The sequence below is a fragment of the Pristiophorus japonicus genome, unplaced genomic scaffold, assembly GCF_044704955.1.
Source record: "Pristiophorus japonicus isolate sPriJap1 unplaced genomic scaffold, sPriJap1.hap1 HAP1_SCAFFOLD_219, whole genome shotgun sequence".
Classification (NCBI taxonomy): Eukaryota; Metazoa; Chordata; class Chondrichthyes; family Pristiophoridae; genus Pristiophorus; species Pristiophorus japonicus.
Genome location: NW_027251897.1, coordinates 956,433 through 1,100,611, shown reverse-complemented (window position 1 = coordinate 1,100,611; position 144,179 = coordinate 956,433). Strand labels below are relative to the sequence as shown.

The 144,179-nt window shown below is 46.4% G+C and overlaps 7 non-coding genes across 7 annotated transcripts; 5 read left to right on the top strand and 2 right to left on the bottom strand.

The window, feature by feature from the left end:
* Positions 1–12,894: 12,894 nt before the first annotated feature.
* Positions 12,895–12,967, top strand: trnak-uuu (transfer RNA lysine (anticodon UUU)). The gene has a single exon. It is a non-coding gene; the product is annotated as a tRNA-Lys (tRNA).
* Positions 12,968–24,898: 11,931 nt separating this feature from the next.
* trnaw-cca (transfer RNA tryptophan (anticodon CCA)) lies at positions 24,899–24,970 on the bottom strand. Its single transcript has one exon. It is a non-coding gene; the product is annotated as a tRNA-Trp (tRNA).
* A 6,767-nt stretch (positions 24,971–31,737) lies between these two features.
* trnak-cuu (transfer RNA lysine (anticodon CUU)) lies at positions 31,738–31,810 on the top strand. Its single transcript has one exon. It is a non-coding gene; the product is annotated as a tRNA-Lys (tRNA).
* A 1,979-nt stretch (positions 31,811–33,789) lies between these two features.
* On the bottom strand, positions 33,790–33,863 carry trnan-auu (transfer RNA asparagine (anticodon AUU)). The gene has a single exon. It is a non-coding gene; the product is annotated as a tRNA-Asn (tRNA).
* A 48,104-nt stretch (positions 33,864–81,967) lies between these two features.
* On the top strand, positions 81,968–82,050 carry trnal-cag (transfer RNA leucine (anticodon CAG)). The gene has a single exon. It is a non-coding gene; the product is annotated as a tRNA-Leu (tRNA).
* A 13,832-nt stretch (positions 82,051–95,882) lies between these two features.
* On the top strand, positions 95,883–95,955 carry trnaa-ugc (transfer RNA alanine (anticodon UGC)). Its single transcript has one exon. It is a non-coding gene; the product is annotated as a tRNA-Ala (tRNA).
* A 39,238-nt stretch (positions 95,956–135,193) lies between these two features.
* On the top strand, positions 135,194–135,265 carry trnaq-uug (transfer RNA glutamine (anticodon UUG)). Its single transcript has one exon. It is a non-coding gene; the product is annotated as a tRNA-Gln (tRNA).
* Positions 135,266–144,179: the final 8,914 nt, after the last annotated feature.

Below are 144,179 nucleotides of genomic sequence, written 5' to 3'. Positions count from 1 at the left end.
AGGAAGATAAAGACTCACTGTGCCGAGCCCGTCACAGAGTACTGGACCAGCAACCTAGAACTGGTGATGATAAAGTAATGACCTTGCTGAAGAGGTTAAGATGGCGGCGAGCCTCGTGGCAGCAGAGTTGTGCAGAGAGAGAGACAGGACCAGCACAGCACCGAAAATGGCGGCCTCCCCTGCGGAAACATCGTGGAAAAACAAGATGGCGTCTTAAAAGGGAAATGTACCCGGGAGCCTTGAAAGGGCCTTACACCATTGGTGGTCCCCACCAAGAGACTTTTCGAAGAGCAAGAGTGAGTCAAAATGATTAATGTGATTTGTATGATGACGTGATTTATGACAAGAGTTAATATTTTGAAGCTGAAATGACTACTGTGTTTAAAATGATTGATAAGATCGACAAAATGAGTTAGTATCACAATGCTCAAGTAAAAGGGTTAATGGATCTGTGACTAACATGACTAATGGATTAATGCGATTTCCGATTTCATGTGATTCATGTAATGGTTCAGCGGCTGCAGATGAGCCGCAAAGGCGACTACTTTCTGACAACAGAGGCAACGCACTCGTTGCGATACCCTGTCTCAGCTCAGCCCACTACCTCGGGCAAAAAGGGGCAGTATGCCGCCACCATACGTCACCCAGTGGAGCGGGGATTAAATAACTGTTCAGTGTACCTGCAACCTTTTGATGTAACTCTTCAAATCATCCATAGGTACTGCACAAATATACTGTCGAGGTATACCTGCTTTCTGCTGGAGATTATGCTTGTGTACTTCATCACCCATGTAACGTCTGCAAATACCACATACTTGCACCGGTTCGCAAGCATCATCTCTACATGGGGGGAGAAGAGGGAAATGGATGGTCATGGACTGACAGACACAAATCAACCAGGACGAACAAGGCCAAGTTTACATGCAATGTGCTTGTGGAACTGCTGGGGTGGGGAGTGAGATGTTATGTATTGTCCTGGTACATTTTATGTATAGTTACAATGAAGTGCCACAGAGGGCGCTGTGGTGGGAGACCCGAAAGTACCTGCAAGACAGAGTATAAAAGGCTGCCCACCACACCTGAGAGGCACTCTGGAGTTACACAATAAACGACTAAGGTCACAGCAGTTATTACAACACCAGACTGTGCAGAGTCAGTGATTTGAGTGCTGCATACACCTTGTTACATGCTTCTCTAATTTCCTCTTTGATGCCGTCCCCTACATTACCATTACTGTTTGGATGCCAATAGACAACTCCCACCAATGTTTTAGAAAGATAGAAACATAGAAATGTACAGCGCAGAAGGAGGCCATTTCAGCCCATCGTGTCCACGCCGGCTGACAAAGAACTGCATAGCCCTTGGTCATCAGCCCTCAAGGTTGCATTTAAACCTATGAATGATGACGGAAAGGCAAAGAGCACCCAGCCCAACCAGTCCACCGCACACAACTGCGACACCCCTTACACTGAAACATTCTACACTCCATCCCAACCGGAGCCGTGTGATCTCCTGGGATAGGCAAAAACCAGATAAAAACCCAGGCCAATTTATGCAGAATAAATCTGGGAAAATTCCGCTCTGACCGATCCAGGCGATCGAAACTACTCCAGGAGATCACCCTGGCCGTATTCTATTCCACACAGTACTTACCATTATATTTGTGCCGTCCAACAAAAGGTCATCCAGTCTAATCCCAATTCCCAGCTCCAGGTTCGTAACCCTGCAGGTTACGGCACTTTAAGTGCCCATCCAACCATCTCTTAAAAGTGGTGAGGGTTTTTGCATCCACCACTCTTCCAGGCAGCAAGTTCCAGATCCACACAATCCTCTGCAGAAAGAAGTCCCCCGCCCATCTCAAATCCCCTCTTAACCTTCCACCAACCAACTTAAAACTATGCCCCTTCGTAATAGACCCCTCCACCAATGGAAGTAGGCCCTTACGATCCACTGTGTCCAGGCCCCTCAATATTTTGTACACCTCAATGAGGTCTCCTCTCAAACTTCTCTGTTCCAATGAGAAGAAACACAGCCTATCCAATCTGTCCTCATAATTAAGATTCTCCATTCCACGCAGCATCCTTGCAAATCTCCCGCAGACAGTACACCAGCTGTGGCCGAAACAAAGTATTATAGAATTGAAGCATAAGCTCCCTGCTCTTATATTCTATGACTCGGCCAGTAAAGGCAAACATTTTGTATCAATCTTTACGGCAGAGGACATGCACTATATTCCAACAGTGGAAAGTCAAGGAGCTATAGCGGGGAGGAACTTAACACAATCACAATCACTAAGGAGGTGGTACTCAGTAAGATAATGGGACTAAAGGCAGACAAATCCCCTGGACCTGATGAATTGCATCCTAGGGTCTTAAGAGAATTAGCGACAGGGATTGTGGATGCATTGGGTGTAATTTACCAAAATTCCCTGGATTCTGGGGATGTCCCAACAGATTGGAAATCTGCAAATGTAACGCTCCTATTTAAAAAAGGAGGCAGACAAAAAGCAGGAGAGTATAGACGAGTTAGCCTAACATCTATGGTTGGGAAAATGTTGGAGTCCATTAGTAAAGAAGCAATAACAGGACATTTGGAAAAAAAAAATTCGGTCAGGCAGAGTCAGCATGGATTTATGAAGCGCAAGTCATGTTTGACAAATTTGCTGGAGTTCTTTGAGGATGTAATGAACAGGGTGGATAAAGGGGAACCAGTGCATGTTGTGTATTTGGACTTCCAGAAAGCATTTGACAAGGTGCCACATATAAGGTTACTGCACAAGATAAAAGTTCATGGTGTTGGGGGTAATATAATAGCATGGATAGAGGATTGGCGACCAAACAGAAAACAGAGAGTCGGGTTAAATGGTTTAATCTCGTGTTGGCAATCAGTAACTGGTGGTGTGCCGCAGGGATCAGTGCTGGGACGCCAACTATTTACAATATATATTAACGACTTGGAAGAAGGGACCGAGTGTAACATAGCCAAGTTTGCTGATGATACAAAGATGGGAGGAAAATCAATGTGTGAGGAGGACACAGAAAATCTGCAAAAAGACATAGACGAGCTAAGTGAGTGGGTAAAAATTTGACAGATGTAGTATAATGTTGGAAAGTGTAAGGTCATGCACATTAGCAGAAAAAAACAAAGAGCAGGTTATTATTGAAATGGAGAGAGAATGCAAAGTGCTGCAGTACAGCGGGGTCTTGGGGTACTTGTGCAAGAAACACAAAAGGTTAATCTGCAGGAAAAGCAAGTGATCAGGAAAGCCAATGGAATCTTGGCTTTAATTGCAAAGGGGATGGTTAAAAAAGCTGGGAAGTCCTGCTACAGTTATACAGGGTATTGGTGAGGCCACACCTGGAGTACTTAGTACAGTTTTGGTTTCCATATTTAAAAAAGGATAAGAACATAAGAACATAAAAATAGGGTACATGAGTAGGCCATCTAGCCCCTCGAGCCTGCTCCCCCATTTAAAAAGATCATGGCTGATCTGGCCGTGGACTCAGTTCCACTTACCCGCCCGCTCCCCATAACCCTGAATTGCCTTATTGGTTAAAAATCGATCTATCTGTGATATGAATAATTCAATGAGCTAGCCTCAACTGCTTCTCTGGGCAGAGAATTCCACAGATTCACAACCCTCTGGGAGAAGAAATTCCTTCTCAACTCGGTTTTAAATTGGCTCCCCCGTATTTTGAAGCTGTGCCCCCGAATTCTAGTCTCCCCGACCAGTGGAAACAACCTCTCTGCCTCTATCTTTTCGATCCCTTTCATTATTTTAAATGTTTCTATAAGATCACCCCTCATCCTTCTGAACTCCAACGAGTAAAGACCCAGTCTACTCAATCTATCATCATAAGGTAACCCCCTCATCTCTGGAATCAGCCAGGTGAATCATTTCTGTACGCCCTCCAAGGCTTGTATATCCTTCCTTAAGTAACGTGAACAAAACTGCACACAGTACTCCAGGTGCGGCCTCACCAATACCCTGTACAGTTACAGGAGGAACTCCCTGCTTTTGTACTCCATCCCTCTTGCAATGAAGGCCAACATTCCATTCGCCTTCCTGATTATCTGCTGTACTTGCAAACTAACATTTTGGGATTCATGCACAAGGACCCCCAGGTTCCTCTGCACCGCAGCATGTTGTAATTTCTTCCCATTCAAATAATATTCCCTTTTGCTATTTTGTTTTCCAAGGTGGATGACCTCACATTTTCCAACATTGTATTCCATCTGCCAAACCTTAGCCCATTCGATTTACCTTTTTCAATCTCTTTGCAGCCTCTCTGTGTCCTCTGCACAACCCGCTACCCCACTAATCTTTGTGTCATCTGCAAATTTTGTTACACTACACTCTGTCCCCTCCTCCAGGTTATCTGTGTATATTGTAAACAGTTGTGGGCCCAGCACCGATCCCTGTGGCACATCACTAACCACCGATTTCCAACCTGAAAAAGACCCATTTATCCCGACTCTCTGCTTTCTGTTAGGCAGCCAATTCTTTATCCATGCTAATACATTTCCGCTGACTCCGCGTACCTTTATCTTCTGCAGTAACCTTTTGTGTGGCACCTTATCGAATGCCTTTTGGAAATCTAAATACACCACATCCATCGGTACACCTCTATCCACAATGCTCGGTATATCCTCAAAGAATTCCAGTAAATTAGTTAAACATGATTTCCCCTTCATGAATCCATGTTGCGTCTGCTTGATTGCACTATTCCTATCTAGACGTCCCGCTGTTTCTTCCTTCATGATAGCTTCAAGCATTTTTCCCACTACAGTTGTTAAACTAACTGGCCTATAGTTACCTGCCTTTTGTCTGCCCCCTTTTTTAAACAGAGACGTTACGTTAGCTGCTTTCCAATCTGCTGGTACCTCCCCAGAGTCCAGAGAATTTTGGTAGATTATAACGAATGCATCTGCTTTAACTTCCGCCATCTCTTTTAATACCCTGGGATGCATTTCATCAGGACCAGGGGACGTGTATACCTTGAGTCCTCGTCGCCTGTCCAGCACCATCTCCCTAGTGATAGTGATTGTCTCAAGGTCTTCCCTTCCCACATTCCCGTGACCAGCAATTTTTGGCATTGTTTTTGTGTCATCCACTGTGAAGACCGAAGCAAAATAATTGTTTAAGGTCTCAGCCATTTCCACATTTCCTATTCCTAAATCCCCCTTCTCATCTTCTAAAGGACCAACCTTTACTTTCATCACTCGTTTCCTTTTTATATTTCGGTAAAAGTTTTTACTATCTGTTTTTATGTTTTGCGCAAGTTTACTTTCGTTATCTATCTTTCTTTCTTTATTGCTTTCTTAGTCATACTTTGCTGTCGTTTAAAATTTTCCCAATCTTCTAGTTTCCCACTAACCTTGGCCACCTTATACGCATTGGTTTTTAATTTGATACTCTCCTTTATTTCCTTGGTTATCCATGGCTGGTTATCCCTTCTCTTACCGTCCTTCTTTTTCACTGGAATATATTTTTGTTGAGCACGATGAAAGAGCTCCTTAAAAGTCCTCCACTGTTCCTCAATTGTGCCACCGTTTAGTCTATGTTCCCAGTCTACTTTTGCTAACTCGGCCCTCATCCCACTGTAGTCCCCTTTGTTTAAGCTTAGTATGCTTGTTTGAGACATTACTTCCTCACCATCAATCTGTATTACAAATTCAACCATACTGTGATCACTCATTCCGAGAACATCTTTTACTTAGAGATCATTTATTATTCCTGTCTCATTACACAGGACCAGATGTAAGATAGCTTGCTCCGTTGTAGGTTCGGTAACATACTGTTCCAAGAAACAATCCTGTATGCATTCTATGAATTCCTCCTCCAGGCTACCCCGTGCGATTTGATTTGACCAATCGATATGTCGGTTAAAATCCCCCATGATTACTGCCGTTCCTTTTTCAAATTCCTCCATTATTCCTTTGTTTATTGTGCGCCCCACCGTGAAGTTATTATTTGGGGGCCTATAAACTACGCCCACCAGTGACGTTTTCCCCTCACTATCTCTAATCTCCACCCACAATGATTCAACACTTTGTTCATTCGAGTCAATATCATCTCTCACTGACATCTCGCTGACATCATCCTTTATTAACAGAGCTACCCCACCTCCTTTCCCTTCTTGTCTATCCTTCCGAATTGTCAGATACCCCTGTATGTTTAATTCCCAGTCTTGGCCACCCTGCAACCACGTTTCTGTAATGGCCACCAAATCATACCCATTTGTCATGATTTGTGCCGTCAATTCATTTACTTTATTTCGAATGCTGCATGTGTTTAGGTAGAGTGTTTTAATACTAGCTTTTAAACGATGATTTTTAGTTTTGACCCCTCCTGCAGCCCCTTTATATGCATACATATTGTCCCTTCCTATCACCTTGTGGTTTACACTTACCCCAGTACTACTCTGCTCTGTTGCCTCTTGCCTTTTGTATTCATTCTTGGGGTCCTTTTCATCTGCGCTCTCACCCACTCTAACTAGCTCAGAGCCCTCTCCTGGGTTCCGAATAATCCTCGCATTGAGGCACCGAGCTTTCAGGCTTGCCTTTTTATTACACTTTGACCGTTTAGAATATTGCTGTTCATTGGCCCTTTTTATTTTTGGCCTTGGGTTTCTCTGCCCTCCACTTTTACAAATCTCCTTTCTGTCCTTTGCTTCTGTCTCCATTTTGTATGCCTCTGTCTTCCTGCATTGGTTCCCATCCCCCTGCCATATTAGTTTAACTCCTCCCCAACAGCACTAGCAAACACTCCCCCTTGGACATTGGTTCCGGTCCTGCCCAGGTGCAGACCGTCTGGTTTGTACTGGTCTCACCTCCCCCAGAATAGGTTCCAATGCCCCAGGAATTTGAATCCCTCCCTGCTGCACCACTGCTCAAGCCACGTATTCATCTGCGCTATCCGGCGATTCCTATTCTGAATAGCACGTGGCACTGGTAGCAATCCCGAGATTACTACTTTTGAGGTCCTACTTTTTAATTTAGCTCCTCGCTCCTAAAATTCGTCTCGTAGGACCTCAACCCTTTTTTTACCTATGTCGTTGGTACCAATGTGCACCACGACAACTGGCTGTTCTCCCTTCCTTTTTAGAATGTTCTGCACCCGCTCCGAGACATCCTTGACCCTTGCACCAGGGAGGCAACATACCATCCTGGAGTCTCGGTTGCGGCCGCAGAAACGCCTATCTATTCCCCTTACAATTGAATCCCCTTGCTTTGGAGGCAGTTCAGAGAAGGTTCACAAGGTTGATTCTGGAGATGAGGGGATTGTCTTATGAGGAAACGTTGAGTAGGTTGGGCTTCTACTCATTGGAATACAGAAGAGTGAGAGGTGATCTTATTGAAACATATAAGATTATGAGGGGGCTCGACAAGGTGGATGCAGAGAAGATGTTTCATAAGAACATAAGAATTAGGAACAGGAGTAGGCCATCTAGGCCCTCGAGCCTGCTCCGCCATTCAACAAGATCATGGCTGATCTGGCCGTGGACTCAGCTCCACTTACGCGCCCGCTCCCCATAACTGTTAATTTCATTATTGGTTAAAAATCTATCTATGTGTGATATGAATACATTCAATGAGCTAGCCTCAACTGCTTCCCTGGGCAGAGAATTCCACAGATTCACATTCGTCTGGGAGAAGAAATTCCTTCTCAACTCGGTTTTAAATTGGCTCCCCAGTATTTTGAGGCTGTGCCCCCTAGTTCTATTCTCCCCGACCAGTGGAAACAACCTCTCTGCCTCTATCATTTGTACCCCTTTCATTATTTTAAATGTTTCTTTAAGATCACCCCTCATCCTTCTGAACTGCAACGAGTAAAAACACAGTCTACTCAATCTATCATCATAAGGTAACTCCCTCATCTCCGGAATCAGCCAAGTGAATCGTCTCTGTACCCCCTCCAAGGCTAGTATATCCTTCCTTAAGTAAAGTGATCAAAATTGCACACAGTACTCCAGGTGCGGCCTCACCAATACCCTGTACAGTTACAGCAGGACCTCCCTGCTTTTGTACTCCATCTCTCTTGCAATGAAGGCCAACATTGCATTCGCCTTCCTGATTACCTGCTGCACCTGCAAACTAACTTTTTGGGATTCATGCACAAGGACCACCAGGTCCATCTGCACCACAGCATGTTGTAATTTCTCCCCATTCAAATAATATTCCCTTTTACTATTTTGTTTTCCAAGGTGGATGACCTCACATTTTCCGACATTGTATTCCATCTGCCAAACCTTAGCCCATTCGCTTAACCTATCTAAATCTCTTTGCAGCCTCTCTGTGTCCTCTGCACAACCCGCTACCCCACTAATCTTTGTGTCATCTGCAAATTTTGTTACACTACACTCTGTCCCCTCCTCCAGGTTATCTGTGTATATTGTAAACAGTGGTGGTCCCAGCACCGACCCCTGTGGCACATCACTAACGACCGATTTCCAACCTGAAAAGGACCCATTTATGCCGACTCTCTGCTTTCTGTTAGGCAGCCAATTCTTTATCCATGCTAATACATTTCCGCTGACTCCGCGTATCTTTATCTTCCGCAGTAACCTTTTGTGTGGCAACTTATCGAATGCCTTTTGGAAATATAAATACACCACATCCATCGGTACTCCTCTATCCACCATGCTCGTTATATCCTCAAAGAATTCCAGTAAATTAGTTAAACATGATTTCCCCTTCATGAATCCATGTTGCGTCTGCTTGATTGCACTATTCCTATCTAGACGTCCCACTATTTCTTACTTCATGATAGCTTCAAGCAGTTTCCCCACTACAGATGTTAAATTAACTGGCCTATAGTTACCTGCCTTTTGTCTGCCTCCTTTTTTAAACAGAGGCATTACATTAGCTGCTTTCCATTCTGCTGGCACCTCCCCAGAGTCCAGAGAATATTGGTAGATTATAACGAATGCATCTGCTATAACTTCCGCCATCTCTTTGAATACCCTGGGAAGCATTTCATCAGGACCAGGGGATTTGTCTACCTTGAGTCCCATTAGCCTGTCCAGCACTACCTCCCTAGTGATAGTGATTTTCTCAAGGTCCTCCCTTCCCACATTCCCGTGACCAGCAATTTTTGGCATGGTTTTTGTGTCTTACACTGTGAAGACGGAAGAAAAATAATTGTTTAAGGTCTCAGCCATTTCCACATTTCCCATTCCTAAATCCCCCTTCTCATCTTCTAAAGGACCAACATTTACTTTAGTCACTCGTTCCCTTTTTATATATCGGTTAAAGTTTTTACGACCTGTTTTTATGTTTTGCACAAGTTTACTTTCGTTATCTATCTTTCCTTTCTTTATTGCTTTCTTATTCTTACTTTGCTGTCGTTTAAAATGTTCCCAATCTTCTAGTTTCCCACTAACCTTGGCCACCTTATACGCATTGGTTTTTAATTTGATACTCTCCTTTATTTCCTTGGTTATCCACAGCTGGTTATCCCGACAAGAAAGACTGGATCAACTGGGCTGGTATTCACTGGAGTTCAGAAGATTGAGAGGGGACCTCATAGAAACGGTTAAAATTCTGACGGGTTTGGACAGGTTGGATGCAGGAAGAATGTTCCCAATGTTGGGGAATTCCAGAACCAGGGGTCACAGTCTAAGGATAAGGGGTAAGCCATTTAGGACCGAGATAAGGAGAAACTTCTTCACCCAGAGAGTGGTGAACCTGTGGAATTCTCTACCACAGGAAGTAATTGAGGCCAATTCACTAAATATATTCAAAAAGGAGTTAGATGAATTCCTTACTACTCGGGGGATCAAGGGGTATGGCGTGAAAGCAGGAAGTGGGTACTGAAGTTTCATGTTCAGCCATGAACTCATTGAATGGCGGTGCAGGCTAGAAGGCCTGAATGGCCTGCTCCTGCACCTATTTTCTATGTTTCTCTTGCCGCGCTTCTTTTTCACTGGAATATATTTTTGTTGCGCACTAGGAAAGAGCTCCTTAAAAGTCCTCCACTGTTGCTCAATTGTGCCACCGTTTAGTCCTTGCTTTCTGTCTACTTTAGCCAACTCTGCCCTCATCCCACTGTACTCCCCTTTGTTTAAGCATAGTATGCTCGTTTCTGACACAACTTCCTCATCTTCAATCTGTATTACAAATTCAACCATATTGTGATCACTCATTCCGAGAGGATCTTTTACTAGGAGATCATTTATTTTTCCTGTCGCGTTACACAGTACCAGACCTAAGATGGCTTGCTCCTTGTAGGTTCTGTTACATACTGTTCTAAGAAACAATCCCTTATACATTCTATGAATTCCTCCTCCAGGCTACCCCGTGTGATTTGATTTGACCAATCGATATGTAGGTTAAAATCCCCCATGACGACTGCCGTTCCTTTTTCACATGCCTCCATTATTCCCTTGATTATTGCCCGCCCCACCGTGAAGTTATTATTTGAGGGCCTATAAACTACGCTGACCAGTGACTTTTTCCCCTTACTATCTCTAATCTGCACCCACAATGATTCAACATTTTGTTCATTGGAGCCAATATCATCCCTCACAACTGCCCTGATATCATCTTTTATCAACAGAGCTACCCCACTTCCTTTCCCTTCTTGTCGATCTTTCTGAATCGTCAGATACCCCTGTATGTTTAATTCCCAGTCTTGGTCACCCTGCAACCATGTTTCTGCAATGGCCACCAAATCATACCCATTTGTAATGATTTGTGCTTCCTCAAGTTAGGAGACCAAAACTGTACACAATACTCCAGGTGTGGCCTCACCAAGGCCCTGCACAACTGTAGAAACACCTACCTGCCCCTGTATTCAAATCCCCTCGCTATGAAGGCCAACATGCCATTTGCTTTCATAACCGCCTGCTGTACTTGCATGCTCACCTTCAATGACTGATGCACCATGACACCCAGGTTTCGTTGCACCTTCCCTTTTCCTAATCTGTCACCATTCAGATAATAGTCTGTCTCTCTGTTTTTACCACCAAAGTGGATAACCTCACATTTATCCACATTATACTTCATCTGCCATGCATTTGCCCACACACCTAACCTATCCAAGTCACTCAGCAGCCTAATAGCATCCTCCTCGTAGCTCACACTGCCACCCAACTTAGTGTCATCCGCAAATTTGGAGATACTGCATTTAATCCCCTCGTCTAAATCATTAATATACAATGTAAACAGCTGGGGCCCCAGCACAGAACTTTGCGGCACCCCATTAGTCACTGCCTGCCATTCTGAAAAGTACCCGTTTAATCCTACTCTTTGCTTCCTGTCTGACAACCAGTTCTCAATCCACGTCAGCACACTACCCCCAATCCCATGGGCTTAACTTTGCACATTAATCTCTTGTGTGGGACCTTGTCGAAAGCCTTCTGAAAGTCCAAATATACCATATCAACTGGTTCTCCTTTGTCCACTTTACTGAAAACATCCTCAAAAAATTCCAGAAGATTTGTCAAGCATGATTTCCCTTTCACAAATCCATGCTGACTTGGAACTATCATGTCATCATTTTCCAGATGCACTGCTATGATATCCTTAATGATTGATTCCATCATTTTACCCACTACTGAGATCAGGATGACCGGTCTATAATTCCCTGTTTTCTCTCTCCCTCCTTTTTTTTAAAGTGGGGTTACATTGGCTACCCTCCACTCCATAGGAACTGATCCAGAGTCAATGGAATGTTGGAAAAGACTGTCAATGCATCCGCTATTTCCAAGGCCACCTCCTTAAGTACTCTGGGATGCAGTCCATCAGGCCCTGGGGATTTATCGGCCTTCAATCCCATCAATTTCCCCAACACAATTTTTCCGACTAATAAAGATTTCCCTCAGTTCCCCCTCCTTCCTAGACCCTCTGACACCTTTTATATACAGAGGCACAGTAATTATTTCATATTTTATGTAATTTTTCCTTCGCTCCATGTGATTTAATCGTGTCCATCGATTTGTGGCCCTATTCCCATCCGACATTCTTTTTTAAATGAATGTGCCTGTAGAAAGTTAGATGAGCGATTATGTTATTGGCCACCAAGTAGTGGGAAGGATAAAGAGCTGTAAATTTAGATAAAATGCAGAAAGATTCAAGATCTGTCGTGATAATGTGGGACTTCAACGTAAACTGGGAAAATAACCATGCAAAGGGAAAATGCAGGGGAGGATTTCCTGAAATCTGTATTAGAACTTTCTCCATCAGTATGTTTCCAGCACGATGTGGAAGAAAGCAGTTCTGGATCTCGGAAATGGATTCAGTAGAGCATGTTCTGTGGAGGAGCATTGAGGAAACAGTGATCACAATATCATTAGGTTTAGAGTAGTAATGGAAAAGGAGAAGGTAAATCATGTGTGAAAATACCCAACAGTAGGAGGACTAATTTTATGAGTTGAAAGGGATCTGGCCCAGGTAGATTGAAACAAAAGATTTCTCTGTAAAACAGTAATTCCAATTGGGAGACTTTCAAAAATGAGATAGATCGGGTAACGACGAGACACATTCTCATGCAGGGTGCAGAAATAGCATGATAGCTAGCTACAGCTCGGTGGATGAATGAAGGTCAACTAAAACACAAAAACGGAAGCTTGTGATAAACTTCAGGCTCATATTTCAGTAGAGAACCAAGCAGAATACAGAATGTACAGAGAAGGACGATCAAAGGAGGAGGAAGTAGAATCAGCAGAAAAACAGGATATTCGCCCATAGTACTTATCTGAGGAAGGACACACTTGCCTTGGAGGTGGTGCAACAGAGGTTCAACAGATTGATTCCTGGGATGAGAGTGCTGTCCTATGATGAGAGATTGTGTAGAATATGCCGATTCTCTCTTGGGTTTCGAAGAATCGGAGGTGATCTCGTTGAAACGGACAATATTCTGAAGGGGATTGACAGGGTAGATGTTGAGAAGCCTGGCTAGCTCAGTTGGTAGAGCATGAGACTTTTAATCTCAGGATCGTGGGTTTGAGCCCCATGTTCGTCGATGACAGTTCCTTAAAACTTATGTTGCTTTCACGGGAAAACATCATTACTGAACCCATTTTCTTCTTTTGCACAATGAAAGAAATGCGAACTGAGGGAGAGCTGATAATTTAATTATCTGTTCTGTGCTCTGCATAAGAACACAAGAACCAGGAGCAGGACTCGGCCATTTGGCCCTTCGAGCCTGCCTTCTTTTGCACTGAAACAAATTATAACCGTGAGTTTAAATTAGAAGTGCGGGATATTTGCAGGGCACCTTTCAATGCTTCACAAAACCATTCCTTTCGCTACAGCCACCCGGGATCGTTTCCCGGTTTGGGAAGTAACTTTGATATCACCGTTTGTAATTGAAGTGGAGTAATTTTATTGTGTTCGATGGATGTCCCAAAGCACTTCAGAGTGGTGTCAAAACAAATGAGTTTGCAATTAAAAACACTGAATGTAAGGAGTGAGATTTGAACCCACACCTCCAGAAGATACTGCGACCTGAACACAGCGCCTGAGACCGCTCGGCCATCCTGACTATTTGATGCTTCACTTACAAGTTATTAATCAGGAAAGTTTCAGACCAAGCGCTTGTTCAGTGTTGCTGCAAGGTCCAGTGACCGGGATATCCTCTCCCCGGGGGTTTTCCTGAGCCTGTGATCGGTGCACGGGGAGGTTTGGCCCGGGTCCGAGGTAGCTTGCATCCCAGGGATGGACAATAACCCTCTGAGCTCTGGAACTGGGGAAGAGCGAATAATTAATAAGCTGTTTGTGGGTTTCAAATGCAACTTAGATCTGATGGAAGAAACCGATAGTGTTGTTTCACAGAATGAAAGAAATGCAAACAGGGACAATCGAAATTTCAATAACTGAACTTTAATAATTAGTGAAACTTTAACTTTTGATGAAGTTTTATCCCCGATCTGATTTTACACACTCTGTATTTCAGTAGATTAGTTTTAAAATGTTCATTGCTCATGCGACAATGTACCCTGGACTGCTTTTGTTCAATTTTATTGCAGACAAGTTTTTGCTTCACAAATTATGTTTCCGCCCAGGCTCGAAACAGAGACCTTTCGCGTGTGAGGCAAACATGATAACCGCTACACTACGGAAACTGCTGCTTAGCTCAGTGCCCAGAGAGAAGTGTTCAGCAACAAGCTGAAATGCTCAATCCCTCTCTCTGCAAAAAGTTCCATTCACAAACAATTCTCTGACCTGAACTGCACCAAACAACTATATTCTCCTTTCAAAGTAATTAAACTCCCCAATTTCCACATCTACAATTTTAAGGACAAGGACTGAAAGCGCTTTGCGATCAGAAAATTGGCGGAAACCCCTGTGATTAATGACAGGGCTTTTGATGGTTGATTTCCGTACACACCTTGTGTTATGTATTTAACCCTTGGCCACCTGTATCACACCACCACCAGAGGGCTGACCTGTTGGAGTCCCAAGGGAATCCAGCATCCATTGGCAGCACGGTACATACGTACTCTGGAGTCTTATTAAAGGAGCTAATGTCACACTTACTCATTGTTCACAGTACTCAATTTCATTCTTTATTATGAGCGTATCAATTGGCGACGAGACAACGAACAGCCACGCGAAAATGCAAGTAACAGTTGGTACTACTTGATAACAGCACAGCTGGCAATGGTTGCGGAATATATTCGTGCAGCCAAAACGCACAATGACAACCTGGAACTGCACGGCATCGAATCCTCAGGGAAAAACAATTAAAGGCTTTTTCCCTGAATAGGCTACGATCCACCCACCTTGCAGTTAATAGCTGAACGCACTGATCCATTGCACCACAGCGACTGATAGATGCACATATTGCAAGAAATCCCTGTGATATCTTCACAGAACACAGCACACACAGCTTCCTAACATGCAGGCTGCTCTCTCGGAACTCTCCGGAAAGAGCCTGTTCTGTTTAATGATTAACTAAACAGTTGCAGTACACAATACACAGTGTGGAGCAACAAGCATTACATGCTTACAGACATTACAATCCCAAACTAGGGTGTCAGTCAGTTAAAGCTTCAGATTGCTCTGACCGGGATGGAACTTGTTCACTCTCAGTTATACTTTTCCCAAATAAAGGGTGGGACATTCGTTGTGGATGTGTGGAAGCAGTCTGGTCCCGCATATTGCAGACACTTCCATGTCATCACCAACCAGCTCTCCCACAACCGGTGTGATCTACCTTCCAGCCTTCCGGTGCCTTGTCGGTGACAAAGTATTCTGATTGTCCCGAAGCCGGTATCCTTTGTCATCAATAGGGTTTTAAGTTGTTTCAGTAATTTTTACCTGCTGGACAGTCGAGGCACAAATTGTAGAGTGGAAAACTTGCGTGGACCCCGGTTTTCTAGTGGTTGATTTTCCTGGTTGGGTCCGTCGGTCGCGGTGGTCCGGTTGATGCCAGTTACCAAGTCAGTTGGTATTGATGTTCCACTGATTGGTTTTTTGAAGTTCTTTTCTCCGATGTCGTGATGTCTCTACCTGTGTTATCTCGCCGTGTGCTCTCGATCTTGATCTTGTTGTTCCAAAGTAATGGTCAGAAAAATAGGTTGCTCTTGGTACGATAGGCCCCCAGTTATACTCTGAGAGGCTGCTTAATCTTCGTGCCAAATCTAACGTTTCTTTTGCTTAAGTTTTGCTGCCCATTGATTTAAGTGGTCTTCTTTGTATAAGTTTTGGCGGACTAGCTAAGTGAGACTTGATTAAATGTTTTAATCTGGTGTTGATAGACTTTGGGATGGTGACACTCCTTCTTTATGAACTGATGAACTCTTGTCCAGTATAATAGCACTGCTTTGGCTTCGGGAAGTCTGAGCTGAGCCAGATACTTCTATACATATTGAAAAGGTGTTTGGAATATGGATGTGACATTTGGGTACTGTGGGTAGGGTGGATAATATTTCTTCCGTGGTCGATTGTTTAAATGCTAATGTTTTCTGGGAGCCTGACTATGGTTGAAGGGCTCCCCTAGACAAACTGATTAGCTACAATAGCCAAACTCTAAATCCCACCCCTCTGTCACTGCAGCTTTTCCGACAGGCCCAAACATGCCTTTTAAAATCCCAAACTTGGTTAAGAATTGTAGATTTCCTCCATATGCTTTTTAGAATCCCAAACTTTATGTTTAATAGTCCTAAATCGAATTTCCTTTTCATTGAGTCCAAACACTGGGGGGTTTCCATGAATTTTGGAATCTACATTGGCAGTCCCTCGGAATCGAGGAAGACTTGCTTCCAATCCTAAAGTGAGTTCTTTGGTGGCTGAACAGTCCAATACTAGAGCCACAGACCCTATCACAGGTGGGACAGATAGCCGTTGAGGGAAGGGATGGGTGGGACAGGTTTGCCGAACGCTCTTTCTGCTGTCTACACTTGATTTCTGCATGCACTCGGCGATGAGACTCGAGGTGCTCAGCACCCTCTCGGATGCACTTTCTCCACTTAGGGTGGTCTTGGGTCAGGGACTCCTAGGTGTCAGTGGGGATGTTGCACTTTATCAGGGAGGCTTTGAGTGTGTCCTTGTAGAGTTTCTGCTGCCCACTTTGGCTCGTTTGCCATGAAGGAGTTCCGAGTAGAGCATTTGCTTTGGGACTCTCGTGTCTGGCATGTGGACTATGTGGCCTGCCCAGCGGAGCTGATCGAGTGTGGTCAGTGCTTCAAAGCTGGGGATGTTAGCCTGAATAAGGCTGTTGAAGTTGGTGTGTCTGTCCTCCGAGGGGATTTGTAGGATCTTGCGGAGACATCGTTGGTGATATTTCTTCAGCAACTTGAGGTGTCGACTGTACATGGTCCATGTCTCTGAGCCTTACAGGAGGGCAAGTATTACAACAGCCCTGTAGACCATGGCAGTTTTGAGGGCCTGGTCTTCAAACACTCTTTTCCTCAGGTGGCCGAAGGCTGCACTGGCGCATGGAGGCCGTGTTGAATCTCGTCGTCGATGCCTGCTCTTCTTGATAGGAGGCTCCCGAGATATGGGAAGTGGTCCATGGTGTCCAGGGCCGCGCCGTGGATCTTGATGACTGGGGGTAGTGCTGTGCGGTGAGGACAGGCTGGTGGAGGACCTTTGTCTTACGGATGTTTAGCGTAAGGCTCATGCTTTCATACGCCTCAGTAAATACGTCGACTATGTCCTGGAATTCAGCATCTGCATGTGCGCGGACGCAGGCCTTGACGAGGCCTCACCTGGAATATTGTGTACAGTTTTGGTCTCCGAATCTGAGGAAGGACATTCTTGCTATTGAGGGAGTGCAGCGAAGGTTCACCAGAATGATTCCCGGGAGGGCAGGACTGACATGTAAAGAAAGACTGGATCAACTAGACTATTCTTCACTGGAATTTAGAAGAATGAGAAGGGATCGCAGAGAAACATATACAGGTCTGATGGGATTGGACAGGTGAGAGGCAGGAAATATGTTCCCGATGTTGGCGAAGTCCAGAACCAGTGGTCACAGTCTAACGACAAGGGGTAAGCCATTTAGGACCGAGATGAGGAGAAACTTCTTCACTCAGAGAATTCTGAACCTGTGGACTTCTCTAGCACAGAAAGTTGTTGAGGCCAGTTCATTAGATATATTCAAAAAGGAGTTAAATGTGGCCATTACGGCGAAAGGTATCAAGGGTATGGAGTGCAAGCAGGAAAGGGATACTGAGGTGAATGATCAGTCATGATCATATTGAATGGTGGTGCAGGCTCGAAGGGCCGAATGGCCTAATACTGCACCTGTTTTCGATGTTTTTATGTTTCTATGTTTCTATGCAAAGCACAGAAAAAAATGGTTGAAGTATCGACTCTGCCTCAGTTAGCATTTCTTTCATTGTGCAAAAGAAGGTGACGGGTTAATTAATGATGCAATCCCGTCAAAGCAACACAAAAGTTTAACAATAAAACATACGGTGACTGGCAGTTGAGCACTGCTTCTGACACCCGGTGGGAATGGCCGGGGATTTTAAAGCCCTTTGTATTGTGAAACCTTCATATAGTCAAACATTTCCGATGTGCTGTATCGACCTCGTGGTGCAACGGTAGTGCGTCTGACTCCAGATCAGGTCGAGGTCACTGTTCTTCAGGGTAATTCGGGAATTAATATTTTCTTTGCTGTTTGGCAATAACCAGACCCTTGCTCCATGGTCTGTCTCACTGTTTCCCAGGTGTCAGACAGAGATACACCTGCTGCCCTCATTTATTTCATGTGACAGGACACAAAAGTTCAAAATCAACCTGCAGTTGGCCACATATTGCCCTAAATAGTCAGGATGGCCGAGCGGTCCAAGGTTCTGTGTTTAGGTCGCAGTCTCCTCTGGAGATGTGGGTTCACATCACACTTCTGACACTTCCTGTTTTTAATCATTAAGCGAAACTCATTGTTTGACACCACGACCAACGCCTAAAAAGTGGGATTTTGCAGTCCACCTGCTCGCTTAACACTTCCGTCTGACCTGGTGCTGAAAGTGGAGATGTTTCTGCAGTGTCGCGGTTAACATATTCGCCTCACACGCGAAAGCTCACCGGGCGGGAATATTTTCTGGAGCTTTCTCCTCATGCATGCTCAGGGGCGAGTTTGTTCTCCTGTGAAATGTCAAAAGATCATAAGCATGTAAGGATTAGGGGCCAGAGTAGCCATTCGTCCCCTCGAGCCTAGTACACCATTCAAGAAGATCCTGGCAGATCCTCGACAGCAAGTTTAAACATCTGGGGCGGAGCTGTAATCAACGATAAAAAGGTGCATTTTGCAGAAGCCCAGTAGATCATGAGATTCTAAATCTCAGGGTCAGAGGTGCGAGCCCAGGTTTGCTGATTATTTTTCATTGAATTATATAATCAGAAGTTTACAGCATGGAAGGAGGCCATTTCAGCCCATCTTGACCGTGCCGGCCAATAACAGGCTCTCCAGCCTAATCCCACTTTCCAGCTCTCGGTCCATAACCCTGCAGGTTACAACACTTCAGGTGCACATCCAAGCACTTTTTAAATGTGGTGAGAGTTTCTGCCTCTCCCACCCTTTCAGGCAGTGAGTTCCAGACCCCCACAACCCTCTGCATGAAGAAATTTCCCCTCAAATCCCCCCTTAACATTCTACCAATAACTTAAAATTTATGCCCCATGGTTGTTGACCCCTCTGCTAAGGGAAATGGGCCCATTCTTTCCACTATATCAAGGCCCCTCATAATTGTATACACTTCAATGATGCCTCCCATTAGCCCACTTTGTTCCAAGAAAAACAACCCCAGCCTATCCAATCTGTCCTCATAGCTAAGATTCTCCACTCCCGATAACATCCTCGAAATCTCCTCTGTAAGTCTCCAGTGCAATCACAGTCTTCTTCCTGTACAGTGGTGACGAGAACTGCACGCAGTACTCCAGCTGTGGCCTAACCAGTATTTTATATTCAAGCAGAATCCACAAGCTATCTTATTCTATGCCTCGGCTAAAAAAGGCCAGCATTCTTTTTGTCTTCTTAACCAGCTAATCCACCTTGCCTACTACCTTAAGGGATCTGTGGACATGCACTCCCAGGTCGCTTTGTTCCTCTACAATTCTCAATGTCCTACCATTTAATGTTTAATCTCTTTCTATTGTGTCTAAGCACTCAAGTAATGACTCCATGAGGCAAGGTATTGTAATGAAATGTGGTGACCTTAGTGCATTTATTGCAGTTCCTGAGTGAGGGTACAGGATGGTGAGCTCCGTTTTATACCTGGTTACCTGTCGTGTACCGGTGATCCCGAGGTCTCCACCAGTTGCACTCTCTGATGGTACAGGCATAGTGTATACAGTGTGAAGGTACATCCAGTAGTCTTATGTAACTGTACATTGAGTGTACAGGGAGTATACTTCTATTATACAGACACAACATCACTCTCCCCGAAGTCTTGTGCCACTTGCCTTTGCATTGTGTGCTCTGGCCCGAGACTTGAGTGCCCAAAGCTCTTGCACCTTGTCAATGCTTTGGCTTGGCTCTCTCCCTGTGGACCCCAAAGTCCTTATTACCACGACATTGGGAAATGGTCATTATTGGATGGTTGGAGGTTGCAGTGGGAGTTGAGTGGGTTCTGGGTGTGATCCATGTGTGTCCATGGCTACATACATCTATTCCCCCCCCCGTCACCCCCCCCCCATACATAGACCATGTGTGTGGCTCAACACCTGCATGTGCAGACCTGTACAGACAGAAAGAACAAAAAAACATAGGATTAGTTACATCACTGTTTGGGTTCTGCAGTAGTGGAACAAGTACATTTTACAGGTAAGGTACATACGTGGTGTCACAGACTTGCCCCTGGGTTGTGTAGGTGCAGGTGGGTGAGGACACTAGTTCCAGAGTATCCAGACTGCGTCCAGGTTGTCTGATGGCGGCGCTGTGTCCCCTGCCAGCTGTGTGGGCTCAGATCGCTCACCTGGCTGAGTCTCAGAGCCTTTGCCGTTGCACCGTGATGGGCAGAGCCACAGGAGTGTGTGGCCTCCCTGTCCTCCTTTGAAGGGTGCGGTGTCTCCCTGCTGCTCTTCAGCGATAGTGGGAGCCTGGTCATCCCAGGTCCTGTTGGGCGGGCAGGAGGGTGCTATCCGCTCGCTCCCAGTACTGGCCCTGGTGGCCAGTGAGGTGGAGCCGATCGGGGGCAGGGTACCGGTCGTGGTGCCTTTGCCGTCTGCTGATCACTGGCCCTGCAGCTGGTATGCTCCCTCTGTGTGTGGCCACACTTCCTGGGGTATCACATTGGTCCCGGAGGGGCAGGCTGAATGGTCGCTGGACCTGGGTGCTGACGGGAGGTTGCCATTGGTTTTGTCGGCATGCTTGTAAATCCCAGCATCGCACGTCATCACTTCGTTTACTCTCACAATACATTGGTTCTGACCGCAATTGCCTGACTTATCATGATTAGTTACATTTACAAACTTTAAATTTTGAGTTACATCTTTTACATTTGTATCACCATCATCGCTGTATAAAGAGTGGAACTGTCCCTTTAATTGTGATGGGTTGCCGGTCTCCTTTAAGAGGGTCTTTCAATCTTTACCCCAATCCGGTTCGCCGCTCGGCATCACGTGTTGCTCCCTTGTGGTCTGGCTGCCGCCATCTTGACTTCAGGCCCTTCACCTCGTGGTTCGGACGCCATCTTCTTTCTCTCCATGAGGTAGGCTGCGGTGATCCTTTTCTCCCCAGGTTCTGCCACGGAAGCCAGGAAGTTATCTTCTGCGTGAAATTTCTTCTCTGGAGTCCTGCCACTGGAGCCTGGAAGGTGAGGTCTGGTTGTTTGGGCTGGATCATCTCGCCGTTGAGTTGAGCGGTCTGTGTCGTTACCTCACAGTCGAGTTGGGTGGTTGGTTTTTCAGGTGTTGTGCTGGATCCAACTTCGAGGCCATGAGGGATGTCGATCGCTGGAGGTTGGAGCTATTCCCAGCTCAAGTGATCTTTTTCATCCACCTTCTTCCTAATAGCTTTGGACTATCCCCAGCAATGATCCACAAAGGTAACCTGTGCATCTCGCCGCCATGGGACACCTGGACATCCACGCTGCCTACGACTGGGATGTATCGTTTGTGTAGGTGAGCAGTTTCACTTCGATCGGGATCATTTTAGGTCGTTCGATTGGATTGTCCCAGAGTTTCTCAAAGGCTGCCTGATTCATCAGTGACTGGCTCGCCCCTGTGTCCACCTCCATCGTGACTGGAACATAGTTGACTTCAACTTCCATTTTCACCGGGGAACTCTCGGTGGTGCAGGTAAACACTCCGTACACCTCATCGTCGCTGGACTCCGGATGATCAGCCAACTCTCGATCGACTCGGTGAGTACAATTTCTCTTGCATATTCGCTGGAGGTGGCCCTTCATGTTACAGCCTTTGCAAGTATAGTCTTTATAGCGGCACTGGTGGGCCCTGTGATTTCCTCCACAGCGCCAGCATGGGGTTGGCCGGTTGGCCCCATGTGGCGGACTCAGGATTGTGGGACTCGGGGTTCTGTTCTTTCTTCCCTGAGAGAGACTGCTAGCAGCAGCCCTGCCTCTAAAAGGCACCTTTCGGTTCACAGCACTTGCCGGGTTAGAGTCCTGGGGGTGAGACATCCACTTCGAATCGCAGGCCGAGTTCATGAACGCCTGGCTCACATTAATTGCCTTCTGCAGGGTGACCGTGGTGTCCGCAGAGAGCAGCCTATGGAGAAGGCCCTCGTGACCAATTCCAATAACAAAGATGTCCCTTCGTGCTTCGGTGAGGTGATCGCTAAAATCACATGGTGCAGCCAATCATCTCATGTCTGCAGCATATTTTGCGATTTCCAGGCCTTCGGATCCACCGGTGGGGAGAGAACCGGTGTCTGGCTGTGAGGATGATCTCTTTAGGTTTGAGCTGTTCCTGTACCAGCGTTATGAGCTCCACATATGTTATTGTCTTCTCTGGGACTAGCAGGTCCCTGACAAGGCTATAGACGGTGGGCCCACAACTGCTGAGCAGGATAGCTCTGCACTTATCAGCCAGCGAGGTCGGGTCGTCTCCCCCCATGTCATTCGCAATAAAGAAGTGTTCGAGCCTTTCCACAAAGGCCTCCCAATCTTCCCCATTGGCGAGTTGTTCAAACGTGCCAAGGTTAGCCATTGTCACATGGAAATTCGTATTCTCGTCACAAGTTATTGTATCTGTAAGCACTCAAGTAATGACTCCACGAGGTAAGGTATTGTACTTGAACTGTGGTGACCTTAGTCCACTTATTGCAGCTCCTGAGTGAGGGTACAGTACTGTGAGCCCCCTTTTATACCTGGTTACCTGTCGTGTACAGGCGACCCCGAGGTCTCCACCAGTTGCACCCTCTGGTGGTACAAGCACAGTGCATACAGTGTGAAGATACATCCAGTGGTCTTATGTAACTGTACATTGAGTGTACAGGGTGTATACTTATTTTATACATGCACAACAAAGATCATCGGTTAATTAATGGTGTTTTCCCGTGAAAGCAGGATAAAATTTATCAATGATTTAATTTCTGCATTCAGAAAGATATGGGTTAATCACTGATAGTCAGCATGGATTTGTTCAGGGAATGTCTTGTCTGACTCACTTGATTGAATTTTTTGAGGAGGTAACCAAGTGGATTGATGAGGGCAGTGCGTATGATGTAGTGTATAAGGATTTTAGCAAAGCTTTCGCCAAGTTCCCACATGGAAGACTGGTCACAAAAGTAAAAGGCCATGGGACCAGGGCAAAGTGGCAAGTTGGATCCAAAATTGGCTCAGAGGCAGGAAGCAAAGTGTAATGTTTGATGGGAGTGTTTGGGACTGGAAGGATGGTTCCAGTGGGGTTCCATAGGGCTCAGTGCTAGGTCCCTGGCTTTTCGTGGCAACATCAATGATCAAAACTTAAATATAAAACGTTTTCAGGTGATACTAATTTAATCCAGAGAAGTGTGAGGCTGTGCATTTGGGGAGGGCAAACAAGGAAAGAAACACACATTAAATGGTCCGACATTCAGAAGTGTGGAACAAAAAAGGGACCTTGGAGTGCATGTCCACAGATCCCTGAAGGTAGCAGGCCAGTTGGATAAGGTGGGTCAAAAGGCGCATGGAATGCTTACCTTTATTGGCTGAGGCATGGGATAGAAGAGCAGGTTGGTTATGCTTGACATGTATAAAACACTGGTAAGGCCACAGCTGGAGTATTGCATGTAGTTCTGGTCACTGTATTACAGGAATTATGTGATTGTACGAGAGGGTACAGAGGAGATTTACGAGGATGTTGCCAGGCGTGGAGAATCTTAGCTATGAGGACAGATTGGATCGGCTGGGTTTGTTTTCATTGGAACAGAGGAGGCTGAGGGGAGACAACATTGAGATGTATAGAATTATGAGGTGCCGAGATATAGTGGATAGCAGAGGGGTCAACAATCAGGGGGCATCTATTTAAAGTAATTGGGAGAAGGTTTAAAGAAGATTTGAAGGTAAAATTCTTCATGCAGAGGTTTGTGGGGGTCAGGAACTCGCTGCCTAAAAGAATGGCGGAGGCAGATACCACATGTAAAAATATTTGGATGTGCACCTGAAGTGCCGTAACCTGCAGGGTTATGGACCCAGAGCTGGAAAGTGGGATGAAGCTGGATCGCCTCTTGTTGTCCGGGGCGGAAGTGATGTGACGAAATGGCCTCCTTATGTGCTGCAAACTTCTATCATTCTATAATTCTATGAAAAATGTAAATGTCCAATGTGGGTGTCGAAACTACGACCCTGAGATTTAAAGTCTTATCTTCCACTGACTGAGCTCGCCAGGCTTCTGCCAAACATACCGTTCTCTCACTGATTGCAGACAGGCGCCTGTTGGCTCCGCCCCAGATGTTTAAACTTGCTGTCAAGGAACTGCCAGGATCTTCTTGAATTGTGGACCAGGCTCGAGGGGCTGAATGGCGTACTCCGGCCCCTAATTCTTACATGCTTATCATCTCATGAATTTTTCACAGGAGAACAAACTCGCCCCTGAGCATGCATGAGGAGAAAGCTACAGAAAATATTCCCGCCCGGTGAGCTTTCGCGTGTGAGGCGAACGTGTTAACCGCTACACTGCAGAAACATCTCCACTTTCAGCACCCGGTCAGATGGAAATGTTAAGCGAGCAGGTGAACTGCAGAATCCCAGTTTTAAGGAGTTGGTCGTGGTATCAAACAATGAGTTTCGCTTAATCATTAAAAATAAGAAATGTCAGAAGTTGGATTCAAACCCACACCTCCAGATAAAACTGCGATCTAATCACAGCACCTTGGACCGCTCGGCGGTGTGTGTGGCCACCTGCAGTTTGATTTTGAACTTTTGTGTCCTGTCACATGAAGTAAATGAGGACAGCAGGCGTATCTCTGCCTGACACCGGGGAATCAGTGAGACAGACCTTGGAGCAAGGGTCTGGTTGTTGCCAAACAGCAAAGAAAATATTAATTCTGAAAGAACAGTGACCCCGACGTGATTTGAACACGCAACCTTCTGAGCTGGAGTCAGACGCACTACCGTTGCGCCACGAGGCCTACACAATGTGTTTGAGATGTTCCTCTACATGAAGCTTTCACAACACAAGGGGCTTTAAAATCCCCGCCCATTCCCACCAGGTGTCAGAAGCAACGCTCACCTCCCAGTCACCGGATGTTTTTTTCAAAACTTTTGTGTTGCTTTCACGGAAAAGCATCATTAATTAACCCGTCACCTTCATTTGCACAATGAAAGAAATGCTAACTGAGGGACAGTCGATACTTCAATCATTTGTCCTGTGCTTTGGGGAGCGGGCAGGGAAGTGGACCTGAGTCCATGATCGCATCGGCCATGAACGTATTAAATGTCGGAGCAGGCTCGAGGGGAAAATGACCGACTCCTGCTCCTATTTCTTTTGTTCTTATGTTCTTCAGCATGTTAACCCATTTTACACACTGTATTGCCGATGTCACCAGCAATCTGGGGCAACTTTTGTCAAATTTAACAGCACCGGTTATTCCTTCCGTGCAGAGAAAATAGAATCAGTGGTGAAGATAAAATCCCACGGTGCTCATTTTCAGATTCAACGCAGTAGGATTTCAAATAAAGTGAAAGAATTTTACAGTGAAAAGATTTGGAAGTTTTATTTGTATTTGTATCTTTAATTAAACGTTGTGGCATCTGACTCCAGTTCATGCCACTGCTGAATAAGAAAGGAGGGTCTGACGTTGACCAGACTGCACTGACCCTGATATTTGTGAGCTCATCCTTTCTATTCAGTGGTTTCTCGCCCTTTGATGGGCTGCAGTGTAGCGGATATCACGTTGGCCTCACATGCGAAAGGTCCCCGGTGGATCCGTTTTCTCTCACTGAAAGTTATCTATTTATTGGTTAAATCAAGAGCAATTCAGGAATAAGGGAGCCTTTTTACCAGGAGAATAAATAGCAAATAAAAACAGCAAATGCTGGAAATCTCAACAGGTCAGGCAGCATTTTCCAGGAGCCTAAACTCTCCTCCGATTGTTCCTTTTTCGCAAGTTTAAACAAAATGTTTCTACCCAGAATCAAACCGGGTACTTTTCACATATAAATAAATGTGATAACCACTGCACTACAGAAACCTCTGGCACAACAGCCCCAACAGAGGGGAGCTGACCAGTGAGCTCCCTCTGTGCTGATCGGGAATGTATTGGCTCACGTTAAACAACTTCTGTCCCACACTGAAAGTTCTCAATCCTTCTCCTCCACTGCCCTTTACAGAAATATCACGGTTCACCCAGCCACCGTGTTCACTTCCACATCCTCACAGTGGGGCCACAGAGGCTCCTACCGTCTCCCCGCTATCAGTGAACTCGCCCAGTTTACTAAATTAAACCCCGAACACGTGCCTGGCAAAGGGCAGGAGAAGCCAGATATTCTGTAAGCTCGGTCTATCGCAGAAATTACTGGTATTCATGGTGAATACAGCAATTATTAATCTTCTCACAGACCTCAATTATTTTTATGCGATGAATTGATCGAGAATTGAAACCAGTTAAGTGCACCGGATCTTAACCCCTCGACCACCAGGGAACGGTTATGATACATGTAGATATATTTATATATATTTATATATGAACCTGAATATCAACGGCTAGCTGCCTCGGCCTCATGGCGAACAGCAGAGCGTCTAACTTTGAGTGAGAGAAATTGTTCCACAGTTATACCCATTTCATCTTTTGTTTACTTTCAAACGCTAGAAACTGAGACATGGGGAATAAATAGGGAAATAAAAGCACAGGGTTAAAGACAAGAGGAAGAGAGAAGGGGAAATATACTGTCCCAACCCAGAACTAATGCAGAAACCCCTCTGCTGCGCTCGGGGTGGCCACCCACAGCCTGGATACACTAACGGGAGAACACCATCGGCAGGTCGGGACCATAAAAGGAACGGCGAGCGGCCCTGGGAGCAGCTTGGAGGTCCCGGGAGACGACTCCAGGGAGCAGTGCGAGCCGGTGCAGGAGGGCGGCGGCAGCGAAGAGTGATGTCATCAAGGTCCAGGTCGGTGATTGGAGCGTGGGCAGATACAGCACGACTGGCGAGATCGGGGCGAAGGAGCGGCGAGAGACTGTAGAGGGATGTGATCGGGGCCCAGCGGAGACATGATTTTTGGGCCAGGGGCCCAGGGTTAGCACGGCCCAGCCCACACTGTGCACTAGGTCCGTGCAGCAGAGCTGGTCGCCTGTCGTCTTGGATAACCCTTGCCCCTGGACCAAGACCTCGCTCTGTCAAGCCCGTATGATGGCTGGGGTGCAACGGCCACCACACATTAGAAAAATCCACGCACAGGCATCTTCCACCCTTTGGGATGTAGTTCGGGTCGTTCATTGAAACACCTGTGGACTCATCCTTTTTTGGCGTGGAAGCAAGTCATCCTCATTTCGAGGGACCGCCTATGATGAAGATGATGATGGATACATTAACGTCCCGACAGCTCATTGACTGCAGGAGTTGGACCGTGCGGCGCTTCAGAAGACATGTCGAAAAGGCAAAGTCACTGATTCCGTCTCATATGCTCCTCCGATCAAGAACAGCAACACACACTAAAAATGCTTCAATAATGGTTACATCTTATCTCCACATTTGCTAAGCAGGTGGTTTGTTGGTCTCGGGGTATGATTCTTGCTTTGTGGTTGTTACTTCAAATTTGCAGAAAAATTCTCGTTTCAAATCACAAACCAGCCTTGAGTTTGCGTTGAAATTTTGCAAAGAAGGACTTGCATTTCTGCAGCGTCTGTCAGGAACTCATGATGACCCAAACTGCTTTACAGCCGTTGAGTTGCCTTTGAAATGTTGTCATGTGAGGAAAGATGTTCCCAAATCACCTCACACGCACCTCAACTCTTTGCAAACGAGTTCATAGAATCAAAGAAGTTTGCATCACGGAAGGAAGCCATTTCGGCCCAACGTGTCTGTGCCGGCCAACAAGAGGCTCTCCAGCCTAATCCCACTTTCCAGCTCGAGGTCCATAGCCCTGCAGGTTACGGCACTTTCGGTGCACATCCAAGCACTTTTTAAATGTGGTGAGGGTTTCTGCCTCTCCCACCCTTTCAAGCAGTGAGTTCCAGACACCCACAACCCGCTGGGTGAAGAAATTTCCCCTCTAAACTTTCGACCAATTACTTTAAATTTATGCCTCCTTGTTGTTGATCCCTCTGCTAAGGGAAATAGGTCCTTTCTATCCACTATATCTAGGCCCCTCATAATTTTATACAACTCAATGAGGTCTCCCCTCAGGCTCTGTTCCATGGAAACCAAATCCAGCCTATCTAATCTGTCCTCAAGGCGAAGATTCTCCACTCCCGGCAACATCCTCATAAATCTGCTCTGCACCATCTTCAGTGCAATCATGTCCTTCCTGTAATATGGCGACCAGAACTGCACGCAGTACTCCAGCTGTGACCTAACCTGCCCCACCGACCCCATCTCTTGTATTCTATGCCTCGGCTAATAAAGGCAAGCATTCCATATTTCTTCTCAACCACATTAGCTACCTGGCCTGCTACTTTCAGTGATCTGTGGACATGCACTCACTGGATTCTGGGGAGGACCCAGCAGATTGGAAAACTGCAAATGTAATGCCACTATTTAAAAAAGGAGGCAGACAAAAATCCGGAAACTATAGACCAGTTAGCGTAACATCTGTGGTTGTGCAAATGTTGGAATCCATTATTAAAGAAGCATTAGCAGGACATAGAAACATTGAAACATAGAAAATAGGTGCAGGAGTAGGCCATTCGGCCCTTCGAGCCTGCACCACAATTCAATAAGATCATGGATGATCATTCAGCTCAGTACCCCTTTCCTGCTTTCTCTCCATACCCCTTGATCACTTCAGCCATAAGGGCCACATCTAACTCCCTCTTGAATATATCTAACAAACTGGCGTCAACACCTCTGCGGCAGAGAATTCCACAGGTTAACAACTCGCTGAGCGAAGAAGTTTCTCCTCATCTCAGACCTAAATGGCTTACCCCTTACCCCTTAGATTATGACCCCTGGTTCTGGATTTCCCCAACATCGGGACCTGTCCAGTCCCGTCAGAATTTTATATGTTTCCATGAGATCCCCTCTCATTCGTCCAAACTCCAGTGATCTCTCGATCCCTTGATTCCCCGAGACTCGAAAAATCTATCTAACGCAGCCTTGAATATATTCAGAGACTCAGCATCCACAGGCCTGTGGGGCAGAGAATTCCAAAGATTCATATCCCTCTGAGTGAAGAAATTCCTCCTCATCTCTGTCTTAAATGGCCGACCCCTTAACCTGAGACTGCGACCCTGGTTCTAGACACTCCAGCTCGGGGAAAACAACCCTCACCATCTACCCTGTCAATCCCCTTCAGAATATTGTGTGTTTCAATGAGATCACCTCTCATTCTTCTAAACTCCGGAGAGTATCGGCCCATTCTACACAATCTCTCAGCTTAAGACAGTCCTCCCACCCCAGGAATCAATCTGGTGAACTTCTGTTGTACCACCTCCCAGGCAATTATTTCGTTCCTCAAATAAGGAGACCAAAACTGTGCGCAGTACTCCAGGTGTGGTCTCACCAGGGCCCTGTACAATTGTAGCAAGACTTCCTTACTCTTGTACTGTCGGCTATATATTAGGTACTATGGGGCGAGTGCCCTGTTTTTTTTGCTGATTCGATGGTTGTATAAAAAGTTATTAAAATTTGACAGTTGCTCGGCAAACATATTTGTATTTCCTTCAGTGTACTCCTTACTCTTTAAGAGCTAGATTTTCCCCAAGCAGTTTTGTCGGCGCACTGACCTCAAGCGCACCGACTTTGCGCGCTGGAAACGGCGCGGGGAAAAACTCGCCCCATCCTGGCCGCTGTGTCCAGTCCCCGGAGTCCTGGCGTGGTGTCGATGGTGAAGTGGAGGGCGGAGCCAAATGCCTGCGCCGAAAACACTGCCGGCAACTTCGCGCATGGGCAGTAGGGAGAGAAAACTTGGCACTCGGCCATTTCTAAACAGTGTCAAACCCGATGAAAAGCACAGCAGCTTCTCAGCTTCTCCGGTCGCTCGGCGGGCTCTTCCCCCGTCCCTCCCCGATAAAACGCTCAGCTCCAGCAGCTGCAACTTCTCCGGTCCACAAGCTCACACTTCTCCGGTGTGTCTTCCCTCCCCTATCCCAGGGATATAGGGACACAGTGTAATGGAGCCAAGTTTGCTGATGATACAAAGATGGGTGGGAAAGTAAATTGTGATACAGCAAAGAAAATCTCAATTCCGGAAGAACAATATGGAAAATTACAGTGACCCCGACGTGATATAAACACGCAGCCTTCTGATCTGGAGTCAGACACACGACCGTTACACCACGAGGTCTACAGTGCAGAGTGCCTATGTTTGTAGACATGAAGGTTCCTGGAACACAGTTTCATTTACCCTGCATTGGTGCAATGAAAGGGCTTCAAAATCCCCGGCCACTCCCACCGTGGGTCAGACAGCATCAGAAGCAGTGCCCACCTGTCACTCACCCTCTCACGCCCGCTTTCATCACCTGCTGCCCGCGGACTGCAGAAAATCCAGTTCATCATCATCATAGGCAGTCCCTCGAAGCGAGGATGACTTTCTTCCACGCCAAAAAAGGATGAGTTCACAGGTGTTTCAATGATGGACCTAATATTCCAGGTCCCGAACTGTATGTTGACGGGTGGAAGATGCCTGTGCGTGGATTTTTTTAACGTGTGGTGACCGTTGCACCCCAGCCATCACACGGACTTGACAGAGCTAGGTCTTGGTCCAGTGGCAAGGGTTATCCAAGACGACTGGAGACCAGCACTGATGCACAGACCCAGTGCCCACACATATCGCAGTGTGGGCTGGTCCGTGCTGCCACTGGGCCCCTGGCCCTGAACTCACGCCGCCCCTGGGCCTCGATCACATTCCTCCCTAGTCTCTCGCTGCTCCAGCTGTACCTGCCCACGCTCCAATCACCGACCTGGACTTTGATGACATCACTCTTCGCTGCCGTCGCCCTCCTGCACCAGCTCGCGCTGTACCTTGCCGTGGTACACCACCACGCTGCTCCCAGGACGCCGCTCACCGCTCCATTTATGGCCCCAACCTGCCGCTGGTGTTCTCACACAGGTCGGGGCCTCCACGCTGCTCCCAGCAAATCCAGTTACACCCCGTGTCACCGCACAATTCTCAGCTGTGATTGTAATCTGACTATATATAAAGCTGTCACAGAGGCTGCAAGCAGTGTTCCCTGGTCGTCCAGTGGTTAGGATTTGGTGCTGTCACTGCCGTGGTCTGGGTTTGATTCCCGGTCAGAGAAAGCATTTTTACAAAGCAAGCTGACAAATATATTTCAAGTCTGTGAGATCCTGAATAATTGTTATCATCATTAATCCACCCACATGATTTGCACACTGAAGGAAATACAAATATGTTTGCTGAGTGACTGTTGATTTTTTATAACTTTTTATACAACCGTAGAATCAGCAGAAAAACAGGATATTCGGCCCGTAGCACCTAATATTCCGCCCATAGTACAAGAGTAAGGAAGTCTTGCTCCAATTGTGCAGGGCCCTGGTGAGACCACACCTGGAGTACTGCGCACAGTTTTGGTCTCCTTATCTGAGGAAGGATATACTTGCCTGGGAGGTGGTACAACGGAGGTTCACCAGATTGATTCCTGGGATGAGAGGACTGTCCTATGGTGAGAGATTGTGTAGAATATGCCGATACTTGCTGGAGTTTCGAAGAATGAGAGGTGATCTCATTGAAACAGACAATATTCTGAAGGGGATTGACAGAGTAACTGCTGAGAAGCCCGGCTAGCTCAGTCGGTAGAGCATGAGACTCTTAATCTCAGGGTCGTGGGTTCGAGCCCCACGTTGGGCGTTTACTTTTCATTAAACTTTTATGTTGCTTTCGCGGGTAAATATCATTAATGAACCCATGATCTTCTTTTGCACAATGATAAAAATGCGAACTGAGGGAGAGTTGATAATTTAATCAAATATTGAAAGCAGTGCCTCAGACCGCTCGGCCGTCCTTACTGTTAGATGCTCCAGTTACAAGTTATTACTCTGGAAAGTTTCAGACTGGGCGCTTGTTCAGGGATGCTGGAAGGCCCAGTGGCCGGGATACCCTCTCTCCCGGGGTTTTCCTGAGCCTGTGCTCGGTGCACGGGGAGCTTTGGCCCGGGTCTGAGGTTGCTTGTATCCCAGAGATGGACAATAACTCTCTGAGCTCTGGAACTGGGGAAAAGCGAATAATTAATGAGATGTTTGCGGGATTCAAATGCAGCTTAGTTCCGCTGGTGTAAATCGATAGTGTTGTTTCACAGAATGAAAGAAATGCGGACAGGGACAGTCAAAACTTCAATAAGTGAACTTTAATAATTCATGAAACTTTTATCCTTGATGAAGTTTTATCCCCGATCTGATTTTACACAATCTGTATTTGAGGAGACTGGTTTAAATGTGCATTGCTCATGCAACAATGTATCCAAAACAGCTTTTATTTAATTTTATTGCAGACAAGTTTTTGTTTGAGAAATAATGTTTCTGCGCAGGCTTGAACCGGGAACTTTTCACGTGTGAGGGAAATGTGATCGCCTCCACACGACAGAAATTGCTGCTGAGCTCAGTGCCCAAAGGGAAGTGTTCAGGAACAAGCTGGAATGCTCAATCCCTCTCTCTGCAAAAAGTTCCTTTCACAAACATTTCTCTGACCAGAACGGCACCAAACAACAATGTCCTCCTTTTAAAGTCATTAAACTCCCCAATTTCTGCGTCTGCAATTTTAAGGACAAGGACTGAAAGCGCTTTGCGATCAGAAAATTGCAGGAAACCCCTGTGGCTAATGACAGGGCTTTTGATGGTTGATTTCTGTACACATCTTGTGTTATGTATTTAACCCATGACAACCTGTACACACCACCACCAGAGGGCCTACCTGTCGGAGTCCCAAGGGATCCCAGTATCCCTTGGGAGCACAGTATGTTAGCAGGCCACCCATGAGGTACCTGTACTCTGGAGTATTATTAAAGGAGCTAAGGTCACACTTTCTCATTATTCACAATACTAAGTTTCATCCTTTATTATGAGCGTATCAATTGGCGACGAGCCAATGAACAACCACGCAAAAATGCAAGGAACATTTGGTATCCTGGAGAAGTGGACGATTGCGAAGCCTTTGTGGAGATACTCGACCAATACTTCGTGGCCAACGAGCTGGAAGGGGACGAGAACGCTGCCAAATGAAGGGCGATCCTCCTTCCCGTCTGTGGGGCAGCAACCAATGGCCTCATGAAGAATCTTCTCGCTCTGGTGACACCAACAACTAAATCCTATGAAGAATGTGTACGCTGGTCTGCGAGCATCTAAATCCGAAAGAAAGCGATCTGATGGCGAGGTATCGGTTCTACACGTGCCAACGGTCGGAGGGCCAGGAAGTGGCGCGCTATGTCGCCGAATTAAGGCGCCTCGCAGGACATTGCGAATTTGAGGGATTCCTAGAACAAATGCTGAGAGACATTTTCGTGCTTGGCATTGGCCATGAGATAATTCTTCGCAAACTGTTGATTCTCAGAATCTGAGCAAAGCCATAACGATAGGTCAGACAATTTCCACCAGTTCCTTTAAACACAATTACGTAATTTATTTCTCATGGACTGGATGGAGGACCATGGTCCATGTAAAAAATTGTTATCGTTTTCCATGAACTAAATGTTCATAAAAGTGTGGGAGTGGGAACTCTCTGGATAACAGCACAGCTGGCAATGTTTGCGGAATATATTCGTGCAGCCGAAACGCACAATGACAACCTGGAATTGTGCGGCACCGAATCCTCGGGAACAAAACAGTTAAAGGCATCGTCCCTGGGTGGGCTCGAACCACCAACTTTTCAGTTAATAGCTGAATGTGCTAACCCATTGCGCCACAGAGACTAACTTAAATGTAAATTGTAAGACATCCCAAACCAGGGTGTCAGTCAGTTAAAGCTTCAGATTGCTCCGACCGGGATGGAACTTGTTGTACTTTTCCCAAATAAAGGGTGGGACATTCATTGTGGATGCGTGGAATTAGTCTGGTCGCGCACACTGCAGACACTTCCATGTCACCACCAACCAGCGCTCCCGCAACCGGTGTGATCTACCTTCCAGCCTTCCGGTGCCTTGTCTGTGACAAAGTATACTGATTGTCTCGAAGCAAGTCGTTGGTTTCAATTACTATTCAGATCCTGACTGCAGATATTCCTGTGATTAAACCTGAACAAAAGGATTACAGGGACAGTTGGATTCATCATTTCTTTGCTTGGTGAAATTTCAAAGATTGAAAGTGACGTACATCAACCCCAAACCTCGTCACCTCGTCGCTAACTGCCACACGCTGCTCCCGTAAGATGGAAGCCCAGTTGCTGTTTCAAGCTTGAATACAGGTACAAGCAGAACTCATTCAATGAAAGTCCAAGTCCCTTAGGCACCTGATTATTTGCACCGAACTCCTTCGCAAAGAGTTAAGGTTCGTGTGGGGTGCTTTGGGCACATGTTTCCCCACACTACAACACTTCAAACAACTCAACGACTGAAAAGCGCTTTGGGGCATCATGAGTTCCTGAAAGGTGTTGCAGAAATGCAAGTCCTTCTTTGCAAAAGTTCTATGTAATTTCAAAATTCGCAGCAGAATAATGTGTTCGCCCAATCACGTCGGGGTCACTGTTCTTTCAAAATTAATTTTTTCTTTGCTGTTTGGCAATAACCAGACCCTTGATCCAAGGTCTGTCTCACTGTTTCCCCGGTGTCAGGCAGAGATACGCCTGATGTCCTCATTTACTTCATGTGACAGGACACAAAAGTTCAAAATCAAACTGCAGGTGGCCACACATAATATTGAGCAGTCAGGATGGCCGAGCGGTCGAACTTGCTGCATTCAGGTTGCAGTCTGCTTTGAAAGAGTGGGTTCCGTAGTGTAGTGGTCATCACATTCGCTTAACACCCAAAAGGTTCCCGTTTAAAACAAGCTGATAACGTGCTCCATTAAATATGAGAAGCATTGAATAATGTGCATTTCTGGTTCAGTATTAACAAAGCACAATGTCTCCCAGCCCTGCTATATTTGTTGAATACTCTGTACAGTTCGGAACACATTCAAACTCTACAGTTTCCAGCCCTGACGGTGCAGAAAGCCCCTCTCAAAGCTATACATTCCAGCTGCTTTCAGTTGAGTTGTGAGAGATTATTGACGCATCCTGCAGCTGAGAAAAGGAATGTTGTGTGAGAGGGGTCATCAAACGAGGCCATGTGGGTTGAATTCAAGAACAAAAAAGGGGCGATCACACGACTGGGAATGCACTATAGACTCCCAGGCAGTTAGAGGGAAATAGAAGAACAAATATATGGGCAGAATGTTGAGAAGTGCAAAACCTATAGAGCTGTAAAAGTGGAGGATTTTAACTCCCCGAATATTAACTGGGAAAATGATAGTGTGAATGGTACAGATGGTGGAGAATTCCTAAAATGCATTCAGGAGAACTTCTTTATCCAGTATGTAACAAACCCATCAAGGTAGGGGCGGTTCTGGACTGGGTCTTGTGATCGAAGAGGGGCAGGTATAAGGGGTATCAGTGGGAGAGCATTTACTCAGTAAGGTTTAGGGTAGTTATGGAAAAGGACAAAGGGGACCAGGAATAAAAGTTCTCAATTGGAGTAAAGCCAATGTTGCTGAGCTGAGATTGAATTTCGCCAAAGTGGACGGAGAACGGGTACTTGCTGGTAAATCAGTTTCAGAGCAGTGGGAGGCATTCAAGGAGGAGATCCTGAGGGTACAGAGCAAGTATGTCCCCTTAAAACAAAGGTGGGACGAACAAATCTAGAGCTCCCGGGATGTCAGGGGACATACAGGGAAAGTTAACGAAAAAAAGGGAAGCTGATGACAGATACCAATAACTCAATACTGCAGAAACTCTCGAGGTGCAGAGGTGCAATTAAAAAATATATCAGGAAAGCAAAGAGAGAGCATGAGAGAATGTTGGCAATTAAATCTGGGAAAACCCAAAGATGTTTTATAAATACATTAAGAGCACGATGATAACAAGATAAAGAATGGGGCCTATTAGAGTCCATAAAGGGAATCTGTACGCGGAGGCGGAAGACTTGGGTAGGATTCTTTGTGAATATTTTGCATCTGTTTTCACAAAAGTGAGGGGCGATGTGGACTTTGCAATGAGGGTGGAGAAATGTGAAATATTAGATGAAATAAACATGGTGAGAGAGGAAGTATTGGTGGTCGAGATGCTTTGAAAGTGGATAAATCCCCAGGTCAGAATGAAATGTATCCCAGGCTGATAAGAGCATCAAAAGAGGAAATAGCAGAGGCTCTGACCACCATTGTCCAATCCTCACTGGCTACAGGTGCAGGGCCAGAGGATTGGAGCACTGCTAACGTTGTACCTTTGTTTAAAAAGGGAGAAACGGATTGAGTAAATACAGGCTGGCCAGCCGAACCTTTTACAATTATTTGTAAAAATCCTGAGGGACAGGATAAATCTTCATTTGGAAAGACATGGATTAATCAAGGATAGTCAACATGAATTTGTCAAGGGAAGGTCTGACTAAGTTGATTGCATTTTTCGAGGAGGTAACCAGGAGGGTTGATGAGGGCAGTGGTATGATGTAATGTATATGCACTTTAGCAAAGCTTTTGATAAGGTCGCACTTGGCAGACTGGTTACGAATGTAAAAGCCCATGGGATGCAAGGGCAAAGTGGCAAGTTGGGTCCAAAATTTGTTCAGAGGCAGGAATCAAAGCGTAATGGTTGATGGGTGATTTTGTGATCCAGTGGGGTTCCGCAGGGCTCACTGCTGGGTCCCTTGCTTTTTGTGGTATACATCAATGACTTGGACTGAAATGTAGAGGGTACGAGTAAGAAGTTTGCAGATGACACTAAAATAGGCTGAGTGGTTGATAATGAAGAAGAAAGTGGCGGACTACAGGAAGATAACAATGGACGTCTCAAGGCGCTTTGCAGCCAATGAAGTACTTTTTGAAGTGCGGTCATTCTTGTAGTGTGGGAGACACAGCCGCCAATTTGCACACGGCAGGCTCCTATAGGCAGCAGTGTGATGATGACCAGATCATCTGTCTCTGTGATGTTGATTGAGGGATAAATATTGACCAGGACACGAATCCTGGCCACATTGATCCTCCCACCACTTCACACTGTTCTCCGAGGGACCAGCGCGATGATACTAAAACAACAAGCGAAGTTGATAAGCTATCCATGCAGTCCATCGGAATCCAGCCACACCACCTTATACCACGGGCAACATCTCTCCATGGATTCTGGAATCTGGATCAACAAACCATAATCACATCTTATAAGTGATTCAGGGAGGTGCTTCAAGTTTTATTCCATATATGTTAACAGTTTTATGTTAACCCTGGTCGTCTTTTTGGAGCGTGAGCAAGAACATCGGCAGGGCCCAGGTACAGAGGAGTGGGAAGGTCGGGGCGGATGAGCGGCGAGTGTTTCTGGCGAGATGCGGTGAATGTTTATGGTGGAAGAGCGGTGACAGATCGTGGAGGAGTCTGACAGATGAGGGGACAATGCCCAGAAGAGCCGAGGGCCCAGGGGCAGCACGGGCCCAGCCCACACTGCGATATGTGTGGGCACTGGGTCCATGCAGCAGAGCTGGTCTCCTGTCGTCTTGGTTAACCCTTTCCACTGGACCAAGACCCATCTCTGTCAAGCCCGTGTGGTGGCTGATGTGCAACGGTCACCCCGCGTTAAAAAAATCCACACAAAGGCATCTTCCACCCACTCAATTGGATTCAGGACCGGAACATCGGGTCCTTCATCGAAACACCTGTGAACTCATCGAGGGACCGCCTATGATGATGATGATCAATGTACTGGTCAGTTGGGCAGAACTGTGGCAAATGGAATTCAATCCGGATAAGTGTGAGGTAATGCATTTGGGGAGGTTTAACAAGGCAAGGGAATACACATTAAATGGTACGACACTGAAAAGTGTAGAGGAACAAAGGGATCTTGGAGTGCAGGTCCGCAGATCCCTGAAGGTAGCAGACCAGTAGTTAATGTGGTTAAGAAGGCTTATGGAATACTTGCCTATATTAGTCAAGGCATGGAATACAAGAGCAAGGAGGTTATGCTTGAACTGTACAAAACACTGGCTACACCACAGCTGGAGTACGCGTGCAGTTCTGTTCACCACATTACAGGAAAGATGTGATTTCACCGAAAAGGGTGCAGAAGAGATTGACTAGAATGTTGCCTGGTCTGGAGAATTTTGGCTGTGAGGATAGTTTGGAGATGCTGAATCTGTTTTCTTTGCATTAGAGACGTCTGAGCGGAGACCTGATTGAGGTGTATAAAATTGAGGGGCCTGGATAGAATGGATCGGAAGGTCCTGTTTCCCTTGGCAGAGGGGTCAACAACCAGGGGGCATAGATTTAAAATAATTGGGGGAGGGTTAGACGGGATATGAGGGGACATTTCATCACCCAGAGGGTGGTGGGGGTCTGGAACTCACTGCCTGAAAGGGTGGTAGAGGGAGGGACCCTCACCACATTTAAAAGATACGTGGATGTGCACTTAAAGTGCCGCAACCTGCAGAGCTCTGGACCGAGAGCTGGAAAGTGGGATTCGGCTGGATAGCTCTTGGTCGGCCGGCGCGGACACGATGGGCCGAAATGGCCTCACTCTGTGCTGAAACTTTCTGATTCTATGATTCTATTAATATCGATATATATACATATATATAATATACACCATTATCATAATTTTTCCTTGGTGGTCGAGCGGTTAAGATCCCGAGCACTAACCCTCTTTCTATTCTCAATCAGTTTATCACATGAAAATAATTGAGGTCTGTGAGAGGATGAATAATTGCATACCTCGGGAGCCTGTTACCAGCGAGGGCAGGCATCGACGACGAGGTTCAACACTGCCTCCAGTGCGCCAGTGCAGCCTTCGGCCGCCTGAGGAAGAGAGTGTTCGAAGACCAGGCCCTCAAATCTGCCACTAAGCTCATGGTCTACAGGGCTGCAGTGATACCCGTCCACCTGTATGGCTCAGAGACATGGACCTTATACAGTGGACACCTCAAGTCGTTGAAGAAATACCATCAATTATGTTTCTGCAAAATCTTGCAAATCCCCTCGGAGGACAGACGCACCAACGTTAGCATCCTCAATCAGGCCAACATCCCCAGCATTTAAGCACTGACCACACTCGACCAGCTCCGTTAGACGGGCCACATTGTTCGCATGCCTGACACAACACTCCAAAAGCAAGCGCTCTAATCTGAAATCCTGCACGGCAAGCGAGCCCCAGGTGAGCAGAGGAAACGTTTTAAGGACCCTTAAAGCCACTTCATAAAATGCAACATCCCCAACAACAGCTGGGAGTCCCTGGATAAAGACCACTCTAAGTGGAGGAAGAGCATCTGGAGGGTGCTGAGCACCTCGAGTCTCATCGTCGAGAACATGCAGAACACATGCACAGGCATCGGAAGGAGCGTGTGGCAAACCAGTCCCACCCAACATTTCTGTCCAACCTGTGACAGAGACTGTAATTCCTGTACTGGACGGTTCAGTCACCTGAGAACTCACTTTAGATTGGAAGCAAGTCTTCCTCGATTTCGAGGGATTGCCTATGATGATGATGAATTGCTGTAATCACCGTTAATAACCCCGTTACTTCCTGTTACACACTGAGTTTACAGACTCTCTGGCTTCTCCTGCCCTTTGCGGGACACTTGTTCCGGGTGTAACTTTACAAACTGGGTGAGTTCGCTGATCGCGGGGAGATGGCAGGAGTCTCTGTGGCCCACTGTGAGGAGGTGTAAGTGAACATGGTGGGTGGTAATTACGTGACATTTCTGTAAAGGGCAGCGGAGGAGAAGGATTGAGAGCTTTCAGTGTGGGACAGAAGTTGTTTAAGGTGAGCCAACACATTCCTGATCCTCCTCTCTTCTTCTGAGGCAGTCCCCCGAAGTCGAGGATGACTTGCTTCCACATCAGCATCGGTCCCGATCAGCACCGAGGGAGCTCACTGTTCAGCTCCCCTCTGTTGTGCTTCTTGTGACAGAGGTTTCTGTAGTGTAGCGGTTATCACGTTTGCTTTACATGTGAAAAGTTCCTGGTTCTATCCAGGGCGGGAACATTATATTTAAACTTGCTGTGGATGAACAATCGGAGGCGAGTTCAGTCTTCTGGCAAAAAAGCAGATGCTGCATGTGCGGGACCAGAACTGAACACAGTCCCCCAAGTGAGGTCCAACCAGGGCTTTGTACAGCTGCACACAACATCTGTCCCCTTGTGTTCCAGTTTCCGAACATAAGAAATAGGAGCAGGAGTTGGCCACACCGTCCCTCGAGCCTGCTCCGCCATTCAATAAGATCATGGCTGATCTGATCATTGACTCAGCTCCACTTCCCAGCCCGCTCCCCATAACCCCTTATCCCCTTATCATTTAAGAAATTATCGATTTCTGTCTTAAATATGTTCAATGTCCCAGCTTCCACAGCTCTCTGTGGCAGCGAATTCCGTAGATTTACAACCCTCTGAGGGAAGAAATTTCTCCCCATCTCAGTTTTAAATGGGCGACACCTTATTCTAAGACCTAGTTCTAGTCTCCCCCACCAGTGGAAACATCCTCTCTGCATCCACCTTGGCGAGCCCCCTCATAATCTTATACATTTGGATAAGATTACGAACCCATTCTTCTGAATTCCAATGAGTAGAGGCCCAAACTTAACAACCTCTCCTCAGAAGTCAACCCCCTCAACTCTGGAATCGACCAGTGAACCTTCTCTGAACTGCCTCCAGAGCAAGTATATCCTTTCGTATATATCGAAAACAAAACTGCATGCAGTATTCCAGGTGTGACCTCACCAATACCCTGTATAACTGGAGCAAGATTTCCCTGCTTTTATACTCCATCCCCTTTGCAATAAAGGCCAAGATTCCATTGGCCTTCCTGATCACTTGCTGGTGATCGAGTTCACTAGATATAAAGGCCAGCTTAACATTCGTCTTATTTGATTATTTTCTGTACCTGCCCATGACATTTACATAAAACCATGTTGACTCTGTCAAATCATGTTATAATTTTCGAAGTGCCCTGACACCACTTCCTTAACAATGGATTACAGCATTTTCCCGATGACTGATGTCAGACTAACTGTCCTGTAGTTCCCGGTTTTCTCACTCCCTCCTTTCTTGAATAGCGATGTTACATTTTCTACATTCCGATCCGCTGGGACTGTTGTAGAATCTGGACATCGTGGTGCAACGGTTACGGGTCTAACTCCCGATCAGGAGGCTGCGTGTTCAAATCAGTTAATTTAGCTGTTGTTCTTCCGGAATTGATATTGTGTTTGCTGTTTCACAATAACCAGACCCTTGCTCTAAAACCTGTCTCACTGTTTCCCCAGGGGCACGTTCATGTTGCAATGAACATTCTGAATTAGATGCCTGAAGTACAGTGTGTAAAATGGGATCTGGTTCAACAGTTAACATGCAAAACACAGAACCAATTATTCAATTATCGACTTTCCCTCAGTTAGCATTACTTTCACTGTGCAAAAGAAGCTGATCGGTTAATTAATGAAGTTTGCCCGAGAAAGCGACATAAAATTCAACAATAATGATTCACCCAACCTGGGGCTCAAACCCACAACCCTGAGAATAAGAGCCTCATGTTGGATCTACTGAGCTGGCAAGGATTATGTAAATCGCATTCCCTGTCGGTGAGGCGCCTGTTGGTTCCGTCCCATTTCCCTGTGTTTCCCGATCCTGTCTGTCTCTCTGGCTCTGTTTGATCTGTGTGTGGCCACCTCCAGTTTGATTTTGAACGAATACCTGTGTTTGTGTATTCAGTAAAAACAGAAAATGCTGGAAACACTCAGCAGGTCGGGCAGGATCTGTGGAGGTGGGGAAGTGGGAATAATCGATGGGTTTGTTTGTGGCTTTGATCTGCTGCTGGGAAGTGGGGCAACGCTGCAGAATGCTTTTTTTCGAGGTGCAAGCAGAGGTTTCCGTCGTGTAACGGTTATCACCTTCGCTGCACATGTGAAATATCCTCGGTTTGATCACGGACAGAAACATTATTTTAGCGAATATTTTTCTGTGGGATACATTTTAAAAAGTCGCCCCAGGTTCCTTGTATCATGAGCGATGGGCATTTTAACTCACTCTCCTAAAATACAGTGTGTGTAAAATCAGATAGGGGATAAAACTTCATCAATAATTAAAGTTCCTTAACGCAGTAAAGTTTAGTTGTTGAAGTTTCCATCGATGCATTGCATAAACATAACTGAGGTGTGTGAGAGGATTAATAATGGGCTTTAATCGTTAATGAGCCCATTACTTTATGTTATAGACCCAGGTTACACACTCGCCTGCTTCTGAACTAGTTCAGATGCGTGTGGGGTGATTGGGGCACATCTTTCCCCACGTTACAAGGCTCCATCGGTACTTCATTGACTTTAAATCACTTGGGGACATCCTGAGTTGTTGAAAGGCCACGTAAAAATGCAAGTCATTCTTTGAAAAGTTCTAAACGCAAGTTCAAACTTCGCCGGCAAATGGAGGCTCACCCAGAATTTGTTCTGACACCACGACAAAGTCCTTAAAGGTGGGATTCAGCAGTTCAGCTGCTCGCTTTACATTTCCGTCTGACCTGGTGCTGCAAGTGGAGATGTGTCCGCAGTGTAGCGTTTAACACGTTTGCCTCACACGCGGGAAAGCTCACCGGGTGGAAATATTTTGTTGGAACTTTCTCCTCAAGCATGTTCAGGGGAGAGATTGTTCTCCAGTGAAAGGACATAAGATCATAAGAAAGTAAGAATTAGGAACAGGAGTCGGCCATTCGGTCCATTTTAAAGTTTTCAAAATGATTCCACGCGGGGACCTTTGGTGTGTTTGGGGAACATGATAACCACGACACTACAGACACACAGTGGTAGATGTTGTCTCAGGAACATAACCAGAGCTCCAACCAACACAGCTGGCCGATAATTCAGGAGCTGGTTTTACGAGAATAGAATGACGGTGCTATATTTAGGAAGGCTGTGAGAGTGGCAGAAATTGATCTCGTGTTTCCCAGACTTTATATACAGGAACATTGGAACAGGAGGAGGCCATTTGGCAGCGAGTGGTTCGGATCCGGAATGCGCTGCCTGAAAGGGTGGCAGAGGCCGACTAATCTTATCTTTCAAAATGGATTTGGATAAGTATCTGAAGGAAAAATATCTCAGGGGTACGGGTAAAGGTCAGAGGAGTGGGACTAGCTGAGAGTCGGCACGGGTTCGAGAGGCCGTACGGCCTACTTCCGTGCTGTAACCGTTCCATGATTCTATATTATGTTTAAACTTGCTGTGGATGAACAATCGGAGGCGAGCTTAGTCTCCTGGAAAAAACACTGATGCTGTCTGACCAGCTGAGATTTCCAGCAATTCTGTTTTTATTTCTTATTTATGGATTGAATCGGTACATCGAGAGCTTTCTGATTCAGAAGATTCGGGGGGCACGGAAAGTTGGGAGTTTAACGACTTTGAAAGGCACATTTTTGACTTGTGCAGCTTCGGTCAGAGAAATGTTTGTGTTATGACTTTTTCACAGAAAGGGATTCAGAATTACACCTTCTGGTTTAACACTTCTCTCTGGGCAAGCAGTTAAGCAATGGTTTCCATAGTGTAGCAGTTATCATGTTAGTCTTTCATACACAAAAGATCCCCAGTTCAAGCCCAGGCAGAAATATCATTTTAGAATGTGAAATAAGTTGAACATAAGTTCCCCAGGTTCCTTGTCTTCTGAGCAATGAACATTTTAAACCAATCTCATAAAATACAGAGTGTGTTAAGTCAGATAGGGTGCAAAATGTCATCGATGATTAAAGCTCCTGAAATTATTCCAGTTCAGTTTTTGAAGTCTCGACTGTAAGTCTGGAAAACAATCCGGGTGGGAATATTGGCCAAAAGATTCCAGGTGGAGGCTTCCCGCGGGCAATTCCCTTCCGACCGGAGATGTTTTACGAGCCTACCTGGTGGTCTCGGAGGCACCGTACATTCCGCTGGGGAGGCCTTCTCTTCCCGCGCTGCGAAGCACACTCCCGTCCGGAGGGATCCCACGTGTGACTGCTCAGCCATTCAGGTCCGTATTCCACAGCTTTCCCATTAATAGCAATGAGACCCGCGTACCTACGAGTTCTCAGTGCTATTCATGAGAACAAAAAACACACACACACTGAGAAATAATAAAAAACAGGCCTCACATAATTAAAATTAATTGAAATTAAAGTTAATAAACGCATTAGAAAAAAACAAGGTAGTTCCAATTTTTTTTAAGCTTTGTAATTCGGGTTAAAAATAAACTTACCTTCGTTGGCAGAGTTTTTCACAATACATTGTGTTTATTTTATTTTATTTTATTGTGGTTATGAGTGTTTTTAAACACTTGCGCCTGTAAAATTACGCTATGCGCTTGCTTTTTCAGCTGCAAGGTTTTGAGGATATTTGCTGGGCAAGATATGCGGAAATCCCGCAATCCATAGAAACTTTGTACGGGCCTAGGACGTTGGAATTTCCCTAAACTTACTGTGGATGAAGAATCGGAGGCAAGTTTAGTCTCCTGGCAAATGCTGCCTGACCTGCTGAGATTTCCAGCATTTGCTGTTTTTATTTGCTATTTATTCTCCTGGCAAAAGGGCTCCCTTATTCCTTAATTGCGCTTTATTTCACTTCAATAAATAGATAACTTTCAGTGAGAGAAAACGGATCCATCGGGGACCTTTCACGTGTGAGGCCTACCTGATATCCGCTACACTGCAGCCCATCAAAGGGCGAGAAACCACTGAATATAAAGGATGAGCTCACAAATATCAGGGGCAGTGCAGTCTGGTCAACGTCAAACCCTCCTTTCTTATTTAGCAGAGGCATGAACGGGAGTCAGACGCCACAAAGTTTAATTCAAAACGCAAATACAAGTAACACTTCTAAATCTTTTCACTGTAAAATTCTTTCTCTTTATTTCAAATCGTACTGTGTTGAATTTGAAAATGAGCACCGTGGGATTTTATCTTCACCACTGATTTCCTGCATTGTTTCACATTGCAACATTAAGTTGTGAAAATACTGGCAAAACTGAGCCCCGGATTATTTTACGTCGGGGTCACATTGCTTTTGGATAATTCCAGAATTAATATTTTCTTTGCTGTTTGGCAATAACCAGACCCTTGCTCCAAGGTCTGTCTCACTGTTTCCCCGGTGTCAGACAGAGATACGCCTGCGGCCCTCATTGATTTCATGTGACAGGACACAAAAGTTCAAAATCAACCTGCAGATGGCCACATACACCATTAAATAGTCAGGATGGCCGAGCGGTCTCAGGTGCTGTGTTCAGTTTGCAGTTTTTTCTGGAAGTGTGGGTTCGAGTCCCACTTCTTTATTATCGTCATTAAGCAAAACCCATTTGCTTGGCACCACGACCAACTCCAATAAAGTGGGATTCAGCAGTTCACCTGCTCGCTTAACATTTCCGTCTGACCTGGTGCTGAAAGTGGAGATGTTTCCGCAGTGTCGCGGTTAACACGTTCGCCTCACACGCGAAAGCTCACCGGTTGGGAATATTGAATATTTTCTGGAGCTTTCTCCTCATACATGCTCAGGGACGAGTTTGTTCTCTTGTGAAAAGTCATAAGATCATAAACATGTAAGGATCAGGAGCAGGTAAAAATACATCTCCTCACCCTACATACCCGGCCCCGGATTTTTCCTTTTACCTATTACCTTGTCTTTGTCCTCTGGTTACCAACACTCCTGCCCGTGGAAGCAGTTTCACCATAATTCTGAAAACCTCTATTAAATATCCCCTTAACTGTGATTACTGGGGTTCAATGTGGGGAAGGGTCAGTTCATCCACTTTGCACCGAAGAATGATCGACCAGTGCATGATCTAAAAACATGATGTCAGAGAAGATTTTTTCTGTGAAATACCCGGTCCTGTTAATTTTAACAAAAGTTGCACCGGGTTCCTGAAGTCATAAGTGATACGTCCTTACTGTACAGTATAAATGCACACGAGGCCCATGCTTGAGAGAAGGTCAGTCTGTGACCTGTCCCTTATTCCTTTGCATTCAAGTGATGAAAGTGAGTGGAGCTTCCCCTTTTATACCTGAAGGTGCAGGTTAGCAGTGTCTCCCACAAGTTCACCACCTAGTGGTCATTGTTCTCACAATGTACAACTTTTCAGTTTACACATGGGTTACAATGCTGGTTGAATACATGACATCACCTCCTACCCCAAAGTCTTTTTGGGATCACAAGTTGAGTCTTTCTGGTGGTTTACGCTCTCTTGTAGAGCGCCTAAGTTGGGGCTCCGGTTGTTGGGCGCTGGCCTGTGTGTCTGCTGTTTGCAGTGCCTCAGGCCTATCCGGACTGCCCACAGTGACTGGGCTCTTCTCCCTTCGGTTCCGGTGTTCGGTCACCTGTGGTGGAGTGAACTCTATATCGTGTTCTTCCTCTGCTTCTTCTAAGGGGTTGCTGAACCTCATTTTTGTTTGATCCACGTGTTTGCGGCAGATTTGTCCAATGGTAAGTTTAACTACCAGAATCCTATTGCCTTCTTTGGCAATCACAGTGCCTGCGAGCCATTTAGGCCCTGCAGTGTAGTTGTGGACAACAACAGGGTCGTTTACACCAATATATCGTGCCCTCGCATTCCTGTCATGGTAGTTATATTGTGATTGGCGCATGCTCTCAACAATTTCTTTCATGGTGGGGTGTATAAGGGATAACTGGTTTTGAGCGTCCTTATCATTAGCAGCCCTACGGGTGGAACCCCAGTGAGCGAGTGTGGTCGGGATCTATTGGCCAACAGGAGGCGTGATAATTGGCTTTGTAGGGAACCCTCTTGGATTCTGAGCATCCCCTGTTTGATTATCTGCACTTTTCGTTCTGCCAGGCCTTTTGAGGCTGACTTGAACGGTGCCTTTCTGACATGGTTAATTCCATTGCCTGCCATGAAGTCCTGGACCATTGTCGCTGACCAAGATGTCTGGTAGACCGTGGGCGGCGAACATTGCCCGTAGACTGTCTGCCGTGGCAGAGGATGTGCTCGAATTTAAAATGTCACACTCGATCCATTTGGAGTGGGCGTCTACTACAACCAAAAACATTTTTCCGATGAAAGGACCTGCGTAGTCATCATGGATGCGTGACCAAGGCTTGGCGGGCCATGGCCAGGGGCTAAGGGGGGCTTCCCTGGGTGCATTGCCCAGCTGGGCACACGTGTTGCACCTGCGAAAACAAAGTTCCAGATCTGCATCTATCCCTGGCCACCAAACGTGTGACCTGGCAATTGCCTTCATCATGACAATGCCCGGATGCTCATTGTGGAGTTCTCTGATGAATATCTCTCTGCCCATCTGGGGCATGACTACGTGGTTTCCCCACAGTAGGCAATCAGCCTGAATCGAGAGTTCATCCCTGCCCCTTTGAAATGGTTTAAATTCCTCAGGGCATGCCTTGTACGTGGCTGCCCAGTCCCCATTCAGGACACATTTCTTGACTAGAGACAATAGCGGGTCTCTATTTGTACAGACTTTAATCTGACGGGCTGTCACAGGTGAGCCTTCGCTTCCGAAAGCTTCAACTGCCATGACCATCTCAGCAGCATGCTCGGTAGCCCCCTCAGTGGTGGCCAGTGGGAGCCTGCTGAGTGCATCGGCGCAGTTTTCAGTGCCCGGTCTGTGCCGAATTGTGTAGTCATAGGTGGCTAACGTGAGTGCCCAACTCTGTATGCGGACCGATGCGTTTGCATTTATGGCCTTTTTGTCGGCCAAAAGTGATATTAGGGGTTTGTGATCTGTCTCCAGCTCAAATTTCCTGCCAAACAGGTATTGGTTCATTTTCTTTACCGAATATACATGTGCGAGCGCCTCCTTTTCTATCATCCCGTAGCCCCTTTCTGCCTGGGACAGACTTCTGGAGGCCTCAGCTACCGGCTGTAACTGACCCTTGGCATTGACATGCTGCAACACACACCCGACACCATAGGACGACGCATCGCACGTTAACACAAGTTTCTTACATGGGTCATATCGCGTTAACAGATTGTTGGAACATAACAAATTGTGTGCTCTATTAAAAGCCCTTTCCTGGCTGTCCCCCCAGACCCATTCGCGACCTTTGCTTAGGAGCACGTGTAGCGGCTCTAGCAGCGTGCTCAATTTGGGAAGAAAGTTACCAAATAGTTGGGGAGCTCCAGGAACAAACGCAGCTCGGTCGTGTTACGGGGTCTGGGTGCTCTCTGGATCGCTTCCGTCTTGCACTCAGTAGGGCCCATCCCGTCTACTCCTACCCTCATCCCCAGGACTTCTACCTCTGCAGCTAGGAAGATGCACTTCGCCTTTTTCAGTCGCAGCCCTACCCGGTCCAGTCTGCGTAGCACCTCCTCCAGGTTGTGGAGGTGTTCTTCAGTATCGTAACCCGTGATGAGCATGTCGTCCTGAATAACCACCATCCCTGGAATCGACTTGAGGAGGCTTTCCATATTTCGTTGGAAGATCGCGGCGGCCAAGCGAATCCCGAACGGACATCTGTTGTACTCAAACAACCCCTTGTGTGTCGTGATGGTGGTCAGCTTCTTCAACTCTCTCGCCAGCTCCTGGGTCGTGTAAGCTGAGGTCACTTCCAATTTTGAAAAAGGTTTGCCACCGGATCGCATCGCAAAGAGGTCCTCCGCTCTCGGTAGCGGGTACTGGTCTTGGAATGACACCCGATTGATGGTGGCCTTGTAATCACCATATATCCTAACCGACCCATCCGCCTTGAACACCGGTACAATCGGGCTCGCCCAGTCACTGAATTCGATTGGCAAAATGTTACCTTCCCTCAGCAGGCGGTTCAATTCACCTTCTATCTTTTCCCGCATCACGTATGGACCCGCTCTGGCCTTGTGGTGTCCTGGCCTGGCTTCCGGGTTTATGTGAATCACTACCTTGGCCCCCATGAAAGTGCCAATGCCGGGTTGAAATAATGAGTCAAATTTGTGCAGGATCTGTGAGCATGATACTCGCTCCACAGAGGAAATAGCATTGACATTGCCCCATTTCCAGTTCATGACAGCAAGCCAACTCCTCCCCAGTAGTGCGGGACCGTCCCCCGGGACAACCCAGAGTGGCAACCTGTTCTCCGAATCTTTGTGGGTCTCGATTACCGTGGCGCTGCCAAGCACCGGAATGATCTCCTTGGTGTATGTCCATAGTTGTGCGTCAATCGGTGATAATTTTGGCCTATTGGCCTTGGACGCCCACAACCTTTCAAATTTTTGATACCCATCAGGGACTGGCTAGCCACCGTGTCTCGCTCCATTGATACTGGGATGCCACTGAGGAGCACTTTCATCATTATCGGTGGCGTCCTGGTGTATGAACTGTATACGTGCTCCACATGAACTCACTGAACTTCAGCTTCCAGCGATTTCCCCCAGCGTTCATTTCTGCAATTTCTGTAGGCATTTTGCTCAACTCTGCAAACTCCGGCTGAGTTTGTGCCTCCATGCCTCCAACATGAGCTGTTGTTGGAAACAAAAGGTCCCTTGCTAGTCAATCGTCCCTGACAACCCCTGTGACTGTCCTTGAGTGTGCCAATAACAAGTGTTGATGGCCCCATTACTGGCCACATTGTCCCTTGCAATGGCGTGAATCGCCGTTCAGCTTGTCATTATCTCTGTCGAACTCCCCCTCTGGGTTCGACTACATGTTGGGGCATGCCCGATTGCCCTTGTCTGCCTGGAGAACTGTGTTCTGCTTCAACAATGTTGATTCTCTGTCCCAACCATTCCTTAACACAGTATCTCTCGTCTATTCTGCTAGCGGCCATGCTCACATGGTTAAAATCCCAATTTCTTGTCGCCATTGATACATCCGTACTCTACAGTATAAATGCACACGAGGCCCATGCTTGATAGAAGGTCAGTCTGTGGCCTGTCCTTTGTTCCTTTGCACTCAAGTGATGAAAGTGGGTGGAGCTTCCCCTTTTATACCTGAAGGTCCAGGTTAGGAGTATCTCCCACAAGTTCACCTCCTAGTGGTCATTTTTCTCATGTACAACTGAGGTCAGATTATATATGGGTTACAATGTTGGTTGAATACATGACAATAAGCACTTAAAATTTTAAACCATTCTCCTAAAATACATTGTGTAAACAAGATAGGGATAAAAGTTCATCACATGGAAAGAGAAAATGAATGATTGAGGCTCGTAAAAGATCCTCTCGGAATGAGTGATCACAATATGGTTGAATTTGTAATATAGATTGAGGGTGAGGAAGTAGTGTCTCAAACGAGCATGCTATGCTTAAACAAAGGGGACTACAGTGGGATGAGGGCAGAGTTGGCTGAAGTAGACTGGAAACACAGACTAAACGGTGGCACAATTGAGGAACAGTGGAGGACTTTTAAGGAGCTCTTCCATAGTGCTCAACAAAAAAATATTCAAGTGAAAAAGAAGGGCGGTAAGAGAAGGGATAACCAGCCGTGGATAACCAAGGAAATAAAGGAGAGTATCAAATTAAAAACCAATGCGTATAAGGTGGCCAAAGTTAGTGGGAAAATAGAAGAATGGGAAAATTTTAAACGACAGCAAAGAATGACGAAGCAAGCAATAAAGAAAGGAAAGATAGATTACGAAGGTAAACTTGTGCAAAGCATAAAAAGCAATAGTTAAAGCTTTTACTGATATCTAAAACGGAAAAGAGTGACTAAAGTAAATGTTGGTCACTTAGAAGATGAGAAGGGGGATTTAATAATGGGAAATGTGGAAATGACTGAGACCTTAAACAATTATTTTGCTTGGGTCTTCACAATGGAAGACACAGAAACCATGCCAGAAATTGCTGGTCACAGGAATGTGGGAAGAAAGGACCTTGAAACAATCACTATCACTAGGGGGGTAGTGCTGGACAGGCTAATGGGACTCAAGGTAGACAAGTCCCCTGGTCCTGATGAAATGCCAGGGTAGTAAAAGAGATGGCGGAAGTTATAGCAGATGCATTCGTTATAATCTACCAAAATTCTCTGGACTCTGGGGAGGTACCAGCGGATTGGAAAGCAGCTAATGTAACGCCTCTGTTTAAAAAAGGCGGCAGACAAAAGGCAGGTAACTCTCGGCTGGTTAGTTTAACATCTGAAGTAGGGAAAATGCTTGAAACTATCATGAAGGAAGAAATAGCAGGACATCAAGATAGGAGTAGTGCCATCAAGCAGACGCAGCATGGATTCATGAAGGGGAAATCATGTTCAACTAATTTACTGGAATTCTTTGAGGATATAACGAGCATGTTGGATCGAGGTGTACCGATGGATGTGGTGTATTTAGATTTTCAAAAGGCATTCGATAAGGTACCACACAAAAGGTTACTGCAGAAGATAAAGGTACGCGGAGTCAGTGGAAATATATTAGCATAGATAGAGAATTGGCTGGCTAACAGAAAGCAGAGAGATGGGATAAATGGGCCCTTTTCAGGTTGGAAATCGGTGGATAGTGGTGTGCCACAGGGATCGGTGCTGGGACCACAACTATTTACAATATACAGAGATGACCTGGAAGAGAGGACAGAGTGCAGTGCAACAAAATTTGCAGATGATACAAAGATTAGTGGGAAAGCAGGTTGTGTGGAGGACACAGAGAGGCTGCAAAGAGATTTAGATAGCTTAAATGAATGGGCGAAGATTTGGCAGATGGAATACAATGTCGGAAAGTGTGAGGTCATCCACCTTGGAAAAAAAAACAGTAAAAGGGAATATTATTTGAATGGGGAGAAATTACAACATGCTGCGGTGCAGAGGGACCTGGCGGTCCTTGTGCATGAATCCCAAAAAGTTAGTTTGCAGGTGCAACAGGTAATCAGGAAGGCGAATGGAATGTTGGCCTTCATTGCAAGAGGCATGGAGTACAAAAGCAGGGAGGTCCTGCTGCCACTTATAAGGTATTGGGAAGGCTGCACCTGGAGTACTGCATGCCGTTTTGGTCACCTTACTTAAGGAAGGATATACTAGCTTTGGAGGGGCTACCGAGACGATTCACTCGGCTGATTCCGGAGATGAGGGGGTTACCTTATGATGATAGATTGAGTAGACTGGGTCTTTACTCCTTGGAGTTCAGAAGGTTCATGTAGAAACATTTAAAATATTGAAAGGGATAACAAGATAGATGCAGAGAGATTGTTTCCACTGGTCGGGGAGACTAGAACTAGGGGGCACAGACTCAAAATACGGGGGAGCCATTTTAAAACCGAGTTGAGAAAGAATTCGTTCTCCCAGAGGGTTGTGAATCTGTGGAATTCTCTGCCCAAGGAAGCAGTTGAGGCAAGCGCATTGAATGTATTCAAGTCACAGATAGATAGATTTTTAACCAATAAGGGAATTAAGGGTTATTAGGAGCGGGAGGATAAGTGGAGCTGAGTCCTCGGCCAGATCCGCCATGATCTTGTTGAATGGCGGAGCAGGCTCGAGGGGCTCGATGGCCGACTTCTGTTCCTAATTCTTCTGTTCTTATGTTCTTATGTACCACTATCCCTCAGTCACCATATTATCATTTCTTTAATTCTGCAAAAGAAAGTTATCGGTTAATTGAACATGATTAAATGATTTCATTTTTTCACATTTGCTGCATGTTGACATTTATATAGGGCTATTAGTTTGAAAACTGTGTTGTAAATATTATCTCCCTGACCAAAAATCGAACTTGTGTTGCGGTGGTACAAGGGCTGGATTCAGTGAATCATTTGAATGTGATCTCAAGTGGCGTGAATTTCAGATCACGTTTCCTGTCGGGACCTTTAATAATGGCTCCACCAGGCAGGGTATGATACTTAAACTGTGTAGACGTGAAGTCCTTTACTTGAAGCTCCTCGATTGAGGACACCAAGCTGTGAGCTCCTTTATATACTGGGTTGCAGGTAACCTTTCGGTCTCAAGCAGCAGCCTCCTCTGGTGTATGTCAAGTGTGTACAGTGTAAGAGTACATTCAGTGTTGCATAGCAATGTTACAGACATCACACAGTAAACAGGCATGCATACACAACAGTTACAATCTGTTTCGGTGTGAATCAAGTGAACTGAAAATGACAATAATGTCATTAACTATAAAGATGCAGCAATAAAAAGGTATATCGGTCCCTGGTTGTCGAGTGGCCAGGAGTCTATGCCCTCAACGTTGTGTCCTGGGTTTAATTCCCACCCTCGGAAGTTGTACTTTTAGTTCAAATCCTTATAAAAAAAAAAGAGATCATTTATTTTACAGATCTATATGCAAATCATGTATAAAAAATAAGAATCATTGACTTGAACATCATTAATTAATACATAAATTATTTTGTAAATCTTTTACCATTTATTTTGCCATGAGCATGTGAGGAACTTTTATTCCGATCTCATTGGGTTTAATTGTGGTACAAATGACGAACCGGGGGCTGGGTTCAGGAAAGGTTTACGTAGTGTCGCCGTTATCATGTTCACCTCCCACATGAAATGTCCCTGGTTTGAGCCTGGGCGCGTGCTTTATTTTAGAATATATTTGCTGTGAAATACATTGAACAAAAGTAGCCCCAGGTTCCGTGTCTTATGAGCAATGAACATTTTAAACCAATCTCCTAAAATACAGGGTGAGTAAAGTCAGATTTATGGATTGAGTCGGCACAACTAGAGCTTTCTAATCCAGAAGATTCGGGGGGTGCGTTAATTTGGGAGTATGACGACTTTGAAAAGAACATTTTTGACTTGTGCAGCTTCGGTCAGAGAGATGTTTGTGAAAAGATTTTTTCACAGAAAGGGACTCAGAATTACACCTTCTGGCTTAACACTTCTCTCTGGGCACCAAGTTTAGCAGTGGTTTCTGTACTGTAGCGGTCATTGCGTTTGTCTCAGACACGAAAGGTCCCAGGTTCGAGCCGGGGCAAAAACATTATTTTAGAATATAATTGCTGTGAAATAAATTGAAAAAAGTACCCCAGGTTCCTTGTCTTCTGAGCAATAAACATTATCAACCAATTTCAAAAATTCAGAGTGTGTTAAGTCAGATAGGGTGTAAAATATCGTCTATGATGAAAGCTCCTGAAATTATTACAGTTCAGTTATCGAAGTATTGACTGTAAGTCTGCAAAACAATTCGGGTGGGAATATTAGCCCAAAAATTCTGGTTGGAGGCTTCCCGCGGACAATTCCTTTCTGATCGGTGATGTTTTAATCACCCCGCCTCCCACAGAGTTTAATTAATTGCATGTGATTATTTGAAAAAAGTTTGAATTAAAAAGTTACTTTCCGAACTCGGGCTTCCTCTGTGAATGCCTAACCACGAAACGAGCAGGATACGCATTAAATAATTTCATTACAGACGTAATATTTTCTTTGCTGTTTCACAATAACCAGACCTATGCTCCAAAATCTGTCTCACCGTTTCCCCAGTGTCAGTCAGAGAAGCACATGGGACTGAATCAGTGACTTTGCTTTTTCGTCCTGTCTTCTGAAGCATCGCACAGTCCCACTCCGACAGTCAATGAGCTGTTGGGACGTTAGTGTATCCAGCCTGTGGGTGGCCACCCCGAGCGCAGCAGAGGGGTTTCTGCATTAGTTCTGGGTGGGGACAGTATTTCCCCTTCTCTCTTCCTCTTGTCTGTATCCCTCTGCTTTGTTTTCTGTATTTATTTCACGGCCTCATTTTACGTGTTTAATGGGGAACAAAAGATGAAGTGTGCGACACTCTGGAACAATTTCTCTCACTCAAATATATCTATTTAGTGAAGTGAAATAAAGAGCAATTAAAGAATAAGGGAGAAGCAACTGTCGCCCTTTTGACAGGAGAATAAACTCGCCCCTGGCTGTTCATCCACAGCAAGTTTAAACAAAATCTTCCTGCACGGGATCATTTTGCGTGTAAAGCAAATGTAATAACGGCTCCACTGCGGAATCCGCTCTGACCAGAAGTACAGCAGAGGGCAGCTGACCCGTGAATGCCTTCGGTGCTGATCGGGAATGTGTTGGCTCACCTTAAACAACTTCTGTCCCTCACTGACAGCTGTCAATCCTTCTCCTCCGCTGCCCTTTACACAAACATGTGACTGATCCCCACCCACCACCCCACATCCCCATCGTGTTATCTTCCATGTTAGCACAGTGGGGCCGCGGAGGCACCGACTCTCTCCCCGCGGTGAGTAACTCAGTCAGTCTGTAAAATGAAAGGGGAACAAGTGTCCCGCAAAGGGCAGGGAAGGAAGAGAGTCTGTAACCTGGGTTTAATTGTTTGTCAAAGGCTACCCGTCCTGTTGTGTATTTCTAGCAGTTTCCTACTTTCACAGGTGGAGATACCGGGGCTGGACCATGCTCCTAAAATACAATGAGGTCGGGATAAAAGTTCCTTACATCCTCAGGTCAAAATAAATGATTGAAGTTCAACAATGGATTAATTAATGGTGTTTAAATCAATGAATCTTTTTTACCACATGAGATGCATGTAACTCTTTCTTGTAAGGTTTTTAATTTTGATGGAAGTGCAATTTCCCTGGCCGGAAATCGACCCAGGGCCGCGGTGGTGAGAGCGCCGAATCCTAATCACTGGACCACCAGGGAACGCTGCATTGCTGCATCGCTGCATCGTAATGCTTGGTGTCATTATTGTCCTTTTCAATCCACATGTTGCACACCGAAACGCATCGTAACCTTGATCTGAATTGAACGCCACGTGATTCTTTGAAATCTCCTTTAAATGATTGGGTAAAACCACTCCTTATACCACAGAAAAACAGCTTCGATTCCAGGTCAGGGCGGTAACTTTTGTAACAGCTTTTTTCAATTCAAACAATAAGAATTCATTTAATCACCGTTAAATAACCGATAACCTTTTTCAGGATGAAATAAATAATAATATAGTTACTGAGGGACAGTAGTATCTTTAATCATTCATTTTCTCTTTACATGTGATGAATTTTTATCCCTATCTCATTTACATGATGTATGAGAAATTGTAAGTGTTTATGACTCAGTTGTAAAACCATTGATTGTGTGTGTGTCTATTCTTGATAGGAGGAGCACTTGAGACCGAAGTTCCAGTTCGATATATGTATCAATAGAATCAATTTTCACCAGTTCCTTTAAACACAATAACATAATTTATTTTGATTGGACTGGATGGAGGAACATGATCCATGTAAAAAAATTGTTATCATTTTACTTGTGCTGAATGCTCATAAAAGTATTGGAGTGGGAACTCACTGGATAACTGCAAAGCTTGCAATGTTTGCGGAATATATTCGTGCAGCCAAAATGCACAATGACAACCCGGAACTGTGCGGCACCGAATCCTCGGGGAAAAACATTAAAAGGCTTCGCCCGGAGATGGGTTTGGATTACCCACCTTTCAGTTACCAGTTGAATGCGCGAAACCATTGCGCCACAGATACACACTGCAAGACATGCAAAACCAGGGTGTCAGTCAGTTAAAGCTTCAGATTGCTCCGACCGGGATGGAACTTATCCACTCTCAGTTGTACTTTTCCCAACTAAATGGTGGGACATTCATTGTGGATGTGTGGAAGCAGTCTTGCCCCGCAAACTGCAAACACTACCATGTCACCACCAACCAGCTCTCCCACAACCGGTGTGATCTACTTTCCAGCCTTCCAGTGCCTTGTCTGTGACGAAGTATGTTTCAAAAGTTTTGGCATAGTTGGTTCCATGGTGTAATGGTGAGCCCTCTTGACTTTAATCTAGTGATCTGAGTTCAAATCTCAGTAAAACCTAAATTCTTGTTGTCCCAGCTGCTGAAAATTTGGGACAAACAAGTGAAAGACACCTGGTGCTGGTGGGCAGTTTTGTTGCCTTTTTCATTGATGCTTGATCTACAAGTCTAGTTGTCAAATTGTGTGTTCAACCGTCAGTTATCTGCTACAAATCAGCGGAGGACAAATCACTTTGTTGTCCAATGCTGCCTTTGCCTGCACAATGTGTGCTGAGATTATCTGTGCAATATGCATTCCGCAGGATGAATAAAAGCAACGCTTTTTGAAATGCAGGCAGTGCATGTTTTGCACTCGACAAAACGTTGCATTTTCTTTTCATTAATTTTACATTAATGCATTGCAATGCCAACGCACTTTTTACGTGGCAAGATCGATAATTAGCAGAGCAGAATGAAGAGATCGCAAAGTTTCTGTGTAAAGAATGAACTCAGTCGAGAATATTTTGTGGATTTTATTTTTCTGAGGCTATTTTCCCTGTGCTGGGGACACCGTGCGCAGATATGTGAAAAAGCTGGTTTTGTTAAAACTCCAGAGAACGCATGGAAGTTAGCTGGGACAAAAGACCTGTCAGTCATCCATTGACAAAAGAGCTGTCGGCCAGGAAGGGGGGCCACTGACAAAGCAACTCTAATTTGTAAAAGCACTTCTCACCTCCATCTCAGAAGGAGACACAGAACAATGAACCCACCAGCCTGGCCAGCCAATGAGGAGCTGGGTCTTTCCCAACACAAAGGCTCAGAGAAATGACCAGACTAAGTGCCATCAGCCCAGTGCATGGGTGGGATGGCCCATCACTGACTAAGTACCCGTGCTTAGAATCAAAGGGGTTTTAAAGATTGGCAGGAAAGATAGGGGTAGCAAGACTCCCAGAAATTTAGAACTCAGCAGAGGAGGACAAAGGGTTTGATTAGGGCAGGGAAAATGGAGTATGAGAAGAAGCTTGCAGGGAACATTAAGACGGATTGCAAAAGTTTCTATAGATATGTAAAGAGAAAAAGGTTAGTAAAGACAAACGTAGGTCCCCTGCAGTCAGAATCAGGGGAAGTCATAACGGGGAACAAAGAAATGGCGGACCAATTGAACAAGTACTTTGGTTCGGTATTCACGAAGGAGGACACGAACAACCTTCCGGTTATAAAAGGGGTCGGGGGGTCTAGTAAGGAGGAGGAACTGAGGGAAATCCTTATTAGCCGGGAAATTGTGTTGGGGAAATTGATGGGATTGAAGGCCGATAAATCACCAGGGCCTGATGGACTGCATCCCAGAGTACTTAAGGAGGTGGCCTTGGAAATACTGGATGCGTTGACAGTCATTTTCCAACATTCCATTGACTCTGGATCAGTTCCTATGGAGTGGAGGGTAGCCAATGTAACCCCACTTTTTAAAAAAGGAGGGAGAGAGAAAACAGGGAATTATAGACCGGTCAGCCTGACATCGGTAGTGGGTAAAATGATGGAATCAATTATTAAGGATGTCATAGCAGTGCATTTGGAAAGAGGTGACATGATAGGTCCAAGTCAGCATGGATTTGTGAAAGGGAAATCATGCTTAACAAATCTTCTGGAATTTTTTGAGGATGTTTCCAGTAGAGTGGATAAGGGAGAACCAGTTGATGTGGTATATTTGGACTTTCAGAAGGCGTTCGACAAGGTCCCACACAAGAGATTGATGTGCAAAGTTAGAGCACATGGGATTGGGGGTAGTGTACTGACATGGATTGAGAACTGGTTGTCAGACAGGAAGCAAAGAGTAGGAGTAAATGGGTACTTTTCAGAATGGCAGGCAGTGACTAGTGGGGTACCGCAAGGTTATGTGCTGGGGCCCCAGCTGTTTACACTGTACATTAATAATTTAGATGAGGGGATTAAATGTAGTATCTCCAAATTTGCGGATGACACTAAGTTGGGTGGCAGTGTGAGCTGCGAGGAGGATGCTGTGAGGCTGCAGAGCGACTTGGATAGGTTAGGTGAGTGGGCAAATGCATGGCAGATGAAGTATAATGTGGATAAATGTGAGGTTATCCACTTTGGTGGTAAAAACAGAGAGACAGACTATTATCTGAATGGTGACAGATTAGGAAAAGGGGAGGTGCAAAGAGACCTGGGTGTCAAGGTACATCAGTCATTCAAGGTTGGCATGCAGGTGCAGCAGGCGGTTAAGAAAGCAAATGGCATGTTGGCCTTCATAGAGAGGGGATTTGAGTACAGGGGCAGGGAGGTGTTGCTACAGTTGTACAGGGCATTGGTGAGGCCACACCTGGACTATTGTGTACAGTTTTGGTCTCCTAACCTGAGGAAGGACATTCTTGCTATTGAGGGAGTGCAGCGAAGGTTCACCAGACTGATTCCCGGGATGGCGGGACTGTCCTATCAAGAAAGACTGGATCAACTGGGCTTGTATTCACTGGAGTTCAGAAGAATGAGAGGGGACCTCATAGAAACATATAAAATTCTGACGGGGTTAGACAGGTTAGATGCAGGAAGAATGTTCCCAATGTTGGGGAAGTCCAGAACCAGGGGTCACAGTCTAAGGATAAGGGGTAAGCCATTTAGGACCGAGATGCGGAGGAACATCTTCACCCAGAGAGTGGTGAACCTGTGGAATTCTCTACCACAGAAGGTTGTTGAGGCCAATTTACTAAATATATTCAAAAAGGAGTTAGATGAGGTCCTTACTGCTAGGGGTATCAAGGGGTATGGCGAGAAAGCAGGAATGGGGTACTGAAGTTGAATGTTCAGCCATGAGCTCATTGAATGGCGGTGCAGGCTAGAAGGGCCGAATGGCCTACTCCTGCACCTATTTTCTATGTTTTCTATGTTTTCTAAAGACAGGGTCCTTTCCACTTTATTTTTAGCTTGGAGCTTGATGTGAAGCTTGCAGCTTGTAACTTATGTCTAGAGAGAGCCCCCGCTCCCTCTTGCTCTCGCTCCACCGATCGATGTACCAGAGGAAGGGGCCGCAGTACTGCAGAAGAAGCCACCGAGACTGAAGACCAGGCAGTGACTTCCCACAGCTGAGCTGAGCAAGGAAACGGGCTGCGTGTGGTGGTGAATATAGTCGCGAGTGTCCCAAGCCAGTAACCAGATATCCCAGGCCAGCTGGGTAAGGGCTCAGGGTTTTCTCATAAGTGAAGCTTTTCAGGGCTATTCTGGGGAGGGTAATTCATTGGTAGGGGTGGGGTTAGAATCCACCAGGGAATTACTGCGTGTTACTAGGTTCATTTCTGTACTGTATGTATGTTGTTTGTAACCGGGATTTTATTCTCCACAGAGACATCTCGTTTAGCAGTGCATGTTATAGCCAGTGTATGTTACACCAAATAAATATACTATGATTTATCACCGAAGCATCCCTTTCCGTGACTCATTTAATTTACACTCTGAATAATAATTCTCAGATCTAGAACTTTCGTAAGGTGGGGGCAATTCAAACCGTCCGTCTGGCAATTGAGCGAGGATCACAAACACTTACAATATTTACGAAAGGATATACTTGCTTTGGAGGCAGTTCAGAGAAGGTTCACTGGGTTGACTCCGGAGATGAGTGGTTGACTTATGAGAAAATGTTGAGTAGGTTGGGCCTCTACTCATTGGAATTCAGAAGAATGAGAGGTGATCTTATCGAAATGTATAAGGTAATGAGGGAGCTTGATAAGGTGGATGCAGAGAGGATGGTTCCACTGATAGGGGAGACTAGAACTGGGGGGCATAATCTCAGAATAAGGGGCCGCCCATTTAAATCTGTGATGAGGAGGAATTTCTTCTCTCAGAGGGTTGTAAATCTGCCGAACTCACTGCCTCAGAGAGCTGAGAAAGCCATGACATTAAATAAATTTAAGACAGAGATAGCTTCTTAACTGATAAGGGAATAAGGCTTATGGGGAAGCGGCAGGGATGTGTCCATGACCGGATCAGCCATGATCATATTAAATGGCGGAGCATGCTCGAGGGGCCATATGGCCTACTACTGCTCCTAGTTCTTAAGTTCTTATGTTCTGAATAGCGACACACACAAAAATGCTTTGATCATGGTTGAACCTTATCTTCACGTTTGTCAAACAGTTGGCTCGTTGGTCTCGGGCTATGATTCTCCCTTCGGAGTTGTTCATTGAAATTTACGAGGGATCCCAGAGGAGCCCTGATATTGCTCGCAAATTTTGAAATTGCATCGAGCTTTTGCAAAGAAGGACTTCCATTTCTGCAGTGCCTTTCAGGAACTCATGTCACCCCAAAGCGCTTTAAGGCCGTTGAGTTATGTTTGAAGTGCTGTAGTTTGGTACAAGATGTACCCAGATCACCAAACATGAACCTCAAATCTTTGCAAAGGAGTTTGGTGCAAATAATCAGGCGTCTCAGGGAATTGGACTTTCTTTGAATAAGTTCTGCTTGTTCCCGCCTTCAAGCTTGAAACAGCAACTGGGCTTCCATCTCACGGGAGGTTTGGGGTTGATGTGTGTCGCTTTCAATCTTTGACATTTCACCAAGCAAAGAAACGGTGAATCCAACTATCCCTGTTAGCATTTAGTTCCTCTTTTATCACAGGAATATCCGCAGTCAGGAGCTGAAAAGGAATTTAAACCTAACACCGGCTTCGGGACAATCAGAATACTTTGTCACAGACAAGGCACTGGAAGGCTGGAAGGTAGATCACACCGGTTGTGGGAGAGCTGGTTGGCGGTGACGTGGAAGTGTCTGCCGTGTGCGGGACCAGACTACTTCCACACATCCACAATGAATGTCCCTCCATTTATTTGTGAAAAGTACCACTGAGAGTGGACAAGTTCCATCCCGGTCAGAGCAATCTGAAGCTTTAACTGTCTGACACCCTGGTTTGGGATGCCTTGAACCTTATACTTCCATCAGTCTCTGTGGCGCAATGGCTTAGCGCGTCGGCTGTTAACTGAAAGGTTGGTGGTTCGAGCCCACCCAGGGACGAAGTGTTTAACTGTTTTTCCCGGAGTATTCGGTGCCACACAGTCCCAGGTTGTCATTGTGCGTTTTGGCTGCACGAACCTATTCCGCAAATGTTGCCAGCTGTGCTATTATCCAATTAGTTCCCACTCCAATATTTTATGAGCATTCAGTTCAAGTAAAACGATAACAATTTATTACATGGATCATGTTCCTCCATCCAGCCCACTCGAAATAAATTATGTTATTGGGTTGAAAGAAACTGGAGGAAATTGATTCTATTGATACATAGAAAGAACTGGAACTACGGTCTCAAGTGCTCCTCCTATCAAGAATCGGCACACACACAATCAATGGTTTTACAACTGAGTCATAAACACTTACAATTTTAAACCATTCTCATACAGCGTGTAAATGAGATAGGGATAAAACTTCATCACATGTAAAGAGAAAATGAATGATTGAAGATACCACTGTTCCTCAGTAATGATATTATTATTTATTTCATTCTGAAGAAGGTTATCGGCTAATTAACGGTGATTAAAAGAATTCTTACTTTTGCACGTTGGCTGCATGTCGTCAATTTTATTAGGTTTTGAATTTAAAAATGGTGTTATAAAATTTATCGCCGAGACCTGCAATCAAAGCTGTTTTTCGGTGCCAGAAGGAGTGGTTTTACCCAATCATTTAAAGATGATTTCAAAGAATCACGTGGCGTTAAATTCACATCATGTTTACGATTTGTTTTGGTGTGAAACAAGTGGATTAAAAAGGACAATAATGTTAAATACAGAGTAAAGCTACCACTACACAGTCACATCAAAGCCTCCCAGGGCAGGTACAGTACACGGTAGATACAGAGTAAAGCTCCCTCGACACTGTCCCATCAATCTCTCCCAGGGCTGGTACAGCACGGGGGTAGATACAGAGTGAAGCTCCCTCTACACTGTCCCATCAATCTCTCCCAGGGCAGGTACAGCACGGGGTTAGATACAGAGTAAAGCTCCCTCTACACTTTCCCATCAATCTCTCCCATGGCTGGTACAGCACGGGTTATGTTAGCACAAATCTTTTTCTGGAAGAATCACTCGACATTCGGGATCGGTTCCAATCCCAAAATGGCCTTTATTACACAGGCGGGAGGAGAGCCTCTGGTCCAACTCCAGGCATTCCACTCCACCGAACAAAGAAATTCATCGATATTTATATGTTTTACAACAGTTCATTACAATTACTTAGCCCATGTCAGCTGGACACAATCCAATCATAAGGACTATAAATTACAAATCGATTCCACTGGGACAATGGAATTGGCCCCCAGGCACCAGGGGACTGTGTGATCACCTCATGTTTTAGCTGGGGCTTATTCATGGCCTCGTGAGATTCTCCAGATCCCCTTATCTCTACGTCCTTGGGTTCTGTCTGCACCTAACCTCCTTATCCTTATACAGTCACAGGAATTTCTTTGTTCAGTATTCTGCTGGGACATCTTGTCTGTGGTTTGTTGATTAAGGACGTTCTGCTGAGCTCGCTCTTTCCAGTGTTCCTGTACATGGAACTGCAGTGTCATCAGCTACACAAAAATGTATTCAAGCTAACTGTTAGCTGAATTCCCCGAATGCTTTGCAGAATCCCTGGCAGCCATTTTGTAGCTGGTTACCATTTTACACATACATATATGCATACATATATTCAGCAGGTGCCTTTGCCTTTGCCCTACAACAATCCCCCCTTTCGGTAATGGACTAATCCTAGTCTCCTTTAACCGACAACATTATTTTTTACTCGACTTATATTTTTATGTACCACCCGGTACTTCCTGTCACAACGTGCTCGCCAGTCACGTGGTTCAGAAGTCCCAGTTGCTTCGATCAAATTGATATAGTTCAGATTCCCCTGTCCCTCTGCTGGACAAGTCACTTTATTTACTTGAGCCCTTGTTCTGATACTCCTTTGTCGTGCATAATGCCTGCAGGATCGACAGGCCATGACTCTCCATGTTAGTGCTAAGACCAGCTGTATCCCTACCAGTATGTGTGATATTATTCCAATCCAGGGGTGGATGTTTACGTTCGTGCTCCAGTCCCAGACCCTCCTCCACCAACTCTGGTTTTGAAACTCTTGGTCAGTATCCTTCTCCAGTATTTCAATCTTTGTCTGTAGTTGGTGGTAGAGTCTGACACACTGGCCTACTCTGAGTCTTAGTCCCCTTAATACTGCAACTAAATGTGGGATAGGGGCCTGCTCTGGCTCGTCATAATCCTGCAGGTGATCGTGGAGCTGATCTGTGGCGTTAATGATTTTGGGCCTCGGTGTCTAACCTGGATAATGCGGGCTTGTCCTATTGTGAGGTCGTAGGGCTGTGAAGCAAAAGTTTGGTTGCGAGATCTGGCATTGTAAGCCATTGTACCGATATGAATGTGCCATGGTAGAGACACAGTATTTCCCTTTGCCCCCGTAACCTGTTCTGGCAAAATGTGTGGGGGCAGGTACTATTTCCAATACACATCCATCGGTTGGATTAAATCCACATTCGACTAGTTCTCCCTGTCCCACCGGGTGAGGGCAGACCGTAATGTCACCCGTCTGCTTGCATCCCGTCAGGGAGATCCCGTAGAGAGTGTTGTCTCTGCGGACAGCAGGGGCTGCTGTCAGATAGTAATGGAGGGAGGTGTTTTCCCGTATGATCCCGATATTCTACAGTTGATAAAGGGGAAACGGTCCTGAATCTTGTGTGACTATAGGTATCATCAGGGCTATTCCCACTCCGGCAGCTTTGCTCATTCGGCAGTTTGGGATCACTGGGCATACTCTGGTTAGTCCCTTCAGAGTGCAATTACCCAGTGACCCCTTCAGTTTGGCCAACTGAGCCAGATGTGGGCTGTCTATCCAGTCTGGATATGATCGTGGTTGTGCCGTATCTGTCCCACCATCCATAGGCCATAAGCGTGACAGAGTTGTCCCTGTCTCAGTTTTGCGGTATCTTCTCTCTCTCTGTCAAAAAGGTGATTGATTGTTTTTGTCTGAGCTTCCAGGACCGAGAGGCCATCCAATTGGATTTCGGCACCCTCTCTTCCAAGTTCGGATTGACCTTCCTGAGTCTGCTCTGCCGTTCTAATAATCCCTTCATCACCCCTTTAAGCTGCTCCACCCTTTCATTTCGCCTTTGTATGTCCAGTGAGTTTACTATGGAGGTTCCAGCATTAAAACCGGTCGCAACATCATTAAATATTTCCCTCTTCGTCCTATGAACTGGCTCCTGTCCTTGGAATCTACTGGCACCCATGGCATCGGCAGCCTGCTGCATTCCAACTTTACTTAATACATTATACATATTTCTTGCCTGTTCTGTACAATATTCCGGCATCTGTATACCTGAGATATTGATCAGGACAGGCACAATGTCATGCTTGACATTATCATACAATAGTTCACCCTCATTGGACAGCACAATCCAATTTTCCGGTCCCCTTGTAATTGTTGGACATGACAATTCCATGGAGAGTGTGGTGGTTCTTATGGGGCGTGGTGTCGGAGAGGGTGAGAAGCATACATACAACGATATTGCGGCAGCCTCTACCTCCTCATAGTATCCACACAGTCCCACCCCCTCTTTGTGGGTGACTAACGGTTGTGGCTGGGCATGAGGCATGCAAATTATTCCAAAGGTACATTCATCGGGCCCCCCCGGCCTCCCTTCGTCTAATGCAACTGCTCCTTGTACCCGTGGAGCATCGCACACATACTCTATTCTTATCCGGATTCATTGCAGCCACGCGTTAAAATAAGTTCTGTCCTTGCTCCAGTCCTTGACTGCTGGAATGCATATTTCGTCAGTCAAAGTAAACAAAACCCTATAGTTGATACAGTTGTGTCTTTCTTGCGTGTGCTGCATCTCTCGTAGTCCGTCTGTATTATCCAGTGCTTGTGTGTGCCGCAAGGTTCCCAATATCATGAGTCCCCAGAGTCGAAGTCACCACTGCGGTCCCATCGCGGTGATGGTTTTATCTGCAAATTTTAAACAGATAGCCTGGTCGTCACCAGGTGTTCGGTTCTGGTCTACTTGTGTCGCGGTCACTCTGTGGAATCGGAGGTAAGGGTTAGGTTATCCATATTCTTTTAGTCGTAACACCTCGATCACTTCATGTCTCTATCTGGGCTGCAGTCGGTTTTGTATTTGAGCCTCCTGTGCTCGAGCCTGCACGATGAACCATGTAAATATTATCCAAACTCTAATCAACACCAATGCCACCACTATTCCTCCAAACATCGCAGTCTGCTTTACTGTTAGGTTGGGTTTGTGGACTACACCGACCCACCGTGGGATACATTGGCTCGATTGCCACAGGTGATGGTGCTTTGGCTGCAGACTGCACTATCCGTCTGGTCCTGTTTTTTAAAATCTCTTCCAGCTTATTTATCTTCGCTTTTAACTCTTGACAAGCTAGTTCTGTTTTATTTTTATTCTGACTATCCCACCATTTCCACTGTCTGTCAGGTGAGTCTTCTTTATTTTCGTAAGAAATTCAAATTAGTAAGGTCCAGTGTAAAACAGCTGTCAATGGAAAGGGTTAACTCCTTTACAGGTTTGTAAGTAGGCCTTGATTACGTGACTTTGCGTAATCATCCAAATCTTTGTGCCTTCAAAACTAGCTTCGAAATTAGGAATCCGTTAAAACAGCAGAAATCATTCGTAAAGTGGTCACAATAAAAATCTTCTCATCGGGAAAGACAGCATTTTAGATTAAACTCCAATTGTTTTGCTTAACATCGAATTCAAGTACTTGCCAAAGATTTTTGTTGAAATAAGAACACACATTTTTAATAGCTATTTTGTGTACTGAAATCCAATGTTCACACAAGCTGTTAACATGACAACATTTCGGGTTTTTTTTAACAGTCCCGTTCAATGGGCAAATCTTGTGTTTTATTTTTCTCTCTGCTGAGTTCGCATAGCTTAGATCTTTACTCCTTGTTATTTTCAAAACCCTCCTGCTTGTTTAGACTGTTCGGGACTTTTTTTGATTAATAACGTCTATTCTGGAAATCTTTTCAAACTGCAGTGAAACTTTCTCGTAATTTAAAATCATTATCAATGGAGAGAGTCTTTTACCTCCTCCAATTTTTTTTTCCTTTTCCCAATTAAATCAATATCTTTTTCACAGCCAATATCAACTAGAATTTAAGAAGTGATAGGAACATAGAAACATAGAAAAATAGGTGCAGCAGTAGGCCATTCGGCCCTTCTAGTCTGCACTGCCATTCAATGAGTTCATGGCTGAACATGCAACTTCAGTACCCCCTTCCTGCTTTCTCGCCATACCCCTTGAACCCCATAGTAGTAAGGACTTCATCTAAGTCCTTTTTGAATATATTTTGTGAATTCGCCTCAACAACTTTCTGTGGTAGAGAATTCCACAGGTTCACCTCTCTCTGGGTGAAGAAGTTTCTCCTCATCTCGGTCCTAAATGGCTTACCCCTTATCCTTAGACTGTGACCCCTGGTTCTGGACTTCCCCAACATTGGGACCATTCTTCCTGCATCAAACCTGTCTAAACCCGTCAGAATTTTAAACGTTTCTATGAGGTCCCCTTTCATTCTTCTGAACTCCAGTGAATACAAGCCCAGTTGATCCAGTCTTTCTTGATAGGTCAGTCCCCCCATCCCGGGAATCAGTCTGGTGAACCTTCGCTGCACTCCCTCAATAGCAAGAATGTCCTTCCTCAAGTTAGGAGAACAAAACTGTACACAATACTCCAGGTGTGGCCTCACCAAGGCCCTGTACAATTGCAGCAACACCTCCCTGCCCCCGTACTCAAATCCCCTCGTTATGAAGGCCAACATTCCATTTGCTTTCTTAACCACCTGCTGTACCTGCATGCCAACCTTCAATGACTGATGTGCCATGACACCCAGGTCTCGTTGCACCTCTCCTTTTCCTAATCTGTCACCATTCAGATAATAGTCTGTCTCTGTTTTTACCACCAAAATGGATAACCTCACATTTATCCACATTATACTTCATCTGCCATGCATTTGCCCACTCACCTAACCTATCCAAGTCACTCTGCAGCCTCATAGCATCCTCCTCGCAGCTCACACTGCCACCCAACTTAGTGTCATCCGCAAATTTGGAGATACTACATTTAATCCCCTCGTCGAAATCATTAATGTATAGTGTAAACAGCTGGGGCCCCATCACAGAACCTTGAGGTACCCCACTAGTCACTGCCTGCCATTCTGAAAAGTGCCCATTTACTCCTACTCTTTGCTTCCTGTCTGACAACCAGTTCTCAATTCATATCAGCACACTACACCAAATCCCAAGTGCTTTAACTTTGCACATTCATCTCTTGTGTGGGACCTTGTCGAAAGCCTTCTGAAAGTCCAAATATACCACATTAACTGGTTCTCCCTTGTCCACTCGACTGGAAACATCCTCAAAAAATTCCAGAAGAATTGTCAAGCATGATTTCCCTTTCACAAATCCATGCTGACTTGTACCTATCATGTCACCTCTTTCCAAATGCGCTGCTATGACATCCTTAATAATTGATTCCATCATTTTACCCACTACTGAGGTCAGGCTGACCGGTCTATAATTCCCTGTTTTTTCTCTCCCTCCTTTTTTAAAACGTGGGGTTACATTGGCTGCACTCCACTCGATAGGGATTGATCCAGAGTCAATGGAATGTTGGAAAATGACTGTCATTGCATCCGCTATTTCCAAGGCTACCTCCTTAAGTACTCTGGGATGCAGTCCATCAGGCCCTGGGGATTTATGGGCCTTTAATTCCATCAATTTCCCCAACACAATTTCCCGACTATAAGGATTTCCCTCAGTTCCTCCTCCTTACTAGACCCTCTGACCCCTTTTATTTCTTTTTCCATCGCAAACACTTTTTTTTCAGCACTTATTTAGTACGTTACTTCTTTTTTTCCAAACCTTTAATTTTATTTTTTAAAAGAGATCAGATTTAACTTTTTGTTTTAAATGTATCGCATTTTGTTGTGCCTTTTCTTTACCAGTGGTACTTGAAACCTTCACAACAAAATTAACTCTTCACTGTTCCCATCCTAATTTCTGCTCCCCTTTTGTAGAATTTGTATTTATTGTTGAATTACAAAATGTCAAATATGGTATTACTGGATTTTTTTGCCTAACTTCCGTTTTAGAACCTGATCAAAAACTCTAATCCTTTGCTCTGTAACTTCAATTTTGTGGTCCTATATCTCATAAATTACATCTTTTTTAAGCTTCATTTCCTGACGCAGTATGTGTACTTTTATTACAAAGGCTTCCAAACCCAAGATTTTCCGATACAACCAAAATGTTTATCAATGAGAATCACCTGAATTATCTCAAAATCACAATTCAACTATTGTACTGCCAATCTGTAATTTAAAAATCTCTTTCCTGAGCTAAAAGCTTTTGCGTCAAGGTTTTACACAAAGGAAAAATGGGAGCGTACTTCCCCAGCCTGCAGCCTCGAGAGACACAGGCTTTTTTGAAAGACATTACAGCTTCCCTTCTCCATTTTTTATCTCATTCCTAGACAGTCGTTCACAAAAGTCTCTTTTCATTCAGCAAAGTTTATTGTTTGGCTGGCTCTATTGTTGGATCCATACTTCACTTAAGATCATCACTATCAGGTTTTTTTATTTCTTACATATTGATGAACCTCCTCTGTTAATTTTATGTGGGCTTGAAGAATCAAGACCACGGCTTTCTCATCTTTATCTTTCCTTTCCTTCTCCCACCATTCCCGTTGATTTGCTGGCGGGTCCTGGGGGTTCCATCCTGATTAATCATCTTCTCAATTAGTTTCTTGTGTTTTTCCGCCAGGTGGTGGGTAAATGACCCTTCTAGTCCCCACTCGAGATTACCTGATTTATTGGCCATTCCTGGGTAGGACGAGAACCGGTAGGAATCGACTCTCAGAGGTCCACTTTCTTCCAAGCGTAACTTGTAGCAGACCGTCTCCTGGCCACTGTCAGGTCAAAAGTTCTGCAATTACACAAACTTATACAATTCTTAAAACGCATTTAAGCAATTCCCGCAGTGCCCCACGCCTCCTTAATGACTACCTACCACCGTTTTGTCTGTCGGTCTGACCCTGTTCACAGGTTTGGTTTCCTTTGGTCCCTGTGCACCGCCTGGTCTCCGGGGTCTATTTTCAAATCACACGACTGGGACCGGGAGATGTCGCTCGGTATCACGATCCCACGGTCTAAGTGCGTTCCCTACGCCTACTTAGTTCCTGGCCGTCACGTGGGACAAAAGTCCTCTTAATTCAGGCTCAGGCTAGGCGTTTGAGATATTGGACCATCTCGTCGTGTCGGTCAACCGGCCTCCACCTTCCGCACCCTTTATAATTAAACATTTTTGATACACACCCAGGTTTTTCCAAGGACTTCTAGCGACTCCACGAAATCCTGTTCATGACGCCACTGTCAGCGCAAATGTTTTCATGGAAGAATCACAAGAGACTCGGGGTCGGTTCCAACGCAAAAACGGCCTTTATTACGCCGGCAAGGAGAGAGCCTCTGGTCCAACACCAGGCACTCTACTCCGCCGAAAAAAAAATTAATCGATATTTATATGTTTTACAATCGTTCATCATAGTTAATCAGCCCACTTTGGCTGGACATAATCCAATCATAATGATTATAGATTACATATAGGTTTAAATGGGCCAATAGAATTAACCCCGGTACATCAGGGGGTTGCATGATCAGTTCATGACAGTTGGGGGCTGATTCATATTCGTGTGATGTTTTCCAGACCTCCCTTATCTTCGTTAATCATTTGTTCCACCGGTGCCTAGCTCCTTATCTCCGTGGTTGCTAGGCACCCCATCTGGGGGTCACTGACTTGACGACATTCGTCCTCGGTACCGCAGTGTTCTGTATACTATCTTGCCTCAAGTTGTTGATTCAAGACATTCCTGGTACCAGGCTCTGCAGGGTCAGCGCTCAGTCAGCAGTTTTAGCTAACTTGGCTTACCGAGTCCCCATCATGCTTTGATAAGCCCCCTGGCAGCCATTTCATATTTGGCGAACATTTTAAACATACATACATTTATATATTCAGCAGGTGCCTTTGCCTTCCTACAACAGTGTCTTTCAATTTGGTTATTTACCCTTTTTACCTGCTTGTTTCCTCTCTCTTTCAAACTCACTTTCTTTATTTTTGCTTTATAATTCCAGCATTACTTCCCTCCCTACTGAATCTATTCTCAGGTTCCCATCCCACTGCCAAACTAGTTTAAACCCTCCCCAACAGTACGAGCAAACCATCCCGCGAGGATATTGGTCGCGGCTCTGTTTAGGTGCAAATTGTCCGGCTTGTACAGGTCCCACCTCGCCCAGAGGTGGTCCCGATGCCTCAGGAAACTAAAGCTCTCCTGCTTGCACGATCTCTCCAGCCACGTATTCACCTGCTCTATCCTACTATTTCTGTATTCACTCGCTCGTGGCACCGAGTGTAATCTGGAGATTACTACCTTTGAGGTCCTGCTTTTTAATCTCTCTCCTAGCTACCTAAATTCTGCCTGCAGGACCTCATCTCTCTTGCTACCCATGTCATTGGTCCTGATATGGACCACGATCTCTGGCTCTTCACCCTCTCCCCCGAGAATGGAGGTGATGGTGTTCCCATGCGCCTGCTGCCCTTGTCCTTCTAGGCGGTAGAGGTCGCGGATTTGGGAGTAGCTGCTGAAGAAGCCTTGGTGAGTTGCTGCAGTGCATCTTGTAGATGGTACACACTGCAGCCATGGTGCGCCGATGGTGGAGGGAGTGAATGTTGAAGGTGGTGGATGGGGTGCCCAATAAGTGGGCTGCTTTTTCCTGGATGGTGTCGAGCTTCTCGAGTATTGTTGGAACCGCACTCATCCAGGCAAGTGGAGAGTATTCCATCAGACTCCTGACTTGAGCCTTGTAGATGGTGGAAAGGCTTTGTGGAGTCAGGAGTTGAGACACTCACCGCAGAATACCCAGCCTCTGACTTGCTCTTGTTGCCACAGTATTTATGTGACTGGTCCAGTTAAGTTTCTCGTCAATGGTGACCCCCAGGATGTTGATGGTGGGGGATTCGGCGATGATAATGCCGTTGATAGCCGAGCCTGCTGAAGTTGCATGTTCCTGTCGCTGATTGCTGACAGGCGACTGTTGGCTCCGCCCCTTGGGTTTACCTCGAACTTCAAACCACGAAATCGGTTCTCCTGAATTCCAAGGTGTGTACGGAAATCAATCATCAAATGCCCTGTCATTAACCACAGGGGTTCCGGCAATTTTCTGATCACGAAGCGCTTTCAGTCCTTGTCCTTGTCCAGAAAATTGCAGACTTGGAAATTCGGGAGTTTTTGACTTTGAAAGGAGAACATTGTTGTTTTGTGCAGCACCGGTCAGAGAGATGTTTGTGAAAGGAACTTTTTGCAGAGAGAGGGATTGAGCATTTCAGCTTGTTGCTGAACACTTCTCTCTGGGCACTGAGCTAAGCAGCAGCTTGCGAAGTTCAGTGGTGATCACGTTCGCCTCACATGTGAAAAGTCCGCAGTTTGATCACGGACAGAAACATTGTTGTTGAAACAAAAACATGTCTGCAATAAAATTGAACAAAAGCATTCCAGGGTACATTGACGCATGATGCAAACTACCTCAGGCCTGGGCCAAAGCTCCCTGTACACCGAGCACAGGCTGAGGAAAACCCCAGGGAAGAGGATATCCCGGTCACTGGGACTTCCAGCTGCACTGAACAAGTGCCCGGTCTGAAACTTTTGAGTAATAATTTGTAACAAATACATTCAACCGTTAGGATGGCCGAGCGGTCTAAGGCACTGCTCAGGTCACAGTCTTCTCTGGAGGCATGGGTTTAAATCCCACTCCGAACATTCATTGTGTTTAATTTCAAAATCATTTGTTTTGACACCACTCTAAAGTGCTTTGGGACATCCATCTAACTTCATAAAATTACTCCACTTCAATTACAAACGGTGATATCAAATTTACTTCACAAACCAGGAATCGATCCCAGGTGCTGTAGCACGTTCCTTTCGCGACAGCCACCTGGGATCGATTCCTGGTTTGTGAAGGTGCCCTCTAAATATCTCGCACTGCTAATTTAAAAACACGGTTATAATTTGTTTTGGTGCAAAAGAAGGCAGGCTCGAAGGGCCAAATGGTAGACTCCTGCTCCTGGTTCTTGTGTTCTTACGCAGATCACAGAACAAATGATTAAATTATCAACTCTCCCTCAGTTCGCATTCCTTTTATTGTGCAAAGAAGATCATGGGTTCATTAATGATGTTTTCCCGTGAAAGCAACATAAAGTTTAAGGAAAATAATTCGCCCAACTCGAACCCACGACCCTGAGATTATGAATCTCATGCTCTAGCGACTGAGCTAGCCAGGCTTCTCAACATCTACTTTGTCAATCCCCTTCAAATATTGTCCGTTTCAATGAGATCACCTCTCATTCTTCTAAACTCCAGAGAGTATCGGCATATTCTACACAATCTCTTACCATAGGACAGTCCTCTCATCCCAGGAATCAATCTGGTGAACCTCTGTTCTACCACCTCCAAGGCAAGTGTATCCTTCCTCAGATAAGGAGACCAAAACTGTGCGCAGTAGTCCAGGTGTGGTCTCACCAAGGCCCAGTACAATTGTAGCAATATTTCCTTACTCTTGTACAATGGGCTATATATTAGGTATTATGGGCTGAATAACCTGTTTTTCTGCTGATTCTACAGTTGTATAAAAAGTTATTAAAATTCGGCCGTCGCTCAGCAAACATATTTGTATTTCCTTCAGTGGGTGGATTAATGATGATTGAAACAATTATTGTCACAGTCTCTCACAGACTTGAATTATTTTTGACAACTTGCTCTGTAAAAATGCTTTCCCTGACGAATGGACTAAGGTCACCACAGTTCAAGTACAATACCTTACCTCATGGAGTCATTACTAGAGTGCTTACAAACACAATAACTGGTGACGAGAATACGAATTTCCACGCGACAATGGCTAACCTTGGCACGTTTGAACAATTCGCCGATTGAGAAGATTGGGAGGCCTTTGTGGAAAGGCTTGAACACTTCTTTATTGCGAAGGCCCTGGCGGAGAGACGACCCGATCTCGCTGGCTGATAAGTGCTGAGCTATCCTGCTCAGCAGTTGTGGGCCCACCGTCTATGGCCTTGTCAGGGATTTGCTAGTCCCAGAGAAGTCAACAACATATGTGGAGCTCATAACGCTGATACCTGAACAGCTCAAACCTAAAGAGAGCATCCTCACAGCTGGACACCAGTTCTATACCCACCGGTGGCCCGAAGGCCAAGAAATCGCAAAATATGCTGCAAACCTGAGACGATTGGCTGCACCATGTGATTTTAGCGATCACCTCACCAAAGCACAAAGGGACATCTTTGTTATTGGAATCGGCCACGAGGGCCTTCTCCACAGGCTGCTCTCTGCGGACACCACGGTCACCCTACAGAAGGCAATTAACGTGAGCCAGGCATTCATGATCTCGGCCTGCATCTCCAAGTGGATGTCTCACCCCCAGGACTCTAACCCGGCAAGTACTTTGAACCGACTGGTGCCTTTTAGAGGCAGGGCTGCTGCTAGCAGTCTCTCTCAGGGAAGAGAGAAGAGAACCCTGAGTCCCGCAATCCTGAGTCCACCACATGGGGCCAACCGGCCAACCCCATGCTGGCGCTGTGGAGGAAATCACAGGGCCCACCAGTGCCGCTATAAAGACGATACTTGCAAAGTCTGTAACATGAAGAGCCACCTCCAGCGAATATGCAAGAGAAATCGTACTCACCGAGTCGATGAAGAGTTGGCCGATCATCCGGAGTCCAGCGACAATGAGGTGTACGGAGTGTTTACCTGCACCACCAAGAGTTCCCCGTTGAAAATGGAAGTTGAAATCAACTATGTTCCAGTCACGATGGAGTTGGACACAGGGACGAGCCAGTCACTGATGAATCAGGTGGCCTTTGAGAAACTCGGGGACAATCCAATCGATCAACCTAAAATGATCCCGATCGAAGTGAAACTGCTCACCTACACAAACGATACATCCCAGTCGTTGGCAGCGTGGATGTCCAGGTGTCCCATGGCGGCGCGATGTACAGGTTACCTTTGTGGATCATTGCTGGTGATAGTCCAAAGCTTAGGAAGAAGGTGGATGAAAAAGATCACTTGGAGCTGGGAATAGTTCAATCATCCAGCGATCGACATCCCTCATGGCCTCGAAGTTGGATCCAGCACAACACCTGAAAAATCAACCGCCCAACTCGACTGTGAGGCGACGACACAGACCGCTCAACCCAACGGCGAGATGATCCAGCCCAAACAACCAGACCTCACCTTCCCGGCTCCAGTGGCAGGACTCCAGAGAAGAAAATTCACGCAGAAGGTAACAGAGAGACAGACTATTATCTGAATGGTGACAGATTAGGAAAAGGGAAGGTGCAACGAGACCTGGGTGTCATGGTACATCAGTCATTGAAGGTTGGCATGCAGGTACTGCAGGCGGTTAAGAAAGCAAATGGCATGTTGGCCTTCAGAGCGAGGGTATTTGAGTACAGGGGCAGGGAGGTGTTGCTACAGTTGTACAGGGCCTTGGTGAGGCCACACCTGGAGTATTGTGTACAGTTTTGGTCTCCTAACTTGAGGAAGGACATTCTTGCTATCGAGGGAGTGCAGCGAAGGTTCACCAGACTGATTCCCGGGATGGTGGGACTGACCAATCAAGAAAGACTGGATCAACTGTGCTTGTATTCACTGGAGTTCAGAAGAATGAGAGGGGACCTCATAGAAACGTTTAAAATTCTGATGGGTTTAGACAAGTTGGATGCAGGAAGAATGTTCCCAATGTTGGGGAAGTCTAGAATCAGGGGTCACAGTCTAAGGATAAGGGGTAAGCCATTTAGGACCGAGATGAGGAGATACTTCTTCACCCAGAGAGTGGTGAACCTGTGGAATTCTCTACCACAGAAAGTAGTTGAGGCCAATTCACTAAATATATTCAAAAGGGAGAAGATGAAGTCCTTACTACTAGGGGGATCAAGGGGTATGGCAAAAAAGCAGGAAGGGGGTACTGAATTTGCATGTTCAGCCATGAACTCATTGAATGGCGTTGCAGGCTAGAAGGGCCGAATGGCCTACTCCTGCACCTATTTTCTATGTTTCTATGTTTCTATGTTTATACAGCGATGATGGTGATACATATGTAAAAGATGTAACTGACAATTTCAAGTTGGTAAATGTAACTAATCATGATAAGTCGGGCACTTGCGATCAGAACCAATGTATTGTGAGAGTAAACGAAGTGATGACGTGCGATTTACATGTCTGCCGACAAAATCAAGGGCAACCTCCCGTCAGCACACAGGTCCCGCGACCATGTAGCCTGCCCCTCCGGGAGCAATGTGATACCCCAGGGAGTGTGGCCACACACAGAGGGAGCATACCAGCTGCAGGGCCAGTGCTCAGCGGACGTCAAAGGCACCACTACCGGTACCCTGCCCCCGTTCGGCTCCACCTCTCTGGCCACCAGGGCCAGTACTGGGAGCGAGCGGATAGCACCTTCCTGATCTCCCAACAGGACCTGGGATGACCAGGCTCCCACTATCGCTGACGAGCAACAGGGAGACACCGCAGCCTTCAAAGGTGGACAGGGAGGCCACACACTCCTGTGGCTCTGCCGACCAGGAGGCAACGGCAAAGGCTCTGAGACTCAGCCAGGTGAGCGATCTGAGCCCAACCAGCTGGCAGGGGACACAGCGCCGCCATCGGACAACCTGGGCACAGTCTGGTTACTCTGGAACGAGTGTCCTCATCCACCTGCACCTCCACAACCCAGGGGCAAGACTGTGACACCACGTATGTACCTTACCTGTAAAATATACTTGTTCCACTACTGCAGAACCCAAACAGTGATGTAACTAATCCGATGTTTTTTTGTTCTTTCTGTCTGTACAGGTCTGCACATGCAGGTGTTGAGCCACACACAGGGTCTATGTATGGGGCGGGGGAATGGATGTATGTAGCCATGGACACACATGGATCACACCCAGAACCCACATAACCCCCACTGCAACCTCCAACCATCCACTGCTGAACATTTCCCAATGTCGTGGCAATAAGGACTTCGGGGTCCACAGGGCGAGAACCAAGCCAAAGCATTGACAAGGTGCAAGGGCTTTGGGCACTCAAGTCTCGGGCCAGAGCACACAATGAAAAGGCCAGTGGCATAAGACTAAGTGGAGAGTGATGTTGTGTCTGTATAATATAAGTATACTCCCTGTACACTCAATGTACAGTTACATAAGACTACTGGATGTAACTTCACACTGTATACACGATGCCTGTACCACCAGAGGGTGCAACTGGTGGAGACCTCGGGATCACCGGTACACGACAGGTAACCAGGTATAAAACGGAGCTCACCATCCTGTACCCTCACTCAGGAGCTGCAATAAATGGACTAAGGTCACCACAGTTCAAGTACAACACCTTGCCTCATGGAGTCATTACTTGAATGCTTACAGACACAATAGAAAGAGATTAAACATTAAATGGTAGGACATTGAGAATTGTAGAGGAACAAAGCGACATGTCCACAGATCCCTTAAGGTAGCAGGCAAGGTGGATTAGCTGGTTAAGAAGCCATACAGAATGCTGGCCTTTATTAGCTAAGGCATAGAATAAGAGAGCAGGTGGATTATGCTTGAATATAAAACACTGGTTAGGCCACAGCTGGAGTACTGCGTGCAGTTCTCGTCACCACGTTACAGGAAGAAGACTGTGATTGCACTGGAGACTTACAGAGGAGATTTCGAGGATGTTATCGGGAGTGGAGAATCTTAGCTATGAGGACAGATTGGATAGGCTGGAGTTGTTTTTCTTGGAACAAAGTGGGCTGAGGAGAGGCATCATTGAAGTGTATACAATTATGAGGGGCCGTGATATATTGGATCGAATGAGCACATTTCCCTTAGCAGAGGTGTTAACACTCATGGGGCATAAATTTTAAGTCTTGGTAGAAGGTGTAGGGGGGATTTGAGGGGAAAATTCTTCATGCAGAGGGTTGTTGGGGTCTGGAACTCACTGCTTGAAAGGGTGGTAGAGGCAGAAACGCTCACCACATTTAAAAAGTGCTTGGATGTGCACCTGAAGTGAAGTAACCTGCAGGGTTATGGACCGAGATCTGGAAAGTGGGATTAGGCTGGAGAGCCTGTTTTTGGCCGGCACGGTCACAATGGGCCGAAATGGCCTCCTTCCGTGCTGTAAACTTCTGATTATATAATTGTATGAAAAATAATCACCCAACGTGGGGCTGGTTTTAGAATCTCATGATCTCCTGACTGAGTTTGCTGGGCTTCTGCAAAATACACCTTTTTGTTGTTGATTAGAGACAGGTGCCTGTTGGCTCCGCCCCAGATGTTTAAACTTGCTGTCGAGGAACTGCCAGGATCTTCTTGAATGGTGGACCAGACTAGAGGGGCTGAATGGCCTACTCCGGCCCCTAATTCTGACATGTTAATAATCTTATGACCTTTCACAGGAGAACAAACTCGCCCCTGAGCACGATGAGAAAGTTCCAGAAAATATTCCCACCCGGTGAGCTTTCGCGTGTGAGGCGAACGTGTTAACCGCTATACTGCGGAATCATCTCCACTTTCAGCACCTGGTCAGACAGAAATGTGAAGCGAGCAGGTGAACTGCTGAATCCCACTTTTAAGGAGTTGGTCGTGGTGTCAAACAATGAGTTTTGCTCAATGACGAGAATGAAGAAGTGGGATTTGAACCCATGCTTCCAGAAAAAAAACTACAAACTGACCACAGCACCAGAGACCGCTCGGCCATCCTGACTATTTAATGCTGTATGTGGCCATCTGCAGGTTGATTTTGAACTTTTGTGTCCTGCCACATGAAATAAATGAGGGCAGCAGGCGGATCTTTGTCTGACACCGGGGAAACAGTGAGACAGACCTTGGAGCAAGGATCTGGTTATTGCCAAACAGCAAAGAAAATATTAATTCCCGAATTATCCTGAAGAACAGTGACCTCGACGTGAAGAAATATCACCAACGATGTCTCCGCAAGATCCAACAAATCCCCTGCGAGGACAGACGCACCAACATCAACGACCTTATTCAGGCTAACATCCCCAGCTTTGAAGCACTGACCACACTAGATCAGCTCCGCTGGGCAGGCCACATTGTCCTCATGCCAGACAAGAGACTCCCAAAGCAAGTGCTCTACTCGGAGCTCCGTCATGGTAAACGAGCCAAAGGTGGCAGCAGAAACTCTACAAGGACATAATCAAAGCCTCCCTGATAAATTGCAACATCCCCACTGACGCTCAGGAGTCCCTGACCCAAGACCACCCTAAGTGGTTGAAGTGCATCCGAGAGGGCGCTGAGCATCTCGAGTCTCATCGCCAAGTGCATGCAGAAATCAAGTGTAGACAGCAGAAAGAGCGTTCGGCAAACCTGTCCCACCCATCCCTTCCCTCAACGACTATCTGTCCCACCTGTGATAGGATCTGTGGCTCTAGTATTGGACTGTTCAGCCACCAAAGAATTTATTTCGAAGTGGAAGCAAGTCTTCCTCGATTCCGAGGGACTGCCTATGTAGATTCCAAAATTCGTGGAAACCCACCAGTGTTTGGACTCACTGAAAAGGAAATTCGATTTGGGACGAGTAAACATAAAGTTTGGGATTCTAAAAAGCATATGGAAGAAATCTACAATTCTTAATCAAGTTTGGGATTTTAAAAGACATGTTTGGGCCTGTGGGGAAAAGCTGCAGTGACAGAGGGGTGGGATTTAGAGTTTGGATATTGTAGCTAATCAGTTTGTCCGGGGGAGCTCTTTAACCATAGTCAGGCTCCCAGAAAACATTAGCATTTAAACAATCGACCACGGAGGAAACATTATCCACCTTACCCACAGGACCCAAATATCACATCCATATTCCAACACCTTTTCAACATGTATAGAAATATCTGGCTCAGCCCAGACTTCCCGAAGCCAAAGCAGTGCTTTTACAATGGACAAGAGTTCATCAGTTCATAAAGAAGGAGTATCGCCGTCCCAAAGTCTATCAACACCAGATTAAAACATTTAATCAAGTCTCAGTTAGCTAGTCCGCCAAAACTTATACAAAGAAGACCACTGAAATCAATGGGCAGCAAAACTTAAACAAAAGAAACGTTAGATTTGGCACGAAGATTAAGCCGCCTCTCAGAGTATAACTGGGGGCCTATCGTACCAAGAGCAACCTATTTTTCTGACCATTACTTTGGAACAACAAGATCAAGATCGAGAGCAAACGGCAAGAAAACACAGGAAGAGACATCACGACATCAGAGAAAAGAACTTCAAAAAAACAATCAGTGGAACATCAATACCAACTGACTTGGTAACAGACATCAACCGGACCACCGCGTCCGACGGACCCAACCAGGAAAATCAACCACTAGAAAACCGGGGTCCACGCAAGTGTTCCACTCTACAATTTGTGCCTCGACTGTCCAGCTGGTAAAAATTACCGAAACAACTTAAAAACCTATTGATGACAAAGGATACCGGCTTCGGGACAGTCAGAATACTTCGTCACAGACAAGGCACCGGAAGGCTGGGAGGTAGATCACACCGGTTGTGGGAGAGCTGGTTGGTGGTGACATGGAAGTGTCTGCAGTGTGCGGGACCAGACTGCTTCCACACATCCACAATGAATGTCCCACCCTTTATTTGGGAAAATTACAACTGAGAGTGAGCAAGTTCCATCCCGGTCACAGCAATCTGGAGCTTTAACTGACTGACACACTGGTTTGGGATTGTAATGTCTGTATGCATGTAATGATTGTAGCGCCACACTGTGGATGTGGACGTATTGTGTACTGCAACTGTACAGTTAATCATGAAACAGAACAGGCTCTTTCCGGAGAGTTCCGAGAGAGCAGCCTGCATGTTAGGAAGCTGTGTGTGCTGAGCTCTGTGAAGATATCACAGGGATGTCTTGCAATATGTGCATCTATCAGTCTCTGTGGTGCAATGAATTAGGGCGTTCAGCTATTAACTGCAAGGTTGGTGGATTGTAGCCCATTCAGGGACAAAGCCTTTAATTGTTTTTCCCTGAGGATTCGGTGCCGTGCAGTTCCAGGTTGTCATTGTGCGTTTTGGCTGCACGAATATATTCCACAATCATGCCAGCTGTGCTGTTATCAAGTTATACCAACTGTTACTTGCATTTTCGTGTGGTTGTTCGTTGTCTAGTCGCCAATTGATACGCTCATAATAAAGAACAATGAGTTAGTGTGACATTAGCTCCTTTAATAAGACTCCAGCGTGCTTATATATTCCAATGGATGCTGGGAAGCCTTGGGACACCAACAGGTAGCCCCTCTGGTGGTGGTGTGATACAGATGGCCAAGGGTTAAATGCACAACACAAGGTGTGTACGGAAATCAACCATCAAAAGTCCTGTCATTAGCCACAGGGGTTTCCGGCAATTTTCTGATCGCAAAGCGCTTTCAGACCTTGTCCTTAACATTGCAGATGTGGAAATTGGGGAGTTTAATGACTTTGAAAGGAGAACATTGTTGTTTGGTGCAGTTGCGGTCAGAGAAATATTTGTGAAAGGAGCTTTTTGCAGAGAGAGGGATTGAGCATTTCAGCTTGTTGCTGAACACTTCTCTCTGGGCACTGAGCTAAGCAGCAGTTTCCGGAGTGTAGCGCTTATCATGTTTGCCTCACACGCGAAAGGTCTCTGTTGCGAGCCTGGGTGGAAACATTATTTGTGAAGCAAAAACTTGTCTGCAATAAAATTGAACAAAAGCAGTCCAGGGTACATTGTCGCATGAGCAATGAACATTTTAAAACTAATCTACTCAAATACAGAGTGTGTAAAATCAGATCGCGGATAAAACTTCATCAAGGGTTAAAGTTTCACTCATTATTAAAGTTCAGTTATTGAAATTTCGATTGTCCTTGTTCGCATTTCTTTCATTCTGTGAAACAACACTATCGGTTGAGACAATCAGATCTAAGTTGCATTTGAAACCCACAAACAGCTCATTAATTATTCGCTCTTCCCCAGTTCCAGAGCTCAGAGGATTATTTTCCATCCCTGGGATGCAAGCTACCTCGGAACCGGGCCAAACCTCCCCGTGCACCGATCACAGGCTCAGGAAAACCCCGGGGGAGAGGATATCCCGATCACTGGGCCTTCCAGCAACACTGAACAAGCGCCCGGTCCGAAACTTTCCTGAGAAATAACTTGTAACTGAAGCATCCAACAGTCAGGATGGCCGAGCGGTCTAAGGCGTTGTGTTCAGGTCGCAGTCTCCTCTGGAGGCGTGGGTTCAAGTCCCAGTCTTGACATTCAGTGTTTTAAATTGCAAACTCATTTGTTTTGACACCACTCTGAAGTGCTTTGGGACATCCATCTGAAATGATAAAATTACTTCACTTCAATTGCAAGTGGTGATATCAAATATACTTCCCAAACCGGGAAACGATCCCGGGTGGCTGCAGCGAAAGGAATGGGTTTTTGAAGCATTGAAAGGTGCCCTGTAAATATCTCGCACTGCTAATTTAAACTCACGGTTATAATTTGTTTCAGTGCAAAAGAAGGCAGGCTCGAAGGGCCAAATGTCCGACTCCTGCTCCTGGTTCTTGTGTTCTTATGCAGAGCACAGAACAGGTGATTCAATTATCAACTCTCCCTCAGTTCGTATTTCTTTCATTGTGCAAAAGAAGATAATGTGTTCATTAATGATGTTTTCCCGTGAAAGCATCATAAATTTTAAGGAACTGTAATCGACGAACATGGGGCTAAAACACACAACCCTGAGATTAAGAGTCTCATGCTTTACGACTGAGCTAGCCAGGCTTGTCAACATCTACCCTGTCAATCCCCTTCAGAATATTGCCCGTTTCAACGAGATCACCTCCGATTCTTCGACACCCAAGAGAGAATCGGCATATTCTGCACAATCTCTGATCATAGGACAGCACTCTTATCTCAGGAATCAATCTGTTGAACCTCTGTTGCACCACCTCCAAGGCAAGTGTGTCCTTCCTCAGATAAGTACTATGGGCGAATATCCTGTTTTTCTGCTGATTCGACTTCCTCCTCTTTTGATCGTCCATCTCTGTACATTCTGTATTCTGCTTGGTTCTCTACTGAAATATGAGCCTGAAGTTTATCACAAGCTTCCGTTTTTGTGTTTTAGTTGATCTTCATTCATCCACCGAGCTGTAGCTAGCTATCATGCTATTTCTGCAACCTGCATGAAAACGTGCCTAGTCGTTACCCGATCTATCTCCTTTTTGAAAGTCTCCCAATGTGCATTTACTGTTTTACCGAGAAATCTTTGGTTTCAATCTACATGGGCCGGATCCCTTTCAACTCAAATAAGTAGTCCTCCTACAGTTGAGTATTTTCACACATGATTAAACCTTCTCCTTTTCCATAACTACTCTAAACCTAATGATATTGTGATCACTGTTTCCTCAATGCTCCTCCACAGAAACATGCTCTCCTTAATCCATTTCCGAGAAACATACTGGTGGAGAAAGTTCTAATACAGATTTCAGGAAATCCTCCCCTGCATTTTCCCTTTGCATGGTTATTTTCCCAGTTTACGTTGAAGCCCCAGATTATCACGACAGATCTTGAATCTTTCTGCATTTTACCTAAATTTACACCTCTTTGTCCTTCCCACTATTAGGTGGCCGATAACATAATCGCTCATCTAACCTTCTACAGGCACATTAATTTAAAAAAGAATGTCGGATAGGAATAGGGCCACAAATCGATGGACAATATTAAATCACATGAAGCGATGGAAAAATTACATAAAATATGAAATAATTACTTTGCCACTGTATTTACCAGGGACACAGGGCAGATGGACATGACGATGGAATAATGTATGGGAAATTATATAACTGCAATAAGTAAAGAGGAGAAATATTAAATGAACAAACCAAATGAAAGGAGGATTGAACCCCTGGTCTAGATGGATTACATCCATACACTTTAAAATAATTCAGCGAAGAGATAGCAGGAGCACTATTACAAATATTTAATGATTAGTTTGAAAAATGTGTAGTGTCAGAGGAATGGCGGATAGCTAACGTAATACTTATATTTGAGATGGAAGATAGAACATGTCCGGGGAACTATAGACCAGTCAGTGGAACTTCGGTGGTAGGAAAATAATGGAATCCCTTCTAAAGTAGAGAATAGAAGAATATCTATAAACCAAAAATATAATTATGTATAATCAGCGTGGATTCAAAAGCAAAAGTCTTGCTTGACCAACTTCTTTGATTTCATTGAAGAAGTAACAGGGAGAGTAGACCAAGGTAATGTGGTCGATATAATATACTTAAATTTCCAAAAAGTCTTTGATGAGGTACCACATATTAGAATAATGAATAAGGTCAGAGCTTGCGGTGTTAGGGGACAAGTCGTGGAATGTATAGCGAGCTGACCCCAAGACAGAAAGCAGAAGTAAAGGACTGTTATTCTGAGTGCAGAAGGTGTAAAGTGGGCTCCCATGAGGATCAGTGTGGCACCAATGCTGTTCACAATTTAAATTGTCCATTTAGACTTTGGAATCAAAAAAACAATTTCTACACTTTCAGATGAGGCCAAATTGGGGTGGGGCTGATAGACATTATTGAGGAGGACTGCAACAAACTACAACAAGACATTAATAATCTTGTAGACTGGACATTGAATTGGCAAATTCAATCCAACACAGACAGAGTGAGGTCATATACTTTGGGAAGAAAGATAAGGTCAAATACTACGTGAGAATAAGAATCTAAGTGAGGTCGAGGAGCAAAGGGATCTCAGAGTAGAAATACAAATAAACAGTAAACGTCGTGATGCGGGTTATACATCCATAAAAAGAAAATGGAGCACCAAGGGTTAATTCAAGATGGATAGTGTTGAAAAGTAGTGAAGTTCTGTTGAACTGGTTTCAAACTTTCTTTGGACCACACTTGCAGGAGACTACAATTCTCATCGCCGTGTTATAAGAACATAAGAACATAAGAACATAAGAATTAGGAACAGGAGTAGGCCATCTAGCCCCTCGAGCTTGCTCCGCCATTCAATAAGATCATGGCTGATCTGGTCGCGGACTCAGCTCCACTTACCTGCCCTCTTCCCGTAACCCTTAATTCCCTTATTGGTTAAAAATCTATCTATCTTTGACTTGAAAACATTCAATGAGCTAGCCTCAACTGCTTCCTTGGGCAGAGAATTCCACAGATTCACAACCCTTTGGGAGAAGAAATTCTTTCTCAACTTGGTTTTAAATTGGCTCCTCCGTATTTTGAGGCCGTACCCCTAGTTAAAGTCTCCCCTACCAGTGTAAACAACCTCTCTGCCTCTATCTTGTCTGTCCCTTTCATTATTTTAAATGTTTCTATAAGATAACCCCTCATCCTTCTGAACTCCAACGAGGAAAGACCCAGTCTACTCAATCAATCATCATAAGGTAACCCCCTCATTTCTGGAATCAGCCTAGTGAATCGTCTCTGTACCCCTTCCAAAGCTAGTATATCCTTCCTTAAGTAAGGTGACCAAAACTGCACGCAGTACTCCAGGTGCGGCCTTACTAATACCTTATACAGTTGCAGCAAGACCTCCCTGCTTTTGTACTCCATCCCTCTCGCAATGAAGGCCAACATTCCATTCGCCTTCCTGATTACCTGCTGCACCTGCAAACTAACCTTTTGGGATTCATGCACAAGGACCCCCAGGTCCCTCTGCACCACAGCATGTTGTAATTTCTCCCCATTCGAATAATATTCTCTTTTACTGTTTTGTTTCCCCAAGGTGGATGACCTCACACTTTCCGACATTGTATTCCATCTGCCAAACCTTAGCCCATTTGCTTATCCTATCCAAATCTCCTTGCAGCCTCTCTGAGTCCTCCACACAACCCGCTTTCCCACTAATCTTAGTGTCATCTGCAAATTTTGTTGCACTACACTCTGTCCCCTCTTCTAGGTCATCTATGTATATTGGAAACAGTTGTGGTCCTAGCACTGATCCCTGTGGCACACCACTAACCACTGATGTCCAACCGGAAAAGGACCCATTTATCCTGACACTCTGCTTTCTGTTCGCCAGCCAATTCTCTATCCATGCTAATACATTTCCTCTGACTCCGCGTACCTTCATCTTCTGCAGTAACCTTTTTTGTGGCACGTTATCGAATGCCTTTTGGAAATCTAAATACACCACATCCATCGGTACACCACTATCCACCATGCTCGTTGTATCCTCAAAGAATTCCAGTAATTACATGGCCACTATGGTCAGATGTTCGACCCCAGTCAATGAACGACACTCAATACAGTTGTACAATGATAGATAGTCCCAGTAATACAGATTCAGTCCGGTCAGATATTGCAGTCTGCCCAGTGCCTCTCAGTTATCACAACTCTATTGTGACAGCGAATCCCAGTGAGACACAAACTTTAGAGAGCTTTTAGTGCCGAGGGCAGGTGCAAGTATACAAAGTGTTCCAACAACAGCAATAACTTCATCATTTGCGTGTCTGCAGAGTACAGAGTTACGGTTTCTGTTAAAGGAACGGCATAAATGAGCAGTGGGAATTTGGCTAATGTGGACTTTCGATTTATTGAAATTATGTCACTGCCCCTATCATTTAATGGTCATCACTACATTGTCAGATACAGAACAAGGCCAAATATGGATCACACACAGAGTTACACAACATCAATGACTATAATCACTGACCAGGAAGAGCAGTGACTGCAAGGATCACGTAGAATATTTTATCAATGATGGAAAATGTTGCAGACATTGTCATGTATTCAACCAGCATTGTAACCCATGTATAAACTGACCGAAGTTGTACACCGTGAGAACACTGACCACGAGGTGGGAGACACTCCTAACCTGGACCTTCAGGTATAAAAGGGGAAGCTCCACCCACCTTCATCACTTGAGTGCTGTGGAATAAACGACAGGTCACAGACTTACCTTCTCTCAAGCATAGGCCTTGTGTGCATTTATACTGTGAAGTAAGGACGTATCAATGGCGACAAGAAACTGGGATTTAAACCACGCGAGCATGGCCACTAGCAGAACAGACAAGAGGTACTGTGTTAAGGAATGGTTGGGACAGAGATTCAACATTGTTAAAGCAGCACACAGTTCTCCAGGCAGACAAGGGCAGACAGGCATGCCCCAACATGTAGTCGAACCCAGAGGGGGAGTTCGACAGAGACAATGGCAAGCTAAACAGCGATTCACGCCATTGCAAGGGACAATGCGGCCAGTAATGGGGCCATCAACACCTCTTAATGGTGCACTCAAGGATAATAACAGGGGCAGTCAGGGACGATCGACTGGCAAGGGACCTTTTGTTTCAAACCGTAACTCATGCTGGAGGCGTGGAGGCATACATTCAGCCGGAGTTTGGAGAGATGAGCAAAATGCCTGCAGAAATTGCAGAAATGGACACTGGGGGAAATCGCTGGAAGCTGAATTTCAGCGAGTTCATGTGGAGCACGTATACAGTTCATACACCAGGACGCCACCAATATTGATGAAAGTGCTCCTCAATGGCATCCCAGTATCAATGGAGTTAGACATGAGTGCCAGCCAGTCCCTGATGGGTATCAAACAGTTCAAAAAGTTGTGGGCATCCAAGGCCAGGAGGCCAAAATTATCGCCGATTGACGCACAGCTACGGACTTGCACCAAGGAGATCATTCCGGTGCAAGGCAGCGCCACGGTAGTCGTGACCCACAAAGATTCAGAGAAAAGGTTGCCACTCTGGATTGTCCCATGGGACGGTCCCGCACTACTGTGGAGGAGCTGGCTTGCTGTCATGAATGGAAATGGGGCGATGTCAATGCAATTTCCTCTGTGGAGCGAGTATCATGCTCACAGGTCCTGGACAAATTTGACTCATTATTTCAACCCGGCATTGGCACTTTCATGGGGGCGAAGGTAGTGATTCACATGAACCCGGACGCCAGACCAGTACACCACAAGGCCAGAGCGGTGCCGTACGTGATGCGGAAAAAGATAGAAGGCGAATTGGACCGCATCCTGAGGGAAGGCATCATCTCGCCAGTCGAATTCAGAGACTGGGCGAGCCCGATTGTGCCGGTGCTCAAGGCGGATGGGTCAGTCAGGATATGTGGCGATTACAAGGCCACCATCAATCAGGTGTCATCCAAGACCAGTACCCACTACCGAGAGCGGCGGACCTCTTTGCGACGCTATCCGGTGGCAAACTTTTTTCAAAATTGGACCTGACCTCAGCTTACATGACCCAGGAGCTGGCGAGTGAGTCGAAGAAGCTGACCACCATCACGACACACTAGGGGTTGTTTGACTACAACAGATGTCCGTTTGGGATTCGCTCGGTCGCCGCGCTCGTCCAACGAAATATGGAAAACCTCATCAAGTCGATTCCAGGGAGGGTGGTTTTTCAGGACGACATCCTCATTATGGGTTACGATACTGAAGAACACCTCCACAACCTGGAGGAGGTGCTACGCAGACTGGACCGGGTAGGTCTGCGCCTGAAAACTGCGAACTGCGTCTTCCAAGCTCCAGAGGTAGAATTCCTGGGGATGAGGGTAGCAGCAGACGGGATCAGCCCAACTGCATCCAAGACGGAAGCGATCCAGAGAGCACCCAGTCCCCGTAACACGACGGAACTGCGTTCGTTCCTGGGGCTCCTGAATTATTTTGGCAACTTTCTTCCCAAATTGAGCACGTTGCTGGAGCCGCTGCACGTGCTCCTATGCAAAGGTCGTGAATGGGTCTGGGGGGACAGCCAGGAAAGGGCTTTTAATAGAGCACGCAATTTGTTATGTTCCAACAATCTGTTAACGCTATATGACCCATGTAAGAAACGTGTGTTAACGTGCGATCTGTCGTCCTATGGTGTCGGGTGTGTGTTGCAGCATGTCAATGCCAAGGGTCAGTTACAGCCGGTAGCTTATGCCTCCAGAAGTCTGTCCCAGGCAGAAAGGGGCTACGGGATGGTAGAAGAGGAGGCGCTCGCATGTGTATATATGGTAAAGAAAATGCACCAGTACCTGTTTGGCAGAAAATTTGAGCTGGAGACAGATCACAAACCCCTAACGTCCCTTTTGGCCGACAACAAGGCCATAAATGCAAAGGCATCGGCCCGCATACAGAGGTGGGCACTCACGTTAGCTGCATATGACGACACAATTCGGCACAGGCCGGGCACTGAAAACTGCGCCGATGCACACAGCAGGCTCCCACTAGCCACCACTGAGGGGGCTACCGAGCATGGTGCTGAGATGGTCATGGCTGTTGAAGCTTTCGGAAGCGAAGGCTCACCAGTGACAGCCCGTCAGATTACAATCTGGACCAATAGAGACTCGCTATTGTCTCCAGTCAAGAAATGTGTCCTGAACGGGGACTGGGCAGCCACGTACAGGGCATACCCTGAGGAATTTAAACCATTTCACAGGGGCAGGGATGAACTCTCGATTCAAGCCGATTGCCTACTGTGGTGAAATGGCGTAGTCATGCCCCGGATGGGCAGAGAGGTGTTCATCAGAGAACTCCACAATGGACATCCGGGCATTGTCACGATGAAGGCAATTGGTAGGTCACACGTTTGGTGGCCAGGGATAGACGCAGATCTGGAACTTTGTGTTCGCAGGTGCATCACATGTGCCCAGCTGGGTCATGCGCCCAGGGAAGCCCCCCTTAGCCCCTGGCCAAGCCTTGGTCACGCATCCATGTGGACGACGCAGGTCCTTTCATGGGGAAAATGTTTTTGGTTGTAGTAGACGCCTACTCCGAATGGATCGAGTGTGACATTTTAAATTCAAGCACATCCTCTGCCACGGTAGAAAGTCTACGGGCAATGTTCGCCGCCCACAGTCTAGCGGACATCTTGGTCAGTGACAATGGCCCGTGCTTCACAAGCACTGAATTCCAGGACTTCATGGCAGGCAATGGAATTAACCATGTTAGAACGGCACGGTTCAAGCCGGCCTCAAACAGCCAGGCAGAACGAGCAGTTCAGATAATCAAACAGGGGATGCACAGATTCCAACGGGGTTCCCTACAAACCTGCTTATCACGCCTCGTGTTGGCCTATAGATCCAGACCACACTCGCTCACAGGGGTTCCACTCGCAGAGCTACTAATGAAAAGGACGCTCAAAACCCGATTATCCCTTATACACCCCACCATGAAAGAATTTGTCGAGAGCAGGCGCCAGTCACAATATTACTACCATGACAGGAATGCGAGGGCATGATGTATTGATGTAAATGATCCTGTTTTTGTCCTCAACTACACTTCCCCATCAGTGGAAACATCCTCTCTGCATCCACCTTCTCAAGCCCCCTCATAATCTTACATGTTTCGATAAGATCACCTCTCATTCTTCTGAATTCCAAAGAGTAGAGGCCCAACCTACTCAACCTTTCCTCATAAGTCAACCCCCTCATCTCCAGAATCAAACTAGTGAACCTTCTCTGAACTGCCTCCAAAGCAAGTATAGACTTTCGTAAATATGGAAAACAAAACTGCATGCAGAATTCCAGGTGTGGCCTCACCAATACGTTATACAGCTGTCGCAGGACATCCCTGCTTTTATACTCAATCCCCTTTGCAATAAAGGCCAAGATACCATTGGCCTTCCTGATCACAAAAAGTTAGACTGCAGATACAGCAAGTAATTAGGAAGGCAAATGGAAAGTTCGCCTTTATTTCAAGGGGGATGGAATATAAAAGTACGGAAGTCCTGCTACAACTGCACAGAGCACAGGTGAAAACACACCTGGAGTACTGCGTACAGTTTTGCTCTCCTCATTTCAGGAGGGATAAACTTACATTGGGGGCATTTCACAGAAGGTTCACAAGGTTGTCTTATGAAGAATGGTTGAACAGGTTGGGATCTACCTATTGGAGATTAGCAGAGTGAGAGATGATATATTTGAAAGGTGTAAGATTCTGAGGGGGCTAGACAGGGTAGATGCAGAGAGGATGTTTCCCCTCGTGGGGGAACCTAGAACGAGGGGACATAGTTTCAGAATAAGGGGTTGCCCATTTAAAATGGGGATGAGGAGGAATTTCTTCCCTCAAAGGGGCGTGAATCTTTGTATTTCTACCCCTGAGAGCTGTGAAGGCTCGGTCATTGAATATATTTAAGGTGGAGGTAGACAGATTTTTGAACGATATGGGAGTCAAGGGTTAGGCGGAGATGGTAGTGAAGCGGAGCTGAGGCCAAGATCAGATCAGCCATGATCTCACTGAATAGTGGAACAGGCTCGAGGGGCTAAATGGCCTCCTCCTGTTCCTATGTCCCTCTGTGTAAGGTCTGGGAAACACACGGTGGTGATCTTTGGAAACTTCAACTAAATGGTGTTGTTTTAAAGGGGATGCAGAAACAGAGTGACCGAGAGATGTACACACAACAATATTTGAAGGTGGGTAGACAAGTTGATAAGGTTACTAAAAAAGAATACAGGACCCTTGGCTTTATAACGTGAAATAGATTACACCGGTGAGGAACTTACACCAATGCTTTATAAATCCCTGCTTAGGCCTCAGTTGGATCCTGTTTACAGTTCTGGGCACCACAATTTAGGAAGGATATCGAGGATTTGGAGAGAACATAAGAAATATATAAGAAACATTTTCTGTTGTTATTGAAAACACAAACACAGGTATTCATTGAAATCCAATCTCTAGGTGGCCACACACAGATTGAAGAGAGCCAGGGAGACCGACAGGATCAGGAAACATCGGGAAATGGACAAGAGATATTGACAAGGGCTAAAACCGCATTGAGACCAGACAATTGCGGGAACCCCTGTGGTTAATGAAAGGGCTTTGGGTGGTTGATTTCCTGACACACTTGTAATGTGGGGAAAGATGTGCCCAAATCACCCCCACATGGACCTCAACTCTTTCAGAAGCAAGAGAGTGTGTAACCTGGTTCTATAACATAAAGTAATGGGGTCCTTAACGATTAAAGCCCATTATTAATTCTCTCACACACTTCAATTATGTTTATGAAATGAATTGATGGAAACTTCAAGAACTGAACTTTAACGAGTTAAGGAACTTTAATCATTGATGAAGATTTATCCCCTATCTGATTTTACACACACTGTATTTTAGGAGAGTGAGTTAAAATGCCCATCGCTCATGATACGAGGAACCTGGGGCTACTTTTAAAAAATGTATTCCACAGAAAAATATTCTCCAAAACAATGTTTCTGTCCGTGCTCAAACCGAGGATATTTCACATGTGTGGCGAACGTGATAACCGTTACACGACGGAAACCTCTGCTTACACCTCGAAAAAAAGCATCCTGCAGCGCTGCCTCACTTCCCAGCAGCAGATCAAAGCCGCAAACAAACCAATCGATTATTCCCACTTCCCCACCTCCACAGATACTGCCCGACCTGCTGAGTGTTTCCAGCATTTTCTGGGGTTGATGTGCGTCGCTTTCAATCTTTGAAATTTCACCAAGCAAAGAAAGGGTCAATCGAACTGACCCTGTAAGCACTTTGTTCGCGTTTATTCACAGAAATATCTGCAGTCGGGAGCAGAAAAGGAATTAAAACCGAATACCGTCTTCGGGACAATCAGAATACTTCGTCACAGACAAGGCACCGGAAGGCTGGAAGGTAGATCACACCGGTTGTGGGAGAGCTGGTTGGCAGTGACATGGAAGTGTCTGCAGTGTGCGGGACCAGACTGCTTCCATACATCCACACTGAATGTCCACCCTTTATTTGGGAAAAGTACAACTGAGAGTGGACAAGTTCCATCCCGGTAGGAGCAATCTGAAGGTTTAACTGACTGACACCCTGGTTTTGGATGTCGTGCAGTGTGCACTTGCGTCAGTCTCTGTGACGCAATGGTTTAGCGCGTTGGGTTATTAACCTAAAAGTTGGTGGTTCAAGCCCACCCCGAAGGGAAGTTTTTAACTGTGTTTTCCCTGAGGATTCGGTGCTGCACGGTTCCAGTTTGTCATTGCGCGTTTTGACTGCACAAACATATTCCGCAAACATTACCAGCTGTGCTGTTATCCAGTGAGTTCCCATTCCAATACTTTTATGAGCATTCAGTTCAGGTGTAGAGTTTGAGTGTATACAGAACTGTACAGTGATATCAGAAAATTTTACAAGTTTGTGGGACATTGTGTTTTGTTAATATTGAACCACGAATATGAATCAATCCATTTTTTCCAATATTTAATTGAGCAAGTTTTCAAAATGTTTCCACCCAATTTTGAACCAGGAACTTTTCGCGTGTGAGGCATATGTGACAACCACTACACTACGGAAACACTGCATTTGCAGTAATGTTAGGAACATAACCAGAGCTTTAACCTGCACAGCTGGACTATACTTCAGGAGCTGGTTTTACGAGAATAGAAAGACGGTGCTATATTTAGGAAGGCTGTCAGTGTGGTAGGAATTGATCCAGTGTTTCCCAGACTTTACACATAGAAACAGGAGCTGGCTATTTAGCAGCGAGTGGTTAGGATCTGGAATGTGCTGGAGGCAGACTCAATCTTATCTTTCAAACAGGAGTTGGATAATTGTCTGAAGGAAAAACAATTGCAGGCCTCAGGGGAATGAGCGGGGGAGTGGGACTAGCTGAGAGTCGGCACGGACTCGACGGGCCGAATGGCCTTCCGTGCTGTAACCATTCCATGATTCTATAAGTTCGTGGCACATTTCATAGTGTGGGTGGAAGCAGAACATTGCAAAGGGAAATGGATTGAGTCGGCAAAACAAGATGCATCTGATTCAGGAGATTCGGGGGGTGTGGAAATTCAGGAGTTTAATGAATTTGAAAGGAACATTTTTGTTTTGTGCAGTTTTGGTCAGAGAAATGTTTGTGAAAGGAATTTTTTGCACAGAGGAAAGCAGCATTTAATCCTCTGACTTAACACTTCTTTCTGGGTGTCGGGGTCACATTTCTTTTCGATGTCATTCTTCCAGAATTGATATTTCATTTGCTGTTTCACAATAACCAGACCCTTGCTCTGAAGTCAGTCGCACTGTTTCCCCAGTCTCTTGTTGATGTTACCAGCAATGAACATTTTGAATCAGATCCCTAAAGCACAGTGTGTAAAATGGGACATGTTTTAACAATTAACGTGGGGCTCGCACCCCTGAATTCAAGATTAAGATTATCATGCTCGACCGATTGACCGAGCCGGGCTTCTGCCAAATGCATGTTTTTGTCGCTGATTGCAGATAGACGCCTGTTGGCTCCGCCTAAGATGTTTAAACTTGCTGTCGAGGAACTGACAGAATCCTCTTGAATGGTGGACCAGGCTCGAGGGGCCGAAAGGCCTTCTCCGGCTCCGAATCCTTACATGTTTATGATCTTATAACCTTTCACAGGAGAACAAACTCGCCCCTGAGCATGCATGAGGAGAAAGCTCCAGAAAATATTACCACCCGGTGAGCTTTCGCTTGTAAGTGTTAAGTCCTGACCCTGCAGTACAGACTCAGACGAGACACATGCTGAAGTCAAGGTCACTCTGGACCTGCACCTTTATTTCACAGCTCTCATGTGCCACACTTGCCTGAGACCTGCCTTTATATACCTGTGTGGAACAGGTATGCAGTGTCTCCTGCAAGTGCACCCCTGGTGGTAACGTATGCTTGTGGTTACAGGTCATATCTAGTTACAGTCATGTATAGCATGGTAAGATACAGTTGTATACAGTAGTGTGAGATACATGACAGCAAACTCCCCCAAGGTCTTATTGTCTTTATAGATTCAGACTCTCAGGTGGTCTACGCTCTCGCGTGGAGCGTATTAGTTGTGGTTCAGTTGTTTGCCTTGGTGCCTGTTTTTCTTTCAGTGTGATTGCTGGTATTTCGCCTGGGCTGTCTGTTGAGACTGCCCTTTCCTCAGGTTGTTCCCTCTGTCTGTCCACCAGGTGTGGTGTGAGTTCCAGACTGTAGTCTGCCTATCGTCCTGCAGTATTGTTGGTGAATCTACTTTTCACTTTGTCTACATGCCTCCGACAGGTTTGGCGATTGTCCATTTGTACAACCAGTAGCCTGTTTCCTTCCTTGCCTGTTACTGTCCCTGTACGTCATTTGGGACCCCTGCCACAGTTTAGCACAAGCACTTTGTCCCCTATCTCATTCCACCTCCCCCTCAACTTTGGGTCATGGTACTCAGTTAGCTTCCGGCGCTCAGCCTCAACAATTTCATGCATGTCTGGGAGGATTAATGAGAGCCTGGTCTTTAAGGTTCATTTCATCAATAGTTGCGCGGGGGGAACCCCAGTCAACGAATGTGGACGAGATCTGTATGCCAGCAGCAGTCGCGACAGGCGGCTCTGCAGCATGGGACCTTGGATTCTGAGCATGCCTTGTTTAATGATCTGCACTGCTTGCTCCGCCTGGCCATTGGAGGCCGGCTTTAACGGTGCCGTCTCAACGTGATTTATGCCGTGGTCAACTATAAATTCTTGAAATTCTGCGCTAGTGAAGCACGGATCATTATCACTGACCAATATGCCAGGAATTCCGTGCATTGCAAACATGGTTCTCAGGCTCTCCACAGTGGTGGAGGTAGTGCTTGTTTGTATACAATTTACTTCACTCAAAGTTAGATGCACTGCTGTTCGCCATGAGGTCAAGGCAGCTAGCCGTTGATATTCAGGTTCTTATATAAATATATATAAATATATCAACATCTATCATAACTGTTCCCTGGTGGTCGAGGGGTTAAGATCTGCCGCACTGACGTGGTAACGATGCGCGATCAATTCATTGCATAAAAATAATTGAGGTCTGTGAGACGATTAATAATTGCTGTAAGCACCATGAATACCAATACTTTCTGTGAAAGACCGAGCTTACAGACTATCTGGCTTCTCCTGCCCTTTGCCGGGCACGTGTTCCGGGTTTAATTTTGTAAATTGGGCGAGTTCGCTGATCGCGGGGAGACGGTAGGAGCCTCTGTGACACCACTGTGAGGATGTGGAAGTGAACACGGTGGCTGGGCGATCCGTGACATTTCTGTAAAGGGCAGCGGAGGAGAAGGATTGAGAACTTTCAGTGTGGGACAGAAGTTGTTTCAGGTGATCCTCCTCATTCCCGATCAGCGCAAAGGGAGCTCACTGGTCAGCTCCCCTCTGTTGGGGCTGTTGTACCAGTGGTTTCTGTAGAGTAGTGGTTATCATGTTTGCTTTGCACGCAAAGGGTCCCTGGTTCGATCCCAGGCAGAAACATTTTGTTGAAACTTGCCAAATGGGAACAATCGGAGGCGAGTTGAGTCTCCTGGCAAATGCTGCCTGATTTGCTGAGATTTTCAGAATTTGTTGTTTTTATTTGCTATTTATTCTCCTGGCAAATGGGCTCCCTTATTCCTGAATTGCTCTTTATTTAACCAATAAATAGATAACTTTCAGTGAGAGAAAACGGATCCACCAGGGACCTTTTGCGTGTGAGGCCAACGTGATATCCGCTGCACTGCAGCCCATCAAACGGCGAGAAACCACTGAATATAAAGGATGAGCTCACTACTATCAGGGGCAGTGCAGTCTGGTCAACGTCAAACCCTCCTTTCTTCTTCAGCAATGGCATGAACGGGAATCAGACGCCACAAAGTTTAATTAAAGACACAAATACAAGTAACACTTCTAAATCTTTTCACTGTAAAATTCATTTACTTTATTTGAAATCCTGCTGCATTGAACCTGAAAATGAGCACCGTAGGATTTTATCTTCACTACTGATTCTATTTTCTCTGCACGGTCGGAATAACCGGTGCTGTTAAATTTGACAAAAGTTGCCCCAGATTCCTGGTGTCATCAGCAATGAAGATTTTGAACCAGACTCCTAAAATACAGTGAGTAAAATGGGTCAACATGCATAAGAACATAAGAAGATAAGAAATAGGAGCAGTAGTCGACCATACGCCCCTCGAGCCCGCTCCGACATTTAATACGATCATGGCCGATGCAATCATGGACTCAGGTCCACTCCCTGCCCACTCCCCAAAGCACAGGACAAATGATTGAAGTATCGACTCTCCCTCAGTTAGCATTTCTTTCATTGTGCAAAAGAAGGTGAGGGGTTAATTAATGATGCTTTCCCGTGAAAACAATACAAAAGTTTAAGAAAAAAACATACGGTGACTGGCAGGTGAGCGCTGCTTCTGATACCTGGTGGGAATGGGGGGATTTTAAAACCCCTTGTATTGTGAAACCTTCATATCGCCGAACATCTCAGACTTCATGTGTGGACCTTGTCAGGCAATGGTAGCACGCCTGACTCCAAATCGAAAGGTTGTGTGTTCTAATCATGTTGGGGTTGCAATTATTTTCAACATTGTTCCTCCAGAAAATATTTTCTTTGCTGTTTGGCAAAAACCAGACCCTTGCTCGAAGGTCTGTCTCACTGTTTCCCCGGTGTCAGGCAGAGCTACGCCTACTGCCCTCATTTATTTCATGTGTCAGGACACAAAAGTTCAAAATCAATCTGCAGGTGGCCACATCAAGCATTGAATACTCAGGGTGGTGGAGTGGTCTAAAGTGCTGTGTTCAGATTGCAGTCTCCTCTGGAGGTGCATGTTCGACTTTGACATTTCTTATTTTTAATCATTTAGTGAAACTCTTTGTTTGACACCACGATAACTCCTTAAAAGTGGGATTCTGCAGTCCACCTGCTCGCTTCACATTTCTGTCTGACCTGGTGCTGAAAGTGGAGATGTTTCCGCAGTGTCGCGCTTAACACGTTCACCTCACAAGCGAAAGCTCCCTGGCCGAGAATATTTTCAGGAGCTTTTTCCTCATACATGCTCAGGGGCGCGTTCTGTCCTGAACACTCAAGCTAAAGTGCTGAGTTCATTGCCCATGTTGTTAGCAGCCTGCCAGTGAATCTGTTTAAGATGTTCAAACAGATTCCTGACAAAGCTGTCCCGGCTCGCTTCCCGGAGACACCGTGCTCACCAGTGCCCCAGTTTCAGTGGGTCAGCCCCGGGAGGTTGGCCATCCGTTGGAGAATACCCAAGATCAGGGATCAGTCTACGGACAGGGATCCCCAGCCGGCAGCTTTCGGCGGTGAGGGACTCACGGGAGAGGTCGTGGTGGACCAGCCACTAACTGAGAGTCCCCAGCCTACAGCCCCCGGCTGTGCAGAAACCTCAGTTAATGAAATGAACTCAGCAGCCACACCTAAAGGGGAAGTGTGTTGTTGCCCCGGAGGGGCCATTCCCCCGATAATGTGCGACTCAGGCACACCTCCAGTCAGAACACTCTGGGTCCTGCGGTACAGACCGCCTTACCGCCGGCCACACAGGCAAACCAGAGGCTGAATAAGGGAAGGAGAAGAACAGGGATTAACTTGGCCAGTCGGAGACGGGTGGCAGATGTATATAATAGCACGATATGAGTTTAAGAATGTTGAAGAGTTCTAGTTTTAAATTAAGATTTTAGAAATTTCAGGTCACCACAACCTCACGAGGAATCCATGGGTAAAGAAGTAGTGAGAGGAATAAGATCGGTTATGAAGGAGTTGTCGGCGGCATTGTAAGGGGTGGTTTTCAGGGGGTCAGCTTTCCCTTCTGACCTTATATGAGCGGTTCCGAATCGCTCGCTGACCCTTGGTTCTCGACACTGGAATTATGAAGGGACTGTAAAAGACTTGGACAGACAATCGGTTTCAAGGTAGGAAGAACGTATGGCTTTATTCTGTTTATAAAGAAGTAAAAGGCACACCTTTAATAACACACACAGACCAATACACACTGAGGGGTACAACACATTGAATAAATTGTCAAATTACAGCCTGTGGGGAAAAGAATACAGCTTAAACTCTAAATGGAGTAAAGAGGAGAATGCAGATACATTTACACAAGTTATCCCAGCCTCCACCCTCCCAATTCCCCTCACTAACTAAGTTATAGCTCTGAGGGTTCAGGGGCTATGCTCACCAATCCTTTAGACAGTTGCCAGTGATTCGTGGTTTCGGGGTTCGCTGCACTTGGCCTTCTCGGCGAGCCGTACCCCGGACAGAGGAGAGGAATTCGGACTGTGTAGTCTTCGGTTGGGGTGCGTCCGTTGATGCGCTAAGTTGCGTTTTGGATGTATGGGGTAAGTACCCACTTTCTTTGGTTAGGAATAGTTTTAGTTAGTCCCTTTTGGTAATTTTTCCCCGTTGGGTCGTTCAGAAGTAGATTGTAGAGTGATTGTCAGTTTGGTTGCTGACAACCTTCCATTTCGTGGGCCTCGTGCTCGGTCAGTTCTTGATGAATTCTGGTAGTTTCCTTCACTGTTCCATTTCTTCACTGTAGAGGAAGTAGGCTGCTTGCGTCTGTGTCTGTGTTCCAGTCTATGTCCTTGTTCGAGTCAGTGCGAGTTCAATCTGTGTTCTGTTAGTTTTTCCTTGTAAAACTGGGGGATAGATATATCCCCCAAAAAAGGCTTTGTTATCTCCCATCAAATCTCTTGGGCTCTGTTTAAACTGTTCTGTCCATTGATTTTCAAATGTCTCCTTTGTCGGCAGTAACTCGATTAGGGTGTGAGAATGTGCTATCACTGGTTTTTCATTGTTTGAGGATTGTCCATTTTCCTGACCATGATTTCCATTGTGCTTGATTGGGTAATTCAATTATCTCTTATGGGGTGAATAGTTCCCCCCAGACAGTCTGGGATCCTTAATACATGAATTTGCTTCACAGAGTTTAGCCCCACCTTCTGTACTCGGTAACTCTTTTTCGCAGCCAAAATGTTGTAGAATCTTAAAATTGATCTGCTCCTTTCCATCGATGTTTAGGGGATCTCAGGCTTCTGAAATTTAGGTCCATTTTGAATTCTCTTTCTTATGAGTCCAAACACTGTGGGGGGTGGGGGGGGTCTCGATGAATGCATTCCCTTTTATCCCCTGCAGGCGTCGTCTGCCCCTTTAAACTCATTTTAAAAGCCCAGAAAGGAATTCTTCTCCTCTGCAGGGGAAAGGTACCAGGCATCTTTGCGAGATATTGGTAAATTCTACATTCCCCCCCTGTGACACCATGTCATTTGTGGTGTCATCTTACAGGTGAGCAAAGTTCCTTGCTCTCAAGAAATAACCGTCCCTGTAAATTAACTAAACTAATACCAAAATATGCATTACACTTATGCAACATCACCACAGATACACACTTTTCCCTTTACAGGTACAGACTTTTTACGTTTACACCCTCCCAGCTTAGAGGGGGTTCCATCCCTACAATTGCATTTCAGCACAGTTACATTTCATTTCAATTACATTATATTCACCAGCATGTAGTCAACGTACAACCACATAACAGAAGGAAGAACATAGATTAAAATTAAACAGAATCAATTGGTCTCCTGAGGTTTGCCCATCACCTGGTAATGTCTGGATCCTGCCCTTGAGAACTGCTCTCAGGCTGGCTGACACACAAGACAAACTCAAAACAATCACCTAAACATTACTGCAACATTACCCTCAATTCTAAACTAAACCTTAAAATGTAAAATGGTGCAGTCAGCTACCTTAGACTAAAAATTAGAGCTATGTACATCCGCCACCCGTCTCTGGGTGGCCTGGTTAGTCCCTGTCAGGCCCATGCCTGGTGCGGTCTGATAGCCGCCTGGATGCTAGGGTTTCCTCGCAGCCGGTGAGCTGGAGACCCTTGTCTCTGGGACAGCTCGATGCTACTGCTCCTGTGAGACCCTCACCGCTGGAGGCGGCTGGCTGCGGGTCCCTACTCTGAGTGGCCTCTGTACTTCTGACCTTCGGCCTTTCCTGTCAGGCTGCCCTTCTCCTCGGGTAGAATCGCTGAGGCTCAGATGTCGGTGACCACGGTATCTTTGGCCGTGGTGTACGGAGGGTCCTTCTCAGGGCTTGGGTTACTGGGGGTGCGTGCGAATCCCAAACGATGGGTGGGATAGCCCCTCCAGTACTGCAATTCACCGTCCCTATAGGCACGGTTTCTGAGACTGCCACATTCCCTGTGGGCCCTCCACCGTCGGGGGCGGCCAACGGAGGGTCCCTGTCCTGAGGACGGTTCACCCCTCCCGGCTGCTCTCTGTGCTTGGCTGACCCTGGGTTCTAGAGCTTGCACTGGTAGATGTGGAACCACTTAGTACAGCGGGGCAGCTTTATGGCATCGACCATCGGGCTTGCCTTGTCGACAATGCTGTATGGCCCCATATATAATGCTTCACAAACCCCGACCCGAGCATGGTTCCTCACCATGACCTGGCCTCCTATCTCCCATTCGTGGTGTTTGCTGGGTTCTAGCAGCAATCGGTTACTCTGATGCAGTCTGCCCATGTTACTAGCAGCCTGCCAGTGAATCTGTTTGAGGTGTTCAAACAGGTTCCTGACAAACTCGTCCCAGTTCACCTCTCTGAGCTGATCTTCTGTGAGCACCGGGGCTAGGACATGGGTGGGGGTCCGCATGATCCGGCCAGTCATGAGCTCGCATGGGGAATACCCCGTGCTCTTTGACTGGCTGGCTCTGGTCCCCATTAGGACCAACGGTAAGACCTCCACCCACTTTTGGGGTGAGTCTCCTGTCTCCTTCCGCAGCCTTTCTTTAATGGTGCAGTTTAAAAGCTCCACATTACCCGATGACTTTAGATTGTGGGCAATGTGACATTTCCCCTCAATGCCGAGCACGTTAAGGGTTGCCTGCAATAACTGCCCGGTGAAATGGCTCCCCTGGTCCGACTCCACATACTGTGGGAGTCCCCACCGGGAGAATACTTCCCTCACTCGAATCTTTGCTGTCCCTCGTGCGGTGGCTGTTCGGCAGTTGAAGGCTTCAACCCATTTTCAGAACACGTCCACCAGGACTAGGCAGTATTTGTAGCCTCCCTGGGCGGTGGGTAGGGGCCCGATGCAGTCAATTTGGATTGACTGCCATGGTCCCTCTACCCTCCTGACGTGTCCTCGGGACACCTTCCTTTTCTGGGGGTCAGGGTTGTTCGCAGACACACCAGGCAGTTCGCACAGAACCCACGGATATCCTCCCTGAGTCCCGGCCACCATCCTGCCTGTTCCACCCGTTGCCAGGTGATCTCAGGCCCTGGGTGTCCCGCTCCTGGACCCTCATGGGCCAGTTTTAGGAATTCCCTCTGGTGCTGCTGTGGCACGACCCATTGTCCCTCTTTAAACAGCATGCCTTCCTTAACGGTAATGACTGCTGTGCCGTACGGACCTTCGACTCTCTCTCCTCTAGCTAGCGCGTTCAGGACAGCTTTCAGGACCGGGTCCTGTGCCTGAACTGTTTTAAAGTCCGGGGCCAAAGCTATCCCTGTACTCTCTGCTGCCCTGTTCTTATTCTTGACCGATGCTATGCGGCCGGTGTCATAGGGGTCCCAGAACTTTCCCGTCCGGGCACCTTCTTTGGCCAGTTTGTCAGCCTGTTGGTTTCCCTCTGCATGGGGTTCGGTTTTTTAATGGTCCTTCACCTTATGTATGTAGACCTTTCCTTCTTCCCCCACCGCTGTCATGATTTTCTCCAGCAGGGGCTTGATTGCCAGGGGTCTCCCGTCAGCGGACGTGTATCCGCGACGGGCCCATATAGCCAGGTACTCTGTACACGAATTGCAGGTGAACATACTCTCCGAGCAAATCGTGTACGGGGTAGGGAATTCCTCGGGGTGGGACACCACGTACATTACGGCGGACAGTTCAGCATGGTGGGTGCACATGAAGCTGCGGAGCTTGATTACTCGGGCAATACCTGACCTTGGGTCATAGGCTCCGCACTCAGTGAGTCGTTTGCCAGCAGATACCATGCTGGATCCGTCCACGTAGATGTCCCGGCCTGTCGGGTGTAACCCAGACCGAAGGCAAATGTTCACCTCCCATACCCCTTCTACGGCGCACCTGTGGGCTTTCCCTGGGTAGATTAGGTTGGCTGCGAGCCTTGGCTCATGGGGGCCTTCTACTCTGAGGTCCATCTGGGAGAGGAGCAGGGTCCAGCGAGCAATGCGGGCACTGCTCACCGTCCCGTCCTTAATCATCCCATCTAGGAGCATCTGAGTCGGTGTGTGGTGGGTTAGGAGTGTAAGAGGAGACCCTCCCGTGAAGATCAAGGATCTTTTCACTGCCCAATGTGTGGCTTGGAGGTGTCTCTCACAGTTGGAGTACCCCTTCTCCACATCTGTGAGGATCCTGGAGGAGTAAACCACCCGTCTCAGCTGGCCGTGTCGCTCTTGAAGCAGCACTGAGCTCAAACTGTCCCCGCTGGATGCCACCTTCAGGAAAAACTCCTTTCCTACATCTATCGCTCCTAAGGCTGGCGCGGTCTGCAAGTCCTTCTTGAGCTGATTAAATGCTGCCTCACAAACCCTCATCCCAGTCCCACTCTACCCCCTTGTGTAGGAGCCTGAGCAGAGGGGCTGCGGTGGCTGCATAATCCTCAATGAAGTCGCTGCAGTGCCCAGTGAGCCCTAGAAAGGATCTTACCCCTGTCACTGTGTTGGGAGCTGGTAACTCCTGTACTGCCTCCCTTCTAGCCTTGTCTATGGCCCGTTCCCCAGCGCGCACAGTCAGCCCCAGGAATTGACTTCCTTCTGGCCGATCTGTGCCTAATTCGGGTTTACTTTAAACCCTTCTTCTTTTAGCAGCTCCAGCAGCTCAGCCAGCAGTGGGCCATGCTCCTCTCCCTGATCGGTGAACAGGAGCAGGTCATCCACATAATGCACCAACTGCTAGGGTCTGCTAAAGCCCTTTAAACAGTTCGCCATGCATTGGTGAAAAATGCTGGGTCTGTTGTGGAAGCCTTGGGGAAGACAGTTCCACGTGTATTGTTGGCCCTTAAAGGTAAAGGCGAACTTGTACTGGTCCTCCCAATTTAAAAGAATGCACCAGAACCCATTTGAAATGTCCAACACCGTGAAAGTGGTCGCGGATGCTGTAATACTCCCTCTGAGGTCCGCTACGGCTGCAACAGTGTGTGCACAGGCTGGGATATTCTTATTTAGCACTCGATAGTCCACGGTGGCCCTCCGTGAGTTGTCCGGTTTCTTAACCGGCCACAGTGGAGAGTTCACATGGGTTGCTATCGCTCTTAACACCCCTTGCTCTACCAGTGATCCCAGCGCCGTTGTCAGGACTACCTCTGCCTCCCTGGGGAAGTTATATTGCTTTTGTGGTTGGGTCATGGGGTCCCCTTCTATACTAACTTCCACCCCCGTTACCCTGCCACAGTCATGTTTGTGGGTGGCGAATGCTGCAAGGTGTGCCCGTACATATTCCTGGTACTCCACTGGGGTGTTACTGACCAGTAATTCCAAGTCATAACCCTCCTTTGGCTTCACGGTACACAACGTTCCCTTGGCCTCTTTTTCTGGGATCACCGCCAGCTCATCTTCCATGTCTGTCTCTATGGCTCCCCATCGACAGTGGTTTCTCAGATCCAAAAGGATCTAGTGGCTAATGATAAAATCAGCCCCCAGGTTACATTTTCCCTCCTGCTCCCATTTCATCAGGACACACTTCCATTTGGTTTTGAGTGTCCCCAGCTGAATGGTGAGCGGGATGGGGAACGAACCAGTTTGCTCGTTGCCTGTGAACCCCACTAGACTGTACGGGACCCCGTTCGATAGAGGTGAAGTAGCCGGGTTATCTGCATGTACAAGGGTGCAGGAAGCACCAGTATCTAGCAGGTAGGTCCCGTTCACTTTCTCCACCTCCATTGTAACGCATGGTCTCTTCCAGGCATCGTACTCTAGGGAGCACAGGTACACAGGCTGCGCTGGCTCTAGTCATACACATGGGTGGGTTGGAGCAGAGGAATTTACCGTACCGGCTACTGTACCGGTTGCAGCAGCTACTGCTCCCAGTCCATTTATAAGTGTCTGTAGGGTGGCTACGAGTGTCTCATATGAGTCGGGTGTTCCTGCCGCGGCCTTACGGGCTGGGTCTGAAGTGGCCTTTCCCTGAGTCTCTTTCCATGGGTTCCTACAGTCCTTCCTCCAGTGCCCACTTTTCCCACACCCAAAACATTCACCCCCTTTGTGGGGAGGATTCCCAACTTCCTGATGCCACTCTCTCTTGCCTTGACTGGGTTTAATCTGATAGACATTCCCGTTCCGGTAAGCCAGGGTCAACTGTCTGACCACTGTCTCCTCGGTGGTTCTGGGATCTCTTGGATCGAACCAGACCTGGGCTTTTGCCTTTACTCCAGGTAAGCTGTTTGCCACCAGGCTGCGGAGCCAGTGAGCCAACTCGTTCGGGGCCAGGTGGGCCCGGTCAAGAACCCCACTACAGGCCCTTTCGTAGACCGGCCACAACCTGTCGGCGAAAGCCTGTGGAGTCTCCCCATGGAGCTGCACTGTCTTCTCCACTCGGGAGAAAGGACTCCCGTCGTTCATACCCATGGCCTCTAGAACCTCCTCCTTAAACGTAGCGTACGTGTTTCGCCCCTTTCTGCTGTCCGCAGAGAGGGAATGGCACAGCTTGGTGTCTCGTGAGAGGAGCAACAGCTTAGCCTGCTCTGAATCATTGCACCCGTTAATATCCCCTGTGTGTTCCACTTCCAGGAAGTGTACCGAGGGATCCCCCTGTTGGGTGAGCTTAATTAGGTGGCCGATCATAGCGCTCAGTTTTTGGGTGTCATGGGGGCTATGAAATTGCTTACTAGGGCTCCTGCTGCCCCATTTGCACCAGGTGGGCCAAACGTCTGCTGCCGGACCGTGTGCATTGGCCCTGGCTCCAGCCCTCCTTGTATTGGCTCGCCTGCTTCCCGCTGCTACCAAACCGATTTAAAACTCGGGGCCGTCGTTGTTGGTAGTTCGCAATTGTTACATGCCCTGCACTCTGGTTGACACCCCCGCTGCTCTGAGCTGTTCCCGGGAGCTGCAGGCGGTGACTGCGGGGTTTCTCCTTGCTCCACCAGGTATTCCTGGGCTAAACCCGGGTTTATCAGGCACACCATGCCTTTAGCCCGGGATAGAGCAAGGTTCAAGCCTTGGATCAGCTGCTGGCGGGGGCCATGGTCACCAGCCTCAAATTCCCTGGTACTGGCTACCTTATAGGCTACCTGAATGTATTTCACCCTCTCCCCATAATCTTTAACTTGCTTGGCGAGGCAGGAATTATATTCCCGCAATGCAACTTCGCTATTCTTGGCTTCAATAATCTGACACTGTAAAAGGTCCAGTTGGGTTTTGTGCCTTTCTTTAGTGAGCTCTCTACTTTCCTTTCACTGTCCCACCTCAGTCCACAGCCTATCCCCGACTGTGTCCCTTGCACTGGACCTCTCTTCTGCCTGCCTCAATACTCCCTTTAATTTCTCATTCTCCTCATCGAGAAGCCGGATCTATCGCTGAAGGCAAATTAGCCAAATCGCCTTCTCATTTGACTTTTTATGGTCCTTGCTCTCGGTCCATTGAGCTGCAGCATCTTCTGGACGCTCAGCATACAATAGATCGAGTCCCCACTCCTTCGCCACATTTACCCTCTTAAACACATAAGAGGAAATTTCTTCTTCCTTTTTGCTTCTTTTCATGAAACCACTCTCTCTCTTATCACGTCCCTTGCCCCAGAGGCCCTTGGTGGTCACCATTATGTAAGGGGTGGTTTTCGGAGGGTCAGCTTTCCCTTCTGCCCTTAAATGGATCGCTCCCACACCCTTGGTTTTAGACACTTGAATTATAAAGGGGCTGTGACAGACTTGGGCAAACAATTGGTTTCAAGATAGGAAGCAGGTATGGCTTTATTGTGTTTAAAAGGAAGTAAAAGACACATCTTTAATAACACACACAGAATAGTAATAGCAATAGACACTAAGGGGTACAACACGTTGAATAAATTGTCAACATACAGCCTATGGGGAAAAGAATACAGCTTAATTTCTAAATGGGGTAAAGAGGAGAATGCAGATACATTTACACGAGTTATCCTAGCCTCCCCCGCTCTCAAGTCCCCTGACTAACTAAGTTATAGCTCTGGGGGTTCAGGAGCTATGCTCACCAATCGCTTTTGACAGTTGCCGGTGAATCGCGGTTTCGGGGTTCACTGCACTTGGCCTTCTAGGCAAGCCGTATCCCGGACGGAGGAGAGGACTTCAGATTGCGTAGTCTTCAGTTGGGGTGATGCAGTAAGTTGCGTTTTGGATGTATGGTGTAAGTACCCACTTTCTTTGGTTAGGAACAGTTTTAGTTAGTCCTTTTTGGTAATTTCTCACCCGTTGGTTGTTCAGAAGTAGATTGTAGAGTGGAAATAATGTCGATTCTTCGGTTTTTGCTGAGTTGGCTTCGGTTGGTCGTTTCGCTGGTTGTGGTGGCCCGGGTTGTCAATTTGGTTGCTGACAACCTTCCGTTTCGTGGGCCTCGTGCTGTTTGCATGCTCGGTCAGTCCTTGATGATTTCTTACACTTTTCTCCACGACTCCATTTCTTCACTCCCCACCTCCGGCTGCTTGTGTTCTTTTCCTTGTAAAACTGGGAATAGATATATCCCAAAAAGGCTTCCTTATCTCCCACCAAATCTGGCCCAGCTCTTTGTTTCAAGGGCGCTGCTCATTAGTTTTGAGCTCTCTTCTTTGTCAGAATTTGTCGGGCTTGTTCAGCAGTAATTTGATTGAGTTGTGTCGTTTAGATAATGGTTGGTAATTTGATTATCTATTAGGGGGTGAATTGGTGTTGCATAGTTCCACCAGACAGTCTGGGATCCTTAATACACGAATTTACTTCACAGAGGTTAGCCCCATGTCATGTATTCGGTAATTCTTTTTTCGCAGCCAAAATGTTGTAGAATCTTAAAATTGATATGCTGCTTCCCAGAGATGTTTAGGGGATCTCAGGCTTCTGTAATTTAGGTCCAAATTAAATTCTCTTTCTTATGAGTTAAAACACTGTGGGGGCTCCATGAATGCATCCCCTTTTATCCCTTGCAGGCCTCGTCTTCCTCTTTAAACTCATTTCTGTCCCGAAGTTTGTCCTTCCATTTTAAAAGTCCAGAAAGGTATTCTTCTCCTCTGCAGGGGAACAGGTACAAGGAATCTTTGCGAAATAATGGTAAATTCTACATCTCCAAAGCAAGTAAAGCAGTATTAAATATGGAAATCAAAACTGCACGCAGTATTCCAGGTCTTGCCTTATCAATCTCCTTTATAACTGCAACAAGACTTCTCTGCTTTTATACTCCATCCCCTTTGCAATAAAGACCAAGATTCCATTGGCCTTCTGATCAATTGCTGTACCTGCATACTGACCTTTTGTGTTTCATGCACAAGTACCCGCAGGTCCCGCTGTTACTGCAGCACTGTGCAATTTTTCTCCATTTAAATAATAACTTGTCTTTGATTTTTTCTGCCAGAGGCATAACCTTGCACCTTCCAACATTATACTCCATCTGCCAAATTTTTGCCCACTCACTAAGCCTGGCTATGTTGTTTTGCAGATTTGTTGTGTCCTCCTCACACATTGCTTTTCCTCCAATCTTTGACTACGTTACACTCGGTCCCTTCTTCCAAGTCGTTAATATAGATTATAAATAGTTGGGGTCCCAGCACTGATCCCTGCAGCACCCCACTAGTTACTGTTTACCAACCAGAGAATGAACCATTTATCCCGACTTTCTGTTTTCTGTTAGTTAGCCAATCCTCTATCCATGCTAATATATTACCCCCAACCACGTGAACTTTTATCTTGTGCAGTAATGTTTTACGTGGCACCTTGTCAAAATGCCTTCTGGAAGTCCAAATACACCACATCCACTGGTTCCCCTTTAACCACCCTGTTCATTACACCCTCAAAGAATTCCAGCAAATTTGTCAAACATGACTTCCCTTTCATAAATCCATGCAGACTCTGCCTGACTGAATTATTTTTTTTCAAAAGTCGGAGGAGCAGTGACCGGAGGAGGTGTGAGCAGCGGCCTATAAAGGCCCAGCGGGAGTCCGGGGATCGGCGGCAGTCGGAGGAGCAGCGGCTGGAGGAGCAGTGAGCAGCGAGCTGCAGCTGGTGCCGGGTCAAAAGTCAGAAAGAATTCACAAGTAATCAAAGGGTGACGTCACAGCCAAGAGGGTAAGTGATTGGCTGGTTAAGTGGTGAGTAGTTTTCTGTTTCTTTGTCTTTCTTCTTGTCCTTAGCAGCAAGAAATCTTTGGCATGTTTCCAAATTAAGTAATCTAATGGTTAAGTCATGGCAGGAGAGCTCGGACACGTGTCATGCTCCTCCTGTGCTATGTGGGAAGACAGGGGCGCTTCCAGTGTTCCTGATGACTACATGTGCAGGAAGTGTATCCAGCTGCAGCACCTAACAGGTGAAAGTATGTTAAAAAGACAAACCTGATGGCTCTGTGCCTCAATGCGAGGTGTATTCGTAATAAGGTGGACGAATTAACTGCATCAACAGCAATTAACAAATATGATACAATTGGTATTACAGAGACATGGCTCCAGGGTCACCAAGGCTGGGAACTCAACATCCAGAGGTATTCAACATTCAAGAAGGATAGACAGAAAGGAAAGGGAGGTCGGGTAACGTTGCTGGTTAAAGAGGAAATTAACGCAATCGTAAGGAAGGACATTAGCTTGGATGGTGTGGAATCTGTATGGATAGAGCTGCGGAATACCACAGGGCAGAAAACACTCATGGGAGTTGTGCACAGACAACTAAACATTAGTAGTGAGTTTGGGGACAGTATCAAACTACAAATTACGGATGCGTAAAGGTACAGCAGTTATCATGGATAACTTTAATCTGCATAGACATTGGGCTAACCAAAGCGAGAGGCTGGAGTGCGTGGTTGGTGAGGCCTATATATGGCCCAGCGGCAGCGAGAGGCGGGAGTGCATGGCTGGTGAGACCTATAAAGATCCAGCGGCAGCGAGAGGCGGCGGCAGTCCGAGAGGCGTACCTGTGCAGCTGCAGCGGGGAGAGAAGGCAAAAAAGAAGTAGAAAGAAATCAAAAGGTGACGTCACAGCCAAGAGGGTAATGATTGGTGAGTAGTTTTTCTCTTTTCTTTTTTCTCTTCTATATCAGTGAGTAACTTTTAACATTGTTGTTGCCAATATAAGTGTATCTAAGGGTTAAGTCATGGCAGGAGAGCTCGGTCGGGTGTTATGCTCCTCCTGTACCATGTGGGAAATCAGGGACGTCTCCAGTGTCCCTGACGACTATATCTGCAGAAAGTGTATCCACCTCAAGCTCCTGACGGTCCGCTTTGCGGAATTGGAGCTGAGGGTGGATTCACTCTGGAGCAGCCATGATGCTGAGAATGACATGAGTATCACGTGTAGCGAGTTGGTCTTACCGCAGGAGAAGGGTCCATAGCCAGCTAGGGAATGGAAGACCAGCAGGAAGAGTAGTGCAAGGAAGGTAGTGCAGGAGTCCCCTGTGGTCATCCCCCTGCAAAACAGATACACAGCTTTGGGTAATGTTGAGGGGGATGACTCATCAGGGGAAGGCAGCAGCAGCCAAGTTCATGGCACCGTGGCTGGCTCTGTTGCACAGGAGGGCAGGAAAAAGAGTGGGAGAGCGATAGTGATAGGGGATTCGATGGTGAGGGGAATAGATAGGCGTTTCTGCGGCCGCAACCGAGACTCCAGGATGGTATGTTGCCTCCCTGGTGCAAGGGTCAAGGATGTCTCGGAGCGGGTGCAGGACATTCTAAAAAGGGAGGGAGATCAGCCAGTTGTCGTGGTGCACATTGGTACCAACGACATAGGTAAAAAAAGGGATGAGGTCCTACAAAACGAATTTAAGGAGCTAGGCGCTAAATTAAATAGTAGGACCACAAAAGTAGTAATCTCGGGATTGCTAACAGTGCCACGGGATAGTCAGAGTAGGAATCACAGGATAGCACAGATAAATACGTGGCTTGAGCAGTGGTGCAGCAGGGAGGGATTCAAATTCCTGGGACATTGGAACCGTTTCTGGGGGAGGTGGGACCAGTACAAACCGGACGGTCTGCACCTGGGCAGGACCAGAACCAATGTCCTCGGGCGAGTGTTTGCTAGTGCTGTTGGGGAGGATTTAAACTAATATGGCAGGGGGATGGGAACCAATGCAGGGAGACAGAGGGAAACAAAAAGGAGGCAACAGTAAAAGACAGAACGGAGATGAGGAAAAGTGGAGGGCAGAGAAACCCAAGGCAAAGAACAAAAAGGGCCACTGTACAGCAAAATTCTAAAAGGACAAAGGGTGTTAAAAAAACAAGACTGAAGGTTTTGTGTCTTAATGCAAGGAGTATCCGCAATAAGGTGGATGAATTAACTGTGCAAATAGATGTTAACATATATGATGTGATTGGGATTACGGAGACGTGGCTCCAGTATGATCAGGGCTGGGAACTCAACATCCAGGGGTATTCAACATTCAGGAAGGATAGAATAAAAGGAAAAGGAGGTGGGGCAGCATTGCTGGTTAAGGAGGAAATTAAGGCAATAGTTTGGAAGGACATTAGCTTGGATGATGTGGAATCTATATGGACAGAGTCTGCAGAATACCAAAGGGCAACAAACGTTAGTGGGAGTTGTGTGCAGACCTCCAAACAGTAGTAGTGATGTTGGTGAGGGAATCAAACATGAAATTAGGCGTGCGTGCAATAAAGGTGCAGCAGTTATAATGGGTGACTTTAATATGCACATAGATTGGGTTAACCAAACTGGAAGCAATACGGTGGAGGAGGATTTCCTGGAGTACATAAGGGATGGTTTTTTAGACCAATATGTCGAGGAACCAACTCGGGGGGAGGCCATCTTAGACTGGGTGTTGTGCAATGAGAGAGGATTAATTAGCAATCTCGTTGTGCGAGACCCCTTGGGGAAGAGTGACCATAATATGGTGGAATTCTGCATTAGGATTGAGAATGAAACAGTTAATTCAGAGACAATGGTCCAGAACATAAAGAAGGGTAACTTTGAAGGTATGAGGCGTGAATTGGCTCGGATAGATTGGCGAATGATACTGAAGGGGTTGACTGTGGATGGGCAATGGCAGACATTTAGAGACCGCATGCATGAACTACAACAATTGTACATGCCTGTCTGGCGTAAAAATAAAAAAGGGAAGGTGGCTCAACCGTGGCTATCAAGGGAAATCAGGGATAGTATTAAAGCCAAGGAAGTGGCATACAAATTGGCCAGAAATAGCAGCGAACCTGGGGACTGGGAGATATTTAGAACTCAGCAGAGGAGGACAAAGGGTTTGATTAGGGCAGGGAGAATGGAGTACGAGAAGAAGCTTGCAGGGAACATTAAGACGGATTGCAAAAGTTTCTATAGATATGTAAAGAGAAAAAGGTTAGTAAAGACAAACGTAGGTCCCCTGCAGTCCGAATCAGGGGAAGTCATAACTGGGAACAAAGAAATGGCGGACCAATTGAACAAGTACTTTGGTTCGCTATTCACGAAGGAGGACACGAACAACCTCCCGGTTATAAAAGGGGTCGGGGGGTCGAGTAAGGAGGAGGAACTGAGGGAAATCCTTATTAGCCGGGAAATTGTGTTGGGGAAATTGATGGGATTGAAGGCCGATAAATCCCCAGGGCCTGATGGACTGCATCCCAGAGTACTTAAGGAGGTGGCCTTGGAAATAGTGGATGCATTAACAGTCATTTTCCAATATTCCATTGACGCTGGATCAGTTCCTATGGAGTGGAGGGTAGCCAATGCAACCCCACTTTTTAAAAAAAGAGGCAAAGATAACAGGGAATTATAGACCGGTCAGCCTGACATCGGAAGTGGGTAAAATGATGGAATCAAATATTAAGGATGTCATAGCAGTGCATTTGGAAAGAGGTGATATGATAGGTCCAAGTCAGCATGGATTTGTGAAAGGGAAATCATGCTTGACAAATCTTCTGGAATTTTTTGAGGATGTTTCCAGTAGAGTGGACAAGGGAGAACCAATTGATGTGGTATATTTGGACTTTCAGAATGCTTTCGACAAGGTCCCACACAAGAGATTAATGTGCAAAGTTAAAGCACATGGGAATGGGGGTAGTGTGCTGACATGAATTGAGAACTGGTTGTCAGACAGGAAGCAAAGAGTAGGAGTAAATGGGGACTTTTCAGAATGGCAGGCAGTGACTAGTGGGGTACCGCAAGGTTCTGTGCTGGGGCCCCAGCTGTTTACACTGTATATTAATGATTTAGACGAGGGGATTAAATGTAGTATCTCCAAATTTGCGGATGACACGAAGTTGGGTGGCAGTGTGAGCTGCGGGGAGGATGCTATGAGGCTGCAGAGCGACTTGGATAGGTTAGGTGAGTGGGCAAATGCATGGCAGGAGAAGTATAATATGGATAAATGTGAGGTTATCCACTTTGGTGGTAAAAACAGAGAGACAGACTATTATCTGAATGGTGACAGATTAGGAAAAGGGGAGGTGCAACGAGACCTGGGTGTCATGGTACATCATTCATTGAAGGTTGAAATGCAGGTACAGCAGGCGGTTAAGAAAGCAAATGGCATGTTGGCCTTCATAGCGAGGGGATTTGAGTACAGGGGCAGGGAGGTGTTGCTACAGTTGTACAGGGCCCTGGTGAGGCCACACCTGGAGTATTGTGTACAATTCTGGTCTCCTAACCTGAGGAAGGACATTCTCGCTATTGAGGGAGTGCAGCGAAGGTTCACCAGACTGATTCCCGGGATGGCGGGACTGACCTATCAAGAAAGACTGGATCAACTGGGCTTGTATTCACAGGAGTTCAGAAGAATGAGAGGGGACCTCATAGAAACGTTTAAAATACTGATGGGGTTAGACAGGTTAGATGCAGGAAGAATGTTCCTAATGTTAGGGAAGTCCAGAACCAGGGGACACAGTCTAAGGATAAGGGATAAGCCATTTATGACCGAGATGAGGAGGAATTTCTTCACCCAGAGAGTGGGGAACCTGTGGAATTCTCTACCACAGAACGTTGTTGAGGCCAATTCACCAAATGTATTCAAAAAGGAATTAGATGTATTCCTTACTACTAGGGGAATCAAGGGGTATGGTGAGAAAGCAGGAATGGGGTACTGAAGGTGCATGTTCAGCCATGAACTCATTGAATGGTGGTGCAGGCTAGAAGGTCCGAATGGCCTACTCCTGCACCAATTTTCTATGTTTCTATGTTTCTAAATACAGTGGAGGAGGATTACCTGGAGTGTATTAGGGATGGTTTTCTTGACCAATATGTCGAGGAACCAACTAGAGGGCTGGCTATCCAAGACTCGGTGATGTGGAATGAGAAAGGACTAATAGCAATCTTGTTGTGCGAGGCCTCTTGCGGAAGAGTGACCACAATATGGTACAATTCTTTATTAAGATGGAGAGTGGCACAGTTAATTCAGAGACGAGAATCCTGAACTTGAGGAAAGGTAACTTCAATAGTATGAGATGTGAATTGGCTAGAATAGACTGGCAAATGAGACTTAAAGGGTTGATGGTGGATAGGCAATGGCAAACATTTAAATATCATATGGATGAACTTCAACAATTGTACATCCCTGTCTGGAGAAAAAACTGAAACGGGGAATGTGGCTCAACCGTGGCTAAGAAGGGAAATTAGGGATAGTGTTAATTCCAAGGAGAGGCATATAAATTGGCCAGAAAAAGCAGCAAACCTGAGGACTGGGAGAAATTTAGAATTCAGTCGAGGAGGACAAAGGGTTTAATTAGGAGCGGAAAAATAGAGTATAAGAGGAAGCTTGCAGGGAACATAAAAACTGACTGAAAAAGCTTCTGTAGATATGTGAGGAGAAAAAGATTAGTGAAGACAAACTTAGGTCACTTGCAGTCAGAATCAGGTGAATTTATAATGGGGAACAAAGAAATGGCAGACCAATTGAACAAATACTTTAGTTCTGTTTTCACGAAGGAAGTTACATATAACCTTCCGGAAATACTTGGAAACCGAGGGTCTAGCGAGAAGTAGGAACTGAAGGAAATCTTTATTAGTCAGGAAATTGTGTTGGGCAAATTGATGGGATTGAAGGCCAATAAATCCACAGGGCCTGATAGTCTGCATCCCAGAGTATTTAAGGAAGTAGCCCTAGAAATAGTGGATGCATTGGTGATCATTTTCCAACAGTCTATCGACTCTGGATCAGTTCCTATGGACTGGAGGGGAACTAATGTAACAACACTTTTTAAAAAAGGAGGGAGAGAGAAAATGTATAATTATAGACCGATTAGCCTGACATCAGTAGTGGGTAAAATGCAGGAATCAATTATTAAAGATGAAATAGCAGCACATTTGGAAAGCAGTGACAAGATCTGTCCAAGTCAGCAAGGATTTATGAAAGGGAAATCATGCTTGACAAATCTTCGAGAATTTTTTTAGGATGCAACTAGCAGATTGGACAAGCGAAAACCAGTGGATGTAATGTGTTTGAACATTCAAAAGGCTTTTGACAAGGTCCCACACAAGAGATTAGATTGCAAAATTAAAGCATATGGTATTGGGGGTAATGTATTGACGTGGGTAGAGAACTGGTTGGCAGACAGGTAGCAGGGAGCAGGGATAAATGGGTCCTTCTCAGTATCGCAGGCAGTGACGAGTGGGATGCCACTGGACTCAGTGTTGGGACCCCAGCTATTTACAATATACATCAATGATTTAGATGGAATCAAAGGAATTGATTGTAATATCTCCAAGTTTGCAGGTGACTCTAAGCTGGGTGGCGGTGTGAGCTGTGAGGAGGATGCTAATAGGCTGTAGGGTGACTTGCACAGGTTCGGTAAGTGGGCAAATACATGGCAGATGCAGTATAGTGTAGATAAATGTGAGGTTATCCACTTTGGTGGCAAAAACGTGAAGGCAGAATATTATCTGAATGGTGACAGATTAGGAAAAGGGGAGGTGCAACGTGACCTGGGTGTCATGGTACATCAATCATTGAAAGTTGGCATGCAGGTACAGCAGGCGGTGAAGAAGACACATGGCATGTTGGCCTTCATAGCTGGGGAATTTGAGTATTGGAGCAGGGAGGTCTTACTGCAGATTTAAAGGGCCTTGGTGAGGCGTCACCTGGAATATTGTGTATCAGTTTTGGTCTCCTAATCTGAGGAAGGATGTTCTTGCTATTGAGGGGGTGCGGCGAAGGTTCACCAGACTTATTCACGGGATGGCAGGACTGACATATGAGGAGAGACTGGATCGACTGGGCCTGCATTCACTGGAGTTTAGAAGAATGAGAGGGGATGTCATAGAAACATATAAAATTCTGACGGTACTGAGCAGGTTAGAGGGAGGAAGAATGTTCCCGATGTTTGGGGAAGTCCAGAACCAGGTGTCAGAGTCTAAGGGATAAGGGGGAAGCCATTTACGACCGAGATGTGGAGAAACTGCTTCACTCAGAGAGTTGTTAACCTGTGGAATTCTTTGCCACAGAGAGTTGTTGATGCCAGTTCGTTAGATATATTCAAGAGGGAGTTAGATGTGGCCCTGAAGGCTAAAGGGATCAAGAGGTATGGATAGAAAGCAGGAAAGGGGTACTGAGCTGAATGATCAGCCATGATCTTATTGAATGGTGGTGCAAGCTCGAAGGGCTGAATGGCCTTCTCCTGCACCTATTTTCTACGTTTCTATGTTTCTATATCCTGCTACTGCTTTTTTAATAATGGACGCCAACATTTTCCCAACCACAGACATTAGGCGAACTGGTCTATAGTTTCCTGCTTTTTGTCTTGCTCCTTTTTTAAATAGGGGCATTACATTTGCAGTTTTCCAATCTGCTGGGTCCTCCCCAGAATCCAGGCAGTGCATGTCCACAGATCCCTGAAAGTAGCAGGCCAGGTCGATAAGGTGGTTAAGAAGGAATATGGAATGCTTGCCTTTATTATCCGAGGAATAGAATACAAGAGATGTGGTCGGTGGGGCAGGTTTGGCCACTGCTGGAGTACAGCGTGCAGGTCTGGTCGCCATATTACAGGAAGGACATGATTGCACTGAAGAGGATACAGAGGAAATTTACGAGTCTGTTGCCGGGAGTGGAGAATCTTAGCCATGAGGACAGATTAGATAGGCTGGATTTGTTTTCCATGGAACAGATCCTGAGGGGAGACTTCATTGAGGTGTATAAAATTATGAGGGGCCTAGATATAGTGGATAGAAAGGGCCTATTTCCATTAGCAGAGGCGTCATCAACAAGGAGGCATAACTTTAAAGTAATTGGAAAAAAGTTTAGAGGGGAAATTTCTTCACGCAGAGGGTTGTGCGGGTCTGGAACACACTGCCTGAAAGGGTGGTAGAGGCAGAAACACTCACCACATTTTAAAAGTGCTTGGATGTGTACCTGAAGTGCCGTAACCTGCAGGGTTATGGACCTAGAGCTGGAAAGTGGGATGAGGCTGGATAGCCTCTTGTTGGCCGACGCGGACACGATGGGCTGAAATGGCCTCCTTCCGTGCTGTAAACTTCTATGATTCTATGATCTTCTTCACAAAGAGTTGAGGTGACTTGGGCACATCTTTCCTCACGTGACAACATTTCAAAGGCAACTCAACGACTGTAAAGCACTTTGGGGCATCATGAGTTCCTGACAGACGCTGCAGAAATGCAAGTCCTTCTTTGCAAAAGTTCGATGCAAATTCAAAATTCGCGGCAAAATGAGGGCTCGTCCGGGATTTGAACCCGGGACCTCTCGCATATTTCAAATAACAACCCCGAAGCGAGAATCATACCTCTAGACCAAAAAGCCAACTATGTAGTTTATTTGGAAATAAGGTGTAACCATTATTAAGCATTTTTAGTTTGTTGCTATTCCTGATTGGAGGAGCACATGAGACGGAATCAGTGACTTTGTCTTTTTGACATGTCTTCTGAAGCGCGACATGGTCCCACTCCTGCAGTCAATGAGCTGTCGGGACGTTAATGCATCCATCATCATCATCATCATCGGCGGTCCCTCGAAACGAGGATGACTTGCTTCCACGCCAAAAAAGGATGAGTTCATGGTAGTATGGTGTTGCTCCTCCCTGTGCGATCCCCAAGTTTGGCCAGGGAGCGTACAATACCTTTGGTGCCTGACCTGACGGCCTCTGCGTTTCACTCAACAAGTGAGATACCATAAGTAAAGAATAATCGCGAGTTGACAGACAACCAAAAAGTGGGAAGCTATTCTGATCCCAGCAGGAACTTCTATATTTCTGAAAATGTCCCACCAAGGTGGAATTGTGATCTTTAGAATCTTTCTCCCTATCTCAATTGTTTTCTGTTCTCGAGAATCGAAATGTTTTTGTGAGATTACTACAGCTGCTAGCAGAGCAGTAAGTTGTTCGGATAGTGGGGGAATTTCATCGCCAAATGTACAACATATTCCTGCTGGTTTGTGATGTTTTCTCTCACAGTGAGGTGAACAGTGGAGGGTTCAGGAATGGGGACAATCCGTTCCTGGGACACTTGAACTTCTGCCTCGGGTTTAAAGCAAAAACTGCTGTCACTGACCGGACACCAGAAGTGTCCATGTTGGTAGTGGGGCGTACTGGTGGTGACACAATATGTCCCAACCCCGATGTATGCTCCCTGTGGAGGGACATGGTTTTGTGCCATTACCTCCATGGTACAGTTGATAGACTGTGCACCAGCAGCTTTAAACCCACACTGTGGTTTAGAATAGGTGTTCAAGTGCTGGGGACACAGTATTATGTGTGCACACGGAGAGGTCAGTACCCATCACAGCGTGTTCCCACTTTATGACAAAGGGTGGGATTGCTGTGAAATGAACATGTGCACCTCCTTGAATGACTCCAATGTTCTCCACCCTGTATACAGTGTGGGAAGGGCTGTCCCACCCATGACCGACATCCTTAGTACTATCCCCATGATGGTGTGATTAGAACATCGCGATCGACTGGGACAGGGTAAGTTTCAGAAGCTAGGCCGAGCTGGCACGGGCTTAGTGAGTTACTGTACGGGTGGAGGGCTGCAAGGTGCTTGTTACTGATCCAGTAGGGGACTAAACCTTGTTTTAAATCCTCCAGGTTGTTGCGGCCCTCGCCCAACAACCATGCCCCGTACAACACACACACCTCGTTCTGTGCAACCTGGTCAGAAGCATTCCTATCCTCCCGCAAGAGTGCATTCCCTGTCTGTGCATGTTTTTCCAGCTCAGCCACGATTTCCTGTCAATGGATCATCATAGCCTGGTCCTCGTGTAGCTCTGAGCCTTCTCCTGTGTTTTCTTCTTTCATGATGTTTCTCAGTTGGTTCTTTAGACCATTTATCTGCATGTGTAGTTCTATATCGTCCAGGCTATTTATCATAGAGGATCCTGCTTGATATGCAGTTAAAATGTCGTTCAAGGTGCCCCTTCTAGGTCTTCCCGTGCCCATGTTGTCCCGAGCGTATAGGATGTATATATCTGTTTTGTTTACATTCTCAAATTCTAACTCATAAAAGTTCTTGAACATTTCTCTGAGTAGGGCCTCGTATAGCTGCTCTGTTTCCTTCGGACACCAGTCAGGTATATGCACCTCGGTAAAGTTTAAAATAACTGAAGCTACTGCATAATGTAGCCCCTGGTATAACACCTTTTCGGTTGGTACCAATACTAATCCGTTCCCGAGTCACTTGGTGGTGGTCGGACACCTTTCTATTATTGTTCTCACTGGCGGGGTCGTGGGCAGGGGTTTCTTAATGCGTGCTATAAGTTCGGTGGTGTTAATTGGGAGTGGGGAGTGTGGGACCACACACACGTGTAGGCTGGAATCCCACCCCATCCCTTTCCCCTCATCTTGCCATTGCCTGGCAAAGGCGATTGATATGCCTGCAGGACAGATCTCCTCTGACCACCACATGCAGACGTAAATTCCCTGTTCAGACTCCCACCACTTGTTCTAACACACCTTCACTCCTCCCCGTGTCCCCGTGATGGTACGGTACGTGTCATTCCCGAGTCTTTCCCAGTCAGAGTGCTGATCCCCCACATCCTTGCTCAGCTTCCTGAGCCAGCACCATCTACCCAGGGGAATCTTTCCTTTACATAGAAACATAGAAACATAGAAAATAGGTGCAGGAGTAGGCCATTCGGCCCTTCTAGCCTGCACCGCCATTCAATGAGTTCATGGCTGAACATTCAACTTCAGTACCCCATTCCTGCTTTCTCGCCATACCCCTTGATCCCCCTAGTAGTAAGGACCTCATCTAACTCCTTTTTGAATATATTTAGTGAATTGGCCTCAACAACTTTCTGTGGTAGAGAATTCCACAGGTTCACCACTCTCTGGGTGAAGAAGTTCCTCCGCATCTCGGTCCTAAATGGCTTACCCCTTATCCTTAGACTGTGACCTCTGGTTCTGGACTTCCCCAACATTGCGAACATTCTTCCTGCATCTAACCTGTCTAACCCCGTCAGAATTTTAAATGTTTCTGTGAGGTCCCCTCTCATTCTTCTGAACTCCAGTGAATACAAGCCCAGTTGATCCAGTCTTTCTTGATAGGTCAGTCCCGCCATCCCTGGAATTAGTCTGGTGAACCTTCGCTGCACTCCCTCAATAGCAAGAATGTCCTTCCTCAGGTTAGGAGACCAAAACTGTACACAATACTCCAGGTGTGGCCTCACCAATGCCCTGTACAACTGAAGCAACACCTCCCTGCCCCTGTACTCAAATCCCCTTGCTATGAAGGCCAACATGCCATTTGCTTTCTTAACCGGCTGCTGCACCTGCATGCCAACCTTCAATGACTGATGTACCATGACACCCAGGTCTCTTTGCACCTCCCCTTTTCCTAATCTGTCACCATTCAGATAATAGTCTGTCTCTCTGTTTTTACCACCAAAGTGGATAACCTCACATTTATCCACATTATACTTCATCTGCCATGCATTTGCCCACTCACCTAACCTATCCAAGTCGCTCTGCAGCCTCACAGCATCCTCCTCGCAGCTCACACTGCCACCCAACTTAGTGTCATCCGCAAATTTGGAGATACTACATTTAATCCCCTCATCTAAATCATTAATGTACAGTGTAAACAGCTGGGGCCCCAGCACAGAACCTTGCGGTACCCCACTAGTCACTGCCTGCCATTCTGAAAAGTACCCATTTACTCCTACTCTTTGCTTCGTGTCTGACAACCAGTTCTCAATCCATGTCAGTACACTATCCCCAATCCCATGTGCTCTAACTTTGCACATCAATCTCTTGTGTGGGACCTTGTCGAACGCCTTCTGAAAGTCCAAATATACCACATCAACTGGTTCTCCCTTATCCACTCTACTGGAAACATCCTCAAAAAATTCCAGAAGATTTGTCAAGCATGATTTCCCTTTCACTAATCCATGCTGACTTGGACCTATCATGTCACCGCTTTCCAAATGCACTGCTATGACATCCTTAATAATTGATTCCATCATTTTACCCACGGCCGATGTCAGTCTGACCGGTCTATAATTCCCTGTTTTCTCTCTCCCTCCTTTTTTAAAAAGTGGGGTTACATTGGCTACCCTCCACTCATAGGAACTGATCCAGCGTCAATGGAATGTTGGAAAATGACTGTCAACGCATCGACTATTTCCATGGCCACCTCCTTAAGTACTTTGGGATGCAGTCCATCGGGCCCTGGGGATTTATCGGCCTTCAATCCCATCAATTTCCCCAACACAATTTCCCGGCTAATAAGGATTTCGCTCAGTTCCTCCTCCTTACTAGACCCCATGACCCCTTTTATAACCGGGAGGTTGTTCGTGTCCTCCTTCGTGAATACCGAACCAAAGTACTTGTTCAATTGGTCCGCCATTTCTCTGTCACCAGTTATGACTTCCCCTGATTCGGACTGCAGGGGACCTACGTTTGTCTTTACTAACCTTTTTCTCTTTACATATCTATAGAAACTTTTGCAATCCGTCTTAATGTTCCCTGCAAGCTTCTTCTCATAGTCCATTTTCCCTGCCCTAATCAAACCCTTTGTCCTCCTCTGCTGAGTTCTAAATTTCTCCCAGTCCCCAGGTTCGCTGCTATTTCTGGCCAATTTGTATGCCACTTCCTTGGCTTTAATACTATCCCTGATTTCCCTTGATAGCCACGGTTGAGCCACCTTCCCTTTTTTATTTTTATGCCCGACAGGAATGTACATTTGTTGTAGTTCATGCATGCGGTCTCTAAATGTCTGCCATTGCCCATCCACAGTCAACCCCTTAAGTATCATTCGCCAATCCATCCCAGCCAATTCACGCCTCATACCTTCAAAGTTAGCCTTCTTTCAGTTCTGGACCATGGTCTCTGAATTAACTGTTTCATTCTCCATCCCAATGCAGAATTCCACCATATTATGGTCACTCTTCCCCAAGGGGCCACGCACAACGAGATTGCTAATTAAACCTCTCTCATTACATAACACCCAGTCCAAGATGGCCTCCCCCCTAGTTGGTTCCTCGACATATTGGTCTAAAAAACCATCCCTTATGCACGCCAGAAAATCCTCCTCCACCGTATTGCTTCCAGTTTGGTTAGCCCAATTTATGTGCATATTAAAGTCACCCATTATAACTGCTGCACCTTTATTGCACGCACCCCTAATTTCCTGTTTGATGCCCTCCCCAACATCACTACTACAGTTTGGAGGTCTGTACACAACTCCCACTAACGTTTTTTGCCCTTTGGTTTTCTGCAGCTCTACCCATATAGATTCCACATCATCCAAGCTAATGTCCTTCCTAACTATTGCCTTAATCTCCTCCTCAACCAGCAATGCTACCCCACCTCCTTTTCCTTTTATTCTAATCTTCCTGAATGTTGAATACCCTTGGATGTTGAGTTCCCAGCCCTGATCATCCTGGAGCCACGTCTCCGTAATCCCAATCACATCATATTTGTTAACATCTATTTGCACAGTTAATTCATCCACCTTATTGCGGATACTCCTTGCATTAAGACACAAATCCTTTAGGCTTGTTTTTTTAACACCCTCTGTCCTTTAGAATTTTCTGTGCAATGGCCCTTTTTGTTCTTTGCCTTGGGTTTCTCTGCCCTCCACTTTTCCTCATCTCCTTTCTGTCTTTTGTTTTTGCCTCCTTTTTGTTTCCCTCTATCTCCCTGCATTGGTTCCCATCCCCCTGCCATATTAGTTTAACTCCTCACCAACAGCACTAGCAAACACTCCCCCGAGGACATTGGTTCTGATTCTGCCCAGGTGCAGACCGTCCGGATTGTACTGGTCCCACCTCCCCCAGAACCGGTTCCAATGCCCCAGGAATTTGAATCCCTCCCTGCTGCACCATTGCTCAAGCACGTATTCATCTGAGCTATCCTGCGATTCCTACTCTGACTAGCACGTGGCACTGGTAGCAATCCCGAGATTACTACTTTTGAGGTCCTACTTTTTAATTTAGCTCCTAGCTCCTGAAAGTCATTTCGTAGGACCTCATCCCTTTTTTTACCTATGTCATTTGTACCAACGTGCACCACGACAACTGGCTATTCTCCCTCCCTTTTTAGAATGTCCTGCACCCGCTCCGAGACATCCTTGACCCTTGCACCAGGGAGGCAACATACCATCCTGGAGTCTCGGTTGCGGCCGCAGAAACGCCTATCTATTCCCCTTACAATTGAATCCCCTATCACTATCGCTCGGCCACTCTTTTTCCTGTCCTCCTGTGCAACACAGCCAGCCACGGTGCCATGAACTTGGCTGCTGCTGCCCGCTCCTGATGAGTCATCCCCCTCAACAGCACTCAAAGCAGTGTATCTGTTTTGCAGTGGGATGACCACAGGGGACCCCTGCACTACCTGCCTTGCACTACTCTTCCTGCTGGTCTTCCATTCGCTCGCTGGCTGTGGACCCTTCTCCTGCGGTAAGACCAACTCGCTACACGTGATACTCACGTCATTCTCAGCATCGTGGATGCTCCAGAGTGAATCCACCTTCAGCTCCAACTCCGCAACGCGGACCGTCAGTAGCCGGAGGTGGACACACTTCCCGCACATGTAGTCGTCAGGGACACTGGTGTTATCCCCGTGTTCCCACATGTTACAGGAGGAGCATATCACGTGACCGAGCTGTCCTGCCATGACTTAACCCTTAGATACACTTAAATTGCCGACAACAATGTTAAAAGTTACTGACTAATAAAGAAAAAGAAAAACTACTCACCAATCAGCAGCCAATCACTGACCACGTTGGCTATGACGTCACCTTTTGATTTCTTTCTACTTCTTTTCTGACTTCTCTCAGCTGGAGCTGCACAAGTACGCCTCTCTCGACTCTCGCCTCTCTCGACGCTCCCCGGACTGCTGAGCCTTTTACAGGCCGCTGCCTCTCTCGACTCCCACCTCTCTCGATGCTCCCCGGACTGCTCAGCCTTTTATAGGCCGCTGCCTCTCTCGACTCCCGCCTCTCTCGACGCTCCCCGGACTGCTGAGCCTTTTATAGGCCGCTGCCTCTCTCGACTCCCGCCTCTCTCGACGCTCCCCGGACTGCTGAACCTTTTATAGGCCGCTGCCTCTCTCGACTCCCGCCTCTCTCGACGCTCCCCGGACTGCTGAGCCTTTTATAGGCCGCTGCCTCTCTCGACTCCAGCCTCTCTCGACGCTCCCCGGACTGCTGAGCCTTTTATAGGCCGCTGCCTCTCTCGACTCCCGCCACTGTGTGTGTCTGTCACAGTGTAATGTGTCTGTGTCTTTCAAACAGACACGTTTTCCCTCCGTGACACTGACCCACGCAGCAACGACCCGTATCCTGGGGCATGGAACGGAGGCCTCCCCAGAGGTAAACCCTTCCTGGCTGGAGTAGTGGGTGGATGAGACCCCATCCACCCTGGCCACCTTCCCTCGTGGGCGTACACGGCGAGCTCTTCCACAACCGGGGTGTCACCCGCTGCAGTCACGATCGGTGCTCTCTCTCCTGAGACCATAAATCGAGGATTCTTCCACGTCTCCTCAGCTGTCGCTGCTCATCCTTATCAGGGCGAGCAGGAACAGGACTCTGTTCATGTTGTTAATCTTCTTGTAGTGCCTCTTTTACTACCGACAAGGTGGGTTATTTTCCTTTCCCCAAAACATATGTCACTATTTAGTCACCGGCTGTCGGCTGAAACTCTTAACTTCTATATTCATATAAACATCCTTATCCTATTCTACTCGTTTCACACCTTCCATACGTGTGGTTTCTTTTCAGTTGTGGTGCCCTGAAATCATTACATGCATAATCTACACTACGCTAGATTCTTACCAAACATACCTTAACACATATCGTATTATTTATGTATATCTGCCACCCATCTCCGGGTGGCCAGGTTAATTCCTGTCCTTCTCTTTTCTTCCCTGGCCTCTGTGTTTCCAGCGGGGCCGGTAGTAGGTCGGACAGTACCGCAGGACCTGGAGTGTCCTGACCGGAGGTGGGTCTGAGTCCCACACTATTGGGGTAATGTCCCCTCCGGTGATACAGCACACCGCTCCTTTGGGGGTGGCTGCCTGGTTCATTTTGTCCCCTGGGGGTTCTGCCTGGTTGAGGGCCGTGGGCTGGGGACCCCCAATTAGTGGCTGGTCCACCACTATCTCTTCTGGGGGTCCCTCGTCGCCCGAGGCTAATGGCTGGGTGTCCCTACTCGCAGGCTGGTCCCTGATCAAAGGTACCCTTTCACGGCAGGTCCCTCTCCCGGGGCAGAACCACCTAAATTGTGGCGCTGGTGACCACGGTGCCTGAGGCCGTGGTGTGCGGAGAGTCCTTCTCAGGGTTTTGACCCCTGCGGGTGCGTCCAAGTCCCAAATGATTGGGGGGATAGCTCCTCCAGTAACTCAGTCCATCGCCCCTCTGGGTACAGTCTGTGGGTCTGCCACGTCCCCTGTGGGATTTCCACAGTCGGGGGCTGCTGGCTGAGGGTCCATGCCTTTAGCACGGTTCTCTGTTCCTGGCTGTCCGTTACGTTTCGCTGCTGTCCCGGGTTTGAAAAGTTTGCACTGGTTTATGTGGAACCACTTTGTCCGGCGAGGCATTTTCACGGCACAGACCATGGGGCTTGCCTTGTCAACAATGTGGTACGGCCCCATGTACAGTGCCTCATAAACCCCGACTCGAGCGTAGTTGCTGACCATAACCTGGTCCCCGATCTCCCATTCGTGGTGTTTGTGGGGCTCTAGCAGCAGTCAGTTGCTCCGATGCTCTTTTCCCATATTGTCAGCAGCCTGCCAGTGAATCTGTTTAATGTGTTCAAACAGGTTCCTGACAAAGCTGTCCCAGCTCGCTTCCCTAAGCTGACCTTCCGTGAGTACCGGGGCTAATACATGGGTGGGGGTTCATCTGGCTCTGCCGGTCATGAGCTCATACGGGGAGTACCCCGTGATCTTTGACTGGCTGGCCCGGATCCCTATGAGGACCAGTGGTCGGACCTCTACCCACCGCTTGGGTGAGTCCCCTGTCTCTTTTCGCAGCCTTTCTTTGATGTTGCGGTTGAAACGCTCCACAGGCCCTGATGACTGCGGGTTGTGGGCGACATGCCATTTACCTTTAATGCTGAGCACCTTAAGGATCTCCTGCACCACCTGCCTGGTGAAGTGGCTCCCCTAGTCGGACTTCACGTACTGTGGTAGTCCCCATCGGGAGAACACCTCCCTGACCAGGATGCTGGCTGTTCCCAGAGCAGTGGCTGTTCGGCATGGGAAGGCTTCCATCCATTTGGTGAATACATCCAACAACACGAGACAGTACTTGTAACCTCCCTGGGCAGTGGATAGGGGCCCAATGTAATCGACCTGGATCGACTGCCAGGATCCCTCTACCCTCCTGATATGTCCCATAGACACCTTCCTTTTCTGGAGGTCGGGGTTGTTGGCAGCGCACACTAGACAGCTGGCACAGAACTCGCGGACGCCTTCCCTGAATCCCGGACAGCACCCTGCCTGTTCCACCTGTTGCCAAGTGGTCTCAGGTCCAGGGTGTCCTGCTCCTGGACCCTTGTGGGCCAGCAGGAGGAATTCTCTCCGCTGTTGTTGGGGTACTACCCATTGCTCCCCCCTGAACAGCATTCCTTCTGTACGGGCCGTCTACCCTTTTCCCTTTTTCTAGCGTGTTCAGGACAGTTTTGGGAACGGGGTCTTGGATCTGAACCGTTTTTAGGTCCGGGGACAATGCTACCCCTGCCCTCCCTGTCATCCCAATCCTGCCCCTGACTGCTGCAATGGGGCCTGGGTTGTACGGATGCCAGAGCTTGCCCGTGCGCACACCTTGCTTGGCCAACATGTCAGCCTGCTGGTTTCCCTCGCTGCGGGGTTCAGTGGTGGAATGTGCCTTCACTTTATGTATATAGATCTTCCATTCCTCCTCCACGGCTGTCATGATCTTTTCCAGTCGGGGCTTAATTGCCAGGGGTCTCCCGTTTGGGGATGTGTATCCGCGACGGGACCAGATAGCCGAGTACTGCAGACACGAATTGCATGCGAACATACTGTCCGAGAAAATCGTGTGTGGGCTGGGGAATTCTTCGGGGTGTGTGACTACTTATACCACCGCAGACACTTCAGCGTGCTTGGCACTCATCATACTGGGGAGTTTAATTGCCAGGGCAATGCCTGCCTCTGGGTCATAAACTCCGCAGCCTTTGAGTCGTTCACCCGCAGATCCGTGCTTGAACCGTCCACAAAGATCTCTCGGCCTCTGCGGTGTAACCCAGCCCGAAAACCTATGTTAATTTCTTACCGTACACCGGTGGGCAGTCCCTGGATAGATCATGTTGGCTGCGAGTCTTGTCTCGCAGAGACCCTGTACCCTCAGATCCATCTGGGAGAGGAGTAGGGTCCAGCGAGCAATGCAGGCACTGCTCTCTGTCCCGTCCTTGATCCGACCTTCCAGGAGCATTTGGGTGGGCGTATGGTGGGTAAGGATTGTGATAGGGGACCCCCCTGTGAAGATCAGTGAACTTTTCACAGCCCAGTGAGTGGCTCGGAGATGCCGCTCACAGTTGCAGTGTCCCTTCTCCACATCCGTGAGTATCCTGGAGGAGTAGACCACTGGTCTCAGCCGGCCATGCCACTCTTGGAGCAGTACTGCACTCAGGCTGTCCCTTCACTGGCTGCTACCTCCAGGAAAAACTCTTTACCCCCATCAATAGCCCCTAGAGCTGGTGCGGTCTGCAGGTCTTTTTTGAGTTGGATAAATGCTGCTTCTCAGCCTTCGTCCCATTCCCACTCCACTGCCTTGTGTCGGAGTCGGAGCAGAGGGGCTGCTGTGGCTGCATAATTCTCAATGAGATTACTGCTGTACCCGGTTAGCCCGAGAAAAGATCTTGCTTCTGTTACTGTGTTGGGGGCTGGTAACTTCTGCACTGCTTCCCTTGTAGCTTTGTCAATGGCCCTTTCCCCAGCGCGCACAGCCAGTCCCAGGAATTTTACTTCCTTCAGACCGATCTGTGCCTTTGTGGGATTCACTTTAAAACCTCCTTCTTTCAGCAGCTCCAGCAGTTCAGCCAGCAGTGGACCATGCTCCTCCCCTCATCGGTGAATAGGAGCAGGTCGTCCACATACTGTACCAGCTGCTGGGGTCTGCTGAAGGTCTTTAAACAGTTGGCCATACATTGATGGAAAATACTGGGGCTGTTGTGGAAGCCCTGAGGGAGACAGTTCCAAGTGTATTGCTGTCCTTTAAAGGTAAAAGCAAATTTGTACTGATCTCCACTTCTTAAAGGTATGGACCAAACCCATTGGAAATGTCCAGCACTGTGAAGGTGGTCGCGGAGGCTGGGATACGTCCAATGAGGTCGGCGACAGCAGCAACCGTGGGTGCACAGGCGGGGATGTTACGGTTGAGTACTCGATAGTCCACCGTGGCTCTCCAGGTGTTGTCCCGTTTCTTAACCGGCCAAAACGGAGAGTTCACATGGGTAGCTATTGGACTCAATACCCCTGTTTCACTAAAGAACCCAAGGCTGTTTCCATGTCTGCCTCCGCCTCCCTGGGGAAGTTATACTGTTTCTACGGTCGGGTCATAGGGTCACCATCTATGATAACCTCGACCACGTTTATCCTCCCACAGTCGTGTTTGTGAGTGGCAAAAGCTGCAAGGTTTGCCCTTACATACTCTTAGTACTCCATCGGAGTGTTACTGACCAGTGATTCACGGTCGTAACACTCCTTTGGCTTCATGGTGCACACTGTCCCCTTTCCCCGTTTTTCTGGGATAACCATTACCTCACTCTCCTGTCCCGTACAGACTGACCCCCAAAGACAGTCGTTTCTTAAATCAACTAGGATCCCTGGCCTAGAATAAAGTCAGCCCCCAGGATTCCTCTCCCTTCCTGTTCCCACTTCATCAGGACACAAGTCCACTTGGTGTGGAGTGTTCCTAAATGAACAGAGAGCGGAACGGAGAATGAGCCAACCTGCTCGGTGCCTGTGAAACCCACCAAGCTCTAGGGGACCCCGTTAGACAGAGGTGAGGCGGCGGGGTTATTGACATAGACAAGGGTGCTTGATGCACCGGTATCCAGCAAGTCAGTCCCTTTAACCTTTTCCACCTCCATCTGAACGGTCGGTCTCCCCCACGCATCGTACTCGAGGGAACACAGGGGAACAGGCTGTGTCTGTTCTAGTCACTGTTTTGGCTGGGATGGGGCAGATGGGATTTCGGTACCGGTGGCGGTGGCTACCCTCCCAGAGCCATCCAGCATTGTTCGCAGCTCAGTCAGAAAGGTATCAAACGTGTGGGGAGGGGCTGGCTTCTCGGTCTCGGTCTTTTGGGCAGGGGCAGGAGAACTCTTCCCTGCGCTACTCTTCCATGGTTTCTACAATCCTTTCTCCAGTGCCCACACTTTCCGCACCCAAAACAGGTACGTTTTGTACCGGAGGGGTTGCCCCCGTCGTGGCACCATTCCCTCTTGTCCTGACTAGGTCTGATTTCGAGGACCCTTCCCTTGGGTGGGTGCTCTTCCATCTCCCTCCCGTTCCAGTAGGCTTGGGTCAGTTCCCTGACCACTCCCTGTTCGGTGGCCTGGGGATTTCTCGGGTCAAACCAGGCCTCAGCCTTTGTCCTTATACGTGGTAAATTGTTTGCCATCAGGCTTCGGAGCCAGTGGGCTCTCTCATCCCGGCTTAGATGATTCCGGTCGAGGTCCCCTCCACAGACGCTCTGGTACACAGGCCACAGCCTGTCTGCGAAAACCTGTCGGGTTTTCCCTGTGAGCTGCACTGTTGGGATTCCCATCATTACAGTCCATGGTTTCTAGAATATCTTCCTGGACAGCGGCACATGTCCTTTGCCCCCTTTTGCTCTCGGCAGAGAGGGACTGGTACAGCTTGCCGTCCAGAGAGAGGAGGTGCATATTTGCTATCTCAGCATCATCACACCTGTTAATATCCCCTGCCTGTTCCACTTCCATAAAGTGGACCGAGGTGTCCCCCTTTTGGGTGAGCTTTCCCAGGTGAATTATCATAGCCCTGAGCTGTTGGGTCGTGTGGGGAACCACAAACTGACTTTCCAGGGGCCCCAGACCCCCAGCACCGGTGGGCGGGCCAAACATTTGTTGCCGGACCGGGCACATTGGCCCTGGTTCTGGCCCTTCCTGTTCTGGCTCGCCTACCCCTCCTCCCTGCTGCCAAGCCAAGCTGAAACTCGGTGCCACCGGTGGTGATGGTCCGCTATCTCTGTCCGCCCCACAACTCGTTCACACTCCTGCTGCCGAACCGGTATAGTCACCGGTACCACAGGTGGTGGTTGAACAGTTTCCTCCTTCTCTTCCAGGTTTACCCGGGCCATACCCGGGTTTATTAGGAATACCTTGCCTTTTGCCTTGCACAGAGCAAGGTTTAAACTTTTGTTTGTTGCTGGCAGGGACCGTGGTCTCCTGACTCAAACCCAATAGTGCTGGCTACTTTATAAGCTGCTGTACGTCTCTTAACTTATCCTCCAGCTCTTTTACTTGAAGGGTGAGGCGAGTGTTTTCCTCCCAAAGTATCTTTTCATTATTCTTCGCCTCGGTAACCTGACACTGAAAACAGTCCTGGCTGTTTTTGAACCTTTCCATTCGCTGTGTCTTTCCATGCTTTAGTTTACGGAGTTCCCCCCACACCTTTCTTCTGCCATAGCCCTGTCATGTGATGTTTCTGCACATTCACATCGTTCTGCCCGCAGTAACTCGATGTTCTTATCTAGGGGTTGGACCTGTTGCTGTCGTCAGGACAACCAAATTGCCTTTTCTACTGATTCCTTATGGTACTTGCTGGCTGTCCACTGGGCCGCAGCGTCTCCTGAACGCTCAGCACGCAACAGACCAAGCACCCATTCCTTAGTGACATTCACTTTCTTGTACACATCGGAGGAAATCCTCTCTTCCATTTTTGTTCTTTCCTCCCAAACTGCAATCTCTGCATCACATCCTTTACACCAAAGTCCTGCCGTGGTCGCCATTCTGTCGGGCGTGGTGTGTGGGGTGAGGTTCACCTCTGACCTTCTGAGCGGTTTGAATCGCTCGCACTATCTGGGTTCTAGACTTTGGATTTATTTGCGAATGTGACAAATTGCAAGAAACAACTGGTTTTGGTGCAAAGAACCTCAATTTTATTCAGAGCAAGAACGTAAAATGTCGAGCTTGCAATTACTAGAATAAAAAAACACTTATCACACTTTAAAGGGGTTACAGAAAAATAATACACCTCCCAACTCCCAATGCCTAACTCTGACTCGGTGAAACTCGATGGCAAACTGGGATTATGCTCACCAATCCTCTTGTTGTCAGTTGGCGGTGGTTTGCAGTTTCGAGGTTCGCTGGACTCTGTAAGTTCTGCTTGCCGTACCCCGAACATCGTGGAAGACTTCTTACTGCGTCGTCTTCAGTTGGGTGGTGTCCGCTGATGCGGTAGAGTGCGTATTGGATTTATGGGGTGAGTACCCACTTTCTTCCGTCAGCAGTAGGTTTTAAAGTTCTTTTGGGTAATGTTTCACCTGTTGGTATCCAGGAACAGATTGTAGAGGGGAAACTTTCGAAGCTTCGGTTTCTTCTTGAGGACTTTTGTTCTTAGAATTTGTCGATTGCGGTGTTTTCGATGTTACCACATTGGCTGTGGTCAGTTGCTGCCACGATGATGATGTCCGAAGTTACTGGGAACTGCTTTCTCTGCTGTGATGATGTTCTTCCTTCTCCTTCGCTAGCAGGGCAGTGTGGTCCAGGAGTGTCGTCGAGGCTGAAGATGTCGGAGCTCAGAAGAGCTGTATAGGAGGCTGTGTAGCAAGCTCTCTGGAAGGCTTGTTACAAACTGCTGCAGCGTTCTCTCTCCTTTTTCCCTCCTTCCCGTTCTCCTTCTTTTGTTAAAAAACAGGGACCCAGTTATATTTTGGGAGCCGTTCTAATCTGCGTGACAAATGAGCCCCGATTCTTTGTTTTAATTTTGGCGTGCTTGATATCTCTTTGTTATATTTTGGCGGGCCCATTAATGGTAACCTGTCTCGGATGTGTCGAACTTTTGAATTTGTTAATTGATCGGGAAAATTAGATTTTTGGTATTTGCAATGTCTGCCTAGGCCTGGGTTTTCCATGCGGGCTGGATGGGCCATTGTCATTATGTATACGCTGGATGGGTTTCCTGCTCAGAGTGATGGCTGGCTATCTCTGGGTTGATTGTTGCTCTGTTAATGTCCCCCAGGGAGATGGGTTTTCGAGTTTACACAATTCCCCAGACAATTTGTTCAGCTTCAATATCCCAGACAGCTTGAATACCCAAACTGCTTTCTTTGAACGATCCTTCAGTTCTCAGCCCTTTCCACACAGAACCAATCTGCCTTGTAAAATCCAAAATTTGATTAAAACTCGTAGTTTCTTCCATGTGCACTTTAAGATCCCAAACTTTCTGGTTGATTGTTCCAAATTAAATTTCCTTTCCAATGAGTCCACACCCTGGGGGGTTGTCCAACGAATTTTTGCAATCCTACTCCTGCACCTATTTTCTATGTTTCTATGTTTCGATGTTTCTATGTTTCAAAAACTTTGGCATGATTGGTTCCATGGTGTAATGGTGAGCATTCTGGACTCAGTAAAGCAGTGATCTGAGTTCACATTGTGGTGGACCCTCAATTCTTGCTGTCCCAGCTGCTGAAAAATTGGGACAAACAAGTGAAAGTCACCTGGTGTTGGTGGGCAGTTTTGTTGCCTTTGTCAGTGATACTTGATCTGCAAGTCTAGTTGTCAAATCGTGTGTTCAACCATCAGTTACCTGTTACAAATCAGCGGAGGATAAACCAGTTTTTTATCTCATGCTGCCTTTACCTGCACAATGTGTGCTGAGATTATCTGTGCAATATGCTTTCAGCAGGATGAATAAAAGCAACGCTTTTTGAAATGCAGGCACTGCATGTTTTGTACGCGAACAAATTTTAATTTTCTTTTCATGCCAAGTATTTACATTAATGCATTGCAATGCCAATGCACTTTTTACCTGGCAAGACTGAAGTACAAGCTGTGATGAACAGTGTGAAACAAAAACAGGCACTTGAGAACCCAAAGCCTCGACGGCATCTGTGTGAATTGGTCTGCATCGATAATTAGCAGAACGTAAAGAGGGGAACGCTATGGAAGAGAAAAGGCTGAGCCAAAGTGTAATGTTGGAGATGATTTTATTGTTTTTGAGAAATGTTTCAAATAATTTTTTCGTTGTTGGTTCCATGGTGTAATGGTAAGGACTCTGAATTCAGCGATCTGAGATCAAATCTTGGGGGAACCTGAATGCTTGTTGTCCCAGCTGCTGAAAATTTGGGACAAACAGATGAAAGACAATTGGTGGGCAGTTTTGTTGCCTTTGTCATTGATGCTTGATCGACAAGTCTCGTTGCCAAATCGTGTGTTCATTCACTGGAGTTTAGAAGGAAGAGAGGGGATTTCATCGAAACATATAAGATTCTGACGGGACTGGACAGGTTAGATACAGGAAAATGTTCCGATGTTGGGGAAGTCCAGAACCAGGGGTTATAGTCTTAGGATAAGGGGTAGGCCATTTAGGACCAAGATGAGGAGAAACTTCTTCACTCAGAGAGTTCTTAACCTGTGGAATTTCCTGCCGCAGAGAGTTGTTGATGCCAGTTCATTGGATATATTCAAGAGGGAGTTAGATATGGCTCTTACGGTTAAGGGGATCAAGGGGTATGGAGAGAAAGCAGGATAGGGGTACTGAAGGAAAGATCAGCCATGATCTTATAGAATGGCGGGGAAGGCTCAAAGGGCCGAATGGCCTACTCCTGCACCTGTTTTGTTCTATGTTTCTATGTTACTAACCATCAGTTACCTGTTACAAATCAGCGGAGGAGAAATCAGCTTATTGTCTAAAATACTGCCTTTACCTGCACAATGTGTGCTGAGATTATCTGTGCAATATGCATTCAGCAAGATGAACAAAAATAACGCTTTTTGAAATGCAGGCACTGCCACGAGAGATAAAAAAAGGACGAACCAAAGTGTAATGTTGGAGATGATTTCGCTGTTTTTGAGAAATGTTTCAAAGATTTTGCTGTAGTTGGTTCCATAGTGTAATGGTGAGCACTCTGGACTTTAAATCCAATTAGCTGAGTTCAAATCTCAGTAGAACCTGAATGCTTGTTGTCCCAACTACTGAAATTTAGGGACAAACAAATGAAAGATACATGGTGCTGGAGGGAAGTTTTGTTGCCTTTGTCATTGATGCTTTATCCACAAGTCGAGTTGTCAAATCGTCTGCTCAACAATCAGTTACCTTTTACAAATCAGCGGAGGAGAAATCAGTTTGTCGTCGAATGCTGCCTTTGCCTGCAGAATGTGTGCTGAGATTATCTGTGCAATATGCATTCCGCAGGATGAATAAAAGCAACGCTTTTTGAAATGCAGGCACTTCATAGAAACATCGAAACATAGAAAATACTTGCAGGAGTAGGCCATTCAGCCCTTCGAGCCTGCACCATCACACAATAAGATCATGGCTGATCATTCACCTCAGTACCCAATTCCTGCTTTGTCTCCATACCTCTTGATCCCTTTAGCCGTCAGGGCCACATCTAACTCCCTCTTGAATATATCCAATGAACTGTTATCAAAAACTCTCTGCAGTAGTGAATTGCACAGGTTAATAAATTTCTGAGTGAAGAAGGTTCTCCTCATCTCGGTCCTAAGTGGCTTACCCATTATTCCGAGACTGTGTTCCATGGTTCTGGACTTCCCCAATATTGGGAACATTCTTCCTGCATCTAACCTGTCCAGTCCCATCAAAATTTTATATGTGTCTATGAGATCCCCTCTCATTCTTCTAAACTCCAGTGAATAAAGGCACAGTCGATCCAGTCTCTCCTCATATGTCGGTCCTGCCATCACGCGAATCAGTCTGGTGAACCTTCGCACTCGACAAAACGTTGCGTTTTCTTTTCATGCCAAGCATTTTACATTTATGCATTGCAATGCCAACGCACTTTTTACCTTGCAAGTCTGAGGTACAAGCTGTGATGAACAGTGTGAAACAGAAACAGCTACTCGACGGCATCTGTGTGAATTGCTCTGCGTCGATAATTAGCTGAGTGCAAAGAAGGGAAACTGACATGAAATATGAGAAAAGGCCGAGCCAAAGTGCAATGTTGGAGATGATTTTTTTGTTTTTGAGAACTGTTTCAAAGATTTTTGTGTGGTGGGTTCCATGGTGTAATGGTGAGCACTCTGGACTTTGAATCCAGTGATCTGAGTTCAAATCTCAGTGGAACCTCAATTCTTGTTGTCCCAGTGGCTGAAAATTTGGGACAAACAAGTGAAAGACACCTGGTGTTGGGGGGCAGTTGTGTTGCCTTTGTCAGTGATGCTTGATCTGCGAGTCGAGTTGTCAAATCGTGTGTTCAACCATCAGTTACCTGTTAAAAATCAGCGGAGGAGAAACCAGTTGTTTTATCTAATGCTGCCTTTACCTGCACAATGTGTGCTGAGATTATCTGTGCAATATGCTTTCAGCAGGATGAATAAAAGCAACGCTTTTTGAAATGCAGGCACTGCATATTTTGTACTCGAAAAAATTTGCATTTTCTTTTCATGCCAAGCATTTACATTAATGCATTGCAATGCAAATGCACTTTTTACCTGGCAAGACTGAAGTACAAACTGTGATGAACAATGTGAAACAAAAACACGCACTTGAGAACCCATAGCCTCGACGGCATCTGTGTAATTTGCTTTTGTGTTGCTTTCATGGTAAATTAACCCCTCACCTTCTTTTGCACAATAAAAGAAATGCTAACTGAGGGACAGTCGATACTTCAATCATTTGTCCTGTGCTTTGAGGAGCGGGCAGGGAAGTTGACCTGAGTCCATGATCGGATCGGCCATGATCGTATTAAATGATGGAACAGGCTCGAGGGGCGTATGGCCGACTCCTGCTCCTATTCCTTATGTTCTTATGTTCTTGCGCATGTTCGCCTAATTTGTAATCTGCGCCTGATTTTTTAATGTGGAGAACAGGTTTTTTCAGTTCGACAAAAATCTTCACTTGCTACATTCTAACTTAGTTTGGAGGACGTTTTCACTGTGGAAACTTTGAAATCAGGCGTCAGTGGCCGGACATGCCCCCTTTTGAAGAAAAAATTCTGTTCCAAAGTGGAACTGTTCTACCTGACTAGAACTGCAGAAAATATAATGTGGAGAATTGCGATTTCTAAGATAGTCTGTTCTCCACCAGTTGCTCCTAAAAATCAGGCGCAAATCATGTGGAAACTTGGGCTCCATATATGTATCAATAGAATCAATTTCCACCAGTTTCTTGAACCCAATCACATAATTTATTTCTAGTGGGCTGGATGGAGGAACATGAACCATGTAAAAATTTTTTATCGTTTTACTTGAACTGAATGCTCTTGAAATATTGGAGTGGGAACAAACTGGATAATAGCACTGCTGGCAACATTTGCGGAAGAAAGTCGTGCAGCCAAAACGCACAATGACAACCTGGGACTGTGCGGCACCGAATACGCGGGAAAAAACAGTTAAACACTTTGTACTTGGGTGGGCTTGAACCAGCAACCTTTTGGTTAACAGCCAAAAGTACTAACCCATTGCGCCACAGAGACTGATGGAAATATAAGGTGCAACACATCCACAACCAGGGTGTCAGTCAGTTAAAGCTTCAGATTGCTCTGACCGGTATGGAACTTGTCCACTCTCAGTTGTACTTTTCCCAAATAAATGAAGGGGCATTCATTGTGGATGCGTGGAAGCAGTCTGGTTCCGCACACTGCAGATACTTCCATGTCACCACCAACCAGCTCTCCCACAACCGGTGTGATCTACCGTCCAGCCTTCCGGTGCCTTGTGTGTGACAAAGTATTCTGATTGTCCCGAAGCCGGTATTACGTTTTAATTCCTTTTCAGCTCCTGGCTGAGGATATTCCTGTGATTAAATGGGAACTAAATGCTTACAGGGACAGTTGGATTCACCGTTTCTTTGCTTGGTGAAATTTCAAAGATTGAAAGCGACGCACATCAACCCCATCCTCCCGTGAGATGGAAGCCCAGTTGCTGTTTCAAGCTTGAATGCAGGTACAAGCAAAACTTATTCAAAGAAAGTACAAGTCCCTGAGACGCCTGATTGTCTGCACCAAACTCTTTGGAAAGAGTTGAGGTTCATATTTGGTGATCTGGGTACATCTTTCCCCAAACTACAACACTTCAAACATAACTCAATGGCTGTAAAGCGCTTTGGGGCGTCATGTGTTCCTGAAAATCGCTGCAGATATGCAAGTCCTTCTTTGCAAAAGCTCGATGCAATTTCAAAATTTGCGAGCAATATCAGGTCTCCTCTGGGACCCCTCGTAAATTTCAATGAACAACTCCGAAGGGAAATCACAGCCCGAGACCAATGAGCCAACTGTTTGACAAACGTGAAGATAAGGTGTAACCATGATCAAAGCATTTTTTTGTGTGTCGCTATTCAAAACATAAGAACTTGAGAACTCGGTGCAGGAGTAGGCCATATGGCCCCTGCAGCCTGCTCCGCCATTTAATATGGTCATGGCTGATCCGATCATGGACTCAAGTCCACATCCCTGCCCGTTCCCCATAAGCCTTATTCCCTTATCAGTTAAGAAGCTATCTCTGTCTTAAATTTATCAAATGTCGTGGCTTTCTCAGCTCTCTGAGGCAGTGAGTTCGACAGATTTACAACCCTCTGAGAGAAGAAATTCCTTTCATCACAGATTTAAATGGGAGGCCCCTTATTCTGAGATTATGTCCCAAAGTTCTAGTCTCCCCTATCAGTGGAACCATCCTCTCTGCATCCACCTTATCAAGCTCCCTCATTACCTTATACGTTTCGATAAGATCACCTCTCATTCTTCTTCATTCCAATGAGTGGAGGCCCAACTTACTCAACCTTTTCTCATAAGTTAAATCCTCATCTCCGGAGTCAACCCAGTGAACCTTCTCTGAACTGCCTCCAGAGCAAGTATATCCTTTAGTAAATATTGTAAGTGTTTGTGATCCTCGCCCAGTTGCCAGACGGACGGTTTGAATCGCCCCCACCTTACGAAAGTTCTAGATCCGGGAATTATTATTCTGAGTGTAAATTAAATAAGTCACGGAAAGGGATGCTTCGGTGATAAATCGTAGAATATTTATTTGGTCTAACATACAATGGCTAAAATATGCACTGCTAAACGAAATCACTTTCTCTGTGGAGAATTAAATCCAGGTTACAAACAATATACATACAGTACAGAAATGAGACCTAGTAACACGCAGTAATTCCCTGGTGGAGTCTAACCCCACCCCTACCAATGAATTACCCTCCCCAGAATAGCCCTGAAAAGCTTCACTTCTGAGAAAACCCTGAGCCCTTACCCAGCTGGCCTGTGATATCTGGTTACTGGCTTGGGACACTCGCGACCATGTTCACCACTACACGCAGCCAGTTTCCTTGCTCAGCTCACTGCCTGGTCTTCAGTCTCGGTGGCTTCTTCTGCAGTACTGTGGCCCCTTCCTCTGGTACATCAATCGGTAGAGCGAGAGGGAGAGGGAGAGGGGGCTCTCTCTAGACACAAGCTGCAAGCTGCAAGCTCCAAGCTTCACACCAAGCTCCAAGCTAAAAATAAAGTGGAAAGGACCCTGTATTTCTGGGAGTCTTGCTACCCCTATCTTTCCCGCCAATCTTTAAAACCCCTTTGTTTCTAAGCACGGGGACTTAGTCAGTGATGGGCCATCCCACCCATGCATTGGGCTGATGGCCCTTTGTCTGGGCATCTCTCTGAGCCTTTGTGTTGGGAAAGACCCAGCTCCTCCTTGGCTGGCAAGGCTGGTGGGTTCATTATTCTGTGTCTCCTTCTGAGATGGAAGTGAGAAGTGCTTTTACAAATTAGAGTTGCTTTGTCAGTGGCCCCCCTTCCTGGCCGACAGCTCTTTTGTCAATGGATGACTGACAGGTCTTTTGTCCCAGCTAACTTCCATGCGTTCTCTGGAGTTTTAACAAAACCAGCTTTTTCACATATCTGCGCAGGGTGTCCCCAGCACAGGGAAAATAGCCTCAGAAAAATAAAATCCACAAAATATTCTCGACTGAGTCCATTCTTTCAACAGAAACTTTGCGATCTTTTCATTCTGCTCTGCTAATTATCGATCTTGCCACGTAAAAAGTGCGTTGGCATTGCAATTCATTAATGTAAAATGAATGAAAAGAAAATGCAACGTTTTGTCGAGTGCAAAACATGCAGTGCCTGCATTTCAAAAAGCATTGATTTTATTCATCCTGCGGAATGCATATTGCACAGATAATCTCAGCACACATTGTGCAGGCAAAGGCAGCATTAGACAACAAAGTGATTTGTCCTCCGCTGATTTGTAGCAGATAACTGACGGTTGAGCAAACAATTTGACAACTAGACTTGTAGATCAAGCATCAATGACAAAGGCAACAAAACTGCCCACCAGCACCAGGTGTCTTTCACTTGTTTTTCCCAAATTTTCAGCAGCTGGGACAACAAGAATTTAGGTTTCACCGAGATTTAAACTCAGATCGCTAGATTTAAAATCAAGAGGGCTCACCATTACACCATGGAACCAACTATGGCAAAACTTTTGAAACATACTGCGTCACAGACAAGGCACTGGAAGGCTGGAAAGTAGATCACACCGGTTGTGGGAGAGCTGGTTGGTGGTGACATGGAAGTGTCTGCAGTGTGCGGGACCAGACTGCTTCCACACATCCACAATGAATGTCCCACCCTTTACTTGGGAAAAGTAAAACTGAGAGTGGATAAGTTCCATCCGGGTCGGAGCAACCTGAAGCTTTAACTGACTGACACCCTGGTTTTGCATGTCTTGCAGTGTGTATCTGTGGCGCAATGGTTTAGCGCATTCGGCTGGTAACTGAAAGGTGGGTAATCCAAACCCATCTCCGGGCGAAGCCTTTTAATGTTTTTCCCCGAGGATTCGGTGCCGCACAGTTCCGGGTTGTCATTGTGCATTTTGGCTGCACGAATATATTCCGCAAACATTGCAAGCTGTGCTGTTATCCAGTGAGTTCCCACTCCAATACTTTTATGAGCATTCAGCACAAGTAAAACGATAACAATTTTTTACATGGATCATGTTCCTCTGTCCAGCCCACTCAAAATAAATTATGTTATTGGGTTTAAAGGAACTGGTGAAAATTGATTCTATTGATACATATATCGAACTGGAACTTCGGTCTCAAGTGCTCCTCCTATCAAGAATAGACACACACACAATCAATGGTTTTACAACTTAGTCATGAACACTTACAATTTCTCATACAGCATGTAAATGAGATAGGGATAAAAATTCATCACATGTAAAGAGAAAATGAATGAGTAAAGATACTACTGTCCCTCAGTAACTATATTATTATTTATTTCATCCTGAAAAAGGTATCGGTTATTTAACGGTGATTAAATTAATTCTTATTTTTTCATATAAGCTGCATGTCGTCAATTTTATAAGGTTTTGAATTGAAAAAAGCTGTTACAGAATTTACCGCCCTGACCTGGAATCGAAGCTGTTTTTCGGTGGTATAAGAAGTGGTTTTACCCAATCATTGAAAGGTGACTTCAAAGAATCACGTGAAGTTAAATTCAGATCAAGGTTACGATGTGTTTCGGTGTGAAACAAGTGGATTGAAAAGGACAATAATGACACCAAGCATTACGATGCAGCGATGCAGCAATGCAGCGTTCCCTGGTGGTCCATTGATTGGGATTCGGCGCTCTCACCACCGCGGCCCTGGGTCAATTTCCGGCCAGGGAAATTGCACTTCCATCAAAATTAAAACCTTATAAGAAAGAGTTACATGCATCTCATGTGAAAAAAACATTCATTGATTTAAACATCATAAATTAATCCATTGTAGAACTTCAATCATTTATTTTGCCCTGAGTATGTGAGAAACTTTTATCCCGATCTCATTGTATTTTAGGAGCATGGTCCAGCCCCGGTATCTCCACCTGTGAAAGCAGGAAACTGCTGGAAATACACAACAGGACGGGTAGCCTTTGACAAACAATTAAACCCAGGTTACAGATCTCTCCCTTCACCTGCCCTTTGCGGGACACTTGTTCCCCTTTAATTTTACAGACTGACTGAGTTCACTAACCGCGAGGAGAGAGTTGGTGCCTCCGCGGCCCCACTGTGCTAACATGGAAGATAACACGATGGGGATGTGGGGTGGTGGGTGGGGATCAGTGACATGTTTGTGTAAAGGGCAGCGGAGGAGAAGGATTGACAGCTGTCCGTGAGGGACAGAAGTTGTTTAAGGTGAGCCAAAACATTCCCGATCAGCACAGAAGGCATTCACTGGACAGCTGCTCTCTGCTGTACTTCAGGTCAGAGCGGTTTCCGCAGTGGAGCCCTTATCACGTTTGCTTTCCACGTGAAATGATCCCGTGCAGGAAGATTATGTTTAAACTTGCTGTGCATGAACAATCATGGGCGAGTTTAGTCTCCTGTCAAAAGGGCGACAGTGGCTTCTCCCTTATTCTTTAATTGCTCTTTATTTCACTTCACTAAATAGATATATTTGAGTGAGAGAAATTGTTCCAGAGTGTCGCCCACTTCATCTTTTGTTCCCTTTTAAACACATAAAATGATGCCGGGGGAATAAATACAGAAAACAAAGCAGAGGGATATAGACAAGAGGAAGAGAGAAGGGGAAATACTGTCCCCACCCAGAACTAATGCAGGAACCCCTCTGCTGCGTTCGGGGTGGCCACCCACAGCCTGGATACACTAACGTCCCAACAGCTCATTGAGTGTCGGAGTGGGACCGTGCGGCGCTTCAGAAGACAGACGAAAAAGCAAAGTCACTGATTCAGTCCCATGTGCTTCTTTGACTGACACCGGGGAAACGGTGAGACAGATTTTGGAGAATCGGTCTGGTTATTGTGAAACAGCAAAGAAAATATTAAGTCTGGAATTCAATTATTTAATGTGTATCCTGCTCGTTTAGTGGTTAGGCATTCACAGAGGGAGTCCGAGTTCGGAAAGTAACTTTTTAATTCAAACTTTTTTCAAATAATTACATGCAATTAATTAAACTCTGTGGGAGGTGGGGTGATTAAAACATCACCGATCAGAAAGGAATTGCCCGCGGGAAGCCTCCAACCGTAATTTTTGGGCCAATATTCCCACCCGGATAGTTTTGCAGACTTACAGTCAATACTTCAATAACTGAACTGTAATAATTTCAGGAGCTTTTATCATAGATGATATTTTACACCCTATCTGACTTAACACACTCTGAATTTTTGAAATTGGTTTGAAATGTTCATTGCTCAGAAGACATGAACCTGGGGTACGCCAGGCCAGTGCACCACAAGGCCAGAGCGGTGCCGTACGTGATGTGGGAAAAAATAGAAGGCGAATTGGACCGCCTGCTGAGGGAAGGCATCATCTTGCCAGTCGAATTCAGTGACTGGGCGAGCCCGATTGTTCCGATGCTCAAGGCGGTTGGGTCGGTCAGGATATATGGTGATTACAAAGGCCACCATCAATCGGGTGTCACTCCAAGGCCAGTACCCGTTATCGAAAGCGGAGGACCTCTTTGCGACACTATCCGGTGGCAAAGTTTTTTCAAAATTGACCTCAGCTTACATGACCCAGGAGCTGGCGAGTGAGTTGAAGAAGCTGACCACCATCATGACACACAAGGGGTTGTTTGCGTACAACAGATGTCCGTTCGGGATTCGCTCGGCCGCCGCGATCTTCCAATGAAATATGGAAAGCCTCCTCAAGTCGATTCCAGGGACGGTGGTTTTTCAGGACGACATCCTCATCCCGGGTTACGATACTGAAGAACACCTCCACAACCTGGAGGAGGTGCTACGCAGACAGGACCGGGTAGGGCTGCGACTGAAAAAGACGAAGTGCATCTTCCTAGCTCCAGAGGTAGAATTCCTGGGGATGAGGGTAGGAGTAGACGGGATGAGCCCTAGTGCGTCCAAGACGGAAGCAATCCAGAGAGCACCCAGACCCAGTAACACGACGGAGCTGCGTTTATTCCTGGGGCTCCCCAACTATTTGGTAACTTTCTTCCCAAATTGAGCACGCTGCTAGAGCCGCTACACGTGCTCCTAAGCAAAGGTCGCGAATGGGTCTGGGGGGACAGCCAGGAAAGGGCTTTTAATAGAGCACACAATTTGTTATGTTCCAACAATCTGTTAACGCGATATGACCCATGTAAGAAACTTCTGTTTACGTGTGATGCGTCGTCCTATGGTGTCGGGTGTGTGTTGCAGCATGTCAATGCCAAGGGTCAGTTACAGCCGGTAGCTTATGCCTCCAGAAATCTGTCCCAGGCAGAAAGGGGCTACGGGATGATAGAAAAGGAGGCGCTCGCATGTGTATATTCGGTAAAGATAATGCACCAGTACCTTTGAGCTGGAGGCAGATCACAAACCCCTAACGTCACTTTTGGCCGACAACAAGGCCATAAATGCAAACGCATCGGTCCGCATACAGAGGTGGACACTCACGTCAGCCACCTATGACTACACAATTCGGCACAGACCGGGCACTGAAAACTGCGCCGATGCACTCAGCAGGCTCCCACCAGCCACCACTGAGGGGGCTACCGAGCATGCTGCTGAGAGGGTCATGGCTGTTTAAGCTTTCACAAGCGAAGGCTCACCTGTGGCAGCCCGTCAGATTAAAGTCTGGAAAAATTGAGACCCTTGTCAAGACATATGTCCTGAATGGGGACTGGGCAGCCACGTACAGGGCATGCCCTGAGGAATTTTAACCATTTCACAGGGGCAGGGATGAACTCTCGATTCAGGCCGATTGCCTACTATGGGGAAACCGCGTAGTCTTGCCCCAGATGGGCAGAGAGGTGTTCATCAGAGAACTCCACAATGACCATCCGGGCATTGTCATGATGAAGGCAATTGCCAGGTCACACGTTTGGTGGCCAGGGATAGATGCAGATGTGGAAGTTTGTGTTCGCAGATGCAACACGTGTGCCCAGCTTGGCAATGCGCCCAGGGAAGCCCCCCTTAGCCCCTGGCCATGGCCCACCAAGCCTTGGTCACGCATCCATGATGACTACGCAGGTCCTTTCATCGGAAAAATGTTTTTGGTTGCGTTAGACACCCATTCCAAATGGATCGAGTGTGACATTTTAAATTCAAGCA